This window comes from Perna viridis, chromosome 6 (assembly GCF_037379345.1).
Source record: "Perna viridis isolate PV_CMFRI_1.1 ecotype Kerala chromosome 6, ASM3737934v1, whole genome shotgun sequence".
In the NCBI taxonomy this organism is placed as follows: domain Eukaryota; kingdom Metazoa; phylum Mollusca; class Bivalvia; order Mytilida; family Mytilidae; genus Perna; species Perna viridis.
This window is the reverse complement of record NC_142450.1, coordinates 44,750,523-44,854,572: the sequence shown is the minus strand read 5'-3', so window position 1 is coordinate 44,854,572 and position 104,050 is coordinate 44,750,523. Positions and strand designations below refer to the sequence as shown.

The following is a 104,050-nucleotide window of genomic DNA, read 5'->3' as shown; positions in this document are numbered from 1 at the left end:
ACTTTTTAAGATATTCTACAGTTGAAATTATTTTTTTAAATCGTCACTCAGCTCATTCTTCAGATTGCTACCAGGTATAATGAAAGAACTCTTATAACATCCTGTTTTACATTTTGGAACATACAATGAATTTTGATTGCTGTGCCTGGTGGATCTCACACTAACATATCTAAGTACATTTAATTATATACCAATATATTTATGGACTTGAAAACTAAAATTGCCTTTCTATATAAAAATAATAAGACATAGTCATCCATTTCAGTTTGTTTAAAAGTACTGTAATATGCATGAGATCTCCTTGTTACTGTAAACGTGGTGATTATAATCTTAAATTTGGTAATGATTCAGGTTCATTCAAACATGCTTCAAGCAATGTCCAACTATTTCTTAAGAAGCGTACAAGATACATTTTAAACAGAGGGCCAATTTATCCACTCACCTGTTACAGTACAATAAATGGAGTCATAAACTTTTGCTCATTTAAAATCATCTGTGCTGCTCTTTTTAGAAAAATCTTATCAATATTAGCAGCATTTTTTTGGACCAGACCAAATAGTACGACAGTAATCAAAATAAGAAAAATAATAAATCTTTAGTAAAGCATTGCTAGAAATAAAATTTTTTAATCTACGTCACAATATCGATATAGATATTCGATATCTTCTTAGTTAAAGCTTAATTTGATAAGACCATTTGAAGGAACAACCTATATTTACTCCTAGGAGTTTTGATTCATCAACAGTTTTATGTACAACCCCCTCCCCACACAACAAATCTATAGTGATTTTTCAGAGACCTTTATACCTCCGATCACCGAACCTCTTTGTCGCTTAAAATATTCTCGGATCCTTTTTCAGTTTAAGCATATATTGGTAACTGGGTCAAAAAGGCAAGACTTTTATGTGACTCAATTGTTCGAGCGTCTAATTCTCCCTTGTACAGCATTTGTAAAGCAACAAAATGCATGTCATCATGCACAGATAGCTCAGATTTATTCCACAATTTCTTCTTTGGAGAGTGCGGTAGCAGTATAGGTTTTATCACTGCTATTTTTTTCTTCGTCTACCTCTGATAATAACCATTAGATGTAAAACGTTTTACAGACAAAAATAATGTTTTTTGGGGCTTTGTCTGCTGGTACGACAACATATTTGTCATGTATAGTAGACAATGTTTTTGCTACATTGGGGTCTTTGAAAACTGATGTAGCACTGGCACTCATTGATCTACTTTAAACTTTCCTTCGTATCGAAATTAAAGACATCACGGCCTTTAACCACTCTGACAGAGAATCAATGTCTTCTTGTTGTCGATTGATCCATCTTCTTGCGTAGTTCACCACGGCATCCTTAAGAACTTTAAAGTTATAATTCCAATTTATGGAGCGCGGTACTCGGGACTGTAAGAAAGGATATTACGCAGAGATTTGTTTTTGGTGATGGACAAATCTCCCGCAACGACGTGATCGGAAGGACCATAATATTTGAATGGAAAGTTTTTGCCAGAAAAGTCAGGTGGTTTAGCCTTGATGTCCTCAATCTCGAGGTTCTGCAATAGCCTTTTATAATTGTAATTGAAAATTTTGATGTAATAGGTGAAGTATAGGAATATGAAGTAATTGGTATGGATTTGTCTTTAAAATATGGGGGAATTTTGTTGGTAACGTTTGTGTGATGGAGGTTGTTAGCCAAATTAATAGCATCTATACCTTTGTTGACAAACGTTAGTGCAAGAAATGAACGTTTTTTCATCATCTTGACTTTTCACACAAACTGGTTTAAAGAGTCTGTGGGAACCAATTTACAAAATGATGGCAACAAGTCTGTATAATGATGAGGTAGGGTCAGAAACAGGAATGTCAATATTTATTTTGTGTAGGAAGTGTAGTAGAGTGAGGGGTATAGAATATAGTTTGGTTATAATATGATGAAGTCCAAGAGGATTTTGTATGAAAGGATGGAGTCCATCTAGGGAGACATCATGTAATTTAGGTGACGTATAGTGGTGATGGTCATGACTCCTTTCAAATAAATCCATCACATTTATGCTAAAGTTATATTGGCTTGAAAGGTTTCATATACTTTTGATGTTGTCATTGCATCCGTAAGGTATTGCAGTATTGCGTATCTAGTACTCCTCTCTTTGTCTACGATAGTTTTTACTTAGAACGGGACTGTTCGTAGGATGGTAATTTTTGTTTCTAAAATACGAACTTTAATTGAAAGGATTAAATGATTTTATTGATTAAAATGTTGACAAACTGTCGGGAATTTGGTGGTATTTATTTCCGAACGATGACCGCACATTCTTTTGTTTAACCGTTCTTGTGTTTCTTTCACCGACATATACTAGACCGCATAAGTTGCATTCTAATCCATATATTAAGTGTGTTGATTGCAACTTAAGACATCGTAACTTCTTGTATGGACGGTTTTGTTTGTAAGGGAACTAGTAAAGTAAGAGTCGGTTATAACGATGTTGCGTGTTTTGCCATTTTTAAAACCACATTTTGATAAAGTACAATGTGGTTCGTCATCGTTGTAGTAAAATATATCATTTGTTGATATCTTTAACTAATCATTCTTGAGATATATAACTTTGACGATTATTTGAATTAATAGAGCAGTAGTCTTTGTACATTGTAACAAAATGGAATTCCATGTATAAACAACCATTGGTTTCGTCAAATGTTTGTTTTTTCATCAAATTACGGAAGTTTACACACTACATACCCGTATTAACTAAAGCAATGGAACTTCTTGATTCTCAAATTTCAAGATATATAAATATCTTGACAATTTTAAACAAAACTGTCATTATTTGTTATGCATGTTGAAAATGTCAATAATTTATTGCGTATTGATTGATTATATTCTAAATTGTATTGCTTTATTACTAATTTTGGGGTTATTGGCTTCAACTTCTAAACAAAAATTCCAAACAACTTGATATATTCGCAATAATTTAACTGTTTGGAAGAGAAGTTAAATGATATATTGAATTATCAATAAAAAATAACTGTTATTTATGTTGTCTAGCTAACAGAACAAAACACAACACATTCAGATCTTGAAGTTAAATGATTACTAATTGTGTATCATAATTATAAAAATATGCTAGTATGAAACAATTTTCGTATTAGAAAATCTTTTCTTACTCTCTGAATCATTGACATGAGCTGTGTGTGTGTGTGTGTGTGTGTGTGTGTGTGTGTGTGTGTGTGTGTGTGTGTGCTTTACAGTTAAGAACGTTAAGAAATTACGCATTTTCCGTTTGTACGTTCTCTCGTTTTTCCAGATAATTTGGATATATTTGTAATGTTTGCATTCCCTTTGTTTAAAGTTTTTGCATAATGATAATGATACTTAATGATCTACAAGATGTATTTAATCAGTGACTATCACATGGATTTGGATTTTGTTTTCTTGTTGAACAAATAAACATATCAAACGGGTCATATGTGTCGAGTAAAAAATTAATTAAGTATAAATACAATGTCAGATTGATTAAATGCACACTGATAATGTTAATTATCTTGACACTTCAATTTTATCATTTACATTCATTAAAACCCTATACAATTCTAACCTTTAATCTTTAGAAAAAAGTAATCAAATATTATTTAAATATAAAAATTCCCATTATCTACAATAGCTTTGTTAAAAGCAAGACAAATAGTAAATTCGTCCGTATTGTGATTATCATATCCAGTCAGGAAAATTGAAATTCAACAAAGAGTATAACTCTACCAGAAAAAAATTCTTCTTAAGCATTGTTGATTCCTTTTAAAATATTCAATGTCTTTATTCGACCAATTTATTAGTTCTACGTTTAACAACTTGCATATACACTTAAATACCTAACACATTATTTACAAAATGAGCATTTTTTATTTCTGTTTACATATAGACATCAGTGTCATACCGTATTGGTTGTCATATTGCCCGGAACAAGTGAAACTGCCAATCGGACAAACAAAAGTTATATTATACTTAATCAGAGCATAATCTAACCGTTTTCGTTTTTAACATGCATTTACTAACGGACAACCAAAATATCAATCTGGGCAATTAGAATATATATATAAAACGTCTCAGAATGTGACGACTCTATTCGCTACACTGCTCCATCGGATCAAATTGATACAGGGAAGATAACGTAAACTTATAGAAGGGTCTGAAAAATTCCCAACGATGTTAGAACTGTCAAATTTGCGAAGCAAATTTTTGGTCGTTCCCTCCGCGGGACTCGAACTCGTACCGCTGTGACATCTATGGCACCACCGCCTGCACTAAGTCCAGCGCCCTAGACCACTCGGCCAGCTAGGCTTTATAAAAATATAGCTTTCGCTGGCCGGGTCATTCCTCCTCGTAGGATTAATCTAGGGCTGTAACTTAGAACACGATGTGTGGTATTACGGGACAGTTCATCTAGGTGTTATTATGTAGGATAGAGGATCAAATTAATGATGCATGTCACAACAAATCAATATTAAGTATTGATTTGTTGTGACATGCATCATTAATTTGACGTTCTTGTGACGTTACGTTATAATAGAACAACATAGTAACGTTAAAAATAGAAAACGAAAGTATAAAAATAAATTGTATAAATAGACAATATAAATATAGATTTATAAATAGTCATTAATTATTTAATGTCCATTCAATGCCGCCTTGAATTTTTTAATAAAATTTCTTTCCTTTATTTCTCTTAGAGAATCACTACCTATGTTCATTTTATAGAAAGGAAAAATAAAAAAAAATTACCGCGCCCACAAGAATCTATGTGGGCGCTGAGGAGCGGGATTTGTCTGTATGCCTCCTCACGAACTTGTTGCCGATGTACCATCATCCTCTTCGCAAGCGTGTTCCCAGTCTGACCTATGTAGATTTCATTGCACATAGAACATTTAATGCAATACATTAAATTAGCACTCTTGCAGTTCATCTTTGCATTTGTAGAAATTTTAGTTCCATCTTTTATGGTTATATCTGTACATGGGATGAATATATTTGCACGTACCACAACCAGGCGCGTAGCTACCATTAGGCAAAAAAGCTTTTGCCTGCACCTAATTTTGCCTATTTTATTTTTTTTCAATACGTCCAGGAGAGGCATAAATGATGCTGTAAAAAGCTTCGGGGGGGGGGGCTTCGCCCTTCTGGACCAGACCCCCTGCAGTAATTTTGCCTACACTTCAATTTGACCTCAGCTACGCGCCTGACAACGCTTATCGTTACATTGGGACAGCGCAGTGTAGCGAATAGAGTCGTCACATTCTGAGACGTTTGTATAATATAGATTTGTATTGATATACATATATATGAAATTTGACGATTATTTGAAATAATAGAGCAGTAGTCTTTGTACATTTAAACAAAATGTAATTCCATGTATAAACAACCATTGTTTTCGTCAATTTTTTTTTTTTCATCAAATTACGGAAGTTTACACACTACATACCCGTATTGACTAAAGCAGTGGAACTTCTTGATTCTCAAATTTCAATATATATATATATATATATATATATATATATATATATATATATATATATATATATATATATATCTTGACAACTTTAAAAAAAAACTGTCATTATTTGTTATGAATGTTGAAAATGTCAATAATTTATTGCGTATTGATTGATTATGTTCTGAATTGTATTGCTTTATTACTAATTTTGGGTTATTGGCTTCAACTTCTAAACAAAATTTGCAAGATATTCTTTAGTTATCAAATCTTATCTATATTTCCGACTAGATAGTGATACAGACTAAATACATAAAAGCACGTGCATCTTTCAAACTATTGGCTTAACTTTAATACTTACATCTCTCTCTTATTTATGATTTAAAACTTTGATATATCAAGTAATCAATGTTACTGTAAATGTCGATATAAAGGAGTAATTTAAGATTCGAGCGGAAATCAAAAGAAAATATTACAAGGATAAAGATTAGACAGGAAAAATAGACACACACAAAAAAGAACACGAAATTACTAAAATAACACTCCAAAGACACAAAAGTAAATGAGCAACTCTTATACTACAATAAATGGATGCAGGAGGGAAATCATATTTATCAAATATGAACTGTAAAGTTTGTAAGTCAAAGGACCTTTAATGAGTATATTGATATATCACTCCTTCCCTTATTCACATTAAGACTAAACTAAACCTTCGTTCAAAGTTTATGAAGCTGACACAAAGTCATTAAATCGTGCATGTTTCCTTTTATTTCTTTGTGGTCGATCGTTCACGTAAGGGTAGTCACGAAGGTTTAGTCAGGGGTTTGCAAATTGTTCGTAATACTCTCTGATATGCAAGGAATTTCAGAAAATAGTATGACCATTGTTTGATTGATGTCAATCTTTTGGATTTATAGAATTATGCATAAATATTTCTAACAAAGCATTTTGAATTTGAATCATTGTTCCATCTCAGAAACATTTCAACTTCTTTCAAAGTCATTGCTTATTAACATAGGTTGACTGCAAAACGATTAACATATTGTTCAGTCTCGTTAAGTGTCATCTCTCACGTTACCTTTCACTGGCGAACGTGACAATATATCGGCTTCGTTTAAATGTCCTGGTCTATTTGATTGCGAATTTGTGCTTTTGTAATTTAAGAAATTATTTGTGAATGAGGGGTCGAGTTTCGTGTGATTTTGTGTTAGATTGCTCCTGTACAATATATTATATTTGTTTCGGCAATTTGATTATAATATGCCATTACTCCAGCACTTGTGAGTAATTGTTTAATGTTTCAAATTCCTTTGTGTAAGGCCGTTCAGTGCCTTTCTACTTTTTTCTTGTCAACTTGCGAAGCGGTTCTGCGATTGTTGCGGAATTCGAAATATACTTAGTACAAAGTTAACTCAACGTTAGAAAGTTTTGACAATTGTTTAAGTCAGGTTGTACATCATCATTTGTAATAAATGTCCAATGAATTACAATTGCAATTTTGAATTCGCATTTGCCTCGGTTCAAAGTAAGATTTTTTTCATGGAGTCGGGTTAACAGGGAGCGTAGGGTTTTAAATATTTCTCATGCTTTTTCAAATAAGATAAGATCGTCGGCAATATTTAAACAACCTGGTATGTCTTGTATTTCCCTTTCAAAAGTACCCTGGTGCACCACGGATGCACGGAATTTGTCTGTCCACAAACTATTATTTCGTCTGTTTTGAAATTCGACACGCTTCTTACACTTTTAAATATCGATGTGTAACGATCCCAAATCAGGTGAAGTTTTATAACCAATTTACGATCTTCCTTATTGGTACTTTAAAAGGTACAAAGAAAGAAGATTTGTAATAAATTTGTAATAAATGATTTCGAATACATTCAATTTAAGCATCGTGGCAATTAGTCCAACATATACAACTGGTTACCTGACGAAGAAAGAAAAACCACTTGACAGTAAAAAAAACTGGGAGTATCTCTTTTAATATACAATTGAAATGAGAATGTTAGATCTTATCTTATCTTATTTACTACGTTCAGCATGTTTATTGTTTCAAAGAGGAATCTATTTCATATCTTTATACAATCCTGATTTTGGGGATTTGATACATCGCATCTACCCCAAAATAAATAGTTCATGAACCTTATCTGAGTACATACGTATTCAATCAAAATTTCCAGGAACAACCAGGCATCGTTCCTCAGAAGATGAAACTACACAATAATGTACATTACCTGAGTTCCTGTTTTAGTTTTGTGGATATAAAATAAACTGTTCAAGTACAACGGGTCCTTCAAGTCCACAACTGTTTAATCAAGTATGTTTAATACATGTACAAATGTATATAAAGTGTTAACTGGCTTTTAAAATCAAGACACTTAAATACATGTATAAACACGAATATAATCATAACTTGACAAACCTGCTGACAAACCTTGAAAAATTCCCAACGATGTTAAAACTGTCAAATTTCAAGGCAAATTTTTATCGTTGCCTCTGCGGGACTCGAACTCGTACCACTGTGACATCTATGGCAACACCTCCTGCACAAAGTCCAGCGCCCTAGACCACTCGGCCAGCTAGGCTATATATATAAAATATAGCTTTCACTGGCCGGATCATTCCTCCTCGAAGGATTAATCTAGGGTTGCAGCATCCACGATCTAGACCCTCATAGTTTATTTGTTGCGCTTGATTCTAATGTCCTGATCGACACACACGCATTTTGCAACACATGCATAGTATTATGTATATTCAAAAAGGAACTCTGAAGAGCCTGAATTCCTCAACTGGTAAGTTTAGAAATCAAATTACTATTTTATTTGTTCAATCGGACCGTTTTTTTTTTATTTTGCTTTTACATATTGATTTGACACTGTCGTCCCTGTTGTCAACGGTCAATGTATGTCATTAAACATATAGTTTCAAGTGATTAATACATGTGATACAAGTATTAGTTGGTTGCGCAAGTTTCAAATCCAAAAGGAAGTTTTGGTTATGTTGCAACAAGATTGAAGTCATCACTACAAAAGTTTTATGGTAGTCATCATGAACTCGTGGATCGTTATGGTGTATCCATCTGCGACATCAAAACTGATTTATTCAGCGTGTCATAGTTTTTCTTTGCTCTTTCGTCTACCCCGGACTTTTTATTAGTAACTCGATGGGTGTTTCTAGAAAAGCAGAGGACGCTTACCCTACCGGTGCACCTGGTCCATGCTCCCAGTATTTAGTGGGGTCCTAGTTGCTCATTTGCTTTTGTTACTTTGCATGTATGATTCCAGATATTTTATGTTCTTTGTCTGTTTTCCATGTCTGATCTTTGTCCCTGGATTACATTCTTTTGATTACCGCTATAACCTTTATTCACTTGATCACTCTTTGTATTAATTTTGGGAGATATGGCCTCAACCACTAGAGAATTAAGACCAAAATCAAGCATTTCATATAATTAAACTATATCACATGGAACTAAAGTAAAAGCAAAGGAATGTCTCAGAAATCGCTCTACAATTTGCTACACCACTAAGCTAGACTAGTATTGATGGTTAAGATTTGAAACCTTGAAGAATGATGGGCCAAAAAGGGCTAGAAACAAGCATTACCATAATTTCAGAAAAGTTACATGTAAGTACCAGGTTCAAAGTAAATTGATCTTTTTGAGACTGGACTACAAGGTGTCATTTTCGGGGTTGAAATAGGGGTTCAAAACACACATTTTCCTGATGTTTTGATGATAGCGAGTAAGACAGAACTGATCTCTTTGAAATTGTACCACAATGTGGCTATTCTCGAAAGGAAAGTTCAGACTGATTTAAACAATATACGGGCCAAAGAAAGCCGCATTGATTCTGGTGAAATTCTCATCATGTGTAAATGCAATCAAAGTTCAACCAAATGTAATCTATAACAACTATGCAGCTTCCTTTTAGGGTTGTGGGACTTAAAAACTTCAGTACAGAAACAGCCTTATTCCACGTAACTGACACATACCACACTGTTGGTTTCTGTTAAAATAAAACTGAGAGTCCAGAATTAAAGCATCAAATTTTACCAAGCAAACCTATATGAAGTGAAATGGTCAATCCTTAACGTGACATAACAAGTTCAACACATCCATCCAAGTACACCTTCAAGAAAGAAGCATTGTAATATGTAAATGACTTGTCTTGTGCTTATGTCAAGCCATTGTGAAATTTATTCCTCATTTTTTGATATCATTGGATATTTAGTAACACATGTTAATGGACACTTATCAACATGTGCATAATTCAATTAGTGATATCAATCAATGGAGTAGTTTTCTAGCCAATGCAAAAGAATTCAAGACAGAACGCATGTATGTTCATTTGCTCTTCGGACAATACCATCCTGTGTCCACACTTGCTTTTTATAAAGTAGAAATTCGAATGAGACCATTTCAGCTACTGAAACACGATCTTCATTATCTAAATTTGCTTACATTTCTTAAAACAAACACACAGTTGAACAAAAAGCGACTGATTTCACACACAGATATATTCTCCTCCTCCAGATCTATAATCACTGCCTGATTAACAGTATATCAGCCCTTGCACTTGCAATGCATAAACACTACTCATTGACAATCCTCGAATCGCCTTTTTATCTTTCATAATTTGAAAAAAAAGAAACTTTATTACGTAGAATGGCAGAGGAGTAAAAGGTTTGAAATATCGACTAAACTATTTATGCAAAAGACTGGCGGCCTTATGTGCAAAAGGGGGACTAAGTTAGGAAGTAAGTAAAAATTTGAAATAGATAATTAATGTATTTCTGATGGAATGCGTTACTAGTAGAAACAAAGAATGTCTGAAACTTAGAGTATTACAGTGAGATCACTGTTACCTCTGACCACGTTAGAATATTCCAAGGTAAACACTAGTTTTGCTAAATTATTTATCTTATTGAATTAGTAACAATGAAGCTTAAAATCTGTGGTCATTTAAACTCATGTAGTTAAACTGCTATAGGAGATTTTACCTGTTCAGACTTTCAGGGGTGACTACTGGAGTGTGACAGAATGAAACAAACTCATGTACTGGTGACTGAGTAATCAAGGGAAACAAGATTCTAGCTGAAATCAATAGATTGTAATCCAGGGACAACAACCAGACAGGAAAAACAGAAACAGATAACAAAAAACATACAATAACCAAAATAATACATACTATGCAACAAAAGTAAATGAACAACTCGAACTCTACTAGAAATCAGTGGTCAAATAAAAGTATTCTGTTTTCCCATCTGTTATTCTTCTCTAGAAGTTAGTGTTACAGGTAACCATGTTTTATAAAGGCAAATTAGTCATGGCACACTCTGGATAATGTGACCAACCTGTTGAAAATTTTGTAATTCTTATTTTTATATGATAAAAGAAGTGGTCATTAGCTAATACACTTTTCCAAAATCTTTCTCTATTTTATGTTATTTCAGTAAATGTGATAAGAAGCTAGTCCAAGTCTTTGTATAGTTTTAGTCTGATGCGATCTGGTTTCTGTTCAAAACATGACGTCTTTTTTGTCTGTCATCGATGATTTGAGGTGGGGATAGTGTCGTTGTGATAACATTTTCTTCTTTATTTTCACCAATTTTCTTCTTTTTCTTTTTCTTTTTTCTTGTTTTCTGATCGGTGAATTGAATTGGTTGAGTTGGAGTCGTTGTGACGTCATCAGCACTAACAGTTTCGTTTCCATTTTCATCAATTTTCTTCTTTTTCTTTTTCTTTTTTCTGGTTTTTTGATAGGTGAATTGAATTGGTAGGGCTGGAGTCGTTGTGCCGTCATAAGCAATATCAGTTTCTTCTTCATTTTCACAAATTTTCTTCTTTTTCCTTTTTCTTGATTTTTGATCGGTGAAATGAATTGGTGGGGGTTGACTCGTTGTGACGTCATCAGCAATATCAGTTTCGTCTTCATTTTCACCAATTTTCTTCTTTTTCTGTTTTCTTGTTTTTTGATCGGTGAACTGAATTGGTGGAGGTTGACTCGTTGTGACGTCATCAGCAATATCAGTTTCGTCTTCATTTTCTCCAATTTTCTTCTTTTTCTGTTTTCTTGATTTTTGATCGATGAATTGAATTGGTGGGGGTTGACTCGTAGGGACGTCATTAGCAATATCAGTTTCGTCTTTATTTTTACCAATTTTTTTCTTTTTCTTTTTTCTTGATTTTTGATCGGATAATTGAATTGGTGGGAGTGGAATTGTTGTGACGTCATCCTCATCATGATAAGAAAATGTTTCCTTCGACGAAATTAAATTACTAGTGCCTGGTGCGATCTGGTTTCTCTTGCTTTTACTGATAATCGGGGTATTCAGTTCTTGACTATCGAACTACAATATATTTTATAATTAATATACTTCATAGCCATTACCGTCACACTTTTATTGCATTTTTCAACTGAAATTAAAAACATAATAGAAAAAACACACATCAACGTCTAGGCGTATGACAATAACTGTGACATTTTAAAAGACATAACTCTAACCTTGGAAGGTGCTTTAAATCATTTCATATCAACATCTACGAACTCATACCAGTACGATTACAATGTGTTTGTGTGTTGTTTCATATAATTCCCTTTCTAATTAATTTAATCCGATGGCAATAAAATTATTGGTTCATTGCAAAAAATTTGTATCAAACGTTTTATTATCTGTACTTACTTATACACTTAAAAAAGAGTAGTAATTATTTAGCAGAATAAATATCAGATTTAGGTTTGGAAAATCAATTGTCTGGAATAAATGTATAAACAATGCAAATAAAACTTAATGATTTTGAAGTACAGACCTGTTCGTTCTGCTGCCTTTTTTCTAAATCGTTTCCAATAAATGATAAAGCAGATAACAGCAGCAATAGCAATCACCGGAAAAACAGTACCAAGAATCACAGGTACTAAAATGAAAAACAAATTCAAAACATAGAAAAGTAAAGAAAGTTTGGAAGGACTACATTTCTTATATCTTATAAGTTGATAATTGTATTAAATATGTTTGGTACTCCTTACAAATATATATAAGACAAACACGAATTAATTATCCTACCATTGCGTCTTTTACATGATCTCTGGCACGGTAATTATAATATGATGTTTTTAATTCCTATTTCACATAAATGGTTGTCATTAACTCAATATTTATACATTTTGTTTAATATTTTGTATCTTTGTAGTGTTTCTGTCATGAATTGAATATCTTGATTTCATGGATTGGAAAATGTGATTTTGAAATGTTTTCAATAATGTACTAATGATAGTTTCTTATTGATGTTCAAGGTTGTACATACAATTAGTTGACGCCTTTGAGTTTGCAGCATTCGGACTCTTGACTGTAACCGTACTTCTTGTTGTAGAGTTTGTCATCTCCTCTGCTGATGTTGACATAGTTGTTTCTGTTGTTGAATAAGCTAATGTCATTTCATACGTTGTTGTCACTGTTTCTGTGGTTGTATCTTTCATTGTAGTTGTTTCTTCACACATTTTTCTCCTTGTCGGCGTTTTACAGTCAACTGTCAAATTCCCGTTAGAAGTTGCTATAAAAGAAAATTAGATATGATATAATGTAGAGGTTCTTAGCATTTTTATAAACCATAAAATCGATTAATCAGAACACTATTCTTCAAAAATACAAATCAAGAAAACACATTTCTATTTTTATTTCTTTCTTACCAAAGCCCTAAATTTTAATCAAAGGTATAAATGTATGTAATTTTGTCAAATTTTTTCACAGTATACTGCAATATGAAATTAGTAAATAAATATACATCAATATAAAAAAAATAATATTTTATAAAGTAGTTGCATTGTTTCTTATCGTTCCGTTAAAAAATAATTTCGTTTTTATTTCTATAGCCTTTTTGTGTACAAACATGTTTAAACAAATATCATGATTCGTTGCGGGCTCATCTTTACAAACTCAGAAAGTTCCATGAATATATTTTGTACAAAATCATATTGAGCACAGTTTCTCATTTCATAGGACATTAAGTGCATGCAAAAAAGGGTGTATCATAATTTTGCCAAACGATTTTACATTTATATTGTATGATGTAAACTTACATTGAAAAGCAAGCCATAAATGTCCACCGACAACATCATTTTGCATCGAAAGTATGATATAGCTAGAAACACTATTATATAATGTTTTAATCGTGAAGTTGTTGTTGTCGGTACAATCAAATTGTTTAGACTGACCATTATCAGATATGTCTAAAAACTTTCCTGGAATGCATGTCATGTTTGCGTGGTCGGTAGCAAACCTGAAGTCAACACTTATAACCCTGATAGTATCATCACAGTCGGTTTCTACAGAACATTGATGGTTTGTTGTTGTGAGTGGCTGGTAACTTATTGTGTCACCGCTCCATAGGTAAAGTGTAGAACCCTGACCATCGTTGTCTTTTGGATCACCGTTTAATGGTACTATTTTACTCACTGTAAGAGGTAGGTAACGAATGAACATTTATTGCACACCAACTTTGATTAGAAGCAGAAATTTATTTTTACTTTTCTCTTCAATTTTTTATTTTGCTATCTATTCGACAGTACTCTTTAATAATCCAAATCTTAGATGATAACAATATTTCTTTTTAAATTTCTCTCCGTTTTCTTTTATATATTTTGATTGTTGTATACTACTAACACTATTTGATATATGTTAAGAAAACTATCCTATTAATTAATTGAATGATTGATTGATTGATACTGATTCAACGAATTATTGATTGATTTGGGGACAAATTGACTGATTGATCGATTAAATGATTGATTTTAATCTAACATCCTATTACTAACAGTATATGATATATGTTATGAAGACTATCAAAGGGGTTGATTGAAAGAATTATTGATTGATATGTGAATTAATTGACTGATATGTGAATTAATTGACTGATTGGTCATTAAATGATTGATTGTAGTAAAACATCCTATGGTAGATTTACGTGCGTTTCAGGGTGAATACATTTTATCAATTGAACAGACCCTACATTCTAATAGTCCTACGAGTTTAGCCAGTTATTTTATTTGCTAGCTAACGTGAACAGAAGTCCGCAAAAGACTGCAGGTAGCATTTCTTCCAAATCATGCACATCATTTTGAATCAATTATTCGTTAGTGTATCTTCTTTAGCCCGCGTTTCCGTCGAAGAAGCAGTTACTACTAATATTTTAAGCTTTGGAGTGCCTCTACTTGGGAATGAACCATGATTTCCCTAATCCAAAGGAAGAATGCATCCACGACGAGAATACCGAGGATATGTCTGCTTCAAAACGGTTTATCGACTTACCATCAATACAGAGGAACTGTATATCCATATAACTCGTCTGTGCAGGATAACTCGAATGATCGCAATGGGTATGATAGATGGTATCCATATTAGCAGCTGCTCGTCGACTACATTGATACTTTCCGACGCAGTCTTTGTGGAACGCATAGGGATCCGTTGTCAGTGGTAGATAAGGTCCGTAACAATCATTGTTTCCCCTCGAACAACATTCTTCTGCAATGTCTACTGTCCAGTAAGATGTACAGTTGTATGGATTAGGAGTAGATGGCTTCGCACCAGCGTTGACTTTTGTCACAAAAGCTCTTTCGGTCGGTAGGGAACAATTGCCTTCAACAATTCCATTGAAGCAGTTACTTTCTGTACCGGTTGGTTCTTTTAAACTTTGAGAATATCCTGTAAATGGGAAACAGCTATAAGAGATATGTGGAATAAATTCAGTACACAACAAAAGTATGGATATCAGTCTAAATGTGCAAAGAGGTATTGCTTAACCATTGTTTACAATTTATTCAAAATCTTTTCATTTTGACTTCAAAAAGTTCTAATCACTTGTTCAATTGAAAGACACCAGCAGATTACATACTTATTTTTATATTACATTGTAAATCACTAAGCTGTTTGGCTGCTGATATTGAAGGAAATAACAATGTCGTCAAATCTTTTGCTTTTCATTGCTGCCAATTGTTGTATTAATTGATGAAAAATCAACTCAATTATATTGATTTGTTTATTTATCATTAATTCAAAAGTGTATAGTTATCTAATAAATAGTCAGAAGCTGATACAATATGTATGTATTTATAATTGTGCCTTTATTATTTGATTATAAAAATACAAACCAGGAAATGATGAAGTAATTGTGCAGTTGTTTCTATAGTTTACAATCAAATTTTCTTTCAAAATTTTCTTGATATCTGAGAAAATCAAATTGAAAAAGACTTTCACTTGATGAAGACTATCAATGAACAAAATTTTAAGCGTCTAGTAGCCTGAATCGCTCACAGGCTGATAGATCAATGCCAGTCTGACCTTTTTGGTATAGAATTTGTGAAACAACATCTTAGGCATTCATACATTTTTACTAGAGTTATGTACATGTAGTTACATTTTACAAAATGCTTGCTCTATAAACCTCAAAATTAATGCCTACCTTCCTTTTGTCGTTTGGAAACTTTATAAAGATTAACATTGTTATATTACCCATTGTCGCACAAACAATAATTGTCTATTGACAACGACGATTGCTGTATACCATTATACGGCTGCATTTGTCCATGCAGTAGTAACCATACGGTCTACATTTCGTAACCACAGCCAAATTTATGGATCCGAATTCTCCACAATAAATCAATACCTTCAATGGAACAATATTTGGTCAGAATCTATTTAAGTTTCCGAGAAGAATATATTTAAAAATAATAACACAAAATGCTAAAAAGAATCATAACGTCAAAAAGCAGAATAACTTCAACAAAGATTTATACGAAGACGTTTATATGGGTATAGTACATCATTCTCAACACTTTCACACCATGCAGAATTTGTGTGTTCCCTACGGTATTTCTGATAAACGGCAGCCATGTTTGTAGAAAGATAAGAAAATCTCAACATCAGTTTTTGTAACATATCCTAGAAAACATATTTACAAAGTTTGATAAGAATAAGTTTTCTCTTTCAGGGAAGAAATATTTAGAAATAATTACACAGCAATAGCGACCAAAATAGCATAGAAAAGAAACAACAACTCTAACATGGGTTAACAAGACTATTATAAGATCATTTTATCTCCGACAAAAAAAAATTAATAAAAATTGTTAGGTATTCCAAAAAAAACTGGACCCGTCTTTAGTTACAGTATCAATTTTTAGAGGAATATTCATACAAAATCAGGTTGTAATTAGTCAGGTGTGAGATGAGAAAGTTTTTAATAATTACACGAAAATAATACAAAAAAGTCACAAATTTATGATTCAGTGGCCATAACTCCAGAAAAAATATCCGATTTTTCTCCATCAACTGATGAAATATCTTTTTATCTTTTGTAAGAGTAATCGCATTCGTTTTCAATAGTTTTTGTTCAACGCTTAGTGTAAATTTATTACAAATAAATACTACTCCTTGACATGGTCATGCAGAAATATTATCGCTATTTTGTTTAAAATCCCTTTTATCTTGCTATCTGATAATTTTCAATCTCACGCCAGTCGAGTGAGAATGAAAATTATCGCTAGTTTCTATGTCTTCGCGTGACATACAAGCAACAGCGTAGGAATATTTGACGACCCAAATAACCGTCTGATTGTTTACTGTATATGAAATAATGGCTAATTTGTGGCATTTTTCTAATCTATAATGAAAAATGATTGAATACAGTAACTTAACCGATAAGAATGACAAATCCCTAAATTATTCCACAAATTTTAAACTGTCATAGTTAACCGATTTTTTTTTCAGCTGCACAACATACGTGACGTCACGTAGCACGTAGCCAACAAATAGTCCCGAAAGGAAACTTTGCACTTATAAATAAAAATTACATATTTAGATCAGGGAAATTAAATAAAATAAAATTAATACCTTACACTTCAGCAAAACAGCAATAAACAGATTATTTAATATGTTTTCAACTCGTGGGAGTTTCTCATGCTCATCTCGTTGAAAAGAAATATTAAACAATCTAATATTATCAAATTAGAAATACAGGATAGAATAAGGATACGAAATATGGAATTTCGAGTCTCAAGGTTTGCTCATAATTTTCCAAAAAATATTGTTTTAAGTTATTTTTTTAAACAAGCTGTGCTAATAAAGAACGGAGCGCCAGCGACCTCCTTCTTCTGTAGATGTCTAAACGTGTGGTTAAAAAATCGCTTTGTCGGAATGACATTTTTTTAGAAATGACGTACACAGTAAGGATATAGCAACAGGTAAAATGTTATATGAGTACAAATAGGTATGTTCCTTATAGTCAAAGCCTTAAAATTATTTTAAGAAAATAGCATAATGATAACATGTAAACTTTTATAATCTGTACCGTTAAATTATAAAAACGTTTGTCCTGATTTGTTGATATTATGAATGATTTCCTTCTAATGACATTTGCTTTGAATATTAGAACCTTAGATAAGTTGTTACATACTGATTCTTGTATAGAGATGTGAATCCTTTCATTTTGATTTTTTTTTTTTTTTTTTTTGGTGGGAGGAATGTTATTTCGTTATCATTTTTTCCCCTAATTTTTATTTATGTTTTAAATCAGAAGTTGAAATCTGTCTTTTAAATAATGTCATTTCATCAAATTACGCAAATGTACACACTAAATATGTGTATTGACTAAAGAAGTGTAACTTTTTGATTCTCAAATTTCAACACCTTTACACTTCATATAGAACGGTATTTTTTCAATATTAAAAAGATTAATAAATCATTGTGTATTAATTGATAATGTTCTGAATAGCCTTGTCATAATCTTATTCTGATCATCTAAAGGTTATGATGTATTCGTTTGAAAATATTAATGTGTGTGTGTGTGTGTGTGTGTGTGTGTGTGTGTGTGTGTGTGTGTGTCACATTCTACTTTTGTATGTATGCTTATCAGTCTATTTTATAAGTTGAATATATGTGTGTGGTTTTCTATATCGCTCTTTCGCTTAGGTTCGCTATATGATAAAAGAGGTAATCGATAATTTAAAAGTTGTATTCAATTTATGAATGTCACAAGAATCATATAAATTTTTTTTAAAATTATAACACGTCGAACTTTAAAAAACTATCAAATTTGTCACTGAAAAATAAAAGTAAATAGATATACAAATTACTACAAACTGACGATGTTAATGCACAATAATTGTCAAGTTAATATTCACACTCTATGAAACCTTAGGATAATCCTTGAACGATTTAAAACACAATTTAGTGAGAGAAAAACACACTTTTAAACATTCAAACAAGAGTGATACATTATTCTGCAAATATAGAAATGTGCATTATTCACATTACCTTTAGTAACAGATGTAAGGAAGACAAACAGTGAATGTGCCTGTATGTTTAAAATCATATTACACCCTTCTGACTCTTCTCTGACCGGAAGTAGAAATTCCACGAAGTGTATAGTTCTTCTAAAAAGTAATCTGTATTATTGATTCCTTTGGAAATATAGTCAGTGCCTTTATTGACTTTTTATAGTTCTATTTTTCCTTAACTTGCATATACACTTTTCTCATTCATATTATTATAATGGACATTTATTTACATTCTGCTTTACATATTAATTAAAACTAAGGCATTTAAAGGGCTCGTGCATGAAGAATACAAAACCTACTTAATTAACCTATCGTTGTGGTATTTTTGTCAGGTTCTCTTACGGTATAGTTTAGAGAAATCAATGATCTTTAATCTGGATATCTATCTCACAAACCTCGCGGGCCATGACAAATGCAATGATCTAATACTGCATGATCGACTGTCTAAAACGCAATTTAATTTTTTGTTCTATTACTGCTCACAGAAAAAAGTCAGTTATCCTAAAGTTAAATCAGAAGATGTGGACTTCATGTGGTGTGTGTTTTTAAATTTTCAATTGGTTCGAAGAAATAAGATACTCTATAATGAATGATAACAAATGATCCCAGCGACATCAGTTAATTAAGAGAGTTAAGTTATGTAAATCATATTTTTGTGATTGAATATCTTCCTAAATAAATAGACAAATTTTTAAAAAAAATTAAAAACCACTTAAAACAGAAGTCTTTCTAAATTTGCACCCTCTTCACACTCTCAAGCGAGATAAATGAACGTCCACGTAGCGATAATATAAGTCATGCATTACAGTTTGATCGTGAATGGAACACAATAAGGATCGGGAACCGCTAATGAGGAGCTCTTAAGTTAATTTTTGTTACTTTTTCAACAATTACAAAAACGCATCTTTTATAAACAAAGAACAGGACTATGTGAAAATGATCACCATTTGACTCATTGATTTTGTTAACAGTTTGTCAAAATATATAAAAGGCAACACTTCGCCCCATGCATTTTATCACGGAAGTGGACATATTTTATTAAGATTTTTATTTGAATCTTCCTCAATTTTGAAAGCAATTAAAGATTAACAATTTATTTCTTGTGGGGAAGAACCTTTAACATGTTGTATTTGATGTCATTTTTTTTTTTTTTTTGTATTTGTTTTCTTATTTTGAAAAACTGTATGAAAAATTAACGGATTATATATACAATGATGGCGGTTAAGATTGTTTGAATCGTGAACCATTTGCATGATTTAGTGTGCCACTACAAAAGATACAATACTTCATTTTATAGTTCAATTTAGTAATCACATTTATTACCAATACAACAGCGGCAATTGGATCAAGCACAAGTTATGAAACCTAAAACTTTTTCTTGACTACATAACAGTAATGACATTACACTCAACAGTTCAAATGATTTTTTTTTTCAGCACGAAATACATGTGTATATTGATTTTGTTTTTGTTTTTGTTCTTCTTTTTTTTTTGTTCTTCTTCTTAGTTTCATTCTGTGCGGAGGATCTCAAAAAACGGTTGAATTGAACGATAACAAATTTAGCAGAAGAATCAGGAACTATTTGCTATTGTGCAAATCATATTAAGATATTTTACAAGAGTGCCGTTTAAAGACGAAAAACCTAAGAATAGAAAAAATTGTAATATGTAATACTCGTTTAAAAACAGGACACCGAAAGAGTTTTTGATTGGCCTTCAAATTGTATGAAATGGTCTTCGTTCCTGCATAGCCATCAGTCAAAAATTTTAATCATGGAGCCGTAGAAACTGGATTTCGGGGCTCCCGTGACAATGGGAATGTTTTGAAAACAATTGGTTGGTGTCCAACGCAACGAGTACTAGTCTAAAATAGACTTGTAATAAAAATAATAGTAATAATAAGAAGAAGAAGGAAACGAACAAATACAACAAATGTATATCTGTATTATAATATGTATGTAATGTAATGAGCCATATACCGATAGGCAAGAAGAATTTCAAAGTTTATTACTTGTGCATGATCCGCTGTTGTTATGACAATTTAATATGTACGAACTAAATAAAGCACAAGAATATATATTTTGTAGTTACACGCTGAATCAAGTAAATAGTTCACGATTTTAAAAAAAAATCTTAACCGATAGAAAAAGGAACAGATATGGTGAAACGCAACAAATGCAATATCGTATAACCTTTATAAAAATAATACTTACAGACTCACGATCATACTTCGGTCATTTGTATACAGTTTATTAAAATAAAAAAAAAAACAAAAAATAACAGTATATATAACCTAAAAAATTGTATTCCTTTTAAAGTAATGAATTTGTTACTTTTAATTTCTTGCGAAATTGAAGGAAATAATACAAAATCTTTTTTTTAATGTGTTCACTTCTATGGTAAAATGCATAGGGTGAGGTTTGTCTGTCGCATTTTCTAGAAAAAAATGCCTATCAAAATCAATGAAACATTGATTTATTTTCCTTATCATTTTGACAGACACATTTGCTGCTTTTTGTAAAAATTGCAGTTTTTATTGTCATGTATGAAAAAAGAAACAAAAATGAACCGAAAAGCTCCTAATTAGTAGTTCAAGATTATTAACATCCTACTTTCACGATCCTTAACGTCACCCTTTCACGATCAAGCTGTAGTATTTGAATTATATTGGGCCAGTTTACATTTTTATAAACCGCTTCGTGGTTCATAAGTGTTAACTGCCGCAACTCAGGTTATTTCGTATAACCTGTTCAAACTGTAGAAACATTTCTTAATAAACAAATTTGAAACCACAAAAAAACTATAACAGAGTTAATGTTGAGCTTTTTCAGAACATCAGCTTCGCAATTATTCTCCATGTCCGCTATCATAGTTTACATCTTTTATCTCATTATATTCATGGTTAACATCAGAATGTTTCTTGTTTCTCTTCTTTTTCTTCTTTTGTTTCCTTGTGGGATCGTTCATCTCCCCATTTGTATCATGTCCAAACATATTAGTTGCTAGGTCTTGCTCGTCTTGTGATGGATGAACCCTGTTACGTCTTCGCCTTTTGCCGTTTTCTGTGCTTTCTTCGTTGTCGTAGTGGTGCTTGTCCTTCTTTTTCTTCTTCTTTTTTGTTTCTCCTTCCTGTAAATTAAGCGGGTTGAGCTGTCCATGTCTTGGTGGTAGATTTTTGCCTATGAAAGGTTGCGCAATGAATGGTGATACTCCGTCCGATATATGGCTCAACTTCTTATCGTCAATGGGCTTGAAAGTACATATAGAATGAAAAATAGAGGATTTACCTCTTGTTCTCATATCTGCATACGACTTAAAACGACTTTAATTGCAGAAGGAAAAGTTTATAAAAAAAAAACAGATTGGGACACTATCATGACCTTCTAAATTGTTTAAGCTCATTTAACAAACTAAATTTCCATTATTGTATTGATATGATATTATATAAGATAAAATGATAAATGCCTGCAACTAAAAGAGACAATAAAACATTTAATGTTTCAGGGACCAAAGTATGTCTAAAGTAGAATGATACACATGATAAACATATAAAGGTACACGTAACATAGGTTTTGCTTGAATATTTTTTGTTTCGATCCCATTCATCATAGTGGATCAAATTAATGATGCAAAATTTGACAGTTCTAACATCGTTGGGAATTTTTCAGACCTTTCTATACGTTTACTTTATTTTCCCTGTATCAATCTGATCCGTTGGAGCAGTATAGCGGATAGAGTCGTCACATTCTGAGACGTTTGTATAATATTGATTTGTTGTGACATGCATCATTGATTTGATTCGCTATCCTACATAATAACATCTAAATGAACTGTCCCGTACTACCATACATCGTGTACGAAGTTACAGCCCTAGATTAATCCTACGAGGAGGAATGACCCGGCTAGCGAAAGCTATATTTTCATATAGCCTAGCTGGCCGAGTGGTCTAGGGCGCTGGACTTTGTGCAGGCGGTGTTGCCATAGATGTCACAGCGGTACGAGTTCGAGTCCCGGGGAGGAAACGACCAAACATTTGCATCGCAAGTTTGACAGTTATAACATCGTTGGAAATTTTTCGGACCTTTCTATATATACATATATATGTATATATATATATATATGACAATGAAATAAACATGATTTTTTTTTTGCAAATGTTGGTGTTGGGTGTTTTCACAATGTTTCCCTGGTACTACTCTTCTGATTTTAAAAGATACTGTAATATGTGTCAGCATTTTTAGAGAATATGTTGCAAAGCATCATAACATTTAGGAAATGCTTCCCCCTAACTACTTGTTTTATTGTGTTACATCAACAGATTTAAGATAGGCAGATCTCACCTGTTCCATCGCTTCTTTTTGTTTCTTCTTTTTGTAGTATATGAAACCAAAGCATCCAAGAACAATAACAATAACACATACAATAATAGCAATTAAAATCATACCTGTAATAAAAGAAGGTACCACATTAGACAGGGCAGGTCTTGGAATTTTTTTCCCTGTATTTTGTTCATTTCTTCTGTTTATGTTTGTATGTCATAGTTTTTAGCATTTTTTTACATATTCATGTACAGACCTAAAATACTTCTTAATGGGCAATTATATCATAATTATCCACATTAGACAGACAGGTTTTGGATTTTTTTTTCCTGTGTTTATGTTTTTATGTCATAATTTTTAGCACTTCTTTTACATTTTGCCATTCATGTAAGTACATTCGTGATTTTTTTTTAAATATTGTAACAACTGTGCTCAATATCACTTTAGTATGTTATCCTTAATTGCCTTCTGTTGAATGTTTTCTTTACATGAAGTGGAATAAATTTGTTGAAATGGAGAGAAAACGGACACTATATATTAATGAAGTTCATGGAGCCGTACTTTCAACCTTCTGCACTTTTATCTTTTAGAAGGCAAACACTTCTAATTTTGAAATAAAGGTAACAACAAACACTTATTCGATCCATAATCAAGTCAAGCTAAAAATAAATAGACAAAATAGATATTACACCACTGCAACACTGGTACCGCAATGGTTCTGTCTTGGTACAGGCATTGTAAACAAAATGGTGAATTAAATCTAGGTTTTACCTCTCTTTTCCACGGCATAAATGTAATAGCATTTGGATGCTACAGTGTCATAATTGATAAATCTGTGATCATATCAGCACAAAGAATATTTTACAGGAAGCAACCAGGACTGGTATTTGAAAATGAATTTGGTAAGAGACCTTTTGAGACGCATTTCCTCATACCCCTGATACAGGAGTATGTTACGCAGATACTTGTTTTATTCAAGAAAATCAGAGTAATTAGTACTTGTTCTAGCGTATTAGAAATAGAAATAGAAACACCATATGCAGGAGGTGAGGGTATTGCAGCATAGCAAAGGAAACTTTATATTTTAGAATTAAAGTCGTCTGTGAATCTTAGTACTGAGATGCATGTATTAAAAAGATCCTGAACTAGATGTTTCTGTATTCTCTTTTATCTCGTGCTCTGATGGATATATTAAAAGCCACCATTTAACAAAAGAAGGGTTGTAAATGGACATTACATCATCAGTATATATGTATGAGAAATTAAAGGATACAGCATCTTTTATATTCTTATTCTTTACATGATTATGAAGAAATTTAGTCTCGTATGAATATTAAAACACGTCGTTTCTCGAATATTGTATTAGTATCAACTATTGCAATATTTATTTCTGCATGACACTTATTTGTAACAGTACTTTTATACAGTGAGTAACTAGGTAACATAACAGTTCAAAAGAGTAAAAACTGATATAATATTTTACTTTTGTCTTTGTTCATCTTGAGAGACGTAATGGGCGTACTGTTATATTGACATGTCATAAAGAAATTCCTTGTCAAATAAGGTTTACACCTAACCATGTGGTTTATTAATCGTTAAAATATTTTGTTGTCTTTCGAAGCAACGGAAAAATGCGGAAGAAATCTCAAACTATTGACACAAACGTAAAATCATTTAAACTGTCCCTGGACAGTTCGGAAAATATATAGATTTATAATAAGTAAAGGCAACGTTTAAAGAAAAGAAAGTACAATGTAATTAACATTTAACATGTTTTGCATAACATATTGCACATTGAAGAGCGTATTGATCGGCGAAAGTCTTTAAGAATATAATGTTAAACTCTGTTCAATTGTTCAGAGTTCTTCTCTATTACAAAACCTAGGATTGAGCTGTCATCAATTTTGGGAAGAAAATCCGACGTATAATAGCCGATTCCGATCAATGTAGATACTTTCAGTAATAATTTGTGTAGCATTTGTGACTTACTATTGACAGTGGGGCTGTTGGTTGGGTTAATTGGTCTACAGTCATAATGTCTCTTTGCTGGTTGACAATCTACACGAATGTTACCATTCGATGAAGCTGTAGAAAAGAAATTATATTTACGAATATAGAATACTAATCAAGAATACATGCTGCTGCTGATAAAAATAGACCGTAGAATATAGAACTTGCGCTCCTATTAAAAAGGAAAAAAATCATCAGTTCAAGTGCAAGAAAAAAACGCGACCGACCAAACTAAAAAGACGATGGTCATATAGCGAACAAAACTAATGTTCTAGTTTGCATTACCAGGAAATAAAACTGCTAATATATAGTGCAGGCAGTGTTACCATAGATGCCATAGAAATGAAAGAGTTCGAATCCCGATGAAGGAGCGACCAAATTTGATTCTAGAGTTGGGGTGTAGCTTGGACTTGATAATATATATATTAATATATAGATATATATACATGCATCCTTGTATCAACATTCTATGTTGATCCTCGCCGTGCATGCTATGATGTCAGAGAAGAGAAGGGGTTCGAATCCCGCTGAGGGAGCGACCATTTTTGCAGCGCAAATTTGCTACCTTGCATCTATTCTAGAGTTTGGATGTAGCTTAAACTTAATTATATATACAAGACTGCTATTCAGGTCTTGAAACATGTTAATCTGATTGTAAATATATTAACAAAAAATGCATTTTATCTAAAGTATGGGATAAATAAATTGTCAATTATTTATGATACTATCACTATTTATACAGTGTAATACAATTATTAAAATTGGTTTTTGTCTACATATCTGCAAAATATATGGCACGATAATTATCAAGGAGCATTTGAATGAATAAAACAAATTCACACAAGCGATTGTTCCCTTCACATTTACAAGTTGTTTTCGCTACAATTGTGTACTCACATTTTAATCCAAGCCACAAATGGCCACCCGGATTTACTCCAGTATACGACAGAAATATGTAGTTTGTTTTGCTGACATATAAATCTTGTATTAGGAACTTATTAATGTTCGAACAGTTGAAATCATATGTTTGGTTTCCATCGATGATAGTTAACTTGTTGTCTTGAATGCATGTAAAATTTGTACCATTTACTAATTCTGCTAATCTGAAATCGACACTGATTATTCTTATTGTGTCATCACAGTATGTTTCTATTGAACAATTGTATGTTGCTTCAGGAAGTTCAGTGTATTCGTAGTTTTCTCCCATTCCGCCCCACAAATACACAATAGATCTCATTCTTATTGTCGCACTTGAAAACGTTTTTATCCTGTTGACTAAAAATGAAAGATTATTTTAATACGGGTCAATGCTAAAATTGATAACGGATCTTAATTTTTAATCAAGACATTTGCTTGTCTCTATGTGTGCATTTAAACTTATATCTTTGTTTCTGTGTTTGTTTGTTTGTTCATTTGTTTTTTTTTTTTTTTTTTTTTTTGGGGGGGGGGGGGGGTTGTTTGTTTGTGTTTTGTTTGTTTTTTTGTTTGTTTTTTTTTTGTTTTGTTTGTTTTTTTTTTTTTTTTTTGGTTTTTTTTTTTCTTGTGTTTTTTTGTTCTTGTTCCTCTCCCTTATGTCGATGTATATGTTCATTAATGTGTTTTCTCCTCCAGTTTTATTGCCCCTTTGGTATTGTTTGTTTCTTTAAATAATCTCTCCTATATCTGCCTTTACTCATCTATTATCTGTGACAGCTAAACCACGAGTAGTTTCTCTAATTTTAATAAGGTACGTAAGTCTCGTCACGTGTTTCCGTGGTTTCACGAGAATGAGTCCTACTCTACCATTCAAATGCATGGAAACGTAAAATACAGACACAAAAATGACGAATATATGTTTTTGCTTGATAAAAATGTTAAGAAAAGCAATAAATAAGAAATAGTGCATTGTAATGCAGCGTAAAAAAAACTGTTATGATCCCTGAAGTAAACAATAAAACGCAGATCGGCTCTCGGATTTCAATATGTTCTACATTTTATTCCAGTGGGGTTTCGTCTCATTGAAATATACACCATATTCACCATATTCATTATCGTTATACATTGAAAATTCCAGTAATAAAATGAAACTAGATCGAGACTAAATATAATGAAAGTTTAGTCTTATTTTATGACATTATTTTAATTGCTTGTATTTGTGGCCGGAATCATGTAAAAACATTATTTCTACTATACCATGGAATATGTAATGAACAAAATTTCAAGTGTGTCTAGCAACTCATGTTATATTATAAAATATATTTTAGGTTAATATTAACTGGTAGGTAAAACATTTAAAACAAAGTTAAACTATTTAGAAATACAAGTATTGATTAATAGCTGATGTTTTTGTTTTTGTTTTTGTTTTTGTTTTTTTGTTTTTTTTGGGTTTTTTTTTTTTTTTTGTCGTTACATATAAATGTTTTTACGTAAGATGAAGTCATATCTTGTGTGAAGACTCCATTCCCTAGTTGGTAATATGACCGTTGGTACCAAAAATATACAAATCAGGGGAACGTCAAATAACACTTATCCAAAGTTATTATGAATTCAAACCAGTTGTATTTTGGACAATTCAGAGCAGTTTCTGTCTCTTTTCTTCCATAGAACGATTATTAGTTAAATTGATTATATATTGCTTATATTTACCATTCACACAGTAATAATCGATATCCAAGTATGCAGTCTGTTTAGGATAGTCATCCGAGCAGTTTAGATATACAGAATCCATATGTGCTGTGGACCTTTGTAGGCACTTCTGTCTTCCAATACAGTCCTCGTGATAGATGTAAGGTCTAGCGTCCGAATCTGCGTATATCTCGTATTCACCATAACAATCATCGGTTTCTTTCTGACAGCACATGGATTTGCTCCATTCTTCACATTCTATATGACTAGTACCATTATTAGGTGTGTAACTTGAGGAATTTTTTACCCCAGCGATGACCGAATACACCACTGCTCGTTCCAAGGGTCCACATTCCCCATGTGTTATGCTGTTGAGTTGGGATCCATAACAGCTTCCACTCTTATTAGATTTTTCTGGAAGTCTCGCTTGATATCTCAATTGATTTGCTTAAACATTAGAAACGGTCATCATATAACTGTCTGTCAAAACTGATTTAAAAAATGATAAACAAAATACTTTTTCACTATTTTAAAAGGTATGTGTGGAATGTTATTTGAGTAAAAGTAAAGGTTAATGTTATCATGAAAGAAATGGTAAAAGCTTTTGCTTAAATCGAGGTATAATAATTAGTTCAGGGAAATGATACATAACATTAATGATAAAATAAACATAAAATAAAATTATAACTAACGAAAGGCTTACTATAATATAAGTACTGACGTTTCTCTGAATATATCGAATTAAGAAATAAATTACGGAAACTCCATTAATCATAGTTTTACCACGGGCTGGCCAGTTTTGTCGCATTGTTTTACCTCGAGAGATAGCGAGGTGTTAAATAACGACATGAATGAATTTCTGTCATTTATTTCGATTCTAATAAAACAAGTTTCTTCTTTTTATTATTAGACGCAGCCTATGTGTTGCACAAAATGGCAACTGCTGTGATGTCTGTAAAATAGGGTAAAATTTACCTATGTCGTAGCGAAAAAAACTATGATACATATATGACGTTGGTCATATGTTTATCACTTTTTAACCACTGCTGTGGTCTTAAGAGATTTGACACACGTCATATCAGAAACCAATTTTTTTTAATTTCCATCTAAGTAATTGTTGTATCATACAACATGCAAAACATGTATTTGTTAACACCAAGGCAACTGGAAGAAGCACCTGTGTATATTTCTTTGAGTTCCATCAAACGCATTATAATATTGTGCTCAATTGACCACTTTGCTTCCTATCGTCTGACAAGTTTTCACACAATATTATTATCATTTACTACATAGATATAAGTATAATAACTTTTGGGGCATCCATCCATATTGTTTTCAAAATAAAAGTTAAAATATATACTGAATTCCCACTTGAGAAAAATTAACTTATATCGAATATTATTTTTTACATGTAACAAATATTGTATTATGTGGACGAGAAAAAGGGTTATCGATGTATTAGCATTGTCGAATATTTAACACATGTTATTTAATATTTATTTATAGTTAAAAGCAAGATACTGAAATCAAAAATACCTATGATAATATAATACGGAGAAGTTAAATTTATGAAGACTATGTTAGGATTTGTGATAAGTATCGACACTTAGTATTGAATTTATTGCATCGTTAATCACTTGGAAAGTAAAATAGAAAAAAATATATGATAAGATATGACGCAAAAGTCATTTCATTGATATCTATTGTATAAAATAGTGCTTAAACGTTTTATAAACTATTAATAATGAGATAAATGATTATCATCTGACTGTAACACTTCCCTCATCATGAATATAAAAGCAATTTGATAAACAATTTAATCTTATCGTGGGCGACAATTTAACAACCACGTGAACAAAAAATAAGAATAATTAACTGTTTTACTTAAACGAATTATTCCTTTTAAAACAAGGATAATGTCTTCTAACAATACAAAATAATGAAAAATCCATTTTTAGGCTTTTTTACAATAATATCAACGTTTTTATCTTCGTCTTACCTTCCAATGCTCTAAATTCACATAAAATCACAATTTTAACGAAAAACAAACTGTAAATTCTGGTCAGTTTCATAGTTAAAAATAATCACAAAGAAAAAATGGAGGCTTAACCTCAGATTTGATGGAACAAGCAAATGGTTGTAGATAAGATTGTTGATTTACCCTCACAGGTTTTTATATATTTGCATGTCACATATTAAGTTTTATAATATGGCAGGTATCGACATAGTCTTATCTACTAATATAAATCGTAACATTGTGCAATGTCCTATAACTAAAATTATAGTCCAACTGCTTGTTGTGTCTTTCATTCTGCTGCCATGACTACACATTTGCAATTCTGGGGCCCACCATAAGTCAGCAAGGACTTTACTTTAAGAATTTAATCCAATAGTGACATAACTGGTCAAATATTTTTTTCTCAGGAGAGAGATTAAGCAAAGTGCAAAAATTTCAATAACTAATGGTCAAGACATAGTGATGAATGTTAACGTAAATAAATACATTGATTATTGCTTTGTCGTGCGTTTTTCTCTATCGTCGAGTTATTTGAGTAGGTAAAAAAAATAACGTATAAATTCAATTTCGATATTCTTCAAATATTTCTGGCTTGATGTAATCTTAATTTTTTGCTGATAATACATACATATAAAGTCAGAATTTGGACAAAGTTCGTTCAATTCATTTTTCCATATGGTAGTAGGGTAGTTTTTATTAGTAAATTAGTGCAATCACCAATGGGTGGGGAGGATCCAGCGTGCACCCTCTCCATCAAATTCATGAAGATTTGAAGGACATGTATACCTTACATATATATAAGGTGTAAATGTCCTTTCAAATCTTCATGAATTTGATCGTCTAAATAAAAGTCAACAATCACTCTTACGGGGTGATGGATCGTTAAAAACGATGCGAAACATAATAATAAATTAAATAAACGTCTAAATATGTTTGACATCACCAGAATATGGTAAAATTGACATTGAATACTTCTTCAGCATAAAACTCATATAACTTTATGAGCATAAAACTCACAAAGTTCAAGATCAAAACAGATTCAGAAGCTGAATCACGTACGCTGTGGGTGATTGTACCTTTATCAAAGGCACACATAAGCAAAAGGAAAGGAGCCTGAATGAAAATAACAAAGGGGGTCTTTTTATCAAAATTAAAAGCAAAAATTAACTGTGGAAAACAATTGAAAAAAGTCCAAATATAGTGGTACGGCGTATTGATATATATCATGTAGTGCTGTACTAGCCTTAGACCAAGACCTAAAAATGAATTATTTTTTCTCGTTTATTCCATCTGGAGAGAAGTTGTTTGTAATTTTCTCATCCAAAAGGTGTCCTGAGATACTCTTTTACATTTTGACCAGTTTTTATTATGTTCTATGATCGTAACAACAATGTTGTGGAGATCCTCCTGGGTGTGTCAAAGATGGCGACTTAGAGGGAGGTCTGATTTGCATTTATAGTCACTGCGATGACCATTCTGTTGAACGGTTGTTCTGTTACGCCAACGTACATATATATATATATATATATATATATATATATATATATATATATATATATAAGGGTCTGAAAAATTCCCAACGATGTTAGAACTGTCCAATTTGGGATGCAAATTTGACAGTTCTAACATCGTTGGGAATTTTTCAGACCCTTCTATAAGCTTACGTTATCTTCCCTGTATCAATTTGGTCCGATGGAGCAGTGTAGGGAATAAAGTCGTCACATTCTGAGACGTTTGTATAATATTGATTTGTTGTGACATGCATCATTAATTTGATTCACTATCCTACATAATAACATCTAAATGAACTGTCCCGTACTACCATACATTGTGTACTAAGTTACAGCCCTAGATTAATCCTACGAGGAGGAATGACCCGGCCAGCGAAAGCTATATTTTTTATATAGCCTAGCTGGCCGAGTGGTCTAGGGCGCTGGACTTTGTGCAGGCGGTGTTGCCATAGATGTCACAGCGGTACGAGTTCGAGACCCGCGGAGGGAACGACCAAAAATTTGCTTTGCAAATTTGACAGTTCTAACATCGTTGGAATTTTTTTGACCTTTCTATAAGTTTACTTATCTTCCCTGTTTTAACTAATCCCTCCCTAACGAGGAGGAATGACCCTGCCAGCGAAAGCTATAATTTTTATATAGCCTAGCTGGCCGAGTGGTCTAGGACGCTGGACTTCGTTGGGAATTTTTCAGATCCTTCTATATATACAATTTGTCACCAAAATATACACGGGTTTGTCTCCAGTATAAACCCATATTTGCCTAAAATGTAGATATCATCATCTATTATGGCTTTATAGTAGTATCCAGAAAGATGTGGTTATATTATTCAGTAAAATGTATGCATTCCTACCCGAGCAAACATTCGCTACAATTAACATTTTTATTCATTGTCGTATCCTTTAGACTATTTATAGATCAATAGGTGTTTTACTGTTTAGTAGTATCAAGATTGCTACTTCGTTCGTTAATGACACGTGGCAATTTTCATTGTCCTGATCTGGTCACCAAATATTTTATAGTGTTTTTAGTACAAACGCACAGTAATAGATATTGTACGAACCACAAAATGAACAAATCTATATCGAAACTGTCACATAATAAAACTTGATAACGCAATAAAACCCTGTAAGAATAAATCAACAAATACTTACTGTATTTTTATTCTGGTGGTACAACTTACTATTTCATCACAGTGATTGTTTTTAATAATGAAACTGATAGGACTTCACAGTTTGTTAATCGTTGTCATTGTAATTTTAGGTCAATTTAAAGCATTGGGAGGTAAGACGTAGAAAAAAATAAATGTAGGATTAAAAATCAAAACAAAAACTTATTATTTGGTAAAACATTAGAAATGTTGTTTTTTTCACACTTGGAAGACATTGAACTTTTTAGAGGTATGAATCAGGTAAACTGTTCTTTGCTCTGTAAACTGTAAAATGTCATCCGAATTAATATCATTGCGATAATCTTACAGAGTTATCACTCTATCATTTAAAATAGAAAAACTTAACTTCAAAAAGATTTTAGGCTTATGAAAATACGTTATCTGTTATTTCATTTTTCTCAGTAGTTTGCAAAACAGTTTAGCGCCTGTGGTCTACAATCTAATTAGAAAAAAGGAAAAATACTTTTCAGTCGTATCTGATCAAAAATCTGTTTGTGTGCATTTTTTAATGATTTATAACATATTCTTTATGTCAATACTTCCTTACCAATCCGTAAGATAGCCTTGGTAAGCTTAGAATTTATATTGTCATATACAATAGTCTATTTGAATATCTTGCTTCCTCTTAGTAATAAATTAAGTCATAAAATTTTCGACAATGTGACTAAACGGATAACAATTCAATCATTAAAAATTCTTTGTTTAACTTACAATATTAGTTTCATAAATTTTTTTTACACCTTTATATGGAAAAAAAGTATAGATATATCACTTTGATAAATGATGAAACTGCTGAAATGACAGGCAATTTGAAACAATATTGGACTGTAAATCACAGCGCTAAAAGTTTAAAAGGGCATGAGAATGCGTTTATAGAACAATATATTTGAACACAGTAAGTTATTCTACGGGTAGCCTTGGTGCTAACAAATATGTAACACCATACAATATGAATGTTTCGATATTAAAAACCCTAGTTCATAAAAAAACATGTAAATATATTCATTCTAGTTAATATTTTATAACAATTATTGTGTTTCTGAATATTATGTATCATATTCTCATACATACTCATACTTCTCTGTGAAAAATATCCATTGAAGTCTGTAAAATAATACCCGTAACCACTTCCTTTATCTCAATACTCAAATTTTCTTGGATCAAAATGGGCCTTCCTCACATTATTAAAAGGCGCGAACAAATATTTTTATCTCTGTTTTATTTGTTTTGCTTTTTATAATCCTTAGCTTATTATTTGAGAAGTCATACCACACTTCCTGAAAAATCAAATAAGAGTGCCAGTTGTTATGGATCCCAAATCAACAGCATAACACATGGGGAATGTGGATCCTTGGAACGAGCAGTGGTGTATTCGGTCATCGTTGGGGTAAAAAATTCCTCAAGTTATACACCTAATAATGGTAATAATGGTACTAGTCATTTAGAATGTGAAGAATGGAGCAAATCCATGTGCTGTCAGAGAGAAGCCGATGATTGTTATGGTGAATACGAGATAAACGCAGATTTGGACGCTAGACCTTACATCTATCACGAGGACTGTATTGGAAGACAGAAGTGCCTACAAAGGTCCACAGCACATATGGATTCTGTATATCTAAACTGCTCAGATGACTATCCAAAACAGACTGCATACTTGGATATTGACTATTACTGTGTGAATGGTAATGCGTCTATTATTTTTCTATGACTACGTTCTTCTTAAAAAGGTTGAAATCAAATTTTTCAGGCCGTATTTTTGAACTTTTTAATCTTTATATTTTTTAAATGTAGTTTTTTTTGCCCTATACTTTATCTGTTTGATTTGAAACACCTCATAGATAATACCATATTGGAGCAAAAGCAGATTTAGGGTTACAGTTTGATAGATTAGTGTGAAGTTGGTTTGGCATATGATGACATTTCTTACCCCAATTTCGGTAGAAAATCCACTAATTGACTAAATATCATTTTCCGTCTCTTAGTCAATAGGATAGAGTCATTTTCAAGTGCTGCTGTACGATCGGATTCCATGGTGTATTTGTGGGGAGTAATGGGAGATAATTACGTATACATTGAACTTCCTGTAGCAACCTACAACTGCTCTGTAGAAACACACTGTGACGATTCTGTAAGAGTGATCAGTATCGATTTCAGATTAGCAAATTTAGTCAATGGCAAAAATTTTGCTTGCATTCCCGACAACAAGTTAACTATCATCGATGGTAACGTAACATTTGATTTCAACTGTTCAAACATTAATAAATTCAAAATACAGGAATTATATGTCAGCAAAACGAACTACATCTTCTTGACATACACTGGTGTAAATCCAGGCGGCGGATATCTTAGGCTTGGGTTACAAAGTAAATGTATTATTAAAGTAAAAAGGCTTGTAAATGTAAAGGAAGCAATGGCTAGTATGAAACCAGTTGTTCATTCACATTGTTCGTGATAATGATCAAGTAAATAAATAAACATATGTGTGTATTTATTTACTTGATCATTATATTAAATAACTAAACAGATGTGTTTGCAAGTACTCATTTTTGTAGTTATTAGTTTATATCCACAAACTGTTCACTGCATAGTTTTGGCAGTTTTCTACTATATATCTGAGACAAAATCTCGGAAACATATCCCCGCAAAATAACTTGATAAACAGTTCTCTGTAACTTATCTATGATCAACACAGACACATTAAATAAGATCACCGACCATCTTACATCTTTACAAATATATTTTCGTTTGATATATCAATATATTAATTCAGTTGTTTATTTTTTTATTTTTATGTAATTAATTATTAATCTGAGATTTCCTTCTCTTGTATAAGGAATTCAATCTACTTTTTGTCCATATTCAGTATATATATTCTATTTGAGACAGTTCATTTATTTCTATAGCTTCATCGAATGACAACATCCGTGTGGATTGTCAACCAGCCAAAAGATATTATGACTGTAGACCAGTAACCAAAGTAACAGCCAAACCTTCAATAGTAAGTGACAACCGCTACACAAATTATTTCTTAAAATAGTAATCCGTCTATCTCGACAATCAACATGGGGCTTTTTTCTCAAAGTTGATAACGAGTTCAAAATTCCTCTGTTCATTAAGGTATCATGTGACAATCGTTTGATGTCTTAATTGTTGCTTTAAAAATTATTTTCATTTCAAGGTGATAACATATCTACAGAACATCTGGCACGATTACTTAATAATTCTATCACGCACTTATGGTATGATATGTCCTGCGAATACTAGAAATAAAAATGTTTTAATAGAAATACTAGAAATAGATATTAATGTTTGGGGAAAAACGACAACAAAAAAGCAAAGTATGTCATACTATCATAGGATCATAATTATTATCACCGATTTTAAGGCTTTTCATGTTAAATATAATACCTCATACTGGCAATAGATTTTATTCTGTCTTGGTTATTTTTCTTTTACCATATCTTTTCTAAATGACCAGAGATAGCATTATTAATTAATATATTTACATAAATGGCTCAGGATTTTTTCCACATTCTTCTGTAGCCTCAAAAGACAATGTTTTATTATAACGATTTACCGCGATTCAACTACATGACGAACCTGTGGTTACTGAATTTAAATCACTTTTGAGTGTGTATCCATTGAGTCTCTATAAATCTAAAAGCATCAGTTAATCAGTGTAAACTCTTTGTGTGTATTTCTTTTTAACTATTATGTAACCTAGTCACTTACGTATTGTTACGTTTAGGAGTCATGCAGAAACTCGCAGTTTATTAAAGCATTTTTTTTAAATATTGCATGCTTATCTTTTGAACGATAAACTTCGATATCAGTCATATCAATTGAAAGAATCAGCGTCCACTTTGATGATGAAGATTGGCGATTTCCACCCATTGCCAACAAAACAACAAAATTATTCCACTTTATATTGACAGGTCATTTATAAAAACAACAAAGTAAAAGTGTTACTGAACACAGACGTTCGAAAAAAAAACTCATGAATATTAGAGGCTTAGTAAGGAAATCACGTATGAAAATGGAAAAAGGGTTTTTTATTAATCTTGAACAAAAAATAAACAAAGCCTAAAACAAACTACAGCTAAAACACAAAAGCAAACAAATTCCTCCAACAGCCGTCTCGTGAACAATCATTAGAACTCATTTGCGCATAATTAATCTGTACTTATTTATTTCTGTACGATAGGTACAAATTTAATTGCCATAACTGCATATGCTGTTGCTGTTGTTCCTGGATGCTTTGTTTTCATCTAAGTCTACAAAATTAAGAAACAAAGAGACAGGTTAGATATGCTTAATTTTACTTCTAAAATCGGTTTATGACAATACAACACAGTAAAAGAAGTATATGGGGGAATACTTCCTTAATATTGAATAGCCTTCCGATAAATACCCCTAAGCCGTACATAGACACATATTGATTAACTTATATCTATAAATCTGTTGAAATGAATTTGGTATGCTAAATGCTGAAATGTTGCATCATGTTCTCACTCTTGGCTTACCTACGCAGAAATATCCTCCGGATTAAAACAGCTTTCCTTTAGATAGCTTAGTTACCGAGTGGTCTATAGTGTTACAAATAGCGCAGATGCACTTTTGTGACATGCACATTGACGAATTTAAACTACATAAATATCATTGAAGAGGTCGGTATCTTGCGGATGTAGACAACATGATTCAGTAGAGTTTTGTTCTTACTCGCTACGTTGACGATTGACTTTTAGTATATTTTTAAATGCCCAATATAATATCATTTATTGTTTCCCAAATGCCTTTTTATTTTCCATTGAAATTCACAATGCCAACATGGAAAAAACTGCGGTTAAAAATAGCTCTTAATTTTGTGTGTTTAAATGTATCAATCAATTTCTTTCATTTTTAAGCCAATGTTTTGTTTATTGTGTTTCTTGCACACTAGAGGACGCTTACCCTACCGGAGCATTTGTTCCATGCTCCCAGTTTTTAGTGGAGTCCGATTTGCTCATTTACTTTTGTTACTGTGTATGTATTTGGTTATCTTCTTTGTTGTGTGCATCTGTTCATGTTTGGTCTTTGTCCATGGACTACACTCTTTTTTATTCCCGCTTGAATCTTGGTTCCCTTAATTACGCTTTGTATTTAATTAGCTTGTGAATAATTGAACCAAAATCCAAACTTACTCACTACTATACGATTTGAAGGAGTAATTAAGGAAACCAAGGAAACTTTCGTTCATAATTTGATAGTATTATGTTTTCCCGTTTTAATTATAAGTAAAATGAATTGACAAAAAAGTTATAGAAATAACATGTTTTAGATATGAATAAAAAACGTATCGAAGTACGTCTTCAAACTATAACTCTTAAATATTGAAAGTTCATTTTTTCATAATGGCAAACAATATATAAACAATTGTATCGTTGATTGGTGGAGGGGGAGCATTATATTTAAAGTAATATATAAAACAAAAACCGTACGAACTTTTTTTTAAATGAATTCGACTGTAAATTGCAATATTTCAAACAAAAGTTTATTTCTTTCCATTGTAGTTAAATCGATGTTATTTTATTTGAATTTAGTTTGTTTTTTTTTTTTTTTTTAATGGAAAATGCAGTCAGTAAATTGGAAATGGACCAGTATCTTACTGCAAAATATCATATACCTAGTCAGCCACGTGGAATTATCGTAGTGTAAATTTACTACAAAAATATATTCAAGCACAGGGAAATCAACCGATATCTTCCTAGCCAATGTCAAGACAAGGTTGAAGATGCTATCGATTTGGCTAGCATCCTCTATCATAAAAAAGTCGAAATTCTGTCGTCTTTTACAAACAAATCCATAGCGATTATAGACCCTCAATTCAAGATTATTATGAGAATACGGTGACATTAAACCTATGATTTTTCAACACTTTATACTTCAATTCCCCCTACTCCCGACTCAAAAATATTATACACCGTTGTTTCTAAAAATAGATAGGACATCTAAATACAAAATTTATAGTTCTTGGTAAAGATTTATCCTACTCTGTAAAAAAATAATTCCAAATCATCTTCCAAGTCGACAACATATTTGTTTAGAATGGTGGACGCGATTTTCAACAAAAGGTCGACATTAAAATTAGAACAAATTGTGCTCCTCTACTTGCTGACTTATTACTTCACTCTTATGATGCTGACTTTATAGCTGATCTGATCCGAAAGATAAAACATCGTTTAGCTAGATCCTTCAATCTTTGTTTCCGCAATATAAATGACGTTTTATCGTAAACAATCCTAATTTCTGGGATTTGATACATCACATCTACCCCAAAGAACTTGAGATAAAGGATAATACAGACACTGTGCAGTCAGCCTCATAACTTGACCTACACTTAGAGATCGATGGTAAATGAAAACTATTGACCAAACTTTACGACAAACATAAACAGGGTTATGTTGCTACAAGATTGAAGTCATCATTACAGAAGTTTCATGGTGGTCACCATGAACTCGTGGATCGTTACTTTTTTATGAGCAACTCGGCGGGTGTTTCTATAAAAGCAAAGGACGCTTACCCTGGCATTGCTCCTAGTCCTTATCCCCGGTTTTTAGTGGAGTCCGAGTTGTTCATTTACTTTTGTTACTTTGTATGTATTATATTAGTCAATCTAGGGTACAAAAGTTCTAGCGGTAATCAAAACAATGTAATCCAGGGACAAAGACCAGACATGGAAACAGATATACATAGCAAAGAACATTTAGTAACTAAAATAATACATACAAAGTAACAAAAGTAAATGCAAGCAACCAAAGGAGAACATTACCGAAATCTTACTGCAAAATACCCTATTCCTTGTTAGGCAAAGGGAACTGGTCCGACATCTTACAACAAAATCAAAAAAATTAAGTCAAATAAAGAAAACTAAGCCTACATCTTACTACAAATAACATATGTTGCTATATGATGCAACAACAAAAAATGCATCCAGTTATGTTCAACAAATTATGACCCACGAAATGACCTTTTAACCTTACTTTTGTTAAATAAACTCAATATTTGAACTACATTTTTGTCTATTAAATGTAGCAGCTTTATAACCATCAGTTTCTGTTTCCCTCAGAATTAAAAGTTAATTTTCTCATCAATTGTTAAAATTTTAACCACATAATTCATGTGAATAATTTCAATGAACATATAATTGCTTCATCAACAAAACTTTTGTTTACTAAAATCCTTTAGTTTGATATCAGAATGTCACAAAATAAAACATTTTGCAGATTTTTACAGAGTTATTATGTGTTGTGTACCCCCTTAAACGTCATAATATTTGAATCAAAACGCCCCAATTTTGTAGGATGGTATATAAAATATGCACCTTAGCATGCTTTCCTACAGTTTAAAATGTTTCTTATTTTCTGATTGTTATCTATTTCTACCCAAAATTCTAGTTTTTCACATCCAATTAGAATTATATTCAGTATCAAATTTATGAGTCTATTAAAACAAAATCGAGTTTTTTAGTGTTTAACTTAATCTTAAATGTATTGGCGTATCGACACAGATTAAAAGGTTTGATTAGCATTGTCTCTGCGTGCTTTAATATTTAAAAAAGCAGATCTTGTTGCTTGATATTTTGATGTAAAATGTATTGCATGTTGTTTAGGAACTTTTATTACTATGCCACTTGTTTTCTGTTTCATCGTGATAAAAAGTTGCGTTTATTGTGACTTCCAGTATATGTTTTGTTTTGTTTTTTGTTTGTTTGTTGTTTTTTTTTTTGTTTTTTTTGTTTTTTTTGGTTTTTTTTTTTTTTATTGTTTGTTTGGAGGTTGTTTGTTACGTATTGATATTTTTGGGGAAGAAACTGGTCTGTTCTTAACATTCTAAGCTTTCTTTTTAAAAATAATACAAACCATTCGTGTTGAATACTATGTATGCTTATTACAAAACACCATAACAGTAGAGTTGTAAAATATAGGACCTCTTTATATCCGTTTCATCTTCATATCGTTCATCATAAAGCCAGGACAGCTTTGCATCTAGTACAGAATTTGACTGTATTCGTGGATACAAACCAATACATCCCCAAGAACCGTTCATAACATAGTGTAAGCCAATCTATTGCACGATATGAGTGACGCTGACCATCAGCTGATTGTTTTGTTATACTTGTTGTAATTGTCGATTTCGAGCTCACATATATACTCAGTACTGTTTGATCCGGTTTGCACTAATATGTGATATTTGTGATACATGGCGAACTGAGGGATTACTTAACGCCCTTGGCTATCATTTGGGTCTCTCACGAACGGTGTACAGTTTTCACAGTCCACGAGCATAGCCATACCAGTAAATCTGCCTCATGGTGTGGTCAGGGAAATTAATGGTTATTGACCACATCCATTCGTAAAATGCATTGCCACGTGGTCATATTTCATTTTGATTGGTAAATTTCACTGAAAGTCAAATAAGCTTCTGAGCATGTTCTTCATACCAACACAAAGAAAAGACACTACTCTCATTAATTTAACAAATATTGTCGAAGAATTGTTCGGTACCAGAGGCTTTTTGTTTTAAATAGTGAAAAAAAAACAAAACCAGGTCCCTATATGACTGGAGATTTGTTAAGTTTATAGAGGTTCAAAATGAACTTTACAAATGTAATTGACGTGAAAGGACTTCAGGAAAATTAAGCCATGTGTTTGGTTCATTTATTGTTCTATTAAGATTTTATAACAATGATGTAATTTGGATAGCACTCCTTTGGGACAAATAATGAAAGCGTATCCACAAATCAAGAATAAAAACAAACTGTATTTTTTTTTAATGAATCCCATTTAATATCGATTATAACATGTTTCCTGTATTTGATTTAATGTCGTGTCTGTGCAATGTCCAGAAATAAATACATTACTGTAGCTCTTAGCATTAATAGGTCTGCCAATAAGAACGTAAGAGATGCGGTCGGGGGAGCCATATCCACATGTTATTTTCAGACCAAATGTGTTTTCTTCCATATGAACCCTCAGACATTATGCGTCTACGTCTACACTTGAATTAAAGTAAATTAATAAGTACAATAATAATCGTTTGCATCATTTTCTAAATGTTTACGTTTCGTTTTCTTCTTCTTTGCTTCTTTTTCATCGTGAATTGTTTGGTTTTTATCATTTAGTAGATATTGGCTATCACGGTAATCATTGTTAACAACCTCTTTTCTTGTAGAATCGTCAATAATATCTACGCTATTTCTCTTTTTCTTCTTTTTCTTTTTCTTTGTTTCTTTGTCAATAGTAACTGCTAGGGTATTATCTTGGGGTAGAAATTCTGTATCAAAATAATCATTTTTCTTTTTCTGTGTCTTTATTTCAAAGTACTCGTCCATATTTTCTTTTTTCATCATATATTTCTTTTTCTTATTTTTCTTTCTTTCTTCTGTATTAACGTTGATTTCGTTTTCGTCAACATCCATATCTACTTTAATGGATTTTCTTTTCTTTTTCTTTCCTTTCGTTTCGTCAATAAATAACTGTGGAAGACCTATATTTGTCGGAGGTGGCAATGGCTCCATTGCCATAGGTTTAAGTATTGGTTTTATGGATTCGTCTTCATTATTACTACTTAATGGTTCGACATCATTCGATTTTTTATTTTCATTTTCTTTTGTCTGAAATATTTTAAGAAACAACTATTAAATTAAAATATAGCATATATATTTAATATTGCAAACTTTAGAATCGGGTTGTTTCTGAGTTTAATATTTTCGGGGTTTTTTTTTTTTTTTTTGGTTTGTTTGTTTTTTTTTTTTTTTGGTTTTTTTTTTTTGGTTTTTTTTTTTGACATTCTTATACAGCCTTTTTTTTGTGTCTTTGTTTTAGTTGTCAGGAACATTAGAAACAATCCTAGTTTCGGGGATTTTATATACCGTGTCTACCGTGAAGAACTTATGATTAAGGACACTTTAATTACTGCAAGTCAGTCATTTCTTGACCCACTCTTAGAGATCGATTAAAATGAAAACTCATGACAAAACTATACGACAAACGCGATGACTTCTTATTCCTTATTGACAACTTTTTTTACAATAAATCTATGGCAGCATCTGTTCATCATTTGTGTATTTAATTTTCATATCACAACTCATTTGTTAAACCAAAGCTTGCCGAAATTATGTGGAATTTTGTTCCGTGCTAGCTTTCTTACAATTAGACTTCTGAATAGGGATATGTTGCTACAAAATTAAAGTCATCACTACAACATTTTTCCTCGTCTTCATGAACTCGTGAATCAGTATTGTGCATTCATTTGCACCATGATGAACGACTAGTTAACCGTCTCATATTTTTTATCTGTCGTCTACCCTGGACGTGATATTTTATGAGCAATTCGGTAGGTGTTTCTGGAAAAGAATAGGACGGTTATTCTATGAATGCACTTGGTCCATACTCTCAATTGTTGTGGATTCCGGGTTGTTCATTTACTTTTGTTTTCTTTGTAAGTGGTAAGTATGTTTATTTCATTTTCTTTGTTGCGTGCGTCTAGTTTCCCTGTCTGGTCTTTATCCTTGAAATATACTCCTTTAGTTAACATTCGGATTTTCTTTCCCTTGATTATTCTTCCTAAATGCGTCTGACCTATATATTTTTTAGATAGTTAAAACTTGAACATTTTTGATCGAAATAAATAGATCCATATTACTCTTAACAGTGATTAATTTTAAACTTACATCGGAATCATATGAAAACCTCGTTTACCTGACGCCTTTTCGGAATTCGAGAGTGCTTATATTGTGTTAGGTTATTCCTGCTCGTTTTTATTCTATTTTATTCCATTTTATTTTATTAGTAGCAGTGTTTTAGATTACTATATTTTCAGGATAATTGGACATCCATCTGTGTCTATAAAACGTTTTGAAGATCGAATTTATTTTCAAACATTGTTATTTTAATCGTATCTAAAAGAGTAATCAAGGGAACCAAGGTTATAGCGGTAATCAAAAAAATGTAATCCAGGGACAAACACCAGACATGGAAAACAGACATACACAACAAAGAACATAAATTAACTAAAGTCATACATACAAAGTAACAAAAGCAAATGAGCAACTCGGACTAGATAGTCCGGACGGATAGTTGGAGGTGATGACCCGAAGTAATTGTCGTTAAATGATAATTGGTATTTTAGAAGTTATGAAGGTTTCAGTAACAGTTGGAGCTTTCTGAAATTATTCCATGAATATATTTTGTAATTCATTTAGTCAAATCCTTTTTTTAAACCATCATGTCCATTTTTCCAGTATACTTAAGATAGAAACAATTACCTGTTCCCCTCTCAGTTTTGATTTCTTCAGATGAAACCAGCAACTTCCGATAATAACTGCTATGATTGTAACCAAGGCTAACACTATTCCGGCTATCAGTGGTACTTAAATGAGGAACAGCATATGTTATTGCAATTAAGTGAATGTGAAAATGAAACTGGTAAAAAAGTGTATTATTGAGGTATATAAAATACAGGTTTCATTTAAAAAACTATATTGCGCATGTCCATTTTATTTGACTTTAACCTTATTTTTCAATTCGTATTAACCTTTTTATTTCTATACCGTATAGTAAGTCGTAACATTATGATATTTCTGTTCTTTTTTTGGATGTAGCCGGAAATCAATCGAAGTACCACACAAGAATGTATTCTTTACTTGTAATACATTCCGATTTGTTAGACAATGAATAGCCAGTCTGACAAAGCAAAAAAATTCTCCATTTTGTTCCATTTTCACACGGATGGGAAAAATGATACATATATAGTGTTATCTAACTATTGTTTTTCCATCACAGTCCATTTTTCGTTAATGAGATTTTACTCATGGCATAGCTTTTATTTTTTAGACTTACCTTTTGAATTTTCTGAATTTGTTACACTCAAACTACCACTGTGTGTTTCATTTGATGTCATATAAGAGGCATTAGAAGTCGTGGTCATCATTGCCAAAGACACATTTTCAGATGCGTTTGCAATTGCAGTATTTACGTTGTAGGTGGTGCGCGTAGTTTCTGTTGGAAATGGATTATTAATAGCATCGGTAGACATGTAGTCAGCTGTTGGTGTTGCTGTGGTTGGTCCTCCAGTAATACTGGAAGTTAAGTCGTTTGTTGGTGATGTTTCTTCATTTACAGTAGTTATATTGGAGGTCGCTCTATCATCTGTTGTTAATGTTGCCCTTGACGTGAGGTCTTCAGTGGCAACAATAACTTGGGAAGTTAAGTTGTTTGTTAGTGATGTTGAAGTTGAGAATGATCCTTCAGTCTTAGTAGTAATTTTTGTTGTGGTTTTGCCATTTGGTGATGTTGGCGTTGTAGTTGGTTCTTCAGTCACGGAAGAAAGTTTAAAAATCGTTTCGTTAACAGTTGATATTGACGATGAGCTTCGTTCTTTAGTTGATGTAGTTACATAGGTGGTCGTGTATTCAGTTTCTGATGTTGTTGTTAAACTTGTTCCTTCTGTCGCGGCAATAAAATTGGTAGACGTGTATCCGTTTGCCGATGTTGCTGTTTGGTTTGGTTCCTTATTTGTGATGATATCATAGAAAGTCACGTTGTCAGTTGTTGATGTTATAGTTGACACTTGTTCTTGAGTCGCTGTAGTAGCGACGGTAGTATTTTTGTCAACTGTGGATGTTTCCGTTGAAGCTGGTGCATCAGTAGTAGTAACACTTGTCGTGGAAACTCTTTTCGAAATTGCCGATATAGTTTGTCCTTCGATCGCAATAGAAACATTCGTGGACTTATAATCAGATGTTGATGTTGCCGTTGAAGTTGGTTCATCAACTACTATAGTAGCATTGGCAATAGATGCAACAGTTGCTGACGTTGTCATATTGAATATAGATCTTGTTGTTGCTGTTGAATGTGGTTCTTCAATCGAAGTAACAGCTTCGGAAGTCGTGATGTCAGCTGCCGAAGTTGTCGTTGAGGTTGGTTCTTCAATCGAGATAACAACTTCGGATGTCGTGATGTCAGCTACCAAAGTTGCCGTTGATGTTGTTCTTTTATTCACAGTAGTGTCATTGGAGGTCGCTTTTTCACTTGTTAATATATTCGTTGAAGTATGTTCTTCAGTGGCAACAGTAACTTGGGAAGTTAAGTTGTCTGTTAGTGATGTTGCAGTTGAGAATGATCCTTCAGTCTTAGTAGGAATTTTTGTTGTGGTTTTGACATTTGGTGATGTTGGCGTTGTAGTTGGTTCTTCAGTCAAGGAAGTAAGTTTGAAAATCGTTTCGTTAACAGTTGATATTGACGATGAGCTTCGTTCTTTAGTTGATGTAGTTACAAAGGTGGTCGTGTATTCAGTTTCTGATGTTGTTGTTAAACTTGTTCCTTCTGTCGCGGCAATAAAATTGGTAGACGTGTATCCGTTTGCCGATGTTGCTGTTTGGTTTGGTTCCTTATTTGTGATGGTATCATAGAAAGTCACGTCGTCAGTTGTTGGTGTTATAGTTGACACTTGTTCTTGAGTCGCTGTAGTAGCGACGGTAGTATTTTTGTCAACTGTGGATGTTTCCGTTGAAGCTGGTTCATCAGTAGAAGTAGTAACACTTGGCGTGGAAACTCTTTTCGAAATTGCCGATATAGTTTGTCCTTCGATCGCAATAGAAACATTCGTGAACGTATAATCAGATGTTGATGTTCCCGTTGAAGCTGGTTCATCGGTAGAAGTAGTAACACTTGGCGTGGAAACTGTTTTTGAAATTGCCGATATAGTTTGTCCTTCGATCCCTACAGAAACATTCGTGGACGTATAATCAGATATTGATGTTGCCGTTGAAGTTGGTTCATCAACCACTGTAGTAGCATTGGCAATAGATGCAACAGTTGCTGACGTTGTCATATTGAATATAAATGCTTTTGTTGCAGTTGAGTGTGGTTCTTCAATCGAAGTAACAGCTTCGGAAGTCGTGATGTCAGCTGCCGAAGTTGCCGTTGAGGTTGGTTCTTCAAACGAGGTAACAACTTCGGATGTCGTGATGTCAGCTACCAAAGTTGCCGTTGAGGTTGTTTTTTCATTCACAGTAGTAACATTGGAGGTCGCTTTTTCACTTGTTAATATATTCGTTGAAGTATGTTCTTCAGTGGCAACAGTAACTTGGGAAGTCAAGTTGTCTTTTAGTGATGTTGCAGTTGAGAATGATCCTTCAGTCTTAGTAGGAAATTTTGTTGTGGTTTTGACATTTGGTGATGTTGGCGTTGTAGTTGGTTCTTCAGTCACGGAAGAAAGTTTAAAAATCGTTTCGTTAACAGTTGATATTGACGATAAGCTTCGTTCTTTAGTTGATGTAGTTACATAGGTGGTCGTGTATTCAGTTTCTGATGTTGTTGTTAAACTTGTTCCTTCTGTCGCGGCAATAAAATTGGTAGACGTGTATCCGTTTGCCGATGTTGCTGTTTGGTTTGGTTCCTTATTTGTGATGATATCATAGAAAGTCACATCGTCAGTTGTTGATGTTATAGTTGACACTTTTTCTTGAGTCGCTGTAGTAGCGACGGTAGTATTTTTGTCAACTCTGAATGTTTCCGTTGAAGCTGGTTCATCAGTAGAAGTAGTAACACTTGGCGTGGAAACTCTTTTCGAAATTGCCGATATAGTTTGTCCTTCGATCGCAATAGAAACATTCGTGGACGTATAATCAGATGTTGATGTTGCCGTTGAAGTTGAAGTTGATTCTTCAACTACTATAGTAGCATTGGCAATAGATGCAACAGTTGCTGACGTTGTCATATTGAATATAGATCTTGTTGTTGCTGTTGAATGTGGTTCTTCAATCGAAGTAACAGCTTCGGAAGTCGTGATGTCAGCTGCCGAAGTTGTCGTTGAGGTTGGTTCTTCAATCGAGATAACAACTTCGGATGTCGTGATGTCGGCTACCAAAGTTGCCGTTGATGTTGTTCTTTCATTCACAGTAGTGTCATTGGAGGTCGCTTTTTCACTTGTCAATATATTCGTTGAAGTATGTTCTTCAGTGGCAACAGTAACTTGGGAAGTTAAGTTGTTTGTTAGTGATGTTGCAGTTGAGAATGATCCTTCAGTCTTAGTAGTAATTTTTGTTGTGGTTTTGACATTTGGTGATGTTGTCGTTGTAGTTGGTTCTTCAGTCAAGGAAGTAAGTTTGAAAATCGTTTCGTTAATAGTTGATATTGACGATGAGCTTCGTTCTTTAGTTGATGTAGTTACATAGGTGGTCGTGTATTCAGTTTCTGATGTTTTTGTTAAACTTGTTCCTTCTGTCGCGGCAATAAAATTGGTAGACGTGTATCCGTTTGCCGATGTTGCTGTTTGGTTTGGTTCCTTATTTGTGATGGTATCATAGAAAGTCACGTCGTCAGTTGTTGATGTTATAGTTGACACTTGTTCTTGAGTCGCTGTAGTAACGACGGTAGTATTTTTGTCAACTGTGGATGTTTCCGTTGAAGCTGGTTCATCAGTAGAAGTAGTAACACTTGGCGTGGAAACTGTTTCCGAAATTGCCGATATAGTTTGTCCTTCGATCGCAATAGAAACATTCGTGAACGTATAATCAGATGTTGATGTTGTCGTTGAAGCTGGTTCATCAGTAGAAGTAGTAACACTTGGCGTGGAAACTCTTTTCGAAATTGCCGATATAGTTTGTCCTTCGATCACAATAAAAACATTCGTGGACGTATAATCAGATGTTGATGTTGCCGTTGAAGTTGGTTCATCAACTACTGTAGTAGCATTGGCAATAGATGCAACAGTTGCTGACGTTGACATATTGAATATAGATCTTGTTGTTCCTGTTGAATGTGGTTCTTCAATCGAAGTAACAGCTTCGGAAGTCGTGATGTCAGCTGCCGAAGTTGTCGTTGAGGTTGGTTCTTCAAACGAGGTACCAACTTCGGAAGTCGTGATGTCAGCTGCCGAAGTTGCCGTCGAGTTTGGTTCTTCAAACGAGGTACCAACTTCGGAAGTCGTGATGTCAGCTGCCGAAGTTGCCGTCGAGTTTGGTTCTTCAAACGAGGTACCAACTTCGGAAGTCGTGATGTCAGCTGCCGAAGTTGCCTTAGAGGTTGGGTCTTCAATCAAGGTACCAGCTGCTTCTTCAGTCGCGGTTGCAGTAGTGTAAGTTGTATCGTAAGCTGCTGCTGTTGCTGATGAAGTTGATTCTTCTGGATAATTTAAATTGGATCCAGTTGCATTCGCAGTTGAAGTTTGTTTCTCAGTCTTAGGGGTAACATTCAAAGTCATGTCGTCAGTAATTGGTATGACTGAGGATACTGGTTCTTTAGTTGTAATAGAAATATTTGAAAATGTGTCGTCAGCTGATGATGTTATTTTTAGAAGTGTTTCTTCAGTCGCGGTAGTTACAAAGGTAGTCGGATATCCAGTGTCTATTGTTGTCGGTTTTTCAGTTGTGGTAGTAACATTAAAAGACATGTCGACAGTTAAAGGTACATTTGTAGTTGTTGATTCTGGTGAAGTTGGTTTTTCTGTTTCGCTGGGAGAATTACTACTTGATTCTTCGGTTGATGTTTTCTGAAGTGATATTGGTTCTTGTGTATTTATAGTATAATTTGAAGCTATTTCTACAGGTAAACTAACTTCTGGTTCAGTTGTTATGATCTGTGTTGTTTCTTGCATTGTGATTGCTAAATAATAAAAATGTTTCTGATGATTTTCATTTCGTATTATTCTTTTGTCTAAAATCATAAATTAGAATGAAGTAAATTACAATTATTACTATTTGTTTTGTTGTTGTTAGTGGCGTATCCCTTATATATTACTTTATATTAATTTTACTTCAGACTTGTTTTGGAGGACAAGATCAACCGAACGGTTTCTTGCAATAATCGAACAAAATTCAAACCAACATGATTTCAAAACTTAAAAAAAAGTTTTTTTGATATAATGAGAGCGATTTCAAAGATAACGCAATTGCTTAATTATAATGCTTCAGTACTTAAATACACTGCGTTAAAACAAGATTGCGATTTGCATTCTTCTAGTCTGAATTCAAATACTAAAACATGTCTTACTATTATGAATAACTAGAACCAATGATATCTTAGAGAAAATTGAAACATCCATTTGTTTTCTGGTTTTTTTTTAAGTCTAGATGATCATCATCGTCATGGACCTTTCTCCTGAAAATAGATCTCATAATATATATATATTCAAAATTGTGCTTGGCAGTCGCAATATACATAATTTTCAAATGTGTATTCGCTGCTACTTGCTATTACCGGCTATGGTAGAGAAGATTCATGGTGCAGAATAAAAACACCGAACAAATGCGCTATTTTTTACGTGTAGTACTCCCTTTTTTATTTAGATCTGTATTGTTTTTAATCATGCAGACATCACCCAAATTCAAATCAATATGGTAAAGTGTCAATCTCATACACAATCTATCATTTTCAAATCAAACGTGCAAGACCATAATGACCAACTAAGACTTGTGCTCTGTAAAACTGTTCCAAAATGAGAAATATTGAACTCAGTGAATTCAGTGGGGTTTTGAAATGTATTTATCATGTCGAGTCTGAATTTATAAAGACTGCTACTTTTTTAATTTGTTTGTTTGCTATTATTTATTGTTTTATATTTTTAAATTCCATGTGTACAGCTTTTGATATTATCTGTATTTTTGACCTCGAGCGCATTTTGATTACTGGTCTGTGGATGATGAATAAAAAGAAAACTCATATAATAACAAATACATACCTTCTCTTCCCAGAACGAACAGGAGTTAAATGAAGCACCGCACCCAGAATGTGATCACTGACGAGTGTTTTGTAAGGATTTGAGAAATTCCTTTTGTATTATAGAAACAATAAGTGTTTGCATAATTCAAATTAATTACTTTAACAGTGACATCTAATACCCTATTTGTTCCATTGTTTTTTGTTGTAACAACTACATTAGATAATAATTTACACAATATAAGCATGGTACCTATATGAGAAAATTATTCAAGTAACAACTGAAAATAGGAAGACAAAAGGAATGACACAAAAATTACATACGCTTCGAAATGACTGATTTTTATACTTAAATGCAAGTCATTTGAAACCGTTGGTATTGAAATGATACTTGTGATTTAATAAAAACATGTGTTATAGTATTTTCGAGGACAGTTTTGGTGTAAGCGGAATAAGAAATTGAAGAATCTAAGGTTAAGCGTCGTCTGCTTTCTTTTTTATATAAATAATCACTTTGTTTTATGGCAAATCGGAAAATATGGCTTTAATGTAGATACATTGTATTGCGGCTAACAAGTTCGTAATGACATTATAGTAACATAACTCTGCCCCGGTAGTTTTACTCTAGGGAAGTAAAAACAATTCGTTAACATCAAAAAGATCTCAAATACAGAATATTTCAAGCCTTTGAAAAATGGAAAACTGATAATATAGTTTACTAGTTTGTCATAATTTTGGTGTGTTGCGCTTTCTTCGATTTGTACGAGTAGGTCATTATACCACGTAAATTTGGTAGAACTCAATGTTCCTATGTCATGTCCATTTAGTATTCTTTCTTTTGAGCATGGTTAACTACCACATGTAAGAAAGTCTAAAAGAGAGAAGAAACAAACTATAAAGTCGGGACAAAGCTTTTCCTATTGGAGTGTTAATTTTCTTAGATTTTAGAGTTTTCTCGTAGTTACCAACATGAAATAACTAGGTCATGTACCGATGAGTTATGCTAAACGAATAAAAGTGTATACATTTTAGTATGAATTTTAGAAAAGAATGTGTAAGTTAGTATAAAAGCTTCTTCCGTAAATGCTGTTTTTGTTATCCTTATAAAAGCACTTATAAAAGAGAACGCGCAAACACTCCAGTTATAGCATGCTTATAACGGTAATATAAAAAGAGACATTATAGAAAAGTATCGCAAAATATTCTTGACATTCTTTGCATCCAAATTTCAATTAAACTCAGATTGCTTCTCCTTTACAATGATTTAGATTTGACAGTCACTTACGAACGAAAAGAGAATATGTTTTATATCATTAACTGAATTATGCACGCTGATAAATATTCATTAACGTATGTTACTAGATATCTTCTGATATCAATAAGTGGGAAATAAATGAACCAATGTCTTGCCATAACCATAAGACAAGTCCTATACGTATTACAATACTTCCGTCTTGAAGGTGTACTTGCATGGATGTGTTGAACTTGCTATGTCATGTTTAGGATTGAACATTTCAATTTGTGTAAATTTGCTTGCTAAAATGTATTGCTGTAATTCTGGACTTTTTAAGATTAACAGAAACCAACAGTGTGATATCTGTCAGTTACATGGATGACCCTAATTTTAAAATGGCAGGGGCCATAAACTCCAAATTAAATAGAAGCCTTCGTTTAGTAGTTAGTAAAATCATATCAAAATTTCATAAAAATGATCAACCATAACTATAGTCATCGCACGAAAACCAAGTGGATATGGACGACGAGAACACGGACGCCGCTCTCAGCACCATACCAATATACATGTACGACTGCAATTTTTGCGTTAAATATATATATATATATATATATATATATATATATATATATATATATATATATATATTTAACGCAAAAATTGCAGTCGTACATGTATATTGGTATATATATATATATAGGCAGATTCCAGGTTTGGACATGCTCCATTTTCAATTCCCTAGGAAGTCTGTCAATTATTCTTCCTTAGGACGAAATTAGTAGTGTGTGGTTTGCTAAGAATTTACATCTATAAGTTCTTTGTTTTCACATTTGTCCTAGTTAAACTGTTCTCTAGCAAAAGAGAATAAAACTGCATAATGGAAAAAAATCCCACTTACAGTCATGTACTAAATAGAAAACATTCCAAATTTGTACGAAACAAATACCGGTATATGAAGGACTTTAAATCTAAATCCATCGATACTGGCCCGCAGTTAACAGTTCAAAATCAATATTTCAACTAAATCTTGTATCAAACAATTTAACAACTTCTAAATAGTTCAATACATTTGTAGCTTGAAAATGTTTCCTTGGATAAAATCTGTAAACTATAGTACTTGTTTTGCAGCTGTATAAAACATATACTGCCAGTATTATTAGGTTTTAAAACCAACATAACGTGTATGTACATTCAGTACTTCACAACACTGTCATTAACTTTTCTTTAGAATCTCTATTTCATGTAAATCTTCACAATTTAACAAAACTTAGTTATATTTACGTGTGTAACATTAATGTTTTTATATTTAATTAAACCCTCATCCTTTTAACGGAGAGGCGATCATTTCATATTTGTCTATCTGCAAATATAAGAAAAAGAGTAGACATCATATGTAGTAAATCCTAATTCAAAATGTCTATTGAATATTCTATGGAAAACATCATCTGACATCACTATGGTTATAAAACACATTAACATTATATTAAAGAACATTTCATGTACAATGTTTTTAACTTATATGCACATATGTGTACAATAACATAATAAAATGAGCTCAGAAAAAGACATTATTACAACCTCATGTCTATTTCCTAAACTATTTCTCCACTTGTTGTTTTTCCAAAAAAGATAGTACACCTAGATACAAATATATAGTTCTTGGTAGAGATTCCACATACTATGTAAGAAATAATTCCAAATCATCTTCCAAATATACAGAGGAAGATGTTTACAAAATGCTGGAATTTTTAATCGACAACATATTTGTCCAGTGTAGTGAACGTGTTTTTTAACAAACGGTCGGCATTCCAATGGGAACAAATTGTGCTTCTTTACTTGCTGACCTATTCCTTCGCTCTTATGAGGCTGACTTTATAGCTGATCTGCTCAGGAAGAAAGAATATCGTTTGGCTAGATCCTTCCATCTCAATTTCCGCTATATATATGACGTATTATCTTTAAACAATCCTAATTTCGGGGATTTGATACATCGCATCTACCCAAAAGAACTTGAGATAAAGGATACTACAGACACTGTGAAGTCAGCCTCATATCTTGACCTACACTTAGAAATCGATGGTAAAGGAAAACTATTGACCAAACTTTACGATAAATGTGATGACTTTTCATTCAGAATTGTCAACTTTCCTTTCATCTGTGGCAACATCCCTTCAGCACCTGCGTATGGAGTGTTCATATCACAACTCATATGTTATGCCAGAGCTTGCCGAAACTACGCAGACTTTTTGTATCGCGCTAGAACTCTAACAAATAGGCTTCTGGAGCAGGGTTATGTTGCTACAAGATTGAAGTCATCAGTACAGTTTTATGGTCGTCATCATGAACTCGTGGATCGTTATGGTGTATCCATCAGTACCATGAAAACTGATTTATTCAACGGGTCATGGTTTTCCTTTCCTCGTTTGTCTACCCCAGACTTGACTTTTTATGAGCAACTCAGCGGGTGTTTCTAGGAAAGCAGAGGACGCTTATCATGCTCCCAGTTTTTAGTGGAGTCCGAGTTGCTCATTTACTTCTGTTACTTTGTATGTATGATTTTAGTTACTTTATGTTCTTTGTTGTGTATGTCTGTTTCCCATGTCTGGTCTTTGTCCCTGGATTACATTCTTTTGATTACCGCTATAACCTTGGTTCCCTTGATTACTCTTCCACTTATTATGCTAAAACCCACATGTTAAAAATCAAATTTTACCATTTTCAATGGAGAAATAATACTGAGGGGGGATCTTAGGTGATACAAATACAGGCACATATCTACAGAAACCTGAAAAATAATCAACAGGTTTGTCAAGTTAAGATTTTGTGCGTGTTTATACGTTTATTTAAGTGTTTTGATTTTAAAAAAAAAAAAAAAAACAGTTTACTTTTGTACATGTATAAAACATACTTGATTTAACAAATGTAGACATGCCCACCCACAGGCCCTTGGGATCAATAGGTTTAACAGTATTGAGTATTGAAATCACTAATTCCACTTCCCTTAAACTTCAATGCTAATTTCACAACATTCAGTGGCTTCTCTTGACTTTATCTTAACTTTAACCTGCAGAGGACTATATATCAGTATGTTTCTACATATGTCAGCTCACAATCCTCAAAATGGCATGTGGGGTTAGCAGACTTCCAGTGCAGTACTGGTCACCGGAAGTGAAGGGTCTATAAATAGCATGGGAAATCCCAGTATTTTCACAAGATAGCGGTATATTTAGAAATCGTTATGGAGATTAGGCTTTACGGCACAATAAGAAAAATGCACTTATAAAATGTACAGAAATGTTTTCCTTTCAGAAACACTTTTAATTTTTGAAATAAAATGAGAACTTTTTTCACAGTGCTATGAGGAACTGGAGGTAATTTCTGCGTATGACTATTTTTGCGTACATTTCAATTGCTCATTGGTTGAACTGGTGGTCTGTAACCTAAAATATGATTGTACAAAAAGGACAATTAAACCGATTATTAGCCTAAATATGATAAAAACTGTCAAACGAAAGAGCGCATATACAGGATCTAGCCATCCAATACGGGATTTAGCCGCCCAAAACGGCTCTCACCCGTCCAATACGTAATACACGTCATAATGGATGGCCTTTTAAAAAGCTAATCTTGCTGTAATATATAAATAAAGTTTGAACCCCTTCCAAAGATCACCTCCCATTTAGGAATCTTTAGGTCTGGCCGCCGTTGACACCCTTTCCGCGTGCACAATGTATGCGTAATTTTAAGCGGACGAATACTTGTAAAATTCTCGGAAGTTGTTGTAGATTAGGTTTTATTACATTCAAGGAATAATGAGTTTTATTGACTTAAGTTCGAATATTAGCCTAAATATGATTAGAACTGCCGATACAATACAAAATAAAAAATAGTGCGCCAATACGGGATCTAGCCGTCCACTTCGGAATTAAGCCGTCCCCGTACAATACGTCATACTGGACTGGTTAAAGTCCATATTGGCCTAGTGTATTGGACTAGTTAGTCAATAAAGGTATAATTGCGTAAGGTTTTCTTATTGCCTGAGTTATTTGTCATCGGCTAGAAATATAGGAATTCGTCTACGCTTCAGTCCAATATGGCTAGCCTCGGACAAATAACTAAGCCAATATGGAAAATCTTACATAATAATGCTATAGTATATGAACAGTCAGATGATGGTCAGCGTAACTAATATCGTGCATATCGTGTATTGATTGGCCAACACTGTGTTACGGAACATTTGTGGAGATTTTAGTGGTTTATATTCAAAAAGATTTACAAATTATCTGCTTAAAGCAACGATGTCCTAGCTTTATAATGCACGAAATGAAGGGTGTAACGGATATACGGAAAGTGCTATCTTTTTCAATTTCATTATTATAGTGTTATTTAATTAATATAAAAAAACTTTTACTTAGACTTTGTCATATGAATAGTCATTTACAATGATACTACCCTTCCGACGAGCAACTTTTTGTTTATCATTGATGTTTATGATACATATCTTTTTGTGTTGAAGACTATCTTCTGGTACGGTGCTAATAGTTTCTAACACAAGTGTTTTTTTCCTTCTTTTCTGGTGGGATTTTTTAATAGAATTATTTCTTGAACGTGAAATGGTCGATCCGGCTCCCTTCAGTGTCTCGGTGACTTTTGTTTCATCATTTGATGGTGATGCCTTGTTATCTTGCCCAAGATCTTGTAGGTCCTCCGTAGAGACGTAGATTTTATTTCTTAGTTTATTTTTATTTTTCCTTTTCTTATGTTTATGTTTATCTACACTTTCATTGTTAGAATTGTTTTCTTGTTTAATAGGCTGTGTTACTTGCCAACCACGATACGAATCATCAGTAATATCATATGTTTGAGTGTGTGAGTCTGTCATGACAACGGGTCCTCTGACTGCTTCTTCACCCTGTCTGGTTTCCGTTTCTTTTGTTACATTCTTTTTCTTATCAAAATTGCAAAAATAGTTTTTAAAGGAAACAATTATATCAACGGTGTTCAAAAGATGAAGAAGGTAGTACTTAAACTAAAAAGCTGGCTGTATCGATGATAATGATAACAAATATACTATCACGATAGAAAACAATACTGAAAGTTATTAAGCAACAAAGGGTATGTAAGTCTCGTCATGTGACTCAATTGTTCCACTGGATTGGATCCTTGTCTACCATTCAATTGCATGGAGATTGGCCATTTAGAGAGCGTTGAGTTCAGTATTAAAAGCAAAATATCGTTTTGTGTTAAAATGGCGCTTACAAATTACACAATATCCAGTTTTACACCATAAAAATGTCAAGGAAATCATAAAATAGAAGATTTTGCATTGTAATGCAGCATTTTGAGACATAAGAAACAGATCGGTCGTCGGATTTTAATACGTTCTACATCGGAAATTCCGGACAGTAAAATGAAACTAAATCCGCGGGATAATAGTACGGGTGAAATGATAAGTACAATTTCTTCTGTTTTTACTTTGATTTTTCTTTTTTTTTTTTTTTTTTTTTTTGTTTAGTTTTGTCTTGTTTTTTTTTTCTTTAACACAATGTATCCCAGGTTGACGGGTGTAAACATGCTGATGTTTGTTCCTATAGTATGGCGTGTCGTTATATATTTACCTTTCCTATACGAATCAGTTTAACAAGCAGTATTACGCCAACAATAAACAGTACACCAACAGTGACAGCCAGGACCAACAGAGCTGCTACAATAAAATCAGAAAATTCTGTGAAATCTTATTGAAATGTTACTAAGTAACAAATAGACAACACTGTCAAGGAACAAAACGCAGCTTTAAGGATTAAATCAGAAAATTGGTTATAAATGAACAAATTCAACATAAGACTATTCTATATCAAAACAGTATTTACTATTATCAGATGTCTGTATATGGTCAGTCACTGTATTTTCAGTAGTATTTGTTGACAAATAAGGTTTTATCGAAGGTTTATTAGTTGTTGTCAGATTTCCCGATGTTGACATTTCCGTCACTGTCATCATTGATGTAGACATTTCCGTTGCCGTCATCATTGACGTTGAAATACTCTGTGTTTCTGTTTGCTCTGTCGTTGTCATTTTGCAGACGTTCTGTGGTGGTATTGACGGACAAGATACTGAAAGATTCCCTCTATTGGACGCTAATACAATAATAAGTAATTAGTATTTGTCAATGACGTGCTTTTAAAGGGTTTTGTGAAAATTCAAAAATTATTTGCCCAGTAAACCGGGTTCACTATATGATAAAATGGTAAAGCTTTTCATTAAATACGTATCCTACTTCATTTAGGGATTGGTATCATTTAAAATTATTATAATTGGTATATAGAAGTGATCATTTTCTTAACATGTTTGTGAATTCTAATAATAATTGATACGAAAGGTGCAAAATGAAACTTCAAGTGAATCCTCCATAAAACTTAGTCTGTGGGACCACATAACACATATTATATCGTTTTCATGTACTTGCACGGCTATTTGGTGAATTTATGCTAAAAAGACTCATATAAAGGATTGTCTCTTAAACAATTCAAAACTTAATTGTTATGAGAAAAATCACGTACCGTTCAGTTGAAGCCATAGATATCCTCCCTCTTTTTGTCCAAGATACTTGATTTCCATGTAATTATTTACGCTCGTGTATAAATTGGCTATATCAAAAAAATTATTCGAGCTACAATCGAACTCTGCTGTACTTGATCCATCTATGATAATTAGCTGGTTTTCAATAATACATGTATTATTCATATCATCATAGGAAAATCTAAAATCCAAACTGGTCAAAGTCAGTGTGTCATCACAGCCTGTCTCCACAGAACAGGTATAGTTTCCGACAGACAGATTGGTGTATGATATGTCTGACCCACATGACAGGTACAGTGCTGAACCCTGTCCGTCGTTCTCTCTTCTTCCCCCGTTTAGGTGTACTATATCGTCCACTAAAAATGTATTTTTGTCATGATTCTATGATACGTTGTTGAATAAAAAATATCAGTGTACAATAAAGACCTATCGTTAATATAGTTACCTGACAACGCGTTGAATTAAAGTTCAGTATGTGTCTGAGGTTTTGAAATTAAATATATTAATTTTGTGGTTTGATTCAAGATAGATTCTTCTTATAACTGCATAAAACGAATTCAGAACATAGTATAAACTCACCGCTGTAGCATCGATACTCCAGCACCATGTACGATGTGTAAGCATCATAAGTGGTTTTAGCAGAACAATTAAGGTAAAAAGTAGACATTCTAGATGGTTGTAGTAGGGCTGCAATAGAAACACCAGTGTATGTTTTATGGTAACTGTATGGGTCTGTTGCTGTAGAATCAAAGATGGCTGGTCCATAGCAGTCGCCATTCTCCTGGGCACAACACTCAGATGGTGGGGGGTTATCGCTACAACTATTGGTAATAGTTGTGTTATACCGTGATAGCTCCTTTACACCAACATCAACTGACAAAATCAATGATCGTGTGTCTATTGGACAAATCACGTTTATTAAACGTCCAACACCAAAGCAATCATTAGCTTTCTTCACATTCATCAATTCTCCTGGAAATACATAATAATTATATATACATAAGGGTCTGAAATTTCCCAACGATGTTAGAACTGTCAAATTTTTGGTCGTTCCCTCCGCGGGATTCGAACGGGTACCGCTGAGACATCTATGGCAACACCGCCTGCAAAAAGTCCAGCACCCTAGACCACTTGGGCACCTCGGCTGTACCAAATATAGCTTCCGCTGGCCGGCCATTCCTCTTTGTTGGATTAATCTAAGGCTGTAACTAAGTGCACGATGTATGGTAGTACTGGGCAGCTCATTTAGGTGTTATTATGTAGGACATAGGATCAAATTAATAGATATATATATAGAAGGGTCTGAAATTCCCAACGATGTTAGAACTGTCAAAGTTGCAATGCAAATATTTGGTCGTTCCCTCCGCGGGACTCGAACTCGTACGCTGTGACATCTATGGCAACACCGCCTGCACTACCTTTGTTTACAATTAACCTTGTGCTAAGTCGACCTCTATAGTTTTTGAAGGTACTTGTGATTTTCTTTTAAATAGGTCAATTTCAAGAGGACGAAATGAACCTTTGTAAATAATCAACTTTGTGTGTTTTTTTTTACATGAATATATCTTTAGTTTTACCTTAATCTGATACACTTTATTGTCTTACCTTTCTGTAGAAAAAATATTAGAGTCCAATATAATTTCGAAAAATAAAAAGACCTCATTTTCTTTCGTTATACGGATAAAAAACAAAGGACTCATAACTAGTTCACTAATATTAAATAAATGTTGTAATTTGATATCTTTTAAGTTATTGTTTTCATTTTAATTTAATACTTCGATCAAGATTCTTTTTAAAAAATGAATAAAAATAAATTGTGCTCAATAAATGGCATTAATATGTATTTTGGATTTTGCTGAAAATCGACCTAAACGTGTATTTTATGACATTTAACAACTGTTCAAAGATTTAAAAAAATATCGACCTGTTCTCAATTTATCACCATAACAGTCGGGGACGCACAGATGGACACGAAAATTTTCGGCATGTACCTTGTCATTTCGTATGGCGGAGTATAAAAACAAATAACTGTCGACACTAGACATGAAATTTACGCACAATTGTTCGGTGATTATGCACAGGTATATGTCTAGTATTGCCAGTTTAAACAGTCTTAAGAAACATGGACTAGATTCTCATTTTTGAGATAGTAGTCAATGAACCTATATTCGAGCAGAAACCAAAAGAATATAATCCATGGATAAAGACCAGACAGGGGAAACAAACACAACAAAGAATATGAAATAACCAAAATAACACGTACAAAGAAACAAAGGCAAATAAGCAACTCGGACTCCACCAAATAAATAGGAGCATGGACCAGGTGCACCGGTAGAGTAAGCATCCTCTGCTTTTCAAGAAAGCCGAGTTTCTCATACAATGTCAATTCAAGGGTAGGTAAATGGGGTAAGGGAAACTAGAACTCGCTGAACAAATCAGTTCTCATGGTGTAGATGGATATTTCGTATTGATCCACGAGTTCATGATGACGACCATAGAAATTTTGTAGTGATGATTCAATCTTGTAGCAATATAACTGTGTTCAAGAAGTTTAAATGTAGGAAGTATAGCACGGTACAAAAAGTACGCGTAGTTACGGCAAGCTCTAGTATGATGTGCGCATACTCCATACGCAGGTTCTGAAGGGATGTTGCCACAAATGAAAGAAAAGTTGAAAATACGGAATGAGAATTCAACGCATTTGTGGTATAGTTTTGTCAGTTTTTTGCCTTTACTACCGATCTCTAAGTGTAGGTCAAGATATGAAACGGACTTCGTAGTGCCTGTAATGTCCTTTATGTCAAGTTCTTTGGGTAGATGCGATGTATCAAATCCCGAAACAAGGATCGTTTAAAGATAATACACCACATAAATAGCGGAAACCAAGATCAAAGGATCTTGCCAAACGATGTCCCTTAATTAAATGAGAAGGATAATTGTGATCCAATGCAGGTGAAACTGATGAAGACAACAAAATGCTTAACAGGATACATCATCATATGACTGCAGAGGTAAAACACTAGACAAATGGGTGATTATGGACATGCCATTCCAGCCTAATACAGTAATGACTTTGACACAGGATAAGACTAAGACCAGAATAAAATTGACCCACTTATTCATGAATGGTTCCAATCTCAACCCCCAATATCAAAAACTCTCTTCTTTTGGCAGCATGCATCCTTGTTGTACAATCTCGAAGGCATCCAATCACTGACAGTCAGGTTCATGTCCAGACATCATGAACACTGCTTGTTTCTGGTCTCATTTAGCCTTTTTCGTCTTTAAACCCTGAATAGTTCAAGTCATCACCCCCTCATTCAATCCAAGTCTTCCTTATGTGGAATTGCAACTTGTGGTGCAGTTTCAAAGAGATTCATTTGCTTATAATCAAGTTACTATCCAGACATGAAATGTCTAGAAGACAACACAGGTTTTAAGATGACAGCACCATACCATTATATGACCAAAGGTCATATAAAAATTGGCACACAGAAAAGGACATACTGGTAATAGATTTTTTATGTTCACCCAGTTCGGAGTTTAGTGAGAAAAAAGCAGTCAAATCTGAAATAGTTTCTGCAAAATTTTAGTGAAATGTCACTAAGTAACAAAGAGCACTAGGAAAAAAAGCCTACTGGCTAATTCTTCAGTCTGTGTTTTAAGGCCTAACAACATGTCGCCTGGGCATAACAAATGTCGCCCCACAGAACTGGTCCTTAATTACAACTCTCCATTTACTACACCAAGGTTTTATACAAATCTTATTGTCAGAACTTACAACATGCAAAAAATTATCTAAAGGTAATTATGAAATAAGATCTTTATGTGGTCATGAAATTAATAATTTGCTATCTTGTTACTATGAAAAAAAAATACATCGTTATCTTTAAAATAACTTGAAATTGTAATTTCCCATGCATTTATAAAGTGCTTATCTTAATAACAATGTTCCATAGACAAAAAGATCTTATTCCTTACATGGTGAACATGATGAATTTCATAACATGATTTGACTTCAAGTACAGTTAACTAACGATGAAAGCATGAATAATCTTTAAAGGAAAAGACCATGTTATTGTGTAAGTCATAAATATCAAAACTAATTTGTTAAATATTCATGTAAATTAAATTAAAAAACGATAAATTCCTTTTCTTTAGTAATTAATCACTATTTATAATAAGGGAATTTGAATTTCCCATGCCTGTGGGTGCGACCATGATTGTTTTAGCTGTGATGTCATGAAGTAGGTTTGTAAAGTGAAAGTAAATAGGTAATTGTTTTATCTAAAAAAAGAGCAAATTTGGGACTTTCCCCCTATAATTTCAACCCAAAATATACAGAATAGATTGAGGCACAATGTGTGAGCAAATGTTAAACAACATTGACAAACTGCAAGATTTGCAGCTAAAAAGTTAGTTATGTCTGAGAAAAATCCAAAAACTTTTTGAATATATCTCTTTTATTATTTGTGTAGTTGCAAGCTTGACAAGACAGCATGTTTTGGTGATCAGAAAAACAGGATCATAGAAATACTTACGGATTATAGTGTTTACACATTATATGTGCTGTATTAGTATCAGTACCAAACCGACCTAGTGACATCATGAGCTAATCAGAAGCTATCAGTAAAAATCAAAATAGTCTGCTTATGATAAAAGAGTTCTGCAAGATGGCTACATGCATATATTTCTAAGATTTCAAATTTTGAAAAGCCTTGTGCATTTTACAAAAGCACATTTTGCATTAAAAGTTGTTTACTTTTGTTTACATGGGTATAATTTATCATAAGAGCCTAACTTAATGTAAAGATGGTCTTTCCCTTTAATTACATGAATAACTAAAAAAATATGCCACTGTTAGAAGCTTGTTAGTATACAGCAATTGTTCAATTTTCCCATGAAAAAGTGGCAAAAAATATAGACTTACTAGCTTATATTGTTAGCTCTTAAGTAGGGTGTTAGGGGAAACAGTTGATCAATATTGGCAAATTAACTAGGTCGTTATTAATTACGAATAATTGCTTTTTCAAAAATGAAACTTGTCTAGTTTTGTTGGAACCTTTAGCCAATGAACTATAAGACAATGGTGTTCTTTGAAATGATTGTGACCTACAGCTTACAACGCTTTTTTTTCTCAAGCCTGATGATAATGAAAACAAAGCTCTATGGTGCAAATCCATAAATGGGAAACAACATTTTTATGGTATGTTTGGGTCTGTAAGATCTACAAAAATATACAAAGAAAACTTATTAGAGGACTTAATTATAGCCTTACATACCCAAATATAAAATAATTACACAAATGTAATGCATTACTCTAATAAGAACAGCCTACATTCTATTTCTTGACCTTTTTACTTCTCCCAATAAAGCTTACAGCACTATCCATTTTTCAAAATTGAAATATAAAGTTAACATAATGTGGAAATAGCATAACTTATACTGACTTTGCAATACACATGAAAGTTATACATAAAAATTTAATTCTATGAAAAAACAATAATTACAATAAATGACTATCTGTCACCAAGTGAATTCTATTCTCATTAACACATAAACATAGGAGGAATTTATCAGTTCATGAGAAAAAAATTCCCCACATCTGTTGAGTAACTGATCTCTTATAGGTCAGAATTTGGTATTAAATAAATACAAATAAGCGATGTACACATATAAAGATTAAATTATCTTTTAATAGCAGTGTAAACAAACATTTAACTTTTTCTAATTATACACACAGAACTATCATATAACTTCTACACCTTATACTCAATAATCACAGAACATATTAAGTAGGTCAAAAGTCAAGTCAGAGGTCAGGAAACAGTCTGAGGTTCAGCTGTGATGACCTTCAACTTATCTTCAAGGGATGCTATCTGCTTCTTGTTCAGTAATCGACCAAAATGTCCTGATATTGTATTCTGTGGAAGTTTTGGTTGGACAAGTGATTCCAGTGGTACTGATGTTAGAATACTGGCCAAATCATGGATCAGTTGACACCTATACAGTAAGTAAGATAAGAATAAAGAAACAAACTGAATTCTAGCCAAACCATGGAATGATTGACCTTTATATTTAAAGATTTAATTTTTTATAAAATGCTCTAAAAATGATGGCTCAAAATCATTCTGTCAGAAGTAACATATTTGGGAAATGATAGCAGTTAGGAAGTGAATGTTTGAACTTTCAATGCAGATGTGCAACGTGTGTTATAGGAAGTCTCATATTTTCACATTGGTTTCAAACAACAGAGTCTAATGTTAGTATAGTACAATTAGCACAGACAAAGCCTAAAATCAAGAAAGCTTACAATTTAAAGTGACACTAACTAGAAATAATCTGAACAAGCTCACAAAGAGAATACCTGCTATTTAAAATGGACTTGCATGTAAACGGCTTGTTGGATTATCTTCATTTGTAGCCATCAAACAGTAATCCTATTGCTTCATGCAAATCTACATATGATGCACAACCTTGCTTTAATATTTCTTTAAAATCCTTTGCGCAGTTTAGGAGGAATTGCGCTTACAAGGTTTTAACATGTTAAACCCATAATTTACATTATCTCCCTTTGAAAGCCTACCAACTGTAATTATATTCATAAGATATCAAATATTCCTATAAAATTTCATCAAAATCCCTTGAGGATTTGCAATTGTAAGAAATATTGACACACAGAGGGAATGATTCCTGTATACCCCCAAACTTTGTTTATGGGGTATAAAAACAAAGTGAGATAGATATGTAAAGGCGAAACTAGTAGCACCTGATTAAGGACATTCAGAAACTAGATGGAGAACAAATATTTGGACTCTTTTTTGGTATCCATGAAAGAATAGATGAATAAGGGTCAATTAAAAGGTACTGAACTCCTTGAATGAATAGCAAACCCTATTTTGAGCATTCAAAATTGAAGTCTTTAGTAATGAATCTCATTTAACATGTAGACACATAACTACAACAAATTAAATTGTTATCTTATCCATATCACATACTGTGTGCAAAAAAATAGTCAAAGGTTCTAAACAATTAAGTCAAAGTTGAATTTCCCTCCAATTATGTCTTTTACTGTGTCATAACATTGCACTGACAAACTGTGTGACAAACAGATGGACAAACAAAAACCATATGTCCCAAAAAGTGGATGAGACTCCTTACTTTAATAATCTATAAACCATCAATTTCAATGTTATAAATAAAATAAAAGAGTTGTATGCAAACAGTATCTTACCATTCTGTATGTAGCTGATTATCTATATCTAATGGTGACATCTGATTATACAACACTTCACCTCGATGTACCAATGTACAGATTACAGAACAGCCAAACTACAAAACAGATATTACTGGTCAACTAGAAAATTATCCAAGTCACTTGTATTATAATGCATCATTAATTATAAGACCTAGTTAAATGTACCATATTGCTCTTTCACAGAAGTTATGTTCAAATAATAATTGTCTTACACTATGATTTTTATCTATATTCTAAATCTTTCTATCAGCCTTATAACTACATTTCTTTGTGAATAATAATGGATAATTTTGTTACCTGTTTAAACTTTTTTCAGGCTTTTGTATTACAAAGTAAGATCACTTAAGACAAACCTTATTTTGTAGTGCCTGGGAAGCAGTGTCTGTTTCCTTCAGTAAAGCTGATGACACCTGTACAAGACTCTTCAGGTCACAACTCTGTATTGTCTTGACAACAGGATCATGAAGAATCATTAGACCCTGTCAAACATTAACAAAATTTGTTCATATTTCAATATTTTCAGGTTCGCATACCCATATTTCAATACCCTCATTTCAACTCAAACTTCTAAAATCATTTCAAATCTAGTTTCATCCTTCTTATATCATGTTGATACATTGTACTTCAAATCACATTGTATGTAAAAAAAAAAGTTATCATAGATAAACTAAAATTAACAGATGCTAAACAAGCAGAACAGCAACAACTGGGTGATACCATTATACATGTATGATAAAACCAATTGTTTGTGGTCATTTAAAAATACATTTGTATATGTATTATGTAATAATCCATGATGAATTTCATTGTGTCGTCCCTGTACACATATGCGATCTCGCCATCTAATCCAGTTTGTTCCTATAAACACCATGAAAAAAATAAGACCATGGCAAGGCATGTTGTATAATAAGACCATGGCAAGGCATGTTGTACAGTAAGACCATGGCAAGGCATGTTGTACAGTAAGACCATGGAAAGGCATGTTGTACAGTAAGACCATGGCAAGGCATGTTGTACAATAAGACCATGGCAAGGCATGCTGTACAATAAGACCATGGCAAGGCATGTTGTATAGTAAGACCATGGCAAGGCATGCTGTACAATAAAACCATGGTAAGGCATGCTGTACAATAAGACCATGGCAAGGCATATTGTATAGTTAGACCATGGCAAGGCATGGCAAGGCATGCTGTACAATAAAACCATGGTAAGGCATGCTGTACAATAAGACCATGGCAAGGCATATTGTATAGTTAGACCATGGCAAGGCATGCTGTACAATAAGACCATGGCAAGGCGTGCTGTATAGTCAGACCATGGAAAGGCATGTTGTGCAGTAAGACCATGGCAAGGCATGTTGTACAATAAAGCCATGGCAAGGCATGTTGTACAGTAAGACCATGGCAAGGCACTTAGTATAGTAAGACCATGGCAAGGCATGTTGTATAGTAAGACCATGGCAAGGCATGTTGTATATTAAGACAATGGCAAGGCATGTTGTACAATAAGACCATGGCAAGGCATATTGTACAGTAAGACCATGGTAAGGCATGTTGTACAGTAAGACCATGGTAAGGCATGTTGTACAATAAGACCATGGCAAGACATGTATAGAATGTTAATAAAAACCAGGAACTGGATTGAAGTCAGCTTACTTAAGCTATTACAACATTTAACTATTATGGAAAATGTGAATGACTTAATTCCAATTTATGGAGTTTTTATCATTATAGGTGCGAGATTATTTCACAATTGAGTAAATTATAAAATCACAATAATTTCAGTATCTAATATAATAACCTCCTCTTGGGCATCTTTCTTCAAAAGAAACAGTAATTTCTTCAGTATTAACATCACTATTTCTTCAGCATTTTTCTAAATGTGGAAAAAATATTATATCAATATACAATTAAAACTACTTTAAATATACCTTGAGCAATTAAACATCTACATAATGTATATCATTTTTTCAATTATTTGTAACTCAATCTAAAGTAAGGCTATCTGTTTGTCACTAAACATACATAAAAAAAAAATAACCCTAAACTTTTAAGATGAACTGTCACCCCTCAAAAGCATAAAAAAATATTAATCTTCTTTCATGGAAATCTTAAAAAATCTTAATCTGAACTTCATATAAAGTTTCATTAAAATTCATTTTGTGCTTTAAGAGGAGTTGTGGTTATAAATCTGTAATATAAAATCCATTTCCATAACTATAATCTAAGCTCACCTTTTCTAAATTAGGAATAACTCTAGCCAGCAATCTTCTGCCTTTCCTTACTGATACCAGATGTACAAAATCATCACTAATCAAATACTTATACAAAGAAAACAACATCACATGTCTCTGTTCAAATAGTGGTGTCCTGAAACAGAAGATACCGATACAGAAAACAACATCACATGTCTCCACTCAAATAGTGGTGTCCTGAAACAGAAGGTACCAATGTAGAGAAAACAACATCACATGTCTTTTCAAATAGTGGTGTCCTGAAACAGAAGGTACCAATACAGAGAAACAACATCACATGTCTCTGTTCAAATAGTGGTGTCCTGAAACAGAAGATACCAATGTAGAGAAAACATCATCACATGTCTCTGTTCAAATAGTGGTGTCCTGAAACAGAAGATACTGATGTTGAAGAAACATCATCACATGTCTCTGTTCAATTAGTGGTGTCTTGAAACAGAAGATACTGGTGTACAGAAAACAACATCACATGTCTGCATTCAAATAGTGGTGTCCTGAAACAGAAGATACCGATGTAGAGAAAACATCATCACATGTCTGTTCAAATAGTTGTGTCCTGAAACAGAAGATACTGACGTACAGAAAACAACATCACGTCTCTGTTCAAATAGTGGAGTCTTGAAACAGAAGATACCGATACAGAAAACAACATCACTCAATGACTAAATATTTCTTATAAGAAAATGATTTTAAGTCTTTAGTTTATTATTCAAGCAACAATAAAATGAAACAATTTTTAATGAAAAGTACCACTATATTTTACTAGTATAAAATTCTAAAATTTCAACTAATATTCCTTAGTATTACCTTGCTTCCTCAGGAAGAGCCAAAATCTTCTTTTCTATGTCATCTACTTCTAACAGCAGGTTATAACCCTAAAACCATTGATAGAACACTTATTAACATGACATAAGAAAAAATTCACTGATTGTCATACAAACAGAGCTTACAAAGTTAAGTGATAATTCGTAAAGCTGCATTAGCTGCCAAATTTGTTCAGTTCTGATTCTACTGAATTTTGTTGATTCAATGAAATAAGTTTGTGGTAACGCAATTGAAGCAATAAATGCCAATAATACCCACAGAATATTGTAAAAGGTTTTTTTTTTTAATCAAAGAAGATCGATTGCTCTGATCTAATTATTTTTCGCCATTGCTTCCAAAGATTGCCGACAGGACATTCATCTGAGTTAAAAAAAACTTTCACCTTGGTTAAAAAAAATAACAATAACAGATACACAGGTCAGCACTTTTTATTTCATCTATTTCTTGATTAGTTTTCAAATAAATAATGACAATAACTGACCACATTTGTGCCACGTAAATTATAAAAGGATCCTTGCGTTACATTCAAACTTTATTTCTTTTACGGCTTGAGTCTGTTGATCTTCCTTGCCACTGATTAGCCACTTTCTCCTTGCAATAAATAATCAACCCTTACAGCACATGCGAGAATTAAGGTCACCAGAAGTCACATGCAGACAAATTTACCCAGGTCGATTTTTTGTCTTGCAAGACAATAAATATATCAACACCTATTTGGTGTATTTAATGCATTTTATTTGTGACTGTAATTATACTGGAAAAGTACAATTTAGTAGAAATAATGCAAAGTTAAGGCATACACTATTTCAACAGAAACAAAAAAATATGGAAATGACAGCTAATGCAGCTTTAAGGTCTTGACAAACATGAAACTTGTTGGCAAAATGAATGTTGTCATTCACAACATGAAGTCTGCAGGACTAATGTCCTTAACCAAATCTCCATTACCACCTTACACATAAATCATTACCTTTACTTCAACAGCAGCACGATTAATGTGATTCACCTGGTTTGTAAGCCACATTCTATTTTTTGTAAAAACGGCCAGGTTTTTTCTTTGATAAAAATTCCTAATGGTCATACTTAAGGATTGATTGATTGTGGTTTATTAATGCTGTTTTGGCAACTAGGGCCATATCACGGCAAGAGTATCATACCCAAGAACAATATTATCAACTTTCATTGAATTCTTTCCAGTATTTTCTGAGGAGAAAATTTTTTTTTCGCAAAAAAAAACTAAACATGGCTAAACAGATTTCCATGAAAATTTAACCACACAAAGACCTCAACATGCTGAACTATAATACCTGTGTCTGAAACAGTTTAGGTTATTTATGCAAAAAAATATGCTGTCTGACCCCTATGTTCTATCTTGAGTAACAGCAACCATGTTTTTTTTCACAAATCAAATACTCCAATGGACATTTTATGCAGGAAAACACCCAAAGGATCTATTAACTTTTATTGAAATCTGCAAGTACTTTCTCAGTAGTAGATTTTTTTAAGTAATAAAATAAAAAGCTTGACCGATTGCAGCATGATACGACCAGTCTGTTGCAATCTGTTCACTTGGGGCAAGTGTGCACACAATATTAGTTTTTGGCACACTAAACATAGGGATTTATAGTTCATTATTGACACAATATGGCACAATATTTTGAAATTCAATTTAAGTATAAAGGTCTGCTTCAGGGTGCATTCAAGGATCATTTTGTACCTCATTACCTCCAAAACAGTAAATGATAGGGTTAATTTGAAAGCATAATTCTTAAAGCTCTGGTGTTTAGCCTGGGATTTTCAAATGAAATCCAATAAAAAAAAATTCAAAATTACACCAAAAATTCAGAAGTCAATTTTTTGGGGTGTGATCCCCTTTGATACTTCTAACTCGAAAACTGTAGGAGATCTGAAATCTGATTGAAAATGTGGGCTAAGATTTTCAAGAGGAATAAAAAAAAATTTCAAAATCAGACCAGAAATAAAAAGCTATCAAGAAATCAGAAAAAATATTTGTTTCTGGCCTTGTGTGTAAAATCTGACCAGGAATTGTGTTGAGATATGTATCAAACCTTTTCAATCTCCATCAACAGTTGTCTTGCTTTCCTCAAGTCCTTATTGGCACTATGGCCTTGACCTTCTTCATGGATGTCATGTGACTGTAGGTCAATAATTTGACGAGGATTATGAACACTGGAAGTAGTTAGTCTACCTAATGATCCTTCGAAGTGGGCTGCAACCAGAAATAGATGTTTGACAAATTGAACAAACCCAGCTTTACTACAACCAATACACAGAGTATAACATTAACATTTTATGAACCTTATCCTACTGGACAAGTTTATGAAAATTCTACTTGCCCAAATTGAAATCTAGGTTATCCTTTATTAAATGAATCTTGAAAAATCAATAAAATTTGGTTGTCCTCTGGGCAAGTATGATAAAATTTTACATGCCTGAATGGTAGTTTTACTTGTCCCCGGCAACATCCTGCACTAATACAGAAACCTGAAGCCTAGTAAGTTTTACCGAGAGAATGTATTCCAATTAAACAAACACAGTCGTCAATTGTGAACATCCAAGGTAAGTGAGTATGAAGGTCACAAGACAAGATAGGCTTTCAGTAAAAGATTAAAGAAATAAAAATGTATACTTTACCTAGGCAAAATTACTTGGTTTTGCCTAGTCAGTAGCGACTTCATTCCAACAAAATGAGATGAAATTTTCAAAATTTTCAAATTCTTATTAACTAACCAGGTTAATATGTTTTGGTCTTTAGTTAGGCCAGCTCTGTTTATTGGCCAATTAATGTCTATAACTAACCAAGTTAATATGCTTTGGTCTCTAGTTTGGCCAGCTCTGATTATTGGCCCAGTAATGTCTTCATAACTTACCAGGTTTATATGCTTTGGTCTCTAGTTTGGCCATAGCAGGTATAACTAGCTCTGGTTCCTCATCTTTACCATCTAATTCTCCATTTTCTAACTGCTTCTGCCTCTCTAAGGCTTTCTTTTTCATTGTGTATGTCTGTAAATAACATTTTTTTTAAGTTCTTTTTTACATTACCTTGTTTTGTTTCAAACAACAAATATGATTAATGGATGTCACAAAAATGTACAATCAAGTATTCTGAAAAATGGTAGAAAAAAAATTGTCCACATTCAGTTATGACAGGGAAGAATTTTTTGGCAATGGGACAATTTTGATCAGTTCATTGTGAGACAAACTACATTGGGTTATGGAATAATTACTAGAGGCTCTAAAGAGCCTGAATTGCTCACCTGTTCAAAAATAGTTTTTTTAGCTTTCTAAAGCTGGACTCTTGACCTTACTGTACCAAGAATCATTAATAAACAGAGGGTGTTTAAGTTATCAACAGGGTTTTCATACCATAAAATAAATTTCTCATAGTATTTTTTGACACTTCAGGAACAATAACTCCAACATCGAGCAACAGATCTTCAAGAAAATTTTGGCATAGGTCTGTCTCAACATGCTGAGCATTTTTCCCCATGGAAATTTGGCTAAATCCATTGGTTTTTAAGTAATTTTAACAAATCCTCAATTTTAAGTAGTGGTGGCCATGTTTTCAACATAAACAATTGTTAAGATTTCCCAACAAGCATTCTTGCCATGGTTACAATCCAATTCCTACAAGTCTCAGAGAAGATTTTCCAAGTTGGATATAAAAAATTCAATAAAAAAATCCATTTCAGGACCCATAACTCATCTATCCATCCCATCATGCTGAACAATTTTACTCCCTGCCAGTTTTTAGCCAAACCCAATTTTTTTTCGAGTTATTTGCATAATTCTGCAATTTGACCCTTATGGTCTATTCTCGGTATCTAAGGCCATGTTTTCCAAAAGATCAAAATTCCTCACCCACAGATTGTTAAAGATGTTCTGCATAACATTCATGCAAAGTTTAGTTTCAATCCATCTAGTAGTTTCACAGGATAAGATAATCATAGTTGGAAATGTAAAATTCAGGAAAAAATCCATTTCAGGGCCCATAAGTCATTCATTCATCAACAGATATTTCTAAAACATTCGGCATAGGTCATCCCATCATGCTGAACAATTTCAGTCCCTGCCAGATTTGAGATTAACATAACTTTTTGCATTATTTGCAATTTGACCCCCATGGTCTATTTTTAGTAATGGTGGCCATGTTTTATCCCCAGAAAAGGATGGTTAAAAATACCCTAAGGAACATACATACAAAGTTTGGTTACAATCTGTCAAGTAATTTCAGAGGAGAAGATGTTTGAAGAAGTTAACGGATGATAACAGATGACAGACATATAATGATGGCAATAGCTCACATGGCCTTTCAGCCAGGTGAGCTAAAAATAAAATGAAAATTTTGTTGTTCAATATTTATTGTACTTATCTACTTGTTTTGGCTTCTTAAGTAATCAGTGCTTTTATCAGTGGCTAGACGCACAGTCCCAGGTTCAGCTAACTTAAGACTTTTTGGTCCTGCATGTATCCAATAAAAATTCAAGGAACATTCAAAAGATGAAGCTGTAATATAAACTTACTGTATAATAATAATCATCTATATATGGGTTATCTGTTTGAAGCTGTAACAGTTGTATCTTAATGATCCAGTCTTTCTCTTTCTGTGTCATTAGTCCTGCATAATCATCCATACGACAATTCTCCTTCTCGGCATTGTACTGGTAATACCTTCTATTATTATACATCCTATTCTCTCTGTATTCTCTGTCTCTGTAACTTCTGTTTCACAAAACATTAAATATCTCCATATATTTGACAGTCACAAGAATATCAACCATGTTAATAAGAATCCATCAATACTGTTCCTCCCCAGAGTCATACTTATGACAATCTAACACCAATTCAAAAAATATATTTTTGTTACCACTGTAATACAAGTGTTATAGTAAGCATTTAAATGTGAATAGAAGACTTGATCTTTACATATGACTTGAAAATTAGTATTATTGGAACTTACCTCATCAAAATCCATGTTGAGATCATATTAATTCTAGTATCTTGGAAGAACAGGCATAAGAGGTGAGAGAAATGTTACTATAATCCTTTCAAAAAATGCTTTGATGTAAAGAGGACAAGTATCTATGCAATGGAATTCTTTAAAATCTGAATTGATTTTCATCCATAAATCATACAAACAGTACTCACTGGTTGATCTGTTTATCTCCCCTGTTTTGGTAACTTCCTCTTCCTCTTCCTCTAACATGTCTTGGATCTGTATTGCCATTTTGATGATGATGGTGCTGTATCCTATGGTCAATAAAGTCAAACAATGTCACCGGTGGTTTTACCATTGGACTACAGCAATTAAAAATCCAAACATCAGTTGTATGAAAACTTCAATACCACTAATAATGAGCCACCTGAACCAGCCATGCAGCCACTCTTTATATTGGGAAAAGCATTCCTTAGAGAACTACTTCCTTAGTGAATAGTCGAAGATATATGAAGTTTTCAGAAAAAGGAAGAATACTGTCAATATTTCTAAATATTTAAAATGTAAAGGTTTTACTGTTCAACTTCAGAAAAAATTATACGGTATTAATATTTTGCATGCTAAAAAATTTACTGGGGGCATCAAGAAATTGTATTTATTATACATGTGTATATAAATTTCCAGAATCTCAATGGTAAGGGTTGTTTCATTATATTTCACCTTCAATAGAATAAAAGTTATAATCATTAAAGTTAAGCTATTTTTTTTTTTACTTTAATGTATGTTAACACCATAAAAGATATGTTATTGAAACTTCCTACCTACGTCAAAGAGAAAACATCTTACAAGCAAAAATATACTGACTACAATATGAACACCAAATTCTAAAATAAATTGGGAACTACGTAGATCAGCTTGTAACATGTTTTACCTAAGGCCATATAACAGGTTGGGGAACATACATGTGTCAATTGAGATATCATTTACTACATATAACCTTATACCAAATGAAGCATGTCTTTCTCAAGATAAACTCTCCTATTACTCTAATGTGGGCTCTTCCAAATTCTAGGATTTAGATGACAAGTAAATAGATCTTTTCTCCTTAGTATAGTTAGTATTAAATAAGAACTCATTAGGTTGAAAGCATACTTGGCTATAAGTATATACTCTAGACTTTAGCTAACCACCAAATTTCTGGAAAAGCCCTTATATATCTACCAGTACCATCAACCATAATATATAAACAAACCTGTTAGCCTGAGGGGTACTAAACCCTGCAGGGCTCTGTCCAGAGTTTGGTCTATGGTGTATGGGATATCTAGATGGACTCTGTTGATGATTCCCTGGACTATTGAATCTGTTGTATGGATTTTGTTGATGCTGTGCTGGACTGTTGTATGGACTGTGACCAGGTGGAAATTGTCCTCTCCCCATCTGTCTCGGAATACCAATGGGAGCTGTTGGTGCTCTGTTGGCTATACAAGTATCAGATTAGATTTCTGAATAAGTAAGATGATGATTGATTGATGGCATGATAATGTGTCTAAAACATTTTTTTCTAATTATCAAAGCTATTACAATTCAATAGGATTGGCATATTTTTCAGTGAAAGACAGGTAGTTTTCCAAAACAAAGCTTAATGGTTTAAAAATTCTTAGAATGACTATGTTTTCATAAAATATAAGTGTAAAAACATGTAAAGCACCTGCTCATGGCAAAAACATACACATACAAAATTTTATCACTGTTGTCATGCAACACTGACTTTATAAATTCACATCACACAAATGGACAGGATAAAAACCTTGATTCAAATTTGATAATTTCATCAGAAAAATTAAAATGTAATAGACATTAATGCACAAAAACCAAACAATCATTATCTGGAAAAAACTAAACCTGACTTAATCTTTTATAAATTTTAATACAACTCTAACATTATAGGGAAAAAATTCCCATTAAATAAATCATATATTACTACAATGTTGGATAACTTTTGAAATACCTTGATCACACATACCAATCATTTCAATGATCTGCCCTCTGGTATATGGGGAGATCAATCGTGCCTGAGACAGAGGTGATTGCATTACAAGAGGGGAGACTGAGTATGTGGGAGGCGAAGGGGTGGTTCTACGCCCCGGTGTCAAACCAAGCACTCCTGTTAGATAAAGACAGATATATATATATATATATATAAAGACCACACACTACTGGATCTAATTGTTGACAAATTGTAAGTTCATACAATAATAATATATGATAGAGTTGAAAACTTGTTATAAATCTAGTTCCACTTCCAGAACACTTGTTTAGACATTATATTTTAACAAGAACACCCTTCATTCAGGAAATACAATAAATTTCTTAAAAAGTAATTTCACTTTGACTCCGAATACAGAAACAAAGGATAGTTTCACATTTTTTTTACTTTGAACCAAACTAAAAATGATTACCAGGACACTAGCACTTACACTTGTTTATTGTCATTATTTAAAACATCAAAAAATTAGGTGTTTTATTTACATCCTTGTTAGTTCAGAGACTCACAATAAACAATGCCCAAATCTTGAAACTGATGATAAATAATTTCTTACCATGAAACCTTTTTTCCAAAGTAGAAATAATTTGCTTTTTAAAACAAACTTAATAATTTCAACAATTAGATCCAGTCTTCTAAATATTATTGGCTAACTAGACTACTTTTCTATCTATATACAGAAGACAATGCTATACAGACATTCATTGAGTACATAGTGTGTAAACAGAAATATAACGACAGTAATTTCAATTATGATTATTATTGGTTGTTTGACCTACATGTAGATCATAAATTTTTAATTACAGTTTCCTTCTTCAAGTTTTTAAAAGATGTCCCAATATTTCTGTTAATTGACCACCAGTGCTATTAGTAATGCTGATTAGATATGTGGAATGTGTTTTGTTCTTGTTAAGAATTTTAAAGTATACATCAGAGTTTCTACATAATTTGAGCAAAAAGCATTAAGAATCCATTTTTCCCCAACATATCAAAGACATGTTGTCATTTAGTTTTATGTCTACAGCAAGTGACTTAAGGCAAAAGATACATGTGTAACAACTAATTTGATACATAACCGCATCTTTGTACAAATGGACAGATTCATCAAAATTGTAAGTAATCCTTAATTTATTCTTGTCTACATGTAGGTTACAAGAAATCATCATGCACTGTTACCAGGAAGAATTTTTGCCCCAGATTTCTTTTGCTTTTTATGTCCATTGCTCTCCTTTCTCGCAGTCTTAAATTGAACTATATTTTTTTCTGGATGAAAATATATATAACTTGTAGAGGTTTAATGTCCAAAATAGTGAACATTTCCTAGTTATTCATTCGTACTCTAAAAAGGAAAGATCCTTAATCCACAATGAATTATCCTATATTAACAGATAAAGATAAGCATAATATATACCATATATTATAAACTAAAATGGGATATATCATTGCATGCATACACAATGCTAAAAAATCTCAAAAACCATTCAACCTTGAAAAACAACATACCTAATGGTGACTGTCTATTATTTCCTATGGTTATTGGTGACATATTTGTCTGACGAGGTGGTGTCATTCCCATCATATCACCTAATGGTGAATTGTGTCCCTCCATTAACCGGGCATGAACCATACTACCACGGCCTGGTGGTGTCATGCCCATTATATCTGTTATAGGTGAATTATGACCATCCATAAATCTCTGATGGGGAACATTTGGTGATCTACGTCCATTTACCACTGCCATTGGTGAAGACTGGTACTGATTATACATCTGAGGAGGCCTCTGTAAAAAAAAATGTTTATTTATTTATATCACAACAAAAAAGAAACTTGTTTTCATTTGATTAAAAACAAAAATGACACAATAGTTAAAGTATCTACAGTCAGATGGCCTTTTACGGTCGGCATGCTGTACTAAAATGACAACCAACCACCATCAAAACGGAAAAAAATAGAATAGGTGATTTTCAATTGAATAAACAAATACTGACATTTATAATGGATTACTGTAGAGGATTTATAACTTTAACACTCTATATCTCACCAGGGGTCATGCTCCTTCAGAAAAACAGAGGGAAGTGATTCTCCTTCACCTGGGAGAATGGGATGGGGTCAGAAAGAAGTGAAGAGAATTTATTATGTGTGTGTGCATCATAAACAACCTTTTTTTTTAATTCATTATATGTGATATATAATAATTCTTTCATTGAAATAAGTCTTTTTTTCTTAAAGCAACATATGTAAGTGGCTAAATATTTTGAAAAAAATAAAAATCAGCATGCTGACTGAATGATTACAACATAAGATAGAGGTACTATATCTTTACCCCTACCCCTTGTCCAAAGTTATTACAGCGTAATATATTCTTCTTTATTATCTATTGATTTTTCCCTTTTGTAGCAGTACTGTTTGAAAATTTCAGACTGATACTATTCTGACAGAATTTTCTTTTGCTCTTCTTTATTTTTTACTGGGCCCCACTTAACACTTTTTTAGTCAAGTATCCTGTCCTTAGATATATACATTGATCAAGAGTATGCATATAACCTTTATATTTCATCACTGACAAATCAAGATTGAAGATTTCATTGACACATACTGTAGCATGTTTCAAGATTAACACATGTTCCATTGAAATAGAGAATTTACTGTTCAAATATGAAACAAGAGATCAATTTAATGCTTTGTGTTTTCTACAAAATTATCATTTGAGATTAATTTACCACAACAAGAAACAGCATTACAAATTTGCAGGTTTCATTACAAAGTATGAATGACAAGACATCAGGTCATAAATCAGCATAAGCTGAGAGTGAAGAATGTTCATTCCATATTCTGTCTCAAAATTTCAAAAAGTCAGTAACTGTATAATGGTTATATTACATCTTACTTTTTTTAACAATGAGATAATTAATCACAACTGTCTTATTCAACCAAATATTACTGTATTAAAATCTCTCAGTTAATTTAGTAAGGCGAAGCAGGAGAAATACACAATTAAACCTGACAAAAGTGGGTACCTGCATAGGCACCTGCTGTGGACTACCATACTGAGGACCAGGGAATCTTGGGGGTTGTTGGGACACAGGAGGTGGTCCTTCACCTCTCATAGCCCTCTCTAGTTCCTCAGCAGTAACAGGCCTTGAGACAGTGTGAGGTAACATCTGATTTTCTAATTCCTCAAGAGTCTGACCTCTCTGTAACATCTGAGGGGACTTTCTCATCTGATCAGGGGTAGACATAGAAGGTGGCTACAATCAAATAATATTTCTATATACAAGTACATAGTTATAAATACAAGCACATTAGAATGAAACTTCAATCCGCAAGAACCAATTTTCTCTTTACTTTTATACAGATTCAATGAAATACTTCAGAGGGTGAGCTTGATACAACCCCAGAGGTCAAACCCAGAACAGTTATGGCATGTATGGTCACACTATTCAATTTTAATCAAGCTTTAAAATAAAATTGCTATTAGACATTTTGACACAGGAAAAAAAAATGACCAGAATTAAAGTGGTCTTTTCTTTTGCCCTCAATTCAAGTCACAACCTCAAAAATCAATCCCTATTTACCTTCTGGGTTCGGCACATTGTGGTACAATTTCAAAGAGATCCATTCCATTTTACTGAAAGTTATCATCCAGATATATAAAAAAAAATGCTTGTATCCGGCCCTTTTGTGGCCCCTAATTCTTAATCAGATCAAGTACCAACCCCCTAAATTAATCCCAAACTTCATGTGGTACAACACCATGTAGTACAATTTAAAAGAAATCTTTTTAATCGGTATCAAATACTGTCTAGACATCAGGTACTGGCTTATTTCTGATCCATTAATTCCAAAACAGTGGGCACCATAACCCCCAAAACCAATCACAACCTCCCTTTTGTTGTTTTGAACTCTGTGGTAACATTTCATAAAGATTAACTAATATATTACATGTAGTTACTGCACAAAAACCAAGTGTCTACAGAAGCCAACATGTATGCCAACAGTGACATGCCATTATAAGATCACTAATTTTCTGGTCATATAAAAACTAAATATCAAACTAGAGAAAAAGAACCATTAAGTATATTTGGGACAAACAAACACTTCTTGGTACCTAATAATCTTCTAATAAATCTAAATAATAGACTAACAGTTATCTAAATCACAAGTGACTTTGGTAATCATGCATTATTTTAGTGGCCTAAATCATAAAATTTACACCCAGGAATTTCAATCCTTATGAAATACTGCCTGACTAATGAACATGTCCAACAAAAATTCAGTTGGTCAGACAGATATTTTGGAAGTTTAAGATTGCTTATATAGGAGAAAACAGTCAAATTTGGGTTTCGGTCAGACAAGTCGGAAATCTATTTAGCAAAGATTGCAATTTTTGTGGCATCTAAATTAATAATTCATGCTACACACAATGTTTAACAATGAAGTATCATTATAAGATTCCAAGACGTACTGTATAACAGGTCATTTTCACACAGTACTAATATTGGCTTATTTTAGCAGTCTGTCTATAATTGCCAAAATAAATTTCACAAAATATTTACTATGGACTTAAGTACTTAGTGCACCACTAAGCAATGTAAGCATCTACCAAAATTAGAAATGATACACTTTATCGACCTCTCATATACCTTTTTGCGTCACTGTCATAAAAATTTTATATCCACCAAAATAACCAGAATAAAATAAAAAATATTGAATTTTTTTTTAAAGATACTTACTGGTCTATGAATTGAAGATGATGATGCCTTCGCAAAATCAAACAAACTCTGTAAGTTGTTTGGCTTGGGCATGTGAGATTCTTTTGTTGGTGATCCCCATATGTTTTTACTAGATGGTGACACCTGTTTCATGGAAAATAATATTAGTAACTCTACACAAAAACCAGTGAAAATGTAAGTCCTCAAATCACTAGATAATTGATTTTGTTATCCCCCTCAATAGTGCTACCATAAATGGGTAAATTAACTGACACTTTTTTCAGAGCTTTTATCTTATAAATATCTGGAAGGTCATATCTCCATATATTTAAAAATTAAATGACTAAATTATGAAATACTTAATTTACATTCTTGTGCATTATGATGATGTTTAAATGACATCACAATGCACTGCTTACACACAATTTTTCATAGAACTCATCTAAATGTGAGGGGTTGGTTGATCAATCCATAATTCATAAAGCTCCCTTATTTCCAGCAGCTACAGCAGTGGATCCATCCTAAGTGATCCTGGCCTAATGAAAATAAGTCACTGACAGGAAAGATGAAAACATATATTCCTGTGTCTTTCTTATGGTAGTAATTGTACTGTATAGTAAATCATCTTGCAACACCAATAATTGATTGATCAATTGATTTTTGGTGTCCAAGCAGCAATATTTCAGCTTCATCCGGGCAATGAACATGAAATGTGTGATAAAATGAACATGAAATGATGAAATGAACAGAAGAACAGTATTCCAATGTCCCCTGCATAAAGATACATTTCAAACTTTAAATTCACTGAAAATTTCTAATTTCAAGGGACGTAACTTCAGTAAAATCATTCAACCATAACCAAAGTCAAACTTAATATGTAACTTCTCATATTCAGACTACACACAAAAGATAAAATCAATTGGTTCTGTAAGAATCATTCAACCATAACCAAAGTCAAACTTAATCTGTAACTCTTCATAATAAGGCTACATATCAAAAACAACTTATTTGGTATGAGCATTAAAAAATTTGAAAAACCTGGACGGACAGAAGCCCAGCATTTCCATGCCCACTAGCATGTGTTGGGCCTATTCTTTTGACACCCAGACCCGCACAGGGCACCAATAATTGAAAAAATGTGTTTATTTTTCATGTATACAGTACAATGTTTCAACACCGAGGTTGATCACTGATATCAAACATAGAACTTCCATGTATAGTGTTTGGAATCTTGTTTCCCCTTATCAAATAGATTTACATGAAAACAGTCTTCTAAATTGGGACCAGCCCACCAGCCAATGCTGGTAAAAATAGAGTCAAGATTGCAGAAATTTTGCTTCCAAGCCAACATATCCTATATAAAATTCTTTTCAGATTAAGGGCAGGGGCTTGTTGTCTGAAATTTAGATGGCAATGACTGTGAAAATACAAACATCTTATTTCCATTAGCCAACATTTAAAATACACATTAAAGCTTAAAAATAACATTATTAAAAATTATTGTTAGCTAATTTTTTTTGGTCACATCTCCTTTTATATACAGTCGAACCTTGATGTGTCGAACTTGGATTAGTCGAAATCTAGGATAACTCGAACGAATCAAACTAATTATAAAGCAAAATTCCCCTTACTCCAATACAATTTTACCTCGGATGACTCGAACATCGATGAATCAAAACCTCGGATAACTCAACGGAATCAATCAGTCCGTCGATAGGACTTCGAAGTTAATTAACCCTGATGTCTCAAAGTCAACTAATAGTCGGAAAACTGATTGCTTTATTACAAACCATGATCGGTGCCGTTCAGTATTTTAAACATGATATACAACATACAAAAAAAATATCTTCAGATGCGAAACACATGACATTACGAAGTACCCTGTAAAATGAAGTACATGTACATGTACAAGCACAACAAATGATGTAAATACAGAAACAATCATGGACCAAACTACTAGTATTTCCAGTTTATCCTCGACCTCAGATTACTCAAACCTTGGATAACTCGAACATTTTTGCATGGTCCCTTCGACCTCCACTTAATGAGGTTCAACTGTTGAACAATTCTTTTAAAACTGCATTAATCAAGGCATACATTTAATTATTGAATAATTGATGGATTGAAATCAAGTTATTTTTTAAAATCATAATTACATTCTTGTACTACCTTTATTCAAATACTCATAAGTCATACTAATTTTTTCAATTCTTCACTAAATAAACAGAAACTTTATTTAGAGGCTGACCCTATATCAAGCTATTTTGACCAAAAAAACCTAATTAATTTCTCAAATCCATATGATAAACATATGATAAACACATCCCCTTTTTGTGTGCTCAGTCCAATAACTCTGAAGCAAATATGACATGTAGGTGAATGGCCAGTGGTACCCACTAAGAGACAAATGCATATCAATACCTAGTGACATGAATCCTTACACTCCAAAAATTAATTCACAGATATGTAAGCAAGCAATCCTCTATTACTACATTAGATTTATATATATTATTCATGTTTAATATTTATATCACATCCTGTTACAAGTATAAATAGTAAAATAGTTACATATTTCCTCTCCGCTGTAAAATTAATCTTATTGAATCATTTTATTTTTATTTTTTAAATGAAATTCATTGCAGTCAGATCAGTTCCAGGTAACACTGTCCATGTGTTAACTATTCTCTTTTGATTAATACAACATTAATTAAAGTTACTACCATGTATCTATGGTTTTCTTTATAAAAAAAGCAATGCATAATTTTGCATATTTTTGCTAATTAAAGACAAAATTTAAAATGAAGAGATGTCTACAAACCAAATGTTCTGTATCCAGAAAGGCAGGAGGGGAAGCAGGTCCAAACAAGTCATCAAGATTCTGTTCTTTCTGGAAAAAAAAGCATTATCTGTAGTTAAGGTTTATCATGATCATTGTGTCAAATTATGCTCTGAAATTCTAATGTCTAAGTCTCAATGATGATGGCAAATGCTATGTGTCACAATTTGTTAAACTCTCATCTTGATTTTTTTACTGCTGCCTGTATGTGCATATATGAACTACATCCAATTTAGTTTTGTCAACCCAAACATGGAAACAAATCATGCCAATGACTTAAAATCAGGTATGTTCAGGACAACTTGTACCATGTGAGTAATCACTTGTACAGTGTATTACAATCTCTCTGTTTGAAAGGTTGCATGGGCATCTGTCTCTCCTGGATGCATTTCTTTCTGATTATGAAATCATTTGTAACATTTTAACAGGATGTTGGTTCATTCAACATTCTGTCTATTCAACAAAAAAAGGATATGTGAATAAAGCACAAATTAAACTATTACAGTCTGTTCCATATACTTTTACAGCTACTGGTTCGAACAATTGTTTTCAGTGATTTTTCTAAACAAAGCAACTGAAATTCTCAGTTTCTCCAATAGCCGAATCAATTTTTACTAGTCTCAGGCTTTGGGCTAGTGGCTAAAAGAACAGACTACTATAAATTCATTCAAACCCCTGTTTTAACTCACCATTCCTGGCATGAAAAGATCTCACTGAAATTATAGGACTTATTGTGTTTTGTAATACTCTACAGCTGACTCACTTTAGGAATTCTATAACTTCTGCTGGCATTCAGAATGGCTGGATCTTCCATGTTATCATCATCGTCATCATCAACAACAAGTTGACTGATGCTATGTTCCATGTACTCCTGTAAATCAACAAGTACATCAAGGTTGACATCCTACCTAAATATTCTGTCAGTTAACTGTTATATGGTGATTTTACTTAAGTTCTGTTTTTGTACTGTATCAATTACTATTTACGGTTTTCAAACTAGATGTCTTAAAAATTCTCACTCATATATGTAGGTATCTAACTTGAAGATTCAATTTTTAATTACTGTTGAAAATCAAAAAAAAATTAAGTACCGTATTCTTCTGTGTATTACCCACATCCGTGTATTACCCGCACCCCCTTCTTGGCAAAGGAGATCGACGAAAAAAGTAGTTTCCATGTAAAATGTGCACTGCGAAGTGAGGAAAAATCACCAGCAGAAGACCACACTGAGATGAAAGGACTCAGTTAAATTCCCTGAAATGTGTATCCCTTCATCATTACTCTTAAATAAAAGTATTTTTCAATGTCTCCCGGTATTGTGTATTTAACGCTCCACCGCACTCAGGTGAAGAAGTTATAATTAGATGACTTGTTAAGAGAGAACAATAAGAAGCAAGTCGTGATTTTCGTACAAAATATGAAATGCAAGGAAACAGCATTGATGGATAAAACAATTATTAAATAACAGTAAAACTTTACTTGTTTATTTCACATAAAACTGTTCTCAAAAATACTAAATGGCTCGATGTTGTCTTTAGTTGATGACTTCGGTTCTGATTCTCGAAAATTACGGACCTGAAAATTATGTCTCCAGAAAAAAAATCTAGAAACTCATTGTTTTGTTGTATACTATGCACACCCTTCTGGAACAAAAAAAAAGTTGAAAAAGTGTGTGGTATACACGGAAGAATACGGTACTGTAAATTCGGGAACTATTGTAATGTTTTATTGTAAAAAATGTAACCCACTCTACATAACAGCAATTTGAAAGGGGTCGTGCTGGGCTTCGCCAATGTCACAATTTGTGATTTTTTACTTTATCTGGCGTTAAAAATAACCAGTTGGCAATTTTCTTGGTGCCTAGGTTTTGTATATTAAAATTGACAGGAAGTTTATCAGCAAAGGATATTTTCTCTAATTAGACAATTGTGTTGACACTTGATCAGCAATTAATTAGAGGTAATTAGACCAAGAAACTGTGACTGACAATATCCTAATGGGAGGTGTCAATCAAATGAAAATATATTATTGAGCCAATCAAAACTCCCATCATCTGGTCAGAGGTAAACACAATTATGGCCATGTGCACATGGCTTTGTACGAGCTTTACAGCCCTATTTAACCATTTAATACATTCAGAAACAGACTTACCTAATAACAGAATAAATTAAATCCAATTAACAATGATTATCCCATCAGGAAGTGTCTAAACACTTCAAAATGAAAGAATTAATAAAAGAAAATGGATGACATTTGTTTACATTTTTGCCATATGACTTTTTTCGCACGAAAATCAGTAAACAAATAGAATGGGGATTCCCAAAATCTAATTAAAGAAATACTATTCAGATATCACGAGAATTAAACAGGGACACAATTAATGGTCCATGGTACAAAATGTAGTTTGCTAGAAATTTATCACTTGAAAAAAAAGGTTGTTAAAAATTTAAAAAAAATCAAATTATATTGTAAGATAAATTGGACCATAAAGGACAAAGGTGAACATGTTTACTCTATGAGAACAGCAATTTAGTCCTGTGACAGACTACAGCTGAAAGCCTGTTTCATACATGCATCAAGAGTGAATCTTGGGTACATGCATGTCATGAAAGGAAAGGTTACTTTGATGAATTGACAAAGATAATTCATCAGTGGACTTAACACTGTCATATTTAAAAAAAACAAAAAAAAAGTGTTATATTTATTTTTGCACCCTTGGGCTCTAATTTCTGAACATTGGCAACAAAAAAGGGCAGCTGGCAATTTTTCTGACGACAGAATTTTGAAAGCCAGAGCAGCCCCTGAATTTGAACTTGTATATGAGAATTTTAAATATTCTTGATGAGAGATTTTCCTCAACATTGCAAAATATAACAATTGCATTGTCAAATTGAAAGTGACAAAATAATAATAATTAATGCATAACTTTATTTTTGAATTTACAGGATAGTAAATACAGGACTAAGTAAAATACTTTATTCAAATATCTATCACACTGCTATGTTAACCATACCTCCTGAGACCTGTAACTTTTGTCTGTTGTACCATATCCAGAATCTCTTATCCCTTCACCATGGCGATGATGTTCCTGCTCTATCACTTCAGCATACTTTTCATGCTCCTCTTCCCAATCAAAATCTCCTGCTAAAATGTACATGTACATTAGAAATAGAAGTTTTGTCCACATGGTGTATGAAAGAAGAAGCTTAGGCAATGAGTTGTCCAAATTTTCAATGATAGGAAGAATACAGTTGTATGTTAAAGTTCTACAAAATTTCAAATAGTAATATTTATGACAACTGATTGTTATGTAAAATCATGTCTCATCAAGGACAAGATACAGCTAATCATGTTATATAACTATATTCATTTAATACCGTCAAGATCTCCTCCAAAGGTCTCATCGTTCAGAAAGTCAATATCTTCATCTTCCACATCATCTGTTAAGCAACCATATCTTTCTGGTGGATTTGCCCCAAGGGCCTACAAAACAATTTACATTCTTACTTGGGCACAAAACTACCATACACTTCTGGTACAAACCAGTTGTGGGATACATGTAAATGATTATCTTATAATAGCAGCCAGGTTTGAAACTTTGTTCTTTTAGTGAAACTTTTTTTTTCTCTCATTGACTTCACTACTTTTAAAAATGAAAGCAAGAAGTCACTTCTCCCTGCCAACAAAAAGTGATCCAATTGTGGGAAAAATATGGGAGAATTAGAGGGAGAAGTACTGTAAATATATTAATTTTCGTGGTGGCGAATTTTTGCAGATTCTGTCAAGTGTACATTTTTGCAGGTACCAATTTTCGTGGTTTTAAAAAAAATAATATGCATTCTACAGTATTAAAAATCAATTTTGGGGATACTATTTTTCAAACTTTTCTGTCCACCTCAAATAGCAAAAATTAGTACACAAAGAAAATTAATAACTTTACAGTAATTTTTTTTATAATAAAAATTCAGAGCTGTGTATTATGGGTACATGTACATGGTACATGAATTTTACACCAAGTGTTTGACACTAACTTTTCTAACTAGGTAGCCCCAAAGGACTTTCTGATTGATAAATAAGAAAGTCCTCAAAATTACCTTGTGGCCCTGTTTTTAGGTATAGTAAAATTTTAAGAAATAATTTAGGTAGCATATAAGACTAGCAATTAAAATTTCTGGGTAGTCCTCTCTCAAATTAGGTTGAAACCAATATTAATTGGTAATTTAAAAATTACATCACTGATGTATGCAGATGATGTTATTCTGCTGTCAGAAACAGAAAAAGGCCTGCAAAATGCACTCAATATTCTTAATGATTTTTGCATTTCATGGAAACCCGAAGTAAACACAAAAAAATCAAAAATAATAATATTCAAATGGTGAAAGTTTTCTTAACCACTTTAGTATTGCAAAAATATGCTAGAAACAGTAAAATCTTACTGCTTCCTGGGCAGTACATTTAAGTACAAGGGTAATTTGAATCTATCAAAAAGTAATCTAATGGAAAAGGTAGAAAGGCCTGGTTTAAAATAAAAAAGTCATATCTATACATGTAGATGTTCCTTGTAATTTACTTGGAAAGTTATTTGACACTTTAGTAATACCAGTAATTCTTCATGGAAGTGAGGTCTGGGCAGCTGCAAAAACTTTCAGTGACTATGACCCTTACGAACACTTACATTTGAAATTCATAAAAGAAATCTTTGGAGTAAATAGTAAAACTACAAACATTGCATGCTTAGCAGAACTGAACAGAACATCTCTACATCTAAAATTGAATTTTTAAGTAATATCCTTAACTACCCGATACACTAGTTTACAAAATATTCAGGGAAGTTAAAAACAACTTCAACTTATCGATGTCCCATGTAAAAAATATACTAAACAAATTAAGGTTCTGTCATCTTAACTTACGACTTAATAACCTTCAATTTTATATCAAAAGAATCGATCAAAGACTACACAATCAATTTAAGCAAAATTTAGTAGGCTCACTAGCTATGAGTGAAAAACTGTCATTTTTCTGTAAAATATTCATTCCGTCTAAATGACCCCCATATATTGATTTATTTAAAGCTAATAGAAAGATCTATCATCAGTAAATTTTGTTTGAGAACACATGCACTAGAAATAGAAAGGAGTCGGTACAAAAACATAGAGAAAAAAAATGTATTTGTAAATCATGTGATAGTGGGAACACAGAGGATGAATATCAATTCTTCTCGCTGTGCACCCAATACACACTGCAAAGAAATCAATACAGAATGAAATTGGACAACCACAACTTAATTCCTTCATCGAAACCTCACCTCACACCAAGAGATATAGTATATACAGTCAAACCTCTGTAGCTCAAACTTCAAGGGACTATTGAAATGTGTTCGAGTTATCAGGAGTTCAAGAAATTGAAGTGCGTATATTTCCGGATTTTTTTCGGTGGCGCTCCGAGTTCGACTTTATCGTTAGAAATTGGCTACTTCCTACGAAGTTGTGTTAGTTGGTGGATCTTTTTCGTTCGCTTTCAGAACAATATGTTGATTTGTGGACATCAAAAATGCTGTGTTCGCTTTTAAAAATGTTCAGAGTTCGAGTTCATCAGTCAATAATTTATTTTCATCCAATTTTCTTTCATGCTTTTATCATATCGACTTCTGAACATTGTCGAACTTCAATCAGTGTTATGTTAAAGATCAAAACTACCTAATTAGTGATGACTTAAATTTTATCTGTAATTAACTAAAATGACACTGATTAATGATAGGGTTTCAGTTTTTCACACCTTTTATTACCCAAGCTGACAAAATTGCTGACAAGTTCGAGTTAGTGAGGGTTATTCTCTAAGATTTGTTACCGAACTGACCGACTAGTCAGTTCGAGTGTTCAAGAAATCCAAGGTTATTTCTATTGATTATATAGGAGAAAATTTTGGTACTTTGATTTGTGTTCGAGAAATCCCGGGTGTTCGAGCCATCTGAGTTTGAGCGAGTGAAGTTCGACTGTATATTAAACAGTAGCTCTAAAGAAATACTAAAAATAACAATCAAATTCACGGATGAATGTTGGAATCGAAGGTCAATTTAATTGAACAGAAATTATATAAATCCATGTATATAACATTTAAACTATAGATTAATCTATTTTGATCTGATTTACACCACTGTTGCATCACGGTCATAAATTTAGTGTGTTGCTTATAGTTTAGTTTATATGTAATGAAAATTACTTTGTGCTGTTTTTTTTTTTTTTTTTTTTGTTCATGCCATAAACATTAACTGTAAATGTGTTCGTACAAATAAAATTGTCTAAAATTATAACAAAATTTTCATACAATTCAACTCTTTAGACTGCATAAACTACTTTTTGTCTATTGTCGACATCATGAAATTATTGTGTTCCTCTTATTCTCAATAATGTTTGCCTCTGAATTGTTTCACACTAGAGTAGTTTTGCCATACCCAGAGTTAGCCCTGGGTAGTTCTCTGTATAAACAGTTCAAGACTGAATTCAATTAAAAAGTGAGCACAATGCTGTACAATACCAGCAAAGAACCAAACCTAAGAGTGAGCTTCTATTTCGCAATTTGAAACGAGAACAAGGAAAATAGCCAATGTTTTATCTATAGTACTAGGATTTACTAGAAGTAGTACTACTCCAAATATATGGTTAACAGAAAAATTTCAACGAAGAGAAATGGTTCTGTAATATATATTGAGTCATATATAGTGCTAAGGTAAAGCTTACTATTTAGAAGTTACTATAATTAAAAAAAAAAATAACAATGGTCAAAAAGAGAAGTCGAAAAGTGTCAGAAGTGTAAGGGGTCGTTATTACATAATTTTGCAAAAAAATGATCAGTTATTTGCAGACTATACAAGTATACCATTAATAACAGTTAATTTACATTCCCTAACTTTGTACTTATGTATCATTTTGAACGCACAGAAGCACCCTTCTTTAGCTTAGAAAACGTGTCTTCCATGTCTCAAACCATTTTTGCTTCATGTCTTAGTAACCTCTAAATCAAATTAGTGCGTTGGTCCTTAATTTTTCGGTGACTAAGTTTTTGAAAGACATTTTGATTTTTCGTGATACAGAGAAATTTAATTGTTCATATGTCTCCATTAAGTTTATGATAAAGAACAGATTTTTTATATTTATATTTTAGAGATTATAAATCCATAAAAAGCATTTCCGCCATCTTTCGTCAATCAACGGAAATGTCCGACATTTTTGGATAAAACAAGAATTTCTGTTTAAATTTGGTCTTGGTTTCCCGTTCCCCTGTAAGACTGGGCATTCTGTAAATTTTCGATCATGTAGAAACGAGTTATAACTATTTTATTGCCTAATAAGGCTTAAATGGCATTCAGATATGTCTGAGGTCGACATCACCGAAGAGCTGCCGAACGGTGACGATTCAGCTTTTACGGAAGAACAACAACAAGACGATGAGGCACCTGCTTCGGACCACGCAGACGTCCACTCGATATCTGCCGAACATGTTTATGTTGCAACGTCTCAAGGCATTTTGTCGGCTGAACAATTTGCAGAAAATGTAAATTCTCAAAACCAATTTAAGACAACACATATCGTTATTCATGATCAAACGTTGAGTGTTGATTCAGGCTTAAAAGGTGAAACACCCTCAACACCCTTGCCTCCACCAACACCGGCCACTCCTTTAAGTAGAGAGAAGGGCCTTAAATATCAATGGGATGATTCAGTGCATGAACCAATCTTGCCAGTGCGGTGTAAAAATACTAATGGAGATCTTCACAAGGCAAAGTTTGGATCAGGTACACAATTATGTAATGGATTAACCACAATCATTGTAAATTGCTATCATGCAAATGCTTAAAATTATTTTTAGTATTTGACATTATAGATGTACAGTACGGGATGAGACATAGATGTACCATGACTGATCACTGACATAGTGGTACATGTATACCACTCTGTTGGGGGTAACCCACCATTTTTTATTGAAAGAGATATTCCCAATTTTTTCTTATTTGAATGATAGCTTAGTTACATCCAACAACTTCCTAAAAGAATTTGAAAGTAATCTTAAAAAATGATATCTTCAAAAGTGTCGCCTTGCAGTTTTGCATTTGTAATTGTGTAAACGCTAATGTACTCTTACACTTGTACTATATAGTAGGTGGGATGCTGTGAAAAAAATAAATTATAATGATGAATTAAATGATTGAATTGAGTCTGTCTGTCTCATAGATATAATCACAGGGAACAGGTTGATTTTCTTGACCTGCAACAATACTAAGTAAAAATATATGTATTTAGAAGTTCTTTCAACCCGATTACCTGTTCTACCTGAGTCAATTTGTGGCAGGTCATTTTGCTTTGGCAAGTGAGTGGTTTGCCTCGATTAATGCAATAAAGATTGTACTATTATTTTGCATATCTCAGAGTTACTGCACATTTTGATGTGTTCATTCATTTGTATTTTTTACGAAAATAAATTAAAAATTTTCATACATATGTATGTTGTTTTTAATAACAATATTTATGAAACATAAATGTATGTTTTTTTAAATACATGTTATATGCTTCAAAGAAATAAAAAAAAAAAAGGTTTTATAATTATTTGGATAACAGACACATAAACCAGAATTTCACGGCTTAATTCTTGCTGATTTGTTTGTTCTGTAAGAGTTCAAAGTTGAAATATTTCTCAGCTTGTCCTAGTATAAGCAAACGTTTCATTTTAGATAAGTTAATCAGTATCAAATTTTTAATATCAATCAATCAGTTGATTAAATTACAATTTAAAGGTGATATAACTGATTAAAATCATTAAACTGTAGTTAATCAGTACCAAAGTTTTTAGTACCAGTTAATTGGGTAACATAATATGGAAAGGTCGAACAAATTATTATCCTGGGTTTTCAAAGAAAAAATTAATACAGATATTTGTTTTAAGATGCTACATGTATATAAAGAGGAATGGTATGCTTGCCAATCAATTACTTCAAAAAGAATTAACAATGCCATATCTCTTTATACACTGTAACCAGCCAGTTAGAGGGCATCAGCATGCTATCACTTGTGACTAATTCTCCCTTATCTTTGTTGAATTGGGCACATTGTAGAAGGAGAGTAAATTAAAAATACAAAAAAGTGCATCATTGTTTACAAATACAATATTAATTTTCAAATTAAATAGAAACAAACTATAAATCATGAAACAAAACAAACATATATCAAATGAAATTTCAATTACAGATGCTAACATATTGATAAGACATTAACACGTTACCATACATCATTGAAGTAATCACATAATAAACAAAAACAAAGTACCGCTTTCACAAGACAAAACGGGGGAAACACCTCTGACAAAATGGGAATAAGAACAAAGGATTTGGGTGGCCCATGGGATTCAGGCGAAACAAACTAGATTCATGTACATGTATTAAGTTATTCCCATTAGAGAAAGCATGGAGTAACATAAAACCCAACATTCAAAATTTTCTTTTGCTTAATTACAGTGACATAAGTAGGATCTCCTGAACATGGTGATCATATTACTTGTATAAATAGTTGTTCCAGTCTCATGATTAAAAAAAAAACTTGAGTGTAGTATTGCAGTAAATAATGTGATATGTATCGTTGAAATGTAGTACTGATATTGTCAACACCAAACACCACAAGGATTAAGTTTTATTTGTATAGCAATGTTCACTTTGATATGAAAGACTGCTAAAATGTTGTGATATTTATTTGTTCATGAATGTATAAGAAGAAAATTGAGCACTTTTTAAATGAAACCACACATTACAGCACAATTGAGAATATACATGCATGAGGATATCATGATAAAATTTTATATTTGTAATAATTTAATAGGTGGAAGAGGCAGATGCATTAAAAGCCTTGATTCTTGGTATACTCCTAATGAGTTTGAGGCTCACAGTGGGAGAGCTAGTAGTAAAGATTGGAAGAGGAGTATAAGATATGGTGGTCGTACTTTACAGTGTTTGATAGATGACAATATACTACAGCCCCATGCCACTTCCTGTACCTGTGCTGCTTGCTGTGATGATGAAGCAGTGGTGTGTATTCTGCTGGTTATATTTAGATGTGTAGTTTGCATTATCTTATACTAAAATTAAGATAAATAACCCTTTCTTTCAACACACAGAACCTTGATTTTTTTTTCTTCAAAATACAGCAAGGGAAATATTCAGGTTGTGTACATGCAGTGATTTAGCTAGTGCTCATCATTTTCACCATTTACGAAAGGATTTCATAAATGATGAAAATGTTTTAGATTGTTTTCGTCACTCAAAATTTGAAAAGTGTATAAAAAAAATTCCATTCAAAAAGTATTTCAGATAAATTGTCATCACCTTAAATAAAAATGTTGTTAAAAACTGTCAATCGAAAGTTACATAATTTCACCTGGCCTTACGCTCTGACAAGTTTATGACCCCAAGCTTGCTAATTATCTGGTCAACCAGGTGTGAAATACATTCTGTTGTTGTTAACTTGGCATCCCTGATATGTGTATTGTTAATAATCCTTTAAAATAACAACAATTTATCAATTGTTTGATCATTAGGACCGCAAAAGATAATCCCGGGGTTCTCTCTCAACTTCAGTCACCGAGCCAGTCGTTTTCCACCGCCGAAAAAAGCCTCAAGTTGACTCGAGACATTTCTGCTTTTAAGTACGTTTAAAATGTAACTTATATATATCCTTATTTTAAGGATTAGTCGTGTTAAATTATTTCGATCTTTAATGGATACCGACCGATTTTACTCCCATATAAAAACAAACCCTTCATGAACCTCGCAACATATATAGCTATCTATTTTTAGAAATTTAAATGCACACAAAAACAATGTCTCCGATGTGTGACTGGTCATCTGATGGATTTCAATTAATTTTAACGCAATAGCGGACAGTCAGGAAGTATTAATCAACGATAACTATTTATTGTACGATTCTCTTTTCTTCTTGAAACGAAATTGCAATGATTACGAATGTCTTCAATTCTACTCATGATCTGGGGTCAAAGGTCACTAAAAAATTACCACCCAGCAGTAAGATATCACACAGCAACCGCTTTCTATCTGTCTAGTTTCTGCATTATCTTCTGGTGACTGAGAGGGAATTTAGTAGGTACAATCTGATCAAGACCTATCTTAGGAACAGGCTCAAAATTTCATCAGTCAATTCTCTTCTAAAGATCTGTCTCTATCTTTCCGATTTGAAGAGTTTAAGGTTGAAGAGAGCTTTTGAGGTGTGGTATTTGGCAAAGGACAGGAGGATTTTCTCTTATTATATGTAGTGTCAGGTCATATCATAATAGTAGCTTATGTCAAATAGTAGCTATTTTTAGACTGAATGCATCAAAGCTTTGTCATGATGTAAAAAAAAATTCTATTTTACTATTTTTCTAATAGTAACTATTTTATTTAATTAAGTAACACATGTTTCTTATAGAAAATAATAGTTATTTTGTTATAATGTTTATTGTATTTTCTTATAAAGATATTTACATAATCAATGAAAGTTGAAAATGTACATGTACATACATAAGATAAGATACACGTATATGTATCAAGATTAAATGTAGAATGGTTATAAAAATATGTAAAAACCCAAAGTGAAAATCAAATTACAGGTTAGTTGAAATAGACCAGTTTCAATTTCAATACAAATTTAGGTCGGCTAGTGAGTAATTTACATAAAAGATAATATATGTTGTGAAGTGGCTCAAATTAAACCTAAATAAGAATAATAAATATGTGAACAATAGCTAAGTTTAAAAGGAACTACTTACAAATATAATATATAAAAAAATACGTAATAAAATTAATTTAAGAAAATGAGCCCCAATTTTTTCTCCTCAACACTTTTTGCCCCTGATGAAGGCCATAATGTTGGAAATTTGGCTCATTTTCTTTATTTTTTTTTACTACATTTTATTTATATTGTATTTGTATGTAGTTCCTTTTTTAAATATGGTTATTTATTCACTTTTTTATTAGTAATTTAAATAGCTGTTTAGGTAGAAATCTGCTCTACATTATACCAATGTGTCCTACTTAACTACCACAGAATACCTTCATGATCTTTTGGATGCTGTCTTATAAGTGTGAATAGCAGTCAATTATGATGGTGAATGGCAAATTTAAAGGTTAAGGTCATCATAAGTGACAGCTATTCAAAATCAAAAGACAGTGTCCAAAGGTCACACAGGTGTTCTGTGGTACATTCAGTTAAGTAGTACACATTGGTATAATGTAGGGCAGATTACTGACTAGAGAGCTATATCAATCATTAACTTCCCTAGTTAGATGTGTACTGAAATTGGAACTGGTCTATTTCAACTTTCTGTAAATCTTCATATACACATGATATGGTGCTACACAACTTATTTCTATACTAGTTATTTTATTTTTTTGTTGTTTTTTTTTTCAGACTGGTCCAGTCAGATTATTTGTGCCTTACAAGAGGAAGAAGAAAGACAGTGATAGTGGTCCAGGTCCCTTGTCTCCTGCTCCAACTTCTTCACCACAAATGGTAGCTAAGAAGCAACGTCTGAATTCTACAAAATCACCACCCACTTCTATGATCCCTGCATCACTCACTCCAGTATCAATAGGCAAAGATCAAGGTAAACTATAGTCAGTCATTGGTACCAACATTATTATATGATGGTAACAAAAGGAAGACTAAGGAAATTTCTGAACCTTTCTGTTTATACTGTTTATTCTCAGAGAATATGATACACAGTATTTTGCTGTTCATTCTTCTTTTTTCCATTATTGGTTTATGTTGCATAACTTACATTTGCCATGGTGGATTTAATTAATTCTTGTCATGATAGGAGATTTAACAAAAAGAAAGACCTGTTGATGTCAAATGCCTAAGTTTAAATGTATGTTATTTCTAATGAATTGATTGACAGCATTGTTCTGTATGTTTTTATTACCAGATAATTTTTTTATTTGTTTATGGAGATGAAAAAAGAAATGTTGGCTGTGCATACTTAAGTATAACCTGCTTTATCACTATAGGAATGGTATTGTCTATTGCTACATCCCAACCTCAGTCACAACCCACAACACATCCTATCAAAGTTACTAACTCAGATGGAGAAACAGTGCAGATACTGACTACAGATAGCCAGGGTAACCTAATATCAGGAGGTGAGTATAGGTACTCATGATAACCTTTCAAGAATATATGACAAGAAGAAGATACTGATTTCAGAAGGTTCATAGGGCATACAATATTAGGTGTTGTTATCCTGTAGGGTTTGTTCCAGTAGTCGAATTATTGATTTGTTTCTCTCTGAAATTGGAAGAAAATTCCATTCATTCTTCACAAATATACTTGTAGAGTTTTAGTAACTTTCATTCTGGTCAGAATCTTATGCAGTGTCAAAATATCTATATTTTAATTATAATCATAATTCAAAGTATTTTATGAAATTATGTAATTAGTAATAGATGGTATTTATATTTGCAGATTTGCACTTCTGTAAAAAAAATGTGCTAAATAATGTACTGCCTTCAGTAACATCTTGTACAATAATTTAGATTATTTAAGGCAATTGTCTGACTGCTTGTTGGTTTTCTTTTCCCTTTTTTTGGTTCTGAGTTTCAGGACTTACATACCAAAAATAGGGGAACCAGTTGTTCCTCAGCAAAGCTGTTATAACCACTTACATTTAATCATTTGTTTGTGACTGTAGATGCAGTAATGATGACATCAATTCCAGTAACACCGAAGACTCCTCAAGGATCAGTTGTGTCACTGCCAGATGTCAATGAACAACGTCAATGGTGGCAGTTGGAAGAAGTATGTAATATGATTGAAACTTGTATAAATTAAAATTTTACAAGTTCTTTTAATATTTACAACCAATGAGTTTTATTCAAATTGATCGAACATGGGGTAGACGGAGTCAGTCCCAAAAACTATTTCAGCAATTGCAACGAAATTTTGAGAAAGAGAGAAGGATAACTATGATACTTTTCTCATGGTTTCAACTTTAGTAATGATGACTTTAAACATTGCTGTGAATTTTGAATTGTTTCCCATGTATGTACAAAGTTGGGAAGTGCGGTTGTCCAAAACTAATAAAGGGAGATCATCCAACTTTTAAAGTACAACCTGTTTAAATCTTGTATTGATAACTCTTCCTTAACCACTTTTGAAGGATTTTGTTTAAATTTTACAGTGTGGGAAACCACCGCTCGCCTGCTCACCATATACGAGTAGATGTGTATTTTGTGAGTTTTCATTAGTTTCACTGGTCAATTTGGCGACCGTCATTGGCAATTTCCAAAGAAAGTTAAACAGCCAACAGGTTATTTAGTAAAGCATCCCTTAACATCATACATTAAAAATATGTTCCCTACATTTTAAAAAGTTTAGCTTGAATATGTCAAGTGAATTTTGGCATGATATGTACAATTTAAAGGAATATTCAAAAATGGGAAATTTTTTGATAAATTCAGAAACCAGTGAAAAGATAGTTGAAGAAAGAAAAAGAAAGGCGGAAGATAGTCAAATCCAAGAGAAAACAGATGATAGTACAGCCCAAAATTTGGCAAAATGAATTTCTATTTGGCTAGCAAGATCAATATTCCACTAGCCAGATTGGCAAGTTGGGGGGAAAAAATGGTCTCCCACACTGATTTTAGAGTAATTGTTAGGCATATTATATACATACACATGAAGAAAGATAATTTCTTTTTAGCAATAGCAATTTCCTTTAGTGAATTGTTTCTATTTGTGTTACTAGTTTCCTTTTGATTTTTTCAGTTTCTTTTTTATTCATATTCATTTGAATTGTACAGACATTGTAAAAGAGGACGGTCATATCTTGCACTGATGGGCACAGCTCTTTATTAAAATTTGAGGCAGTATATCTGAAACTGCTGGTGCGTTTTCTTTTTTGGAAGGTTTTTGTGTGGAGTACATGTACCTCCTTCACAGAATTACTTTAGTGCCACATGGGTGTCAAAAATTGTCAATAAAACCCCCAAGGACTTCAACTTTCATATACATGTACATGAAGGTGTAACACAGATATTTATCTTACTACATTAAAAGATATACATGGATTAATTATGCTTTTTTAGTTACTGCTCATTATTTTTAGATGGCAAATAATCTTTTGGCCCAAGCTCAACAAATAAAAGCTATGGTTGAACAAGCAAAACAACAGTGCCAGTTGAGTAGAGAGGGAGCAATCCAACAAGTCAAGATGCAGTGTGAGAAAGAGAAACAAGAAGTAAGGAGGAGTTCAGTCACTGCTTGTACGATCTGACAACACTCCATTTCTTTTCAGATGACATTTAAGAATCCTTGCTTTAAATTCAAGTAATGCTTTCACAATCATGAAAGCTGAATCAGAAAGGCCAAAAAATAATACCGGTTGTCTTTTTCCTGCTATCAGCATGAAAAAATTGGGTAGTTAGGTAGGAAAATTTTTCTTGTTTTCAAAATCATTTTACATTGATTTAATGGGGAAACAATCTAGATTTTAAGCGTGCTTGAGCCAAAAGTTTGGGTAGGCACAAAAAACTAGGGTAGGTAAGATAGCAGGAAAGAGGCATATCTTTTTTTTGCCTAAAATATAAAACAGTTTGTAAAATTTAGTGTAGTTAGATCCTATATGCAGTGATTCTAATAAGACATGCTTCAAAGCTCTTTAGGCCACAGCCATGATAAAAAAAGTGATAAAAACATAACCAGCATTTCGTGCAACTCATAGGCTGAATCTGTTAAAAATTATGAAGATCCAGTCCAATTAGAATTGAAATAAATCATGGAAACTCAATTTTATCATTGTATTACCATGGACTGACCATTTATGTCATTCTTTAACCCCTCGCTATCGCTTGGAGTAAAACAATGCAGCATGAATGGCAAGCCTGTGGTACAACAATGATTAAAGCTAGTTTCTGTGATTTATTTCTTAACTGAATGGAAGGAAAAATAATTAGGTCTTATTGTAGATTGGAAATATGTGGCTATGTAGTAGTCTATCAAAAAGACATTAAGAAAACAATAGTTTACTTTTTCATTGTGTTAAAGATTTCAACATTTACCAACCCTACATTCATTGAGACTATCTTGAAAATAAGCGATGAGTCAACTAACATTTTTTCATCATTACATAAAAAAATATGTTATATTTTTCATTGTTTAAGAATCATTTTCTCTTCCATTTACAAGGCACTAGCACAGACAAGACTAGAATTCCAAATTCAGCTTTCTCGTGCTTTAATGGAGGAGCGTGCACAAAAAGAGCTGGCAGTACAACATGCTTTGGCATCATCTAAGGGTGACTTGCAAGAGAAAATAGACTCTGTTACTGTTGTTGGGTGTGTACAGAATGACTTATAATAGCTGATAATTGATGGAGGAATCAAATTTTTTTAGTATTTACATGGATGATTGTTATTAAAGATCCATTTGTGAACATTCTATTATTGAAAATGGTTTAAATGCAAGGTTATTCTGTCATTCCAATTGAAGAATAGCAACAAAAAAATATGGTTTCATGGAATGCCTTATTGTTTTCAACACAAAACACAAATCAAACCATCTTTGTGTTCTTTTTCTCATGTAAAAATCTGTACCACCATGGCAAGAACTATCAAATATATTCAATAAATCTTCAGTCAAATATGTGCATTTTACTGACAGTTTTTGTCTGTTTTTTTTTGTTGTTGTGAATAAGACTGCATTATTCATTTAGTATCTAGGTCATGAAATGACTTAATTTCATTTTAGTGCTGATTTCTGTACAAAGATCATAATCATTGTTTGTTGTATACAATTTATTATTTACTTATCTGAAGGTCATTAAAATCATGTGAAAATATTGTTAATGAATAATATGCATGACACATAAACAGTGTTATTGCTTCTAAGCATGTTTCAGTCTTATAATGATAGATAGTTCAAACCAGAAGTAATACTTTCTGTCTGTTCATGAGAATGCAGTGTATATGCACCTGTATGAAGGAAAGTATAAGAATTTATCATTTTTTCACTTAATATCTTTTATTTTCTGTTGTGTTCTTTAATTTAACGAAACTGTAATGGAAAATAAATATACATGATGTCTTGTATGCATGTGTTTTCTTTAATTGAACTAGAAACGAGAGGCTCCCAGGAGCCTGAATCGCTCACCTGGTTAAATGTTTGCTTTTCAAGGGCAATAACTCTGACAAGGAGTTGTCTGACAATTCTGACTCCATGATTGATTGATTGATTGTTGGGGTTTAACAGGAAAGCAGGAAAATTTCAGCTATATTCAGACGATGAACATGAAGCGGATGATAAAATGAACATGAAATGATGATGAAATGAAAAACGAGATGGGACACAAGGACAGTAGGGTCGACAAATTTTGATTGCCACTAGAAAAAGGGAGGGATGGGTAAAGTCGGACAATTTAGCCTCCTGTGGCGGAGTGCAAAGGTTCCTACTCCTATCGAATACCACAGCAGGGTTCTTTAACATGCAAGGAACGTGGCATCTTTCCCAACATGGTGCACCACTATGGTTTGCGGTCAGGTTTTCCGTATTATAGCCTGACGAGCTCAGCATGTAACATGCCAGGGGTACCCCATTCCACCATCTGAGGCACACATCCCAGTTGCTCTGTGGGCAGAGCGCCTAGCCCCCAGCTAGGTTTCTGAGCACTATTTAGTCGCCTTTTACGACAAGCTTAGCGCTGCTGCAGGCCTATTCTTTTAACACCCGGACCTGCACGGGGCCTGACTCCATGAAGACTTTGGTAGAACTTATAAGGATCATTTCATCAACTGAAAGTTTCATTCTACCTAGTATAGTTTTCAAGATATGGCTGAAAACTGCTAAAAACATAGTTTTTTGCCTTTCAAGGGCAATAACTCTTACATGGAGTCGTCTGACAACTTTGATACTTGGAGACTTGTAGGCCTTGTAATAAGAATGATTTCAGCAATTGAAACTCTCACTCTACACGTTGACGTACTCCCAAACAGAGTGGGGAAACGCTCAAGGACCCACGTGGAGTCGGGGAGTAGGCCAGAGCGTCAACACAGCAGCCCAGCCGCTAGTAGGACATACTCTGACTGAGTTCTTCAGTCAGGTATCCCGAAGGCTTGGCTCTGCCACCAATACCAGTTGGTTCTACTAACCCACTAGCATCGACCGTGAGAGGCCTGTATTGGTATTCAAGGTCGTTAAAAACCCCTAATCATCACAATTGAAAATCTCATTCTATCTATCATATCAGATGGGGGGGCGCACAGGTAAAAATTTTTAAAGGTTAAATTTTTGAAATATTCTTCTAGACTGGGTGCAATGTAGATATCTTTTGTGGTGAAATTAGCGAGAATTTAAAGTTTCAACCTAATACCGCCTAAATCTACCCTTGACAACCTATGCTTTGCCAATTTTAGGGGGCGCACGCCCGCCACGCCCCGCCAGTAAACCTAACGGTTTTGGAGATGTATGCAAAAATCTGCTGTCTGACCCCTATTTTCTATTTTTAGTAATGGCGGCCATGTTTTTTAACCGATCAAAAAACTTTAAGGAACAATCACAATAAGTTTCATGCAAATCTATTCAGTAGTTTGAAGAAATTGTTAACGACGACGGACGCCAAGTGATGGCAATAGCTCACATGGCCGTACGCCAGGTCAGCTAAAAAGGATGATTTTAAATACAGTCCATGCAATAATTTTCACAGTTGCTAATTTTTGTTGACATTCACGTATTTGCAGGTATCAATTTCTCTGGTTTTGAAACGTTGAATAGCATCATTCATTTCACAGGTACTATTTTTGGCTGTGAAAGGTACCCATGTTGGCACTGCTATTGCCCTTTTTGGACAGATTATTGTGCTTTTTTATTTTATTACTTGAAAAAATCTTGTGCACAAAATTTGAATAAACATGGCAGATGTTACTAGAAGTAGAACATTCAGTTATTTTTACAATAACTCAAAAACTGTTTAATTCAGCAAAAAATTGATGGAGGGTAATATAGTTCACCATCTGAAGACAGACCTATGCCGAAACTTTCAAAATGATTTGTTGTCTTGATGTTGGAGTTTTGGTCCCTGAGGCAGATTTTTTTATCGTTTTTTTTTCAAAATTTTGAAAAATCTTCTTCTCTGAAACCATGCAACTAAATATAAGAAATGTTGGCATGATTGTTTTAGGGCATCCTGCACAAACTGATCGTTTAAAATTTTACATAGGTGAAAAAACATCAACTTTAAAATTACTAAAATTAAAGAAAGAGGTTAAAATGCCTTTCTTGGTCATTTTCCCTCAACTTTAAAAGAATAAAGAAGATGAAAACTAATCATAAGATAAGCACGACATTCTGAATTGACTGGCAGTATTTATGGCAAGCCAAAGTGGGCAAAAATCAATATTTTGTAATATTAGTAAATGAATTTTTTACATTACAAAATCATTTTTTTTTATATTAGAAAAGATTTTTAATATTAGAAATTCATTTTGTAATATTAAAAATTCATTTTCTAATATTACAAAATATTATAAAACATCGTGCACATTTTGTAATATTACAAATTGAATTTGTAATTAAACTGCTGTGGACTGAAAAGCAAAATTGACACACCTGAATTTATCGAATTGGTTAATGAGAATGATATATGTTGCTTTGTTGAACCAAAAACTGATTATCTTGATGAAATATTAATTCCAGGTTACAAATTTGAAATGAAAAATAGAAAAAAAGGTTAGTAAAGTTAGATCAGGGGGCTTCTGTATAGCATATCGCGAAAATTTTGAAAACTACATTGAAACAATCCACACTGATAGTAAATTTATATTATGGTGTAAAATTTCAAATTTAACCTGCAAAAATGAAGAAATTTTATTAGGAGTTGTTTATATCCTACCGAAATATACATCTTACTTTTCTGCAGATGCAGTAAGTGAGATTGAATACATGAGGTTAGGCGAAAAATTGGACAAGGTATTGCTTTTGGGGGATTTTAATGCAAGAACTGCAGAAGAAAGGGACATTTATATCTTCAGCGAAAATGAAAATACTGAGTTAACAGATTTTATAAATGTAAGTGATATTTATTTCTTGGAAATGACACATTTTCTACAAAAAAGAAATAACAAAGATAAAATGAAAAATAGATGCGGTAATCAGTTGCTAGACTTCTGCAAAGGTAATAATTTATTTATAATAAACGGCAGATCAAAAAGCGACAAAGAAGGCAAACTAACTTGTTGCAACGCAAGTGTAGTTGATTATCGTATAAGTAACTCAGGATTTCTAAAATACTTACCAGATTTTCGAGTAATGGATTTCTCATGCTTATACTCAGATGTCCATTCTCCTATAATTGTAACTATTCATGGTGCCGACCCAGCAGTGAACGATACAAGTTCAAGTTTTGGGATAACACAGCGTGAGAAAATAAATAAATGGAATAAAGACAGAGCACAAGAGTACAAGACTAATATAGAAGTTACTGAAGTGAAATTTAATTTCTGAAATAAATAAATTTGACACAAAATATCCTAAATTCATTACTCGAAAAGATAGGAAATATCTATCTGGACAGCGCAAAGAAAACTTTCAGAACAAAACTTCCCCGAGAAAATAACAAAAAATCTTCTCGTGCTAATGCTACTACCAAGACTCATAAACCATGGTTCGATATAGAATGTAAAAACAAACAAAATATATTTAGAAAACTTAATAGGAATAAATATAAATCTGCTTTTCATAATAATCTTGCAAAAACAGCCGAAAAGGACAATAAAAAGACATTAAATAAAGCACAAACTAGGTATCAAAGAGAGCTCAAGGAGATAATGAAAACACTAAGAACGCATGATACTAAAGCATACTAGAAAATACTTAACAAAGGTGCGTATAATAAGCATCCGGAAATAGACTTTCAAACTTTGGTAGATCAAATGATCAAATTATTAATGAATATATCAAATCAACAATAAATAGTTTTATTGTTTTGTATGAAAAGCTTTTTATTTCAGTTTTTAAATCAGGAAAAATTCCTGATACATGGCTGGAAGGAATCATAATACCATTTTATAAGAATAAAGGAGATAAATTAGATCCCAAAAACTATCGTCCAATTACTAACGTTAGTTGTCTTGGTAAATTATTCACTTCTATCTTGAATTGTAGGCTAAATAAGTTCTCTGAACAAACTCA

At 32.8% G+C, this 104,050-nt stretch overlaps 6 protein-coding genes across 22 annotated transcripts; 1 reads left to right on the top strand and 5 right to left on the bottom strand.

Annotated features, from left to right (window-relative positions):
- Window positions 1–11,023: 11,023 nt before the first annotated feature.
- Window positions 11,024–18,920, bottom strand: LOC148615207 (uncharacterized). 2 transcript variants are annotated; one of them, XM_088589898.1, is made up of 7 exons: window positions 18,784–18,920; window positions 15,985–16,138; window positions 14,785–15,177; window positions 13,557–13,931; window positions 12,785–13,030; window positions 12,290–12,394; window positions 11,024–11,829 (listed from the first exon to the last, which is right to left on the bottom strand). In XM_088589898.1, the coding sequence occupies exons 2-7, from the start codon at window positions 15,986–15,988 to the stop codon at window positions 11,822–11,824; spliced, it is 1,131 nt and encodes a 376-aa protein (XP_088446024.1). In that variant the 5' UTR covers window positions 15,989–16,138; window positions 18,784–18,920; the 3' UTR covers window positions 11,024–11,821. The 2 variants fall into 2 exon arrangements, with proteins under 2 accessions (XP_088446024.1, XP_088446023.1); XM_088589897.1 differs by lacking the exon at window positions 15,985–16,138 and having other exon boundaries at window positions 18,784–18,880.
- On the bottom strand, window positions 18,464–34,494 carry LOC148615206 (uncharacterized). Of its 3 annotated transcripts, none has more exons than XR_015923841.1 (7): window positions 29,738–29,903; window positions 27,760–28,185; window positions 26,032–26,409; window positions 25,114–25,209; window positions 23,146–23,249; window positions 18,961–22,054; window positions 18,464–18,899 (listed from the first exon to the last, which is right to left on the bottom strand). XR_015923841.1 is itself a non-coding variant. In XM_088589896.1 (7 exons), exons 2-7 carry the CDS (start codon window positions 33,510–33,512, stop codon window positions 21,653–21,655), a joined length of 1,410 nt encoding a protein of 469 aa, XP_088446022.1. In that variant the 5' UTR covers window positions 33,513–33,714; window positions 34,365–34,494; the 3' UTR covers window positions 18,464–21,652. The 3 variants fall into 3 exon arrangements, 2 of the variants coding, with proteins under 2 accessions (XP_088446022.1, XP_088446021.1); XM_088589896.1 differs by lacking the exon at window positions 29,738–29,903 and adding exons at window positions 33,509–33,714; window positions 34,365–34,494 and having other exon boundaries at window positions 18,464–22,054; XM_088589895.1 differs by having other exon boundaries at window positions 18,464–22,054.
- Window positions 34,495–41,119: 6,625 nt separating this feature from the next.
- Window positions 41,120–50,293, bottom strand: LOC148615205 (uncharacterized). Of its 2 annotated transcripts, XM_088589891.1 has the most exons (5): window positions 50,159–50,293; window positions 49,471–49,578; window positions 44,317–49,083; window positions 43,743–43,846; window positions 41,120–42,089 (listed from the first exon to the last, which is right to left on the bottom strand). In XM_088589891.1, exons 2-5 carry the CDS (start codon window positions 49,520–49,522, stop codon window positions 41,490–41,492), a joined length of 5,523 nt encoding a protein of 1,840 aa, XP_088446017.1. In that variant the 5' UTR covers window positions 49,523–49,578; window positions 50,159–50,293; the 3' UTR covers window positions 41,120–41,489. The 2 variants fall into 2 exon arrangements, with proteins under 2 accessions (XP_088446017.1, XP_088446018.1); XM_088589892.1 differs by lacking the exon at window positions 50,159–50,293 and having other exon boundaries at window positions 44,317–48,970.
- A 3,944-nt stretch (window positions 50,294–54,237) lies between these two features.
- On the bottom strand, window positions 54,238–59,613 carry LOC148615204 (uncharacterized). Of its 2 annotated transcripts, XM_088589890.1 has the most exons (6): window positions 59,555–59,613; window positions 58,529–58,921; window positions 57,931–58,305; window positions 57,241–57,507; window positions 56,989–57,074; window positions 54,238–56,318 (listed from the first exon to the last, which is right to left on the bottom strand). In XM_088589890.1, exons 1-6 carry the CDS (start codon window positions 59,610–59,612, stop codon window positions 55,782–55,784), a joined length of 1,716 nt encoding a protein of 571 aa, XP_088446016.1. In that variant the 5' UTR covers window position 59,613; the 3' UTR covers window positions 54,238–55,781. The 2 variants fall into 2 exon arrangements, with proteins under 2 accessions (XP_088446016.1, XP_088446015.1); XM_088589889.1 differs by lacking the exon at window positions 59,555–59,613 and having other exon boundaries at window positions 58,529–59,541.
- Window positions 59,614–61,456: 1,843 nt separating this feature from the next.
- LOC148615203 (uncharacterized) lies at window positions 61,457–89,867 on the bottom strand. Of its 12 annotated transcripts, none has more exons than XM_088589875.1 (20): window positions 89,772–89,867; window positions 86,213–86,318; window positions 85,849–85,979; window positions 83,599–83,706; window positions 82,818–82,886; window positions 80,021–80,143; window positions 78,305–78,535; window positions 76,791–77,067; window positions 75,267–75,407; window positions 74,496–74,721; window positions 73,456–73,605; window positions 72,831–73,029; window positions 71,178–71,310; window positions 70,356–70,516; window positions 68,269–68,336; window positions 67,441–67,576; window positions 67,008–67,082; window positions 65,561–65,686; window positions 65,184–65,281; window positions 61,457–63,952 (listed from the first exon to the last, which is right to left on the bottom strand). In XM_088589875.1, the coding sequence occupies exons 1-20, from the start codon at window positions 89,808–89,810 to the stop codon at window positions 63,769–63,771; spliced, it is 2,781 nt and encodes a 926-aa protein (XP_088446001.1). In that variant the 5' UTR covers window positions 89,811–89,867; the 3' UTR covers window positions 61,457–63,768. The 12 variants fall into 12 exon arrangements, with proteins under 12 accessions (XP_088446001.1, XP_088446005.1, XP_088446002.1 ...); XM_088589879.1 differs by having other exon boundaries at window positions 73,456–73,557; XM_088589876.1 differs by having other exon boundaries at window positions 85,849–85,976.
- A 154-nt stretch (window positions 89,868–90,021) lies between these two features.
- On the top strand, window positions 90,022–99,957 carry LOC148615202 (deformed epidermal autoregulatory factor 1 homolog). Its single transcript, XM_088589888.1, has 7 exons — window positions 90,022–90,627; window positions 92,699–92,904; window positions 95,282–95,477; window positions 95,881–96,012; window positions 96,561–96,667; window positions 97,977–98,108; window positions 99,056–99,957. The coding sequence occupies exons 1-7, from the start codon at window positions 90,204–90,206 to the stop codon at window positions 99,224–99,226; spliced, it is 1,368 nt and encodes a 455-aa protein (XP_088446014.1). The 5' UTR covers window positions 90,022–90,203; the 3' UTR covers window positions 99,227–99,957.
- Window positions 99,958–104,050: the final 4,093 nt, after the last annotated feature.

What these genes read in the sequence shown, in the direction of transcription:
- LOC148615203 (XM_088589875.1), bottom strand. Translation starts at nt 89,810, where the DNA reads ATGGAAGACACGTTTTCTAAGCTAAAGAAGGGTGCTTCT. An exon ending in AGTACCCCTCAGGCTAACAG is followed by an intron (nt 73,606 to 74,495) that starts GTTTGTTTATAT and finishes TAATTGCTGTAG; the next exon opens with TCCAATGGTAAAACCACCGG. An exon ending in GACCAAAGCATATAAACCTG is followed by an intron (nt 70,517 to 71,177) that starts GTAAGTTATGAA and finishes TTCTGGTTGCAG; the next exon opens with CCCACTTCGAAGGATCATTA.
- LOC148615205 (XM_088589891.1), bottom strand. Translation starts at nt 49,522, where the DNA reads ATGGATGTTTCAATTTTCTCTAAGATATCATTGGTTCTAGTTATTCAT. An exon ending in GGTTCTAGTTATTCATAATA is followed by an intron (nt 49,084 to 49,470) that starts GTAAGACATGTT and finishes TTTATTATTTAG; the next exon opens with CAATCACAATGCAAGAAACA. An exon ending in CAAAACTGAGAGGGGAACAG is followed by an intron (nt 42,090 to 43,742) that starts GTAATTGTTTCT and finishes AAAATATTTCAG; the next exon opens with ACAAAAGAAAATGAAAATAA.
- LOC148615202 (XM_088589888.1), top strand. Translation starts at nt 90,204, where the DNA reads ATGTCTGAGGTCGACATCACCGAAGAGCTGCCGAACGGTGACGATTCA. An exon ending in GCTGTGATGATGAAGCAGTG is followed by an intron (nt 92,905 to 95,281) that starts GTGTGTATTCTG and finishes TTTTTTTTTCAG; the next exon opens with ACTGGTCCAGTCAGATTATT. An exon ending in AATGGTGGCAGTTGGAAGAA is followed by an intron (nt 96,668 to 97,976) that starts GTATGTAATATG and finishes CATTATTTTTAG; the next exon opens with ATGGCAAATAATCTTTTGGC.
- LOC148615206 (XM_088589895.1), bottom strand. Translation starts at nt 29,810, where the DNA reads ATGAAACTGACCAGAATTTACAGTTTGTTTTTCGTTAAAATTGTGATT. An exon ending in TGAATTTAGAGCATTGGAAG is followed by an intron (nt 28,186 to 29,737) that starts GTAAGACGAAGA and finishes CTAATGTTTAAG; the next exon opens with CAAATCAATTGAGATATCAA. An exon ending in TTTGTGGCTTGGATTAAAAT is followed by an intron (nt 25,210 to 26,031) that starts GTGAGTACACAA and finishes TCTTTTCTACAG; the next exon opens with CTTCATCGAATGGTAACATT.
- LOC148615207 (XM_088589897.1), bottom strand. Translation starts at nt 18,841, where the DNA reads ATGATTTTAAACATACAGGCACATTCACTGTTTGTCTTCCTTACATCT. An exon ending in CCTTACATCTGTTACTAAAG is followed by an intron (nt 15,178 to 18,783) that starts GTAATGTGAATA and finishes TCCCATTTACAG; the next exon opens with GATATTCTCAAAGTTTAAAA. An exon ending in TTTATGGCTTGCTTTTCAAT is followed by an intron (nt 13,031 to 13,556) that starts GTAAGTTTACAT and finishes TTTCTTTTATAG; the next exon opens with CAACTTCTAACGGGAATTTG.
- LOC148615204 (XM_088589889.1), bottom strand. Translation starts at nt 59,126, where the DNA reads ATGGCCGGCCAGCGGAAGCTATATTTGGTACAGCCGAGGTGCCCAAGT. An exon ending in TCTATGGCTTCAACTGAACG is followed by an intron (nt 57,508 to 57,930) that starts GTACGTGATTTT and finishes TTATTGTATTAG; the next exon opens with CGTCCAATAGAGGGAATCTT. An exon ending in AACTGATTCGTATAGGAAAG is followed by an intron (nt 56,319 to 56,988) that starts GTAAATATATAA and finishes AATTTTGATAAG; the next exon opens with AAAAAGAATGTAACAAAAGA.